Source organism: Pantherophis guttatus, chromosome 7, assembly GCF_059756535.1.
Source record: "Pantherophis guttatus breed Tessera chromosome 7, ASM5975653v1, whole genome shotgun sequence".
Lineage (NCBI taxonomy): Eukaryota > Metazoa > Chordata > Lepidosauria > Squamata > Colubridae > Pantherophis > Pantherophis guttatus.
This window is the reverse complement of record NC_142069.1, coordinates 34,466,989-34,588,884: the sequence shown is the minus strand read 5'-3', so window position 1 is coordinate 34,588,884 and position 121,896 is coordinate 34,466,989. Positions and strand designations below refer to the sequence as shown.

General features: G+C 40.1%; 3 protein-coding genes across 5 annotated transcripts; 1 reads left to right on the top strand and 2 right to left on the bottom strand.

Moving 5' to 3' along the window:
• Positions 1 to 14,875: 14,875 nt before the first annotated feature.
• On the bottom strand, positions 14,876 to 25,098 carry HEBP1 (heme binding protein 1). The gene is made up of 4 exons (XM_034402853.3): positions 24,753 to 25,098; positions 16,936 to 17,074; positions 16,623 to 16,803; positions 14,876 to 15,428 (listed from the first exon to the last, which is right to left on the bottom strand). Exons 1-4 carry the CDS (start codon positions 24,828 to 24,830, stop codon positions 15,248 to 15,250), a joined length of 579 nt encoding a protein of 192 aa, XP_034258744.1. The 5' UTR covers positions 24,831 to 25,098; the 3' UTR covers positions 14,876 to 15,247.
• A 4,016-nt stretch (positions 25,099 to 29,114) lies between these two features.
• On the bottom strand, positions 29,115 to 50,194 carry LOC148112804 (uncharacterized). Its single transcript, XM_087873923.1, has 4 exons — positions 49,817 to 50,194; positions 36,381 to 36,544; positions 33,205 to 33,334; positions 29,115 to 29,410 (listed from the first exon to the last, which is right to left on the bottom strand). The coding sequence occupies exons 2-4, from the start codon at positions 36,505 to 36,507 to the stop codon at positions 29,194 to 29,196; spliced, it is 474 nt and encodes a 157-aa protein (XP_087730049.1). The 5' UTR covers positions 36,508 to 36,544; positions 49,817 to 50,194; the 3' UTR covers positions 29,115 to 29,193.
• Positions 50,195 to 66,601: 16,407 nt separating this feature from the next.
• On the top strand, positions 66,602 to 105,272 carry FAM234B (family with sequence similarity 234 member B). 3 transcript variants are annotated; one of them, XM_034403751.2, is made up of 13 exons: positions 66,602 to 66,701; positions 78,220 to 78,612; positions 79,975 to 80,073; positions 80,432 to 80,620; positions 83,161 to 83,291; positions 83,700 to 83,847; positions 87,600 to 87,741; positions 91,494 to 91,637; positions 93,245 to 93,326; positions 93,926 to 94,081; positions 98,297 to 98,399; positions 99,000 to 99,223; positions 103,428 to 105,272. In XM_034403751.2, the coding sequence occupies exons 1-13, from the start codon at positions 66,665 to 66,667 to the stop codon at positions 103,431 to 103,433; spliced, it is 1,854 nt and encodes a 617-aa protein (XP_034259642.2). In that variant the 5' UTR covers positions 66,602 to 66,664; the 3' UTR covers positions 103,434 to 105,272. The 3 variants fall into 3 exon arrangements, with proteins under 3 accessions (XP_034259642.2, XP_034259643.2, XP_034259640.2); XM_034403752.3 differs by lacking the exon at positions 66,602 to 66,701 and adding an exon at positions 67,823 to 68,013; XM_034403749.3 differs by lacking the exon at positions 66,602 to 66,701 and adding an exon at positions 69,711 to 69,832.
• Positions 105,273 to 121,896: the final 16,624 nt, after the last annotated feature.

Below are 121,896 nucleotides of genomic sequence, written 5' to 3'. Positions count from 1 at the left end.
CACACGGCTCAGCTGGGCATTTGGGGGGGGCAGGGATTTTTACTACCGGTTCTCCGAACCACCCGCTGCCATCACTACCGGATCGGGCAATCTGGTATGAACCGGGATCATTTCACCCCTGCCCTAAATTAAAAAAAAGTTATGAAAGGTTAGAAAAGAAATTATATAAAAGAATTGATTGTAAATTCACTTTTCCAAGCAGATGCCCTTTCAATTCTCAGAGTTGAAGCAGCGATACAGGAAGGTGTTGAAAGTAGGAGATCACTTTAGTGCCACTGGCAAAGGTATCATTTTGTACTTTGTGGGAGAATGCAATGGTACAGCACTCTTGTATTTTCATTCATCCCCACAACATCATCATTGTGACATTGGGTTGAGAGAAAGTTAACTTGGTCAAAGTCATCCAATGATTTTGGGATAAATGTTTCAAAGCTGGGTTTCTTCAGTTCTAGTCCAACAGTTTAGCCCTCTGCCAAACTACCTCTCAGTAGAATGTGGAAGCTTTAATTCTGCTGATTCAACTTAGAATCACATCTGTGTTTTTAGCTGTCGTGCCATTCTGTTGTATACTTCAAGAATAAATGAATAAACTTACGTGTTCAAATCCAGTATTTTTCATGTGCATTATTTCTAAGCCAAGTATCCCCTACTTACAAGAGCATTTGACTTTTCCCTATGCATTTGTCCATATTACATGGATTCTGTTACTTTCAAATTGCTTCTCTAATCAATCAAGAGCATTCTGAATTTTATTTTTGTCATCTAGCTATCTTATCTGCTTTCTTTCATACAAGCTGCTTATTGAAGATACCAAAATGGGGAGAGGAAGCAAAGCCAAAACCACTCTTATTTTGGCTCAGTTTTCTCTAGGAAGAACATATATACTCTTCCCAGCAGATGTGAAAAATTATTTGAAGTAGCAAGATGCCACCTTATAGAATTATAATCAGCAAATTCTGACTGATCCAGAATAAATTCAGATCTTAATGTAAGATAAGACTGCGTGTATAGAGGAAATATGATTTTTCCTCCCTGAAGCTCACTGTTTCTCAGTCTGAGAAATCCTGGAGAATGGGTGAAGAACCAGCTAAGAGGAGCTGGTTCTTATTTTCAAGAAAGGAGGAAAGGAAGAGCCTGGGAGTGACAGATAAATCAAATTGCTTTCCTGTGATAAAAATTCCTTTTATTTTCCATACTCTAAGCATCACTTTATAGACAGTTGCCATGAATTTTATAAGACAATATTTTTTCTTATTTTTCCCCCCACTAAGTGATTTAATAGGCCCCAGGTAAGTTATGCTCTCATTCTCTCATTTATTCTTGAAGTATACAAGTCTTGATCAAAGTTCTTATTTCTGTGTTTCAATCTTCAGTCCCCACTGGGTTTAATTCAAAAACTACATCTACCGTTGTTTCTTTCATCCACAGAATGTGTTTCTTTCTGATGGAGAATTACGTACCTCCTTTGACCCAGTCCCTTGAACAACTGCCATCATACTATCTGTATTATAGAACGGTTATACGGCTATATAGTTCCAATATAAACTTTGTGTCATCTGTTGGTGTGAAGATATAAAAAGGCATGGTTGCAGGCGTGAAATGCTCCCGGTTCTGACCGGATCACCCGATCAGGTAGCGATGGAGGCAGGTGGTTCGGAGAACTGGTAGCAAAAATCCCTGCCCCCCCCCATGCCCAGCTGAGCCACACAATCATCAGAGGCTTTTTTTTTTTCAAAAACATTTTTTCTACAACCTCTTCTGCTGAAAAAATGCTTTTAAAAGTAAAAAAAAAGCCTCTGATGATCGCGCGGCTCAGCTGGGATCATCAAAGACTTTTAAAAGAAAAAAACCCTTTTTTCCTTTTAAATGCCTCTGATGATTCAAATTGAGTTGCCTGATCAGCAGAGACTTTTTTTCTTTTAAATGCCTGTAATGATCAGGCAACTCAGCTTGGATCGTCAGAGGCATTTAAAAGGAAAAAACTCTTTTTTTCTTTTAAGTGCCTCTGACGATCCAAGCTGAGTTGCCTGATCGTCAGGGGCATTTAAAAGAAAAAAAAGTCTCTGCCGATCAGGCAACTCATCTGGGATCGCCAGAGCCTTTTGAAAGCATTTTTTTACAACCTCTTCCCCGAAGTGATTGTAGAAAAAATGATTTTAAAAGTTAAAAAAAAAAAAGGCCACGCCCACCCAATCACATTACCCCCCCCGCCACCAAGCCACGCCCACAGAACTGGTAGTAACAAATTTTAGATTTCACCACTGCATGGATGTAAGATGTAGTGCATGGCACGCATGCAAAACAGGCAATTCAGACACAAGGTTTTGTTCCGGTTAATTTCTACTGATAAAGCAAATGGAATAATGACAGAATGAAGAAAGGACTCAAGGAGGATGGTTCTCAAAGCCTGAGACAAATCTCAAAACATGAAGCAGTTCACAAAGCCAGAGATGGTTCCATGTGAAGTGAATCAGATGATAGCACATAAGAACCAAGCTGAGACTGGTCAATTCTTGTCAGAACTTGTAAAGGTGGATAAGAATTGTAATCCTTCACATATATCACACAGAAGAAGATACCATGCACGATTTGAGTTCTTCTCACTTTGTCTTTGAATTGGGTGGGGAAACGTGTGTGGGTGTGTATGTATGAATAAAGATTTTAGTTCAGAAGTGAGTAATATAAGTTGTAGAACTGCATTTGTTTTCACGTCTCCCATTTCTCTAGAAAAAGAACCAATTTTAACCAGAAAAATAAGAGCTGAAGTTGTTGTAAAGGCCCTTTTTATGATTCTCCATATGGGAATAGTGCTGCTTTTATTTGCTCTAATAAATCATCTTCTCTTACAAGCTGAAATGGAGCCATTTGCTTTTTCATTCCTTTTTCTTCCATTGATGCTATACATTTGCACTTGTCACAGATAATATAGCATAATGTTTTCAGGCAAAGATGCCTCAAGCATTGCAGGTCACAATGGCAGAATCACATCTATCCATCTTCACTTCTGTTTCTTAAAGCATCACTAACAGGAATCATTTATTTTTCCTTGTTCCCTTCTCAAGTTTTCAGAGTAGCCATTTACTGTAAGGCTCTTCCTCACAGCCAAGTTAAACAGGAACCAGTTACTCCTTGATCCAGCAGAAAACTCAAGTTCTCTTTCCATGCTTTTCTTAGTATCTATTGTAAAAGATATAGGGGAAATAAGAAATTGGGTCCTTCTCCTGCTTCTCTTGCCGGTATTCTCACCCTTCCTTGCAAGAATAAAATTGTCAGAGCCACTTATCTTCAGTTGCAGGCTGCTCGCAGGGGAAGGGTTTCTGCTGCCTGCACATCCCCCTTGCAGGAGTGGTGCAGGAATGAAGGTGTAGAAGAAATTGCTGTACTGTCATAGAGGGAGCACTGGTAAATTGGTGGAGCATCAAGATGACATGTTTCTATAATGATCTGAAAGCCCACTGGATGGTTATTGGGTTCTGTTAGGGGACAGACAACTATGTCATATAAGGAAGGGCTTCCACAAATAGCACTTCTGTGATAATATGAATCTTCCAGGAGGAAGTGGATAATTTTTGTGTTGAAAGAACTGACACCCTGCCTCTCATTTTCTATTTATCACTTGGACATTACAGAAACATTTCAAGACCACAATGTGTGGTTTTCATGGCGTAGGTAAATGTTGAGCATCTCTTTAAAGTAGCCTTGGCCTGGAACTTGATATTAAGCAGAGTAGAGATGGACTGCAGTTCAAATAGATGAATTGGGTTGTTGGAGAGGAAGAATGGGTCTTTACGGACTAGACTAGAGGAACTCTTACTTTCTCCCTATTTTAAAAGTCACAGGCCACGCTTTTGAAGACAACAAAGTCCATATTTTGGACAGAGAGGTTTGCTGGTTTGAAAGAGGGGTTAAAGAGACCATTTATGTCAAAATTGAACAGCCCAGTCTCAACAGAGGGGGAGGGCTCTGACATTGTTATGTCCTTTTAAGGACATCCGCCAGGGATTGGCCAAATCCTCAGGCGGGAAATTCAAATAGCTGTCAGGGGGCGGTGCGTCTGCCGGAGCGAATATAAGGAGAGCTCCGGCAGCGCAGCACCAGTCTATTCTGAGCTGAAATAAAGTCATTGAATGGACCAAGCTGGTCGCGTCTTCTTTTCCTGCGCCTGATCTAACAGACATCATCTATCTTCAATCAACAACACAGTCCTTTCAATAGTTTCAGGAAGGCTCCGCACCAATTTGCACCACTCAGGTGACCCTGATGGCACAGATAAACCTCCAGGTGATCTTAATGACCTGCTAAAAGAATGCAAATGACCAGCTGTCAACAAGGAGTATAAATCCTTCCATTCCCCACCATCCAATCAGAGCTGAGGAAGCTTCTTGGATGAGAAGCAAAAGAAAAACCAGAAAATCCAATTGCCTCTTGAAAAAAAGCACCTTTGCGTTTCTCCCCAATTGTTTTACCTTGCTCTTATAGAAGCCCCTCCTCCCGAACACTTGAGTTTTTCCATCTCTACCAGTATAAAAAGAAAGAGAATGAGAGTACACATTGTATGCATACCTCATGGCCTTACACATGATTCTTTTCACAGCTAAGCTTGATACATTTTTCTTTTCTTTCTCTATGAAACTGCACTGACCTAGTTTTTTAGGCTTTACAGAACATTTATTTATACCTTTATTATATAACATTACATTCTGGAGGAGAGATTTCAAATGTCTACTATAGAATGGTTAGAAAGCATCTCCCAAGATTGCTGCTAAGAGGATTTAAACTTCACTTAAAGCTGTAGAATGAGCAGGACCCACCTTGCAGACAAAGAAGTCACAGATTTGAATATGCCACGTTTTTCTGCATTCACATTGGATTCTGGTTCAGTTTCCTGGAATTTGTCCTCCTCCAGCCAAAGTGTTTTTGGTACCCCAATCTTGTAAGCTTTGCAAAACAGGTTATTTTTTTTTTTAATGAGGATATTCCTGAGAACTGCATTATTCAAGCTAAGAAGAAAGCAGATGTTCAGACTGGTAATATGGAGAGGAGCATTCCGAATCATTAAGTAGAATATTAAAAAGAAATGCTGATGCTTTTTGATTATCTTCATTATCACGTAAGAATAAAATATCAATTTCAAATAATTATACTTTTAAAAAAACTTTTCTTGTTTTTTGTACTTCTTGACTGGATTATGGCTGTAATGAACTAAAATGGAAACAAATATATTACATTTCCCCAGTGTAATACATTTAATTACACTATACTGCATTGTAATGCACTGCACCACTCTGTATCACAGTGTAAAATGCAATATTATGCTATATTTCAGTTTAATAGACTACATTATAATATTTGAATACTGGTATACACAAAATGGAATAATAGTTATAGATTAAGTGGATATTTAACATAAGCTTCTTTCTCCAAATAGAAGTGGCTACACAGGCATTAGAAAACAAGAATTCAGCAAGACAAACGTAATAGATTTTCACAAATAAAGGCAAACATACATGTCCCAGGATAATGTTGCGGGGTCCAATCTAGGTCAGTCACTGAAACCAGTGTTTTGTCTTCTGAGCTTTCAGACTCATGTTGGAGGCCATCCTCAGGGAACCTCTCTGTGAATGGGCTCCAGCATGAGTCCCAAAGCTCGGAAGATGAAATCTCTGGTCCCAGTGACTGACCCAGATTGGATCCTGTAAATAGATTTTATTCTGAAAAAAGTAGAATATTTATGACTGGCCTAACAAAAATGGTTAGTGGGCACCTCTTTTCTAGCATTCCTATTCAGGAAACATGGAGTGCCTAAATATGCTATGTTTCATCTATTTCTAATAAGGATATTGTTATTCCATTGTTCCCAGTGCAATACATTTGGGATGTGAACAGTTTTATAGTAGGCGCTGTACCAGTGGTGGGTTGTCCCTGGTTTGGACCAGTTCACAAGAACCGGTAGTAAAACCGGCAGGAGGCTCCGCCCGCTGACCTGGACATCATCATAGGTGATAGCCTCTGCGCATGCGCAGAAGAGCACATGCAGGTGCGATGCGAACCGGTAGTAAAGGTAAGTAGAACCCACCCCTGCGCTAGACATCTCTTGTTACTTATAGTCTTGTTAACCCTGGTGTGCTTTAGAGAAATGTATTTGTCTAAATACATAAAGAGCCCTGGTGGCGCAGCAGACTAAAGCACTGTTATTAACATCAGCTGCCTGCAATTACTGCAAGTTCAAATCTCACCAGGCTCAAGGTTGACTCAGCCTTCCATCCTTTCTAAGGTAGGTAAAATGAGGACCCAGATTGTGGGGGCAATAAGCTGACTTTGTATAAAATATACAAAAGTATGAAGGCTATTGCTTAACGCATTATAAGCTGCCCTGAGTCTCCGGAGAAGGGTGGCATATAAATCAAATTTAAAAAAAAAATTGAAATACTTACTTTGAAAGATAAGCAGTTGTACTGATAATCCTATTGCAAGAGATAAATTGCTGTGATTTCGTCTACAGTCAGGTTGCTAAGCAAGCAACAGGATCTACCTTAGGATGTATTTGATTGTCCTTGACCATGAAGTGACATGAAAAGAGTATATTTCTGGGCTAGCTATTCAGAGGAGAATCATCTTTGAACAACACAGCTGTGAAAAATCTGAAGGTAACTACCTTTTAATTTGATTGAAAGATGAAAGAAGCCCTTTTCTGGTTGTGTTTAATTCTGCTTCTCAAATGTTTCCTTTATCCAGTATTATGAAAGGTCACCAGTTGATTGATAATAAGAGTCTACAAAAATATTCTACAAATGAACAAAAATCAATTTTCCAGCCCAATCCAAGAGCTTCTTTTAGAAGTAAACTCTAGCAGATCACCATCTTTCAATCACAAGCTCTTTGCTAATTAGTTGATAATTAGCGAAGATGGTTGTGCAGATTTAGACTGAATCATCTCATATTTCCTGGAAGGGAAGTTAGTCAAGGAAGAAGCATCCTGCTGGACTAGCCCAAGGGATCTTTTGGTTCAGCCCTTCTAAACTGGTGTTTTCCTGTTGTCTTGGGATTGCCATTCTAGAAGGACAATTCTGGGAATTGACGTATCAACACAATTACACATAGTCCTCATAATACGACCACATTTGAGCCCAAAATTTATGTTGCTAAGTGAAACATTAGCATTCAACAAATTCATTTGTTAAATGAATTTTGCCCCATTTTTACGACTTTTCTTGCCATGTTGTTAAGTGAATTATTGCAATTGTTAAGTTAGTAATATAGTTGTTAAGTAAATCTGGCTTCCCCATTGACTTTACTTGTCAGAAGGTTGCAAAAGCTAATAACATGACCCTGGGACATTGCAACCGTCATAAATATGAACCAGTTGCCAAGCATCTGAATGATGATCATGGGGATGATCATGGGGATGCTGCAATGGTAAGAAGTATGAAAAAAAGTCATAAATCATTTTTTTCAGTGCCATTGTAACTTTGAAGAGTCACTAAATGACTGTCGAGGACTACATGCATAGCTCACAAGCTTGGAAAGGCTAGTTTAGTTCAGTATTCTTTTTCTGATAAAAGTCCACAGATTATATGACCATTACAACTGTTACTTGCTGTTTTCTAACAGGATACTGTTATGGCAATGCCTTTTAGCTATTTCAATTGATCATCCCCTGCATCATCAAAGCAGATGATTCTGTTGCTCCATCTATCTAACGTAAATGTACTTGGATAATGACTCTGATGTCTAAAATGTTGAGAAAAGAAGTACATTTTAAAAAATCCTCTACGCATATAATTTGTAAATTTCTGTCCTATTCTGCTCTGTAACTGAAAGTCTTTGCTTAGCTTTTCCTACTCATATAAATGTTCCACCTCCTTTCTAGTCATTTTAACTGTTCTTTTGTGCATTTTTTTTCTCAGCTGGATGATTGCAACTGTTATTTTCCAGCTGGATTGTTTTCCAGCTGGGTGATTTCAACTGTTCACAACATTATTCACACACACACACATATTTTGGTTATGTCACCTATTCACCAAGATATTTTGGAGTATTCAATCCTTATTTGAATATTTTTAATAATTGGTCCACAAATTGGTTGTCTCATTGTTCTTCCTTGAACTGTAGTCATTTATGAATAACTAAAACAGCAGAGATTCCACTACAGATCGCTGAGGGATTTTAAATGTTTCTCATACTGTATAAAATACTATTACTGCTTCCTGGATGGTTCCAAATATGACTTTTATTGTGCAATTTTCTATTGCATTCATGAAATTTTATAAGCCCAAGACATATTCATCTCTTTGTGAGGTTGGGTTTTTTGTTTTTTGTCATCTTCTTTCTACCAACAGAAGATATTATATGCAGCTTAGGGCTGAACTGCAGTCCTTGGTGCTCTCTGAGCTTGGTTATTTGCAGATGTTGCAGATATTTCACCACCCAGCTAGTTGTAGTGAGTGTCAAGTTTGCTACAGGTACATGCTTACCTGTTGTAAGTATTAAGTACTGGAAAATAACATGCTAGTTTTCTGATTTGGGCAACTTTTGAATGTACATTTATAACACCTTTGGTTGGACAGATAGTATTAAGATTTAACTATATACTAAAAAAAAATAGCTATCTCTGGAAACAATTATATAAGCCAGCTATGGAATGTAATATTTAATAAAAACAGATTTGATCCGTTTTCTCATGCTGAATTGGTTTTATGAGGAAATTCAACATTAAAAATCGGGGAAAATTGTAATATGGAAAAATTGGATGAAGACAGGATTATTGACATTGGAGCAATTGATTGATACTGAGGATGAATTTTTAACATATGCTATGCTGAGAGACTATATCATCTATGAGATTTAACTTAGTGGCAACATATACAGCAACAATATTTCTTGGCAGCATTACAGAATAACAGAACTGGAAGGGACCTTGGAGGTCTTCTATTCCAAACCCCCTGCTATCATGTTACCCCTAGTCCTTCTTTTCATTAAACTAGACATACTCAATTCCAGCAACCATTCTTTATATGTTTTAGCCTCCAGTCCCCTAAACATTGCTTGGATCAACAGCATTTTTAGCTTCTGGGACACCTGAGATACTAGAACAGCTAGTTAAATCTTTTAAGACTAAAAAACCCCACTACCAATATTTTTTAGAGATATTTATTATCAATGTACCTATTTGATATGCAAAAATTAAGTGATGAGCAGAATAAAGGCTCCTATATTGCCTAGGCCTGTGATGGCGAACCTATGGCACGCGTGCCACAGGTGGCACGCGGAGCCATATTAGTGGGCACGCCAGCTCAGCTCTGGGGCGCATGCGCCAGCTGATTTTCGGGCCTTCTGGGCCCACCAGAAGTAGGGAAACAGGCTGTTTCCTGCCTCTGGAGGGCCTGGGGTGGGGGCCGGGGAAGGCCCTTTTTTCTTTCTTACCTGGCTCCAGATCCTCTCTGTGTATCTGGGAACGGTGAAAACAGCCTTTCCCACTCCCTTGGAGGCCCTACGGAGGCTCAAAGGGCCCATTTCCCCACTCCCGGTGGGACAGGAAGTGACGTTTTTTCCTGTTCCCAGCCTCCAGAGACTCCTAGAGAGGCTCCTACAGACTCCTAGAGAGGTTCTAGAGGCTGGGGACAGCAAACAATGTCACTTCCTGTCCCACCGGGAGTTGGGAAATGGGCCTTTTCAGCCTCCGTAGGGCCTCCAAGGGAGTGGGAAAGGCTGTTTTTGCCGTTCCCAGATACACAGAGAGGATCTGGAACCAGGTAAGAAAGAAAATCGGGCCTACCAGGCCATCATGTGCCAGGAGCGGGGGGGGGAAGGAGGAGAGGGTTGCGCACACATGTGCATGGGCACGTGCGCGCGCAACCCTCCCCCGCCCCCCCTCTCCTGGCACGCAATGGCAAAAAGGTTAGCCATCACTGGCCTAGGCAATGGGAGTGTATCTTAACGTCTATTGCAAGAGTGTCAACGGATCTCAAATTACAATTTTTAGAACAACAAAAATAGAATTTGTTGGACTCCATTGTGCTTGTATAGAAAAGGATTAACACAATATTTTGTTAGAGGTGTAAAAAGGATAATATTTTCTCAAAACATGTTTTTACAATGTCCTATACTTACCATATTTTGCAAGAAAGCATAGGAATATATAAATGTATATAAAGGGGGTGCCATGGCTCAGCGGTTAAAAATGCTGAGCTTGTCAGCTGGAAAGCTGACAGCCTGGGTTGAAGGCCTGCCAATCTAGCAGTACCAAAGCAGGCAAATGCAAGTAGATAAATAGGTACCACTTCAGTGGGAAGGTAACAGCATTCCATGTGCTTCACTGTACAGTCATGCTGGCCATATGACCACAGAAGTATTTTCGGACAATAATGGCTTCGTTGGCTAAGAAATGGAGATAAGCACCAACCCCTTGAGTGGGATATAACTAGTCAGGGGAAACTTTTAAATGTGACTATGACAAAAGCTAAAATTTTCAGAGGATAACAATCTCTTGAATTACATACCTAGTATGTGGAATTTAACAACTGGGGAATGGAAACGGATTCTCCATGCCCTTACTATAGCTAAAAGACTGATATTGCAACATTGGAAAGATATACTTATGACCCCATTTACTCAATGGATTGGAGACTTGATTTCATTTACTATTTATGAGCAGATTGCCTATAGACATAGACTTTGTGTGGATAAATGTAATGGAATTTGGGATTCATTTATACAAAATAGAGTTGGTTCAAAAAATATTATAGTTGTACAGTATAAGTGTGTGTGTTTCATTATATAATTTTATATAGCATTGTAATTGTTTACTGTGGCAAATATTCATTTTAATCACATAAATGCTCCCCAATAGTTGTCTCCTCTCATCTTAACATATATATTTTAATGTTACCTCAAGTTCTAAAATAATAATATTGAAATAACATAAAATTCACATTTGTCATATTAACAAGAAGCGTTTTCCCTTCTACAGAATTCATTCAAAAAATGGAAAGATCCATTTAAAGCAAATACACCAAAAATAAATTATTTTGCAAAGAAAATCCATTGTAAATGCTAATTAACTTGATGAAACAGTATTACAAAACCTCATTTTTTAAAAGTATAATTAAATGGTAAATTTTAATTTTTTTTTAAAAAAAGGAGGCCAAATTAAGCCCCAAACCATGAGCCAAAAATTCTTTCAACTGGAGGACTGCTGCCAGTTTGCATTCTGTAATTTAGATTATAAGTGAAATGTGCATTTAAATAATATGAGCATGACTTCAGGAAGACAAGTTACTCATATTATTTATGTCAGAAAGTTTAAGGCAAGTTAACAACCATAAGAAAAAAAAACTCAAGCAGATGTTGAGACCACTCTGTTTTTCGGTGCACTCACCCATTTCTTCTGCTAAGGTACTTAAATCTTCTAATGCTGTCTTTGAAAAATATAGCAATATACAAGCATCTGGCATTTCAGTCTTATGCTGTATCACTCACCCAAGACATGGAAAGTACACCAGAATTCAGCAAGGCTGTGCAATACAAATCAATGTGCAAGAATCAAGCAGCCAGTGCCATAAATCAGAACTACTTGGATAATTAGCAGGGTGGATAAAAATCAATGATTTTTTTAAAAAAATCAAAAAAATCAGATTTTTTTGATTTAAATCGGATTTTTTGATTTTTATCAAATTTATTTTAATAAAAAACTTTTGGGGTAAAAATCTATCGTAAGATAGTTTTCTATTTAAGATACATAAATAATTTAGTTTATTCAGCATGAAATGGAGCTTAGTTATGTAGCATGAGGCTATATATTCTGCAACACTGGGACTATCGGTGAGTCAACAGTGGGTCAAAGGAGTAGCAGAGATGACAGTTGCTCTTTAAAAATTATGATTTAAATCGAGTTGATTTAAATCAAGCCTTTTTACTAGTGATTTAAATCATGATTTAAATTGTGATTTAAATCAACTTGATTTAAATCAAATCCACCCTGATAATTAGCAAATCAAAGATCCATTTGATTCAGCTTTCTGTTTATAATTGTAATGAGACAGCAGCTTTGATGTTTACAAGCAGGACATTACAAGCCTTCTCATCTTTGTACCCAAGAGTCATCCTTTTTCTCAACTAAAAATTCTGATTATTTTTGCTTGATCTAGCTTTTCCAGCCTGGAGCTGGACTGAAATGTTTTGTGCTTCCCTAAACCCATATATCTGCTATCTAAGATGATGCTCCTATTTCTATTATAAGCACTGCAATATGAAACAGAAAGCCTGTCAGCCACAAGCATACTTTTAAATAGAACAAGTGATTGTATAGCCTCATATTTTGTTTCTTTTAATAATTTTTGACAGCTAAATTATTAATCTTTTCAACTAATTTATACTGATGATAGAGGCAATTACACCCTTAGAAATGTAAAAAACTTTTTTTTTTAAAAAAAGGATACATAATAGCAGTTTTGAAATCCATATTTAGGTAAGTAATTGCATAATTATGCAGATGCTGACAAGCCTTAGCAAAAGACAACTGGGTATTTCCTGGCTTGAAATTCATGCACCTGTGTAATATTCTGTTGTTCTACTGCAATGGCATTAAGAATATGCATTCTTGATTCCAATTCCAAATAAACCAAGAGGGTGTTGGTAATCAGAATCCCACTAAAGAATAAAGCAAACAGATACATTCATATTCCAAGGGTATTCCGGGAACAGTCCAATGGCCAGGGATAGAAACTGACCTACCAAACAGACCTTTTCTGTTGGCCTTGAACCGGCCTTCATCTGTGTTCCTTGAGCATTAGTATTGCTTTGGTCTCAACCTCTGAATCAAGTCTGGAAGACCAGCTTTTGGTAGTTTTGGACTATTGGCTCCACACCAATAGTCCAAACTACTAGTTGGTTACTCTCCCAGAGAATCTGAGTCTGGATAGCCTCAAGAAACTTCATTATCTGATGAAAACTCTTGCCAGTGGAAGCATGGCATTTCTTCATATTCTTTAAAATATGATAGGAATTAAGGAAAGAGGGATTTACATTGAAATTCTCCATCTATCATTCATTAGGAGAGAGAGAGAACTGAATATCTTCTATCATACTAAATACAAACATAACCACCCCAAATCTTCAGAGTATATTTTTGTTATTTTTGTATAGTTTTGTTATCTCTAAAATTGAGATTTCATTTTAAAAAATTGCATAAACATGTATCAAACTTGCAACATAATTATAGGCATTAGAAACCAGAAATGATTGTACATGATGTGGCAAAAATAGAAAGGGGATATGTATGTAAGAATAGCAGAAGATGAAGTTTCTTATATAAAACATTAACAATAGTAACTTTATTCCCATGATCAACCTTCCCAACCTGGCATCATTCTGCTGTTGTGCTGAGAAGCTGCAGTGCCACCATACCTGGAGAAGGTTGCCAAGCTCAGGAAGGTTGATTTAGATATGTTCCACAAAGTAATGAAGACAAAGTCCACAGAGTTACAGCAATGGCTTTTGAGACATCAGTAACCTACTCAATTATGTTACATGGCAAGCAGTTATCAGACCCATGGAAGAATCAGAATTATGACAGAATATTTGCTATGCATCCAGAAAACATCAGGTTTTTTGACATATTCAGGTCAGATTGAAAACCTGTTTGGATTTCTGGAATGCTGTTAGATAGTTTAGTAGTTACACCTATTCAAAAATAGCCTATTTACACATTGTTATTTCTCAATAATGAAAATATCAGCAACATAGGAACTGCCTTTTTCAGCTTTCTCTCCTGCTCTTTATCATCTGGGAGACACCAGGGGGCGTCACCAAGAAACATTTTTTGACTTGGCATTTCTAGCCCTGCCAAGTTATCAATACTTTGGGTGATTTGCCTTTTTAGGTCAGTTGTCAAGGATTTTCTTTTGGGCAGGCTCTTTTCAATGGGATGTAGCTTTATTTTGATAAAATTGCTCTTTATTGTGATGGCATTGGTATTCAATTTTTCTTTTTTTTATGAGAGGAGGATCAGAAAGTGGGCTATAAATCACCAAATAAGTAAATTTGTTGGCTGGGAAATAGCAATATTTGCCTTGTTGAGACCACTTATTCTGCATGTTATACTGTGCTACTTGCAGGTATGATTTAATGTGGCACTTTTGGACAGATGTCAAAATCCCCACCACTTATCCAGTATAACTTTTTTTAAAAAAATCACTTTTTGGGGTCTCAATGGAGCTCTGAAGTAATAATTTCCAATTTTCTGTTCATTCATTTCTGCCTTTCCAAATGTAACTAGATGACCCATAGCTACATTTATTTTTAGTGTAAACTCCTAGTGACTGCCTGGACAAGTCTTTACACTCTGCATCATGTTAAAAATTGTCTCTCAGGAACAAGAATATGTTCCGTTCTCTAGAGTAAAGATACCTCCCTTATAAATACTTAAAAAGGATATACTTTATTCCTTTGCCATCTATACATTCCCATAGTATCCAATGCCCGTTCTTCCCAAGACTGCTACACTTGGAGATGGTAACTATTGTCAGGACTGTAGGAAGTCCTGTTCAGGTTAGCACAAAGCAAGTTGAACTACTGAACAGAAAATGACTATTTTAAGTTTGAAGAACCCTGGTTTAGGATTGTGACTTGGCAAGTCAATTGCTGTTGTCAACAGCCATCTATCATGGGCATCTCATGGGAAGAATGAGAATATATGCATACTGATGTCATCAGATGTCATGATGCAAGAATGCAGTTGCATGATTATGTCAATATGGTTAGTTACAGATATTGCCATCACCGATAGTAATAACATGAATGAAGGGGAAAATAAATTACTAGACTAGAGTTTAGTTTGGCTGTGTTTTAAGGTCTGGGTTAATAAGAACTGACAGAAAAGAGATAACCTGGATTTATTTGAATTAATATTTGGTCTTCCCACAATTCAATAACTGGCCTGTTCATTTGTTCTGGTGCAATAAAAAACTATTTCTTATGGCTCACTTAGTGCAGTTTAAAAATATTGTTCTTTGTAGAAGGCACTTTATTCTTCCTCTTCTGCGGAGGAGAAAAATCATCTCAAGAAATATAATTTATGCCTTATGAAATAAATGGCAAATACAAAAGAATTTTATGAATATATGTTCATTAAAAATAAAAAGAAATGCTGAATGAATCTCAAATGCAAGCCGTCTTAGTTTTCTTGTTTTCACTTTCATTGCTTTCCATGGCATTGGTGGTTATTTTTCTATAGTTCCTTCCAGCCTTTTTAATTGGTCACTTTTTTCAACAGCCAAACTTCATTGCGCCGCCCATAGGGTTTCATGGGGGGATCGTAACCATTGCAAAAATAGAAGTCTTTGTGGAAAGATGCCTCATTTCCTAAAGCAGAGGTTAGCTTGGCTGCATAATTCACATAGTCTACTTCTTTTGCATAGCCTCCAAACAGCCTAGGAGGGGGGGAAAAAGAACAACAATTAAAGACTGTAAAAAAATGTCTACAGCTCAAATCATGTGTGAATGAATTCCAGGGAGATGAATTCGAAAATGAATGCATCAGGGATGACATTATTTGTATTTGACAGGAAAAAAGAGTGAATGATTGAAAGTTATATGTAAATAGTAAAAAAATAGAGCAAGCAAATTAATTTGTGTACTTTAGTAAATTTTAGTACTTTAGTAGCTTATCTATTCTCAAGAGCTTTGTCCGGGTTGTTTCACAGTTATTCCATTTCACTTCTTCACTCCACAGAATCTGAAATAGCCCAAGTTCAAGATCCAATTTGATACACCTAATACTGGGTCTTAATTTTCTTGAATTGTCAAGGTATATAATGCCTTACCTGCTCTTTAGAAGGCCAGATCCTGAAGATGAAACTCAAATACTTTGGCCACCTAATGAGAAGGAAGGACTCACTGGAGAAGAGCCTAATGCTGGGAACGATTGAGGGCAAAAGAAGAAGGGGATGACAGAGAACGCAGTAGCTGGATGGAGTCACTGAAGCAGTCGGTGTGAACTTAAATGGACTATGGGGATGGTAGAGGACAGAAAGGCCTGAAGGAACATTGTCCGTGGGGTTGCAGTGGGTCAGACATGACTTTGTGACTAACAACAACAAATAATACCTTACAGAATTATATTAGCAAAATTAAATTTTAAAATGAACCTCTTGCTTCAATTAACTTAAAAGCTAATGATTCAATAGGGTAGTTATAATTCCCATTTGACCCTTGCATCCATAAGAATCAAGCCTTGATGCACAGATATTGTCTTTGAAATAAATGGAAGCTGTTGTGAAATTAAAACTATATTTTTGGATTGTGCTAATTGAAAAATGCTTTGTACTACTGCATGTTGAAATAAGCACTCAAGATAACTCGCTGATCCTACGTTAACTATGATTATAATCTGCTGAATATTAAAAATTAACAAAGATAATAAAATCCAAAGTATTCCTAGAAAATCTTATGCTCCCCAGTTGTTCAATCCTCATAGTCTCTGTAGCCAAGGCCAATAGCTTTGTTAGAGAGGGTGATAAGATTTCAGGTTGACTACATCTGGGAAGTACCAATTTAAGGAAAGTGAATGGCAGCCATGGACAAATCTATGAGTCCTTCACTCAAACTTCTTTAAAGAAACTTACGTAGAATAAACAACCATTTCTTCCCTTTTCTCAACCTGGATGCTCTCATCAGTCGGTGAAGGGGGACTGTTCTGGAACTGACTTGGAATCCGTAGCAGAACTTTCACCTTGTGCTGCAGTGATCCGTCCTCTGCAGGAAAGACTGTGCTACACACTGGGGCCATCATCCCCATGCCAGCTCCTGAGAGTAAATGAATAATTGGTTCTTTATTGACAAACAAAATTATGTTCACCTATAAATAGGTTTTTCAGTGTTGCAAATATACAGCTAAGCAACTGAGTTATAAAGAGAGTCCTGAAAAGGGAACCTCACCTTGATTATTGCTTCCTCCAACATATTTAAGGAGCTTCAGCACTGCTTCACGTAAAGCCTCGTCAAAGGGCTTCCCAGAGAGTTCAACACTGGCAAACATCCCACCTTCATATGTCCTTTCCTCATAGGCTACATCATCCTAGTATCCCAAGAGATTTAAAAAAAAAAGATTAATTGATGCATTGCTATAAATATTCATACAAAAAGGGCAGCTCATTGCAAGAAGTAATATATAGGTTGGCTACTTACCTAAGAACTAGAAAACTCTTTAAGAGAGATAATGAATTATCTATGCATAGGTTTTCTATTCAAAGAGTAGTTTTGAAAAATAAATCCCATTTAATCTTTAACCCAATTCTAACCATAACACCAGTGGTGGGTTCCTCCCAGTTCGGCTCAGTTCTGCCGAGCCAGTAGCAGTGACGATATGATGTCACCGAACCGGTTCTGCCCCCCACCCCCACACGTTATTCTTAGCTTTTATTTGGCCCCACCCCCAATCTATTGCTCCCTCCCAAGTCCCAGCTGATGGGCCATAAGGAAAAAAACTGTTTAAACTCTTGCCGCTGGACTTCAAAGGGCCGCCCTACCCTAATCAGTGGTAAAAGGCAGTTTGGTGGTAGACCAGTGCCTCCAAAAGCAAATGAGTAGACCGGTGCCTGCAAAAATAAATGGGTAGACCGATGCCTGCAAAAATACATGAGTAGATCGATGCCTGCAAAAATACATGAGTAGACCAATGCTTGCAAAAATACATGAGTAGACAGGTGCCTGCAAAAATAAATGGGTAGACGGATGCCTCCAAAAACAAATGAGTAGACCGGTGCCTGCAAAAATAAATGGGTAAACCAGTGCCTGCAAAAATAAATGGGTAGACTGGTGTCTGCAAAAATACATGAGTAGACCGGTGCCTGCAAAAATAAATGGGTAGACGGATGCCTCCAAAAACAAATGAGTAGACCGGTGCCTGCAAAAATACATGAGTAGACCAGTGCCTGCAAAAATAAATGGGTAGACCAGTGCCTGCAAAAATAAATGGGTAGACTGGTGTCTGCAAAAATACATGAGTAGACCGGTACAGCTCTGCAAGCAGTTAAAAGCCTGGTATACCAGTACCTCTACTAAATCCTAAAGAATTGTCACATGACCATCAAGCCACACCCACAAAATAAGCCACGCTCACAGAACCAGTAGTAAAAATTTTTAGAACCCATCCCTGCATAACACCATTCTATACATGATGCTCTACAATTATTGAATAGTCAGAGAGGCAATAACAAGCCAAGAACTCTATTATAGCCTGATTCCCATCTCCTGTCCAAGGCTGTTGCCACCAACTGTCCAATGGATGATATAAAGTGCTATAATAATTGCAGTATAAATATTTATACAACCTAAATATAAGAACATTAAAGAGTGATATAAGTACGTGCAATAAATAAATGCTAATATTAAGCAAACAGAAAAACTTCTTCACAACAGAATATCCACCAAGAAGTAGAGAACTGGCCTCAATCATTCTAAGATTGAATTTGGGAAATAAGTGTTGGAAACCATGTATATGCAGGGATACTCAGAAGTTTGCAAAATATGTCTTCTGTTTAAAAAGAAAATCTGTAGCAGTCTATATTACAAGCCAATGAGGTGCAGGCTTGCTAACATGCCCCAATATACTTAATTAATTAATAAAAGAAATGGGACAGATGTGGAATTGAGTAACTGAGATAAGGCCATGGCTGGCAGACTGGCATGCAGAAAAAGAATCACCCCATTTGCTGCATGTTTGATTGAGTTTCCTTATTTGCATATGGATGTACAGATCAGAGGTGGGTTTCAGCAGGTTCTGACCAGTTCTGGAGAACCGGTAGCGGAAATTTTGAGTGGTTCGGAGAACCGGTAGTAAAAATTCTGACTGGCCCCACCCCCATCTATTCTCTGCCTCCCAAGTCCCAGGAGGAACTGGGACTTTGATCAGGAGGAAATGGGGATTTTGCAGTATCCTTCCCCCGGAGTGGGGTGGGAATAGAGATTTTACAGTATTCTTCCCCTGCCACGCTCACCAAGCCACGCCCACCAAGCCATGCCATGCCCACCAAGCCACACCCACAAAACCGGTACTAAAAATTTTTGAAACCCACAATTGGTACAGATCTCCTTTATAAAATGTTTTATTATTTCAATTACCCTTTTTATTCACTCTGATATTGTCTGTGAAATAAAGCGCTTGAGGCCATTCCCCTGACCTCTTCCACATAGGTCAGCAAAGGTTGCTGATATGGTAGAGTACAAACTTTGCCAGGAGAATAACTCTGCAGGTGTCTGGGCACCCCACACTCATTCAGTGGAAGTCGTAGCTTCCCTTCTCCCAATTCAACCAGGGCAGGCAATACCAAAACCTCAAATGCTTGAAGTGAAGGGAAATTGTCTCCGTTAACCCAACTCCCCACTCCATCCCTCCTCCTCTGTTTGAAAAATCTTTGCCTTGGAAAGAAGGGGAGAGAGAGCTGGAGTTGAGAAAGGACTCTGTGGAGCAGGGATCTCCAACCTTGGCAACTTTAAGCCTGGTGGACTTTGCTGGCTGGGGAATTCTGGGAGTTGAAATCCTCTAGACCTAAAGGTTGGAGACCCCTGCTCTGGAGGAGACCAATGAGGAGGAAGACATAAGCAAGATGGAGAATGGAAATAGCTACATGGTTTCAGTGGGCCAGTTTATAGGAGAAGCATAGAGAAAACCAGTTCTCAAGCAGAGCTGCGGTAGGGGTGAGGCTGAACTTTTTGGAGACCAGAGGTGATTGGCAGTTGTGACATTGGTCGCACCTTTTCCAGGGGCATAGCAAAAGCAGACTCAGCAGGGCCCATGGTACAGCACAGCTCTAGAGGTACCCAGTTTCCTCCCTGGCATGTTCAGACTATAAAAAAAAAATCCCATCTGAAACCATGATGCACCTCTACTTATCACAAATGACTTTACACAAAATGATAAACCATAATGCAATTTATTTATGGCTTACAACATATGTATCAGGCTTGGGGGCTTCTAAACCATGGCTTAAGGCCTACATGAAATATAAATCTGGTCATTCTAATTTGATCAACATAGTCACTAAAAGAGACCACAGATTAGTGCTTGTATGAATCCAGTGGATAATAACGAGTTACACAAATCAATAGATTAACTCAGTAGAAGTCAGTTTTCTTTGTTCCTGTAATATTTTATCACTATAAGTTTAAATCAAATAATTTTAGATTTTTCTTTGAGTCCCCCCACTTTTTGCTCTATTTTACTTTATATTAGTTGAATTGTGTTTAAAATGTTTGATACAATTATACATTTTAAAAGAAACACAATGAGGGACCTACAACCTGCATGTAGCCCTAGGAGCTTGTAAGCTTTGCTGCAAAACTTTAGCAACTTTTTTTTCAGCAGCAGCTGAATTTTGGGGCATTCTTTTAACTATGTCATGGCTGGGAAAAAATGGTTAAGTAGGGGTGAAAGGTTTGGCCCATGAATCCTTAAATAAAACACATGCACATATTTAAGTGGGCTGTGAAAAGACTGCTCAGCCCTGATGTAGCTTGCCTCCTGAAGCATGGTCATGTTGACCTTGGCACAACATTGGGAGAAACAGGGCTGGAAAGAGATATTTTAAGCCCAGAATCATCACTGGGGTCATCCCCACATCCCTTTTGTTCCTACAAGTTGGCAAACAACTCCATGCAATTAGAGTAGATTTTCAATATATACATAGGACTCCTATTCTTTTTCATTCTCATTTATTTTACAGGTCTGGGCACTAAATAAACTTTCCTAAATTTCTTAGGGAAAGGTGGGATACAAATGTGGCAACTACGTGATAGATTTGCAACATACACATTCATGCTGCGTAGCAGGAGAAAACACTACCAGCTGTGAAATAGCTAGTAATTTGCCTTCTATGCCTCTCATAGAAAGAAAATGTAAGATTTGACTAGCATCTATGCCTGTGATGGCGAACCTATGGCACGCGTGCCACAGGTGGCACGTGGAGCCATATCTGTGGGCACGCAAGCCGTTGCCCTAGCTCAGCTCCAGCATGCATTCCCCTTCCAGGAGTCTCCACGCGGCCCGTTTTGGATGCCAGGTAAGTACAGGGCTTGCGCAGAGGCTCTGGGAGGCCTTTTTCGGCCTCTGGAGGGCCTCCGGGAGGCGGGAGAGGCTGTTTTCACCCTCCCCAGGCTCCAAGAAAGTTTCTGGAGCCTGGGGAGGGTGAAAACCGGATCTTCCGGGCCCACCACTAACCTTTTTGCCATCATGTGCCAAAAGCGTGGGGAGCGTGTGTGGGAGGGAGTGTCGTGTGCTCATGCACAGCGGTGTGGGGTGTCATTGAATTATGGGTGTGGGCACGCCCGCACATGACCCCCTTGCGCTCCCCCCGCTTTTGGCACACGACAGCAAAAAGGTTAGCCATCACTGATCTATGCTGTTGGTTTTCTATATCACAGTACAAGGATTGGGCTGTGTTATATGTTATTCCTCAATGTGCAATTTTCATACAAGAAAGAAAATGTTCACATTATTAGATAGAATAGTTACAGCCATAAGCCTACAGCTGGGAGCTATAAAGGATTTAAGATATGTGGCTTGCTATGTCATGTAAAATACTTCCCAAAAGTGCAAGGTTTCTCTGCAGATAATTTTGCATCTTCCATTTTGCACCTGAGCCAAATGGAATATGAGGTAGAAATTGTGTCTGGAGCCATAAAGGTCAGGATGAAGAGAATCATTAGACTAGATTAACAGAGTTGGAAGGGACCTTGTAGGTCATCTAGTCCAACCCCCTGCCCAAACAGGAGATCCTACACCATTTCTGACAAATGGCAGTCCAATATCTTCTTGAAAGCCTCCAGTGATGAAGCTCCCACAATTTCCAAAGGCAAGCTGTTCCACTGGTTGATTGTTCTCACTATCAGAAAAATTCTCCTCATTTCTAGGTTGAACCTCTCCTTGATCAGTTTCCATCCATTATTCCTTGTTTGGCCTTTGGGTGCCTTGGAAAACAGTTTGACCCCTTCCTCTCTGTGGCAGCCCCTCAAATATTGGAACACTACTATCATGTCTCCCCTGGTCCTTCTCTTCATTAGACTAGTCATGCCCAGTGTCTGTAACCGTTCTTCATGTTTTAGTCTCCAGTCCCCTTATCATCCTGGTTGCTCTTCTCTGCACTTTTTCTAGAGTCTCAATATCTGTTTTATAGTATGGTGACTAAAACTGGATGCAGTACTCTATGGTGTGGTCTTAGTACAGCTTTATAGAGTGCTATTAGTACCGCACCTGATCTTGATTGAATCCCTCTTAGGATTCAATCAAATTTAGGATTGCATTGGTTTTTTTGGTTGCCACTGCACACTGCTGGCTCCTATTTAACTGGTTGCCCACTAAGACTCCAAGATCCCTCTCACAGTTACTGTTATTAAGCCTGGTTTCACCCAGTCTAAATGTGTACTTTTGGTCTTTCTTGCCTAAATGTAAGACTTTACTTTTCTCTACATTGAATTTCATTTTCTTAGATAGGGCCCAGTGTTCAGGTCTGTCAAGATCCATCTGGATCTTAAGCCTACCTTCTAGGGTGTTAGCTATTCCTGCCAGCTTAGTATCATCTGCAAATTTGGTAAATTCCCCTTCTATTCCCTCATCTAAGTCATCTATGAAGATATTGAAGAGTACTGGGTCTAAGATGGAACCTTGTAGTACTCCACTGCTTACTTCCCTCCATGTAGACGTAGACCCATTAAGGACTACTTGTTGAGTACAGTTTGTCAGTCAGTTACGAATCCATCTGGTGGTAATGCTATCTATCCCACTTTTTTCTAGCTTACCAAGAAGTAGGTTGTGGTCTACTTTGTTGAATGCCTTGTTGAAGTCTAAGTATATTATGTCCACAGTATTTTGCTGGTCTACTAATTTAGTCACTATGTTGAAGAATGAAATAGATTGGTTGGCATGATCTGTTTTTAACAAACTCATGCTGACCGCTAGTTATTACATTACTCATTTCTAGATGTTGGCAGATCTGTTTTTTTACTATCTTTTCCATATCTTCCTGGGTATTGATGTTAGGCTGATTGGTCTGTAGTTTCCTGGATCTGTTGTTTTTCTTTTTTTGAAGATGGGAACCACATCAGCTCTTTTCCAGTCCTCTGGTAGTTTCCTGGTGCTCCAGGATTTTTGAAAGATGTGGTTCAGTGGTTCAGAGACAACATCTGCCAGCTTCTTTAGAATTCTGGGATGTAATCCATAAAGTCCCAATGATTTGTATTCATCAAGATCAGACAGAAATCAAATTGAGGCTCACATTAGGGAAGACAAAAGAGTTGTTGATTCAGGAGACAATGGATTCCAGGATGGTACCAACTTGAGGTTTACAGGAGTTGGGCTGAAAGAACCTATCTGGAGTTCTCATTCAGCTCCTGTTAAAAGATCAGATGGAAGCCATAGCCAGGAAAGCTTTCCTCAGTTTTGAATGGTGTACCTGTAATGGTCTTTCTTGAAATTAGAGCTGCTGCCAAGGATCACTCGTGACATCCTATTTGGACCACCAAAACTCACTTAACAAGAATCTGCCCTTGAAGACTGTCCCAGAATTCAATTACTGTGTACAGAACATACTCACATACTAATATAGAGAATTTAAGGCTACTGTTATAATAGTACAGCAGTATGCACTGGTTGCTGGTTTGTTCCAAACGCAACTGAGGTTGCTGGTTATAACCTAATCAAATTGCAATCTGATGATCTTTAGACGTACCTATTCCAAATAGAATCTAATAGCTCAAGATTGGTGGGCCGAGGATGCATGTTTAAACCATAGACACACACTGCCCTGTGCGGTATGACAAATGGCAGGTTGCAATCAACATACTGTGTTGGCCTTTCTTTATGGAATAGTTTCTCCCAGATGAGAATAGCATTTGCCTTCCCCCCCCACTCCAAATTGTCAATCTGGGTTGGTCACTGGGACCAGAGGTTTAGTCTCCCATGCTGGAGCCCAACCTCAGAGAATTTCTCTCCCACCAGAATGTGTGCTCTGAGCTATTCTATAGGTAGCATTTATATGGTGCCTGGTTGTGTGTGGCCTTTTAGTTGATTGGGCGGTTGATGACCCGGTGTTAAGTTGTTGGCTGCTGTTTCCTTCTGCTGCCAAGTCTTCAGCTCCTAAGTACCTGATAAGCTGGTGGTAAATCAGCACTCCTGTTGACTGACAAGGGGCCCCGTTTCCCAGCCTTGTTTAAATTCGATTTGGTCCTTTGGGGACTGAGATTAGTAGGTTATCCTGGAATGAGAAGATTGCTCTTTTCAAACCCTCTGGATCGCCTCAGATTTGAGTTTGACTGAATTTAAAGAGTAGAACAACTTCTCCTTCATGGGCAGCAATCGCAAACATTCCCCATTCTAGCAGTTGCTCGGGTTATTGTACTGGGTTTGTGAAGTCTGTGGAGCTACTGCTTGCTTAATCGGTTAAGCCAGGGGTGGGCAATTGTGGCTTTTTTACAACCTGTGGACTTCAACTCCCAGAATTCCTGAGACAGCCAAGCTGTCTCGGGAATTCTGGGAGTTGAAGTCTACAGGTTGTAAAAAAGCCACAATTGCCCCACTCCTGGGTTAAGCCAAAATTGACTCGGTTTGCATTACAGACCATACGACGAGGTGGGTGAAGGAAGCCCCCAGTTGCCCCTTTCTTCCTGCCCCTCCCTCTGGGAGGCTCCCACTTCCTTGTCCAGTCGAGGAGGCGACCGAGGCGATTCTTGTGGCCCTAGGGAGACCCCGCCCTCATTCCTACCTTCTCCCCCTTGCTCAGAACCCGGCAGGGCCAAAGCTCCGCGGTCCCAAAGAGGGAATTTCTGATCATTCCAAACATGCTGAAGGGTTCTGGCGGAGGATCCCGCTCGGCAAGAAGCAGCGCTGCCCGCCCGCTTGGGTTTCGCGCAGAGAGACGAAGGCTGCGCGGCGCTCTTGCTCCGCCCTTCCAGCGCCCAGCAAGTGCTGAGGGAAGGGCGAAGAAGGAAGGGGAAGCGAGCAGCAGCGGTTGGATAAACTCGTGCGGACCAGACTCTGCAGGGGTCTCCAACCTTGGCAACTTGAAGCTTGGCGGACTTCAACTCCCAGAATCCCCCAGCCAGCAAAGCAAAGCAAAGCTGGCTGGGGGATTCTGGGAGTTGAAGTCCGCCAAGCTTCAAGTTGCCAAGGTTGGAGACCCCTGGACCGGAGCACAAACAGCGCAGTCGCCCATTTCGCTGTTCCTGCGAAGAGCCTGGGAGGTTGTGCCAGGCCAAAAAGGAAGAAGATATTTTGGCAGGGCTTTTTGTTGTTGTTGTTGAGGGGCGAAGGAGAAGAAAAACTTGACTCCCGCGCCGCCTCCAACAATCCGAAGGGTAGAAATGAAAGGGACCGAAGCTTTTCCCAGAAGTGGTAGTAAAGTTTCCTGAATGAAGTAGAGCAGGAGCAATTTTTGGAAAAAAACAAAACAAAAAACAGGAGCAGTTAGAAAAAGGCAACACGCGTGGGGATGGCTAGCTAGCTACCAATTTATGTTGCTGCTCTCATGTAATCGGATGTTGCAGGCACAGACCATTCTAATGTCGATGGGTTTTTTCTTTTTCTGATCTTATTATATGTGTGTTTGTTCTTTGTGATGGCTTAACTCAAAGCATATCTTGTTCCGTTACTTCTTTCTACTGCATGAAGTAGATAAAATAACGAGTTTATATTGCTTAAAATGTTCCCGGGCGATCCCTTCCATTCTGTTCCTCTTTTACCAGTATGGAAGTGAACAGCTGAACAGATCAGAATTTATTGTTCCCATTTCTCCTTAAGAATATAAACAGCACTTTGATCTAAGATAGTGGTTTTCTTTGGCAGCTAACTTAATATAATGTACATCCGCTAATCCTGACCCTTTAAATCAGGGGTTTCCAACCTTGGCTACTTTAAGCCTGGAGGACTTCAACTTCCAGAATTCCCCAACCAGGTTTGCTTTGGTTGGAGATCCCTGATTTAAATGTAGTTGAAAGACATCAAATTGAGGAAAACTTGTCTATGCTGTTATTCCAGCCTGGATAGAAGCTGGAGATGCCAAGGACTGAACATTATTCCATGTTATTTGTGATATTTTATAATGATTATAAAGTGTCAAGGAGGTAGTTATAATCATTGTTTATTTAGCTGAAACTACCAAAAGTACCAAAGACCGTAAAACAAACTTGATACCAAGATTTTCTTCTAAAGTATATCCTTTTTCTCAACCAAAGGACAATAAAGAGCTTTAAAATAAAATTTGACCAATTAGGCAATATTTTGGAATTGCAATTTTCCAGGCGTGTGTATCTATTACAGTGTGTATTAGTGCATTCTTTTAATTAACTAACAGGCCCTTCCCTTGTAAATTAGATAACAAGATGACAGTTGTCACTCAGTGAAAAACACCAGATTGTGATGAATAAAAAGTGGGTGGAACAAACTTTCACAGTTATGCACTAAAATAAAGGCTAATGAAAAAGAAAGGCGTGGAAGTGGCATGCTTTAAAAAAAAATTCTGGAAAGTTTCAGGTATATGTGGATTACTGTATTTTGGAAAGGGTTTATAGCAGGGGTGAAATCCAGCAGGTTCTGACAGGTTCTGGAGAACCAGTAGCGGAAATTTTTAGTAATTCGGAGAACCGGCAAATAACACCTCTGGCTGGCCCCAGAGTGGGGTGGGAATGGAGATTTTGCAATATCCTTCCCCCAGGAGTGGGGAGGGAATGGGGATTTTGCAGTATCCTTCCCCTGCCACGCCCACAGAACCAGTAGTAAAAAAGTTTGGATTTCACCATTGGTTTATAGTGTGGAAAATATCACCTGTGAGGATTCAAAAGAGCTACAATGTCTGTAGGGCAATACAGAATGCTTATTTTTGGAGTAAAAAGTTATACATTCTAAAAAAATGTAATTTTCTGTAGAAAGGAAAAAAATGTCGGAATTACTTGAACATGCTCATCAGTTCTTGGCTAGCTCATGATTAGTCTCAAGCAACAATTAAAGCAGCTGTGCAAAACTTAAAGTGTTTCCATATGAATTGGTTTCCTTCCCATCTATATTCTGAATCAAGTAGATTTAAATGCCTTGCTGAAGATATCTTGAAAGAAAAGAATGAGCCGATTCCTTTTAAAGTTTTAAATATGCTTTATGCTTCTGATGATTGACTATAAAACAAATTCTTCAAACAGCAGCCAGTGGAGACACTTATTCACACACTCCTGAAAGAGCCATGGGGAAATAGGTGCAGATCTATAGTGGGGTGTCTTGATTCAATAAAGTTTTAATCATTCACACAAGTTTTAAAATAACTGAAGCATGTTGAAGGTGCCCATTTTGACTCCATGCATTCAATTTCTTAGCTATCTAGCTAGACATTTTCACTTCTAGTTCACTTATGGCTTTGGCTGAATCTACTATGGTGCTGTAACCACTTCCATATCTGGGAAAAAGTTTAGGGGAGGAAATTGTGACAATTCTCTAAAATTGACATGATTAGCCAGACCTACTTTTCCAGAGCATATTTAGGGCAGGATTTGCTTTTATTATTATAGCTTTCTTCTGACCTTTCTATCCTAGCTAGATTTTGTTTAGGCAGATTTGTTTGGAGAGAAAGATATTGTTATGTTTTTTTTTTCCTTGCTTCTTTTATGATCCTCAACCCTCCCCCAAATCTTATCTTCATTTGTCTGGCATATGTACCGCATTACTTTGCAAGTATGTGACTATCTCAGTTTTTTAGTTGCTTTAATTCCCAGAGACAGCCTGGATGCTCCTGCAAGTTTTCTTGGCAAGGTTTTCCAGGGTGGTTTGCCTTTGGCTCTTTCCTAGGACTGAGTGTGTGTGACTGGCCCAAATTCATTCAGCTGACTTTGTGCCTGAGGTGGCATTTGAATTCACAATCACCCTGGTTTTAGCCTGATTAACCACTACACCAAACTGGCTTTCAAAATAAAATTCTCTAAATGGAGGGAATTGTGCACAAATAGTTCTGAGTTTGTCCATTTGCTGTCAGACTGATTTATAATTTTGATTTAGAAGACTATTCAACTCAGTTGGCCCGCTCCAGCAACATGAACCAGTTTCTACTTCAGTATTGACTATTTACTGCTTATTGAATACTCACTGCTCCCAATATGGTGCCTTTTTTTCCCCTTCAGATCCTCCTCCAATGTTCTTCTGGCTTTCAATATCTGTGCAATTTTCATCATTTCTAATGAATCTTTAAAAAAAATTGCAGGCTTCCCATACTTATACCTTCTAGCAAGAGAAATGCCTACATTTGCAAACTATGAAATTAGCATGATACTCAGTTAAATAGTCAAACCTGGTGGTAAACTTCACTATTATGATTCCAACTAATGCTAAAACTGATTTGTTTGTTCCCTCTCCCTTGCAGCTCTGCCCCATCCTCTAATTTTTGTTAGTTCTGTTGCTTCTTGTTGTGGTTGAAAGGTCCTAGCTCTATGTCCTTTTTCCAAAGTGTATTAGCTAAGAATGAGCTGCTAGCTGAGGAATGTGACTCTGCTTGCTCTCATCTGATCATTGAATCAGCTACAATTATAAGCTCCCTCCTCAGACATACGTTCAACAAACAAAAGTACAGTCCTTTAATCAGAAAACCACAGTCAAACATTCTTCCCAAAGGTTCAGCAGATCAGTTTCACAACCATTTGATTCCCTTGCAAAACTTTCCTGACCTTTTTTTGCTTCTCATAACAGCCATCTGTCTATTCTCTTTCTAAAGAATGCTGACTTTTAGAATTGTTTTTTAAAACTTGAATCTCAAAGCAAATCAAAATCAAATCAATAATTTTGAAGTACAAAATTGAATTGAATGTTGATACATCAAAATTTCAAATCTGAATACACTGTTTATATGTATTAAAAACTCACAGTGGGAAAGGAGGTTTCTTGAGACTTCATGGGCTACATGGACCAGCCTAAAGACTGGAGATTTTTGTTTGTTTGTGTTCTATAGAAATGGTGCTCCACTGAATTTAGAAATAGGGTTGAAAATATCAGTTGAAGAGGAAGAAGGAATTATTTTTTCAAATAGCAAGAAGTCACAAGTTCAAAAAGCACTTGTGAGGAGAAGCATCTTCAGTGAATTGGCGTTAAACCTGTGTCCTTTTAATCAGGCTTTTATTGTGTGGTTTCTTAAAAATCTCAGGAATTGCTAGTCTTCTTCCTTCATAAAAAACAAATTAATCCCTCTGAGCTCGCCTCCATGCATGGGTCCTCTTCTCTGGTAGTCTTTGCAGCTGGAGATTAGAAAGCTTTTGACTCCTTCTGGCCTTGTAGCGGATAACAAACGGAGCTCTTTCTATGATCCTAAGCCTCTCATTCAGTTCTGCCAATCTTGACTTTATTGAAGCTACTTGTTTCAGGAGATTATCAATTGCTTCTGAAGCAGGGCGGAGGCTGCAGATTTAAAAAAGTATCATGAGGTGGTGTACAGATCAGTATTCAACAGAAACCATAGCAATCTATTGACAAGCAATGGCATACTGCAATAAAGCATATGTCACAGTTTATGATAAAGTTATCAACAAGATCAGGGCAGCCTTTCCCTTCCTGGAACTCTTCAGATATGGCAGACTGCAATTTCTGCCACTCCTAGCCAGTATGGCACTAACAATTTAGACAGGGAGATGTAATCCAATTCCTCTGGATAACTGGTTAGCTTTTGACAGGAAAAAACATCCATTTTTTTTTTTGCTAGTTGGTTCCAGACGGAGCTTGGGCCATTCCCTGAGGTTCTGGCTCATGATGCAGCTGAAGACCTGGTGGCCGCCTGGGATAGGGCGGCCGCTGGAGCTTTGGACTGCGTCGTGCCTTTGCGGCCTCTGACCTGGTACCGATCCCAGGTGGCTCCCTGGTTTTCCGAGGAGCTGAGGGAAATGAAGCGCCAGAAAAGACTCCTAGAGAGCGGTTGGAGGGCCAGCCGGTCCGAATCTGACCAAACACTGGTGAGGTCTCATATTAAGACCTACCTAGTGGCGATAAGAGTGGCAAAGTCTGACTACAGACTTTGAAGAACATGGCCAGGGGGGCTTTTTATCAGGTTCGCCTGATCCGCCAGTTGCATCCCTTTCTGGATTGGGACTCCCTACGCACGGTCACTTATGCCCTCATCACTTCCCGCCTGGACTATTGTAATGCTCTCTACATGGGGCTCCCCTTGAAGAGCACCCGGAGGCTCCAACTGGTCCAGAATGCGGCCGCGCAGGTGATTATGGGAGCATCATGGTGCTCCCATGTAACACCTCTCCTGCGTGAGCTACACTGGCTTCCGGTGGTCCTCCGGGTGCGATTCAAGATATTGGTTACCACCTTCAGAGCACTCCATGGCTTAGGACCTGGGTATTTACAAGACCGCCTTCTGCTACCAATAGCCTCCCACCGGCCAATTCGCTCCCACAGAGAGGGGCTCCTCCGGGTGCCGTCGGCCAAACAATGTCGGCTGGCGACCCCCAGGGGGAGAGCCTTCTCTGTGGGGGCTCCTGCCCTCTGGAATGAATTGCCCCCCAAGATGCGGAGGATTCCTGACTTACACACCTTCCGCCGGGCCCTCAAGATGCTTTTATTCCAACAAGCCGGGCTGGTCTAATTTTTAAATTTTTAATCGTTAACTTTTAACTTTTAAATGTCCAAAATGGGTAGTTTTATTTTAATTAGATATGGGCCAAATTATTTAGTATTTCTTAAATTGTTTTTAAATTTTATATCTGTGTGTTTTATTTTGGCTGGACACCGCCCTGAGTCCTTCCGGGAGAAGGGCGGTATATAAATTAAATAAATAAATTATTAGACTTCCTCTGAGATCCACCAAAGCTTACACTGGTTGGGCCTTTTGATTTGTAACAGATTTAGATATACTTTACCACCAAGGAAGCAACCAAATCTTTTGAAAGGTGGGGCACATTGTACATTAAACTTACTTTAAAAGCGTAACATAGACAAATATTTAAAATATTATAGGTTAATATGCAGCTGTATGCTAAATGCAAAATGTTTTGATACCAAAGCAGAAGATACATTCACTGACAGAAAATAAAATCCCTAAATAATATTGTTTATATGAATATGCATGACACTGAATAGGACAATTCAAATTCAGCATTAAAGATGTCTAAACTACCAACAGTGCAAAGTATTTGAATACTGCAGATATATGTCATGAACTGCAGATACATATATTGGTATAAATTATTAGAGTTTGAAGCTAATTATATTAAAATAGACCACATTCTCCTTCACGTGATTAGTATTAGCAATCTGAAACAAATTAATTCTAAAATTAATAATAATTGATAGAGGATCATTTGAATGTTGAAGTGCTTCATTTATGTTATTTCAGCAACATTACATAGACCAATGGTATTTTATTGATTTGATATTCATTTTAAACAACAAGCAAAGAGAAACAATTATGTTGATATTTTTTTATGGATCATAATTTGCTTGAATTAATCTGTCTGATAAAGGATTTTTTTTTACTTTATATTCTGTTTGTGTTTATGCCTGACTCCTGATATCAGTCAGCCCAGGTAATAGTATATTCAGTATCTGTGTGTATGGCTGTATGAAAGAAAAAGTGTGTGTGTGAGAGAGAGAGGGAGACTCGTGCTGAATACATCTTTAATCTTTGGAAAATGGATTAGGATAGGCATTTTATTATGTATTTAGCATGACATTTAAAATCCTTTAGAGACTCCTGTACACTTAACTACCACTTTGCATTTACTTTAAGAGCATATCTTACACAGGGAAGCATGCTTACAACTGACACCATAAATGTTTCAGAAGATAAGCAAATAGCACTCATCTTTTCTAACATTAAAAATTACATCCTTCTTATTTAAAAAGAGGTAAGTGCAGTAATTTATTTGTTGTCAATGGGAACCCGTCCTCCTGCTCCACTCTCATATAACCTGCATCCAATCCTACCTACCCCACCCCACTCTCTCTATTTTTCTCAGCTTTGTACAGCTACTTTAGAATGATGAACAGCAATTTCTTGCTTTCTGGTGGATAGACCATCACTTATCTCTTGATCTTTAGAAGTCTAACTCATTTGTTAAGCTGAAGCATCACTGTCTAAGCCTGTTTAGATTTATCTATCAGAGATGCAGCCTGATTCTTCCCGCATTTACTCAGAAGTCAGTTGATGAGATCAAAAGAACTGTCTTGCTTTTTCTGTCCTGCTCAAGCTTGTACCTATTCTCTTTTAGGCAAATCTTATAGATGCCAGCATAATTCTAAACACATTACACATTTCTATTATAGCATTATATTTGTTGTTTTTATTTCTAGAAAACACACACACATAAATGCATACGCTAACTACAGAGTATTGTGGTTCCACCAGAAGACATGATAATTGATAGCTGAAACTCATTTTGTCCTCATGGAGGTACATAAAAGTGAAACGTGTCTCATGCAAGTGGAAAGTGAAACAAACCCCCCCCCCCAATTTCTCATGGACCAATGGCAAGAAAAGTCTGGAGCTGCAATTCACCAGCAATAGGTGTGAGCCACAGAATCTCCACATCAATGTTAATGTAGTCTTTTCTACAGAAGGACAGATTAATGAGTCTGTCATCTGCAACTCTATAACTGTCTGGTTTGGTTCTGCAACCCAACAAGATAGACACAGACTTCAGAGGATAATTAGAACTGCAGAAAAAACAATTACTACCGACCTGCCTTCCACTGAGGACCTATATACTGCACGAGTCAAAAAGAGGGCTGTGAAAATATTTACAGACCCCTCACATCCTGGACATAAACTGTTTCAACTCCTACCCTCAAACCTATGCTATAGAGCACTGCACACCAGAACAACTAGACACAAGAACATTTTTTTCCTGAACGCTATCACTCTGCTGAACAAACAATTCCCTCAACACTGTCAAACTATTTACTAAGTCTGCACTACTATTAATCTTCTCATTGTTCCTATCACCCATCTCCTCCCACTTATGAGTGTAACCTTGTTGCTGGTATCCTTAAGATTTATATTGACTGTTTCCCTATGACTATCATTAAGTGTTGTACCTTATGATTCTTGACGAATATATCTTTTCTTTCATGTACTCCGAGAGCGTATGCACCAAGACAAATTCCTTGTGTGTCCAATCACACTTGGCCAATAAAGAATTCTATTCTATTCTCTTATATAGAGTGATGAACTGCCAATCTCTTATTCTTACCTAGACAGTTCTGGCAGCAGGGTGTCAGGGTGACTTAACAAAGAGAACTTTATTTGCCAAAAGATGCTGTTCCCCCACTTCTCCAGTAGGCGTGTGATGCTCTTGGTGCCTTGAACGTTGACCTTGTCAGCTAAAGAACCAAAATTGACATGATTTCATGCAGGGAAAAACAAAGACTCGGAAACAAAATAGTTTTCTTATCAACTATCAATACACAGCTACTTTTGTGAATTAAAGAACAACTTTAAATAGTGTAATCTGCAATACAGGTATATTTTATTCAAGTCCTGCTTATGGCCAATACTGGGAGGGGACCAATAAAGGAGAATATTTGTAGCTCAGGGTTGAAATGAGGGATTTTTGGTGCTCTTTGAGCTTGCTTGTTTTCTTGCAGACATTTCATTACCAAACCATCACTGATGATGTTACCTACTTTGAGCAATGAAACATCTGCAAGAAAGCAAACAAGCACAGAGAGCACCAAGGACCCCTCACTGGGAATGGAGGCAGGGAGAGAAAGCAGAATGCTAAATGAGACCTCTCTGTTAAACTATACTGCTCAAAAAAATAAAGGGAACACAAGCAGAAGACATCTGAGATCTGAATGAATGAAATAGCCTTATTAAATATTTTGTTCTTTACATACAGTCGTTTATACACTGCTCAAACAACTAAAGGGAACACAAAACTACTGTATGTAATGAACAAAGTATTTAATAAGGCTATTTCATTCATTCAGTTCTTAGATGTCTTCTGCTTGTGTTCCCTTTATTTTTTTGCGCAGTGTATTTTCTTCATACATATGTGCAAGATTTCTTTCAGTTTTCTGAGATTAGCTTTAGAAAAAAAAATTTTTTTAGACTTTTTAGAAATGTGGGTGGCTGATCCATTGTCGACTTCTCTTCTGTACTCCTGCAGATTGCCAAGTTTGTACTGCTGGCTTCTGGGAACTAGAGTTCCTGTCAATTTTTGGAAGGAAACAAGAGTAAACAGGTATGGCAAACCTGCATTAGGCTTTGATTTCATTGAGGATGTACATATCTCCCACCAAAACCCCACACTAACCACATTTATTGCCATCATTTAGAAACCTACTAAGGTTTAATGTTTTTATTACAGTAATGCATTTTGACTACTTCTGAAATATCACTACCATTATTTTTTAAATATTGTGTTCATATGCACTCCCTTTTGCTAACTTTAAATTTAAAAGTTTAAAAATTAGTGTAATGTTATGCTTGAATGATATTTGGATAGGCAGTGCTAATTTTCTATACTTATTTTTGTTAGTCTGATTTTTGGAAAGATGGGCACTATGGATTTATATAGAGATAGGGTAAGTTAAGGTAATCAAAAGCTACAGAAAAATGGATGTTTCTTTTTAGCTTTCTCCCAACATTAGAGGTTTTTATCTTTAGTGCACCAGTATGTTCCAGCACTCCTATCTCAATGTCTGCATAAAAGTTGGAAAAGCTGGCCAACTGAGATAGGGTTTCTATGGAGACAACTCTTCTTGTGTTTAAGCTTTTTAGTAAGGGAGGGGAACTGTCCATGCTTCATTGCTGGAGATGAGTTTACACATTTCAAAGAATAAAAATGAAGAGAACAGTCTTGATTAGGTACTTTCAAAAGTATAAGCATATATAGGAATGTCCGAACCTCTAACTCTCCAAAAAGCACCAGCCTAATGCAGTATAAAGGTAAAGGTAAAGGTTCCTCTCACACATATGTGCCAGTCATTCCTGACTCTAGGGGATGGTGCTCATCTCTGTTACAAAGCCGAAGAGCCAACGCTGTCTGAAGATGTCTCTGTGGTCATGTGGCTGGCATGACTAAATGCCAAAGGCGCACAGAATGCTGTTACCTTCCCACCAAAGGTGGTCCTTATTTTTCTACTTGTATTTTTTACGTGCTTTCGAACTGCTAGGTTGGCAGAATCTGGGACAAGTAACGGGAGCTCACCCTGTTACACGGCACTAGGGATTTGAACCGCTGAACTGCCGACCTTTTGATCGACAAGCTCAGCGTCTTAGTCACTGAGCCACCGCGGGGCTAAATGAATGTGGTAGATTTTGCCTGAAATACATCCCAGTAATAATTGTACTGACAATACAAATTGGAGTAATATTTTTGTTTGTCCACTTGCAAGATACTGGAGATATGCAATATTTCAGAAAAGCAATGAGAATCCTTTGAGGAAAGACAACCCAACCGTTTCAAGGAAAAAATGCAGGGGCCGTGGCTTAACTGTTGCAATTATTGTATGAGAACTTTCATTACAGCATGAAAATAGTGATGAGAAGAAAAAAAATATTTGGATTCCCTACCCCCGCACCTATGGTATTTGATAAAACTTAATTCACAGATTATTTCAAAGGCGCATTTTGGAGAAATGTAGATTGCTGATGTAGCTTTTTTGCACTTATTTTATAAAGGGCCCAGAGATTGAGTAAATACCCCTCCATTTATTTCCTGAGTCTACAGCCAGCTCCCTTTTATTTCTAAGGGACAATATAATGAAATTATTTTTTCATTGTGGCCCAATGAGCATGAGATATGCTATTAAGAAATTTTAGAGTTTTCTTATTTGTCATGGAGAACTTTGGAGAAATTAATCATCAGCATTTGATGGAGAATTTTGAAAGATACGTGCTCTTCTCTCAACCTTTATATTACATTCTAAAAGTGTGCAAATCAGGTTAAATCTCACTAGAATGATGGATCTCTGAACTGGATTGTTGAGTTCAGTTGATCCAATCTGAAAAGATCTGATCTGGGCAAAGACTTTTTGTGTAGGAGAAAAGATCATAAAATTGGCAGATAAATTCAAATTGATTCATTTGTTTTATCGGACCTGATTATGTGATTTGGAAAACTGATTGAATTTAGAAATTATATTATTACTTTGTTTATATTGTTATAATACCAGACATACATGGATAACATTTTCATCTTGCATTTGTTTGTAGTTTAGTGTTCTGTATTCAGATTGTAAAAATAAAGGAGTCATTCAGTACCTTACAAAAACATTCATATTTGTATTAATACAGAACAATCTGTGCTCATGAATTCTTTAGAGGGTTAAACAAGCAAACATAGATAGCCTTCCTCCCTCAAGAATGTGAGTCATCTAATGTTCCACAACTGCTGTTTTCTTGCCTTATTGCACCACTTACCTCCGTCTCTGTAGTCCCACTCCTGAATCTGATCCAGAAACTCCTTCTTACAAAGGCTGTTGGGCAGGGAGTGGAACAAGAGAAGAAGTGGGAGAACACCTATGATGGGCTTGGTCAGAACCTTCATCTTCTAGGTCAAGAAAATATAATCCAATTCCAAGTTTCTTTTAAAAGAGAAAAGAGAAAAGAGAAAAGAAAGCTAATTCAAAGAAGCAGAAATAACACAATACAAGTTAAATGTCTATGGAGATTCTCAGTCATCCAGGTCATGGTTGTCCCAAAAGTTATATAGTTACTTTTCAAGAGGCAACTGGACTTCCTTGTTTTTCTTTGAAGATGTTTCACTTCTCATCCAAGAAACTTCTCTGAGTTTCTTCTCTGAGTTTCTTGGATGAGAAGCGAAACATCTTCAAAGAAAAAGAAGAAAGTCCAATTGCCTCTTGAAAAAGAACTTTTAGGACAACGCAATATAAGTCCTTGCTAGGCTACACAGTTATATTCAACACATGAGGAATTATATTTTTGGATAATTTTTACCTTAGAAAAAAATAGCAAGTTGTAGAGATCACTAAAGAGAGAATGAATAAAACGCCCTTAAAACCTGCTATATGATGCCAGCCAGATGTAATTTTCCCAGCCAAATAATTTTTCCCAATTTAGTGAAATTTGATCTTACTGGATAAAGGTCATTAGACAATTGACATATTAGTAACATAGTGACTCCATTTGTTCTGTTAGTTTTCACAAATATGTCTTAAAGAAAGATGTATGTGGCTCATGTATGTAAGTCTTCCCATTCCTTAAATTCCTTGGAGCCAATACAACAATCTGTGTCCTAATAAGGAACTAAAATAATTGCAAGGGAAGGTTAATCTTTCTCTATTTCTTCTTGGTTGACACAATTATTGGATTAGAAGGCAAAGTGCCACCCTATCTCTAATCCTATCCTGCTTGTCTGGTTCACTGCAGTGAGCCAAGGACTAGACCCTGAGAGAAGCAAGCCAAAAGCCAGCATTCTCTGTTTAGAGCTGACAGTTATTTCTACACCAAAAACTGCTCTCTTTCAGGGTCACCAAGCACAACTGAAAGACTGACGGGCAGAGTCTGGGATAGACATTTTGTACTGATGTCTCAATGATGTACACAAGTGTGTAAAGATGAAGCTTGCATCATGAAATAGTCTCTTATGTTGCGGAATAAGACAATTCTCTTCAAGATCAGGATGTTCTTAAGCACTGAACTATATTGTAACACTAAATACCAGATGATCTTTTGCTGTTTTTCCTCCAATGGAGTAGCATAATTGTGGCTGTGAAAATGACTATGTCATTATTGCATTTCACATTTGACTTTTGTTGAGCTGGGTGTACAGTACAGCTGATCACAACTGGTGGCAGCACCCCAGCCCGCCTTAGCCATCTTGAAAAAGCTGAGCAGCTGACTATAATTAAATAAGAATTACGAAGAAATTCCCAGACTTTAGGCTACATTGGAAAATTAGGAACCCATCCAAGACAATGGCAATCCCCTTCTGTCTTAGTGCCAAAACAGCTGGATGGCCATCTGTGTTTATATAGGTTCCATGGGTTGAACTGTGACCGATTTTGCATTATTATGGATATCTGATGATTGCTATAACGAGGGCTTCTGGCAGTCAGTAAGCAGTTGTGGTAATTCTGTTAGTTCTGTTAAATTGCAGAGGATTAAAAGAAACCCCAGTACTTTCAGGATTACTGGTAATAATTCACAAGGTTTATATCATTATAAACTAAGTTCTCATATGAGAAATGAAAAAGTGGATATTTCATGTAGAATTCATGTGTCAATTACTTATGGTAAGCTTTGAAAAACTTAAATTATCCTTCCAATTAAGTATGATTTGCATTACTTAATGACCTAGAAATCATCATAGCCTCTCTTCTGAATACTCTTAGGACTTAATGGGAATTGACTCAAATATGAACAAAGGTGAGCACTTTTCCAAATTGGGGAGTCCAGCTATAGTTTAAGAAGATTTAATGCTCAATGGAACATTAAAATTTATTTCATGCTTTCCCATCCTGCAAGTGCACGGTGGAAGTTTCACAGTTTTTAGATTAATGATGTTACATCTTTCTAATATTATGACTTTTTTTTCTCATCAACACTCGCATCTCCCTCTCCCCAGCCTTTAGCATATCTTCATGCCTGAAAGTTACATTAAATAATTACAGGAAAGAAGTAAGTGAGTTAAAAAAAAGTTTTGGAAATTTGATTATTGACAAATGCTTAAGTATGCAATATATCTTTGATCCTAATGTCGGACTTTTAGACAGATTAAGTGGAAGCAGGTACCATGATCTCTGAAATAAAAATTGCACAGTGGCTTACAAGTTGACCTAAAAATGTTTTTGGTAACATTATACAGGAGGAATTATATAGCAATATTTTTTTACAGCAAGATTTGTGAACATCTCTCTCATGTGAAATATGGACAGGCTCACTGATTTTCTACAAGCTGCTGAAGATTTTTCTTAATCCATTTGTTGTACAGTACTATATTTCACTGGTATTATCCTTAGTGACTTTTTCTGCCAATTCTTATTAATAATTGAACATTCTTCTTTCTAAATAAACTGCTATCCCTTTTTATATTAAATTGGTAATGAAAATGCCTGATCATTTTCTCCCAGCAGAGACAGATCAAAGTTTATTATATCAAAAGGCTGAAATTGTAGCACAAATCTCATAGGTCAAATAAATGAAAGTGGAGGCAATCTAACAGCTCCCTTCCCTTTACTGACTCAGTCCTATGAGATAAAATATCTCAACTCTTTCTCCATTGAGGATATAAAAGGCAAAAATAAACTCTCTCATATCTGGAAAAAAAAATCTTCTTGACTATAGATTCTATAAAATGTAAATGGTAAACCTTCAAACAAAAATTCCACATATTACATTTTTAGGCCCTTGTGAGACCAATCTTCCTCCCTAATCTTTGTAACAATACACATTCAATTTCTATTGATTATAATATGCCATCATACCTAGTTAGGTAGTTTTATTTGGATTACTATGCTATTTTCCTTTTTTACTATTTATAATTTAAAATTGAAGGCTTTAAAAAAATGTATTTGTCTTATTTGCAGTCCTCTCCATGTAGTTGAGTATGACTCCATTTATGACATCACAGAGAGAGACATAATAGCAGTTAGAGCATGGAAACAAAGTCATAACCAGAAGCCAACAAGAGTTTGTTAAAAACAGATCATGCCAGACAAATCTTATTGCATTCTTTGACAATGTGACAAAATTAGTGGACCAGAGAAATGCTGTGGATATAATTTATTTGGACTTCAGGAAGGCATTTAATAAAGTAGACCACAATCTACTACTTGATAAGATATAAAAATGTGGGTTAGACAGCATCACCACCAGATGGATTCATAAATGGCTGACCAACTGCACTCAATGAGTAGTCTTTAATGAAACTGCATCTACACAGAGGGAAGTATGCAGTGGGATACCCCAAGGCTCTGTCTAATGCCCAGTAGTCTTCAATATCTTCATCAATGATTTAGAAAAGGAAATAGACAGGAAACTCATTAAATTTGCAGACCACACCAAGATAGCAGGAAGAGCCAACATTCCAGAAGATAAGCTCCAGACACAGAAGGATCTCGACAGACTTGGACACTGGGCCCTATCTAACAAAATGAAATGCAATGGTATGAAAAGTAAGGTTCCAAATTTAGGCAAGAAAAACCAAATGCACAGATATAGAATAGGCAGTACATGGCTCAATCATGGTAACTGTGAGCTCTTGGAATCCCAGTGAACAATTACTTATGGTATTTTTCGAAGTATAAGACACACTTTTTTCCCCCGTAAAAGAGGGTGAAAATTTGGATGCATTTTATACAACAAATGTAATCCCGCCCACCTGCTGGCCCCCACCCTTTGGCCTCTGCCTCCAAGCAATTTGCCTCCTTGCAGCAAACAGCAAACAGCCCGTTTCAGTTTCAGTTTCAGCTTCAGCACAGCCTGATTAGCACAAGCAGCTGATTGTCGTTGGATCGGCCTCCTGACCATCAGGTGTTTCAGGCTGCAGGGATTGCCATTGCCTATTGCTGTCTCCGACCCCATTTCTGGCCTTTGCTGTTTGCTATTTGCTGCAAGGAGGCAAACTGCTGGAAGGCAGAGGCAGATTTTTTTTTCTAGTTTTCCTCCCCAAAAAAGGTAGGCACGTCTTATAGTCAGGAGCATCTTATACTCTGAAAAATATGGTAAATATGAATCAGCAATGTACTGCAGTTGCCAAAAAGCCAACACGGTCCTAAACTGCATTAACAGAGGGATAGAATCAAAATCATGTGAAGTGTTAGTACCACTTTATAATGCCCTGGTAATAGCACATTTGGAATATTGCATCCACTTTTGGTTACTGCAAAGTAAAATAGATGTTGAGATTCTAGAAAGAGTGCAAAGAAGAGCAACAAAGATGATTAGGGGATTGGAGGCTAAAACATATGAAGACCAGTTGCAGGAATTGGGTATGTTTAGTTTAATGAAAAGAAGGACTAAGGATCACATGATAGCAGTGTTCCAATAAGGGTCTGCCACAAAGAAGAAGAGGGGGGAGGGGTGTCAACCTATTCTTCAAAGCAGCTGAAGACAGGACAAGAAGCATGGATGGAAACTAATCAAGGAGAGACGCAACCTAGAACTAAGAAGAAATTTTCTGACAGTTCGAACAATTAATCAATGGAATGACTTTCCTCCCATAGTTGTGGATGCTCCAACACTGGATGTTTTAAGAAGAGATTGAAATAGGATTTCCTGCTGGAGTAGGGGTTTGGACTAGAAGATCTCCAAGGCCCCTTTCAACTCTGTTATACCGAAATCCACTCAAATGGAGCTGTCCAGCAAAATTCCAAGCAATGTTGCCCCCCCCCCAAGGTAATATAATGAAGTTGCTTATTGAACTTACCATCAGCATCTGAACTGGAAGGACTAAGAAATTTTAAAACAACTCTTACTTGCCATTCCCTTTAAAATAAAACTATTAGATTTATTGTGGTTACAAAGTCTTACTTCCAGACCTCTGAGATGCCATCTCTTTGGTCCTAATGATATAATAATTTAATTAATTTAACATTGATTAATTTCACATCGTAGTGACTTGCAAGATGTATGAACGGGACTTGAGTGAGCGAGAGCCTTTCAGGGTGCCAAACAGGTTCTCTTCTCAGATCTTAAGCTCCTGTAGTGGCCAGGAGTAGAAGTTCTAGAGACAGTATGAGGAACTGTTGGGTATATAGAGAATATACAAAAATGGGATGGAGCTAAATTTCTGTATTTCAGTTGTTTGAAAATAGCTGTTGCTATCCTTGATTTACACATTACAAATCTTTTTTTTAAAATCTATCCAGTTTTTTTCATATTTGTCTGCACCATTGACAATAGTAGTTATTTATCTTTTTTACTGCCCTAATATTATGTTCTGTTTCCAGTTAGCAAGATAAAAAGAAAAAAAAATAGCAAAAGCAAAGATTACAAAGGGAGTGCAAATGTTATGCTCTATTTTATTGGATTTTCAGCCAATTTGTCATTGCAGAAAAGTGATTTCTTTTATGGCTGCTGTTCATTTATGTTGCTAGTTTGGTTATCCTGGTTAGGCCCATATATAAGAGACTGTAGGCTTTCTTGTAATAGTAATATTTATTTCTTTTCTTCCTCAGGAACACAATTAGACAGGCACTAATCTGGGAGGAGCAAGAACTTATATACAGAGAAGGCGGGGCTAATGGTAAGTACTAACCAATGGTAAGTGACACAATGACATCACACAATGACATATAAACAAGCACACATATTTACAGATATCAGGTTAGGTATTTTCATCTGTAACAAATCCCCCTCTAAAATACCTAACTAATGGTGGGTTATTAAGATTATATATGCACATCAAGTTTGGAAGTCAAATACATATGTTGTTTGGTTGGCAATGGCTTAGTGAGGATATCAGCAATTTGTTCACTAGTATTGCAATGGATAGCTTTAATAAATCCTATACTTGACAGTTGTCTTACATGTTTATATTTTATATCGATATGTCGAGATCGTTGACCTATTGCTTCGGAAGCTGATATATCAATTGCTGCCTTATTGTCCTCATTGATAATAATTGGATAAACAGGTTCATCCCACACATTGGTTAACAAGTCATCGAACCAAGTTAGATTGTTGACCGCTTTGGATAAACAAACATATTCGGCTTCCGCTGTGGAAGTGGCAATTAAATTCTGTTTGCCTGTGTACCAGTGCACCGCACAGCCATTTATAAGAAAAACATATCCAGAAGTACTTTTTCTGGTTTTTGAATCAGTAGCCCAATCAGCATCAGCGTAGCAGGTCAAAGTTGGTTTTTCAGAAATGAATGGTTCTAAGAATAAGCACATATCAATGCTAGACTTTAGATATTTTAGAATCCTCTTAATTCCTTCCCAGTGGTATGAGTTAGGATTGCTTACATGTCTTGACAACAAATTTACAGCAAGGGTGATATCAGGCCTGGTCCAATTAGATATGTATAATAAGGACCCAATAATTGATCGATATAACGTGTTATCCTTGAATGGTTCGTACTCATTATACACATTCCTATAAAAATCAGTTGACATAGGAGTATCACAAATTTTTGAATTAATTAAATTACATTTTTGTATGAGTTCCATAATCTTGTCTTTCTGAGATAATTTGAACCCCTTATCTGTTTTGTCAATTTGGACTCCTAGATACTTATTTACCTTTCCTAATATTTTTAAGTTGAAATTTTTGCCTAGTTGTTCAGCGAAATTATCACATTTAATTTTGTCGTGTCCAAAATACAATATATCATCAACATAAATCAAAACATATTCAATAGAATCATTATTTTTTTTTGTGAAAAAACAAAAATCAGATGAAGTAGCTACAAAACCCATATTTTTAAGTATCTTTGATAAGCACTCATACCACCGCTTACCGGACTGTTTTAGTCCATAAAGGCTCTTGTTTAATAGCCAAATTTCTCCCTTTTTTGTATCCTTTCCTGGGGGTGCTTTCACATAAATTTCTTTATCTAGATCAGCGTGCAGATAGGCTGTCTGCACGTCAAATTGATATACTTCCAGATTTAAGATAGAAGCTAACACTAGTGCTGTTTTCACGCTTTCTGATCTAACGGTTGGGGAATAAGTGTCTTCATAGTCATCCGGAAATCTTTGGGCAAAGCCTTGAGCCACCAACCTGGCTTTGTATAGGAATTTACCATCCTCTAGCTCCTTGATTTTATAGATCCACCTAGTGCCAATAGGGGATTTCTCAGTGGGCAGGTCTGTTGGTGTATATACATTTAGTTCTCTCAAACTGTCCATCTCTTTTTTCATTGCTTCCTCCCACTTACTTTTTTCTTCTAGGGGTAGCTTAAGTATGTCATCATATGTGTTAGGAGTCAGGTGTTTAGCTTGGATAGACAGTACGTAATCATCTAATCTTTTAGGAATTATGCCCCTATTGGATCTAATGGGCCTATTCTGGGGATGTTCATCGCTATGCATATACTTAGCTTCTTTTTCGGTTAATTGATCTACTTTCAAAGTGGGGTGTCCTTTTTTCCATTCATCATTAACTATTACTGGGCATTTGATTCTGTTAGTAGATGTGGATTTGGGGTTCGTATCTGATGTGTGATGTTTTGCGTGCGTGTGTGTAATATTTTTTGATTCTGGGTAAATTTCATTGAGATGTAATTTTGACCAGTTCATGTGTTCATGAAACACGGCAGATCTGGATACAATGAAGTGATTATTTTTATCAATGAAGCGATATCCCTTGGTTCCTGATTCGTACCCCATAAATATCAGTCTTTTGGATACTTTCTCTCCTTTGCGTCTTAACTGTGAGGGCACATATACATCAGCAGATACACCAAATACGTGTAAATGCCCAATTTTTGGTTTCCTTCCATACATGAGTTCGTATGGGGTCTTATTGATTGTACTGGACCATAAGCGATTTATAGTGTAATTGGAATAATTAAGGGCTTCAGCCCAGAATGACTGGTTTAAACCAGCATCATCTAACACACATTTAACCATGGTTTGTAGCAAACCATTCTTCCTTTCAGAGACTCCATTTTGGAATGGGGAAAATGGACAAGATTTAAAGTGCAATATTCCTTGTGATTTTAGCCAAATTGAAAATTCGTTGGATAGGAATTCCGACCCCCTGTCAGTCATTATTTGTTTGATTTTGGTATTGTATTGTGTTTCTACCATTTTAAAGAACTCCTTAAATTTTTTGAAAACCTCACTTTTGTGGTTAAGGGTGTATACAAAACCAAATCTACTATAGTCATCGACTATGGTCAGGAAGTATCTTTTTTTGTATTTAATTGAAGGTTTTAATGGGCCTACTACATCCATATGAATTAGTTGAAAGGTTGATTGTGTGGTGCGGGTGGCTTTTTTGGGTTTTGGCTTGTTTTTAATTTTGGAAGAATTGCATACAGAGCATTCTAAGTAATTTTTACAGTTCTTTATTTTTAAATCTTCGGAACACTCTAACATTTTTCGTATGACTGGAAAGCTCGCGTGTCCTAGCTTTCTGTGGAGTAAGTGACTACAATTATCGTGAATAGGTTTTCCATTGTTTAAATTTTCAGACATATTAGTATCAGTGTTTGATGCATTCTTATCATTATTTTCATCATGGCTATCTGAATTTGGTTTTTTGTTTCTTAATTGATAGTTTGCATAGACTAGTTCGTTATCTTGTGGCAGTAGGTATGTTAGTCCATCATTTGTAAATAGTTTACCTATGTTTCTGTTGTTCTTAGTCATGAATACCTTTCCACCTCTGAAAGTGGTTTCTATTGCATTGTCTAAGCTTAACTTTAGGGTTGCCAATATGTTATTTGGAATTTCGGGCACAAATAGTACCCCCTCTATTTTTCCTATACCTTTTATATGCGTGTCTCCTATTCCTCTCACTAGGACTCTATTTTGGTTTGCTACTTTAATATAATATTTCTTTTCAGTGAAGTTACTTAATATTTCTCTATTATGAGTTGTATGGCATGTGGCTCCTGAATCTATGAGCCAGGTGTTGAGTGAATCAGATATCAAAGTGTTATTATTTCTTATTCCATATAGTGATCCTTTCTTATTTTCTCTAGGGTTATTTCTGTATGTTTGTCTTTCTCTAGAGTGTGGTGATTCTCTTCTCTTATACCTGTAATCTGGGGAGGTTCTGTCTAAAAAGTGTATTCTTCTATCCTTGTGTTTATATGAGTCACTGTATTCTATATTCTTGGGACAGTCTCTACTCTGATGTCTTTCAGATCCACATGTGAGACATTCATGTGGGTATCTGTCTCTGGCCCTGAAATCAGTCCTTCTTTGATTTCTACCTTCTCTTTGTTGTGTATATCGCTCTCTTCTAAGTCTATCTTCAGTAATAAGCTTATTGGTAAGGTTTTCTAAAGTAATTTGCTCTATACTTAGGTTATCTATTAGTGTAATGTAGTTATCCCAGCTGTGATCTAGTGAGTTAATTATAATGCTTTTCATGGTGTTGTCAGAAATGGTTTCTCCCCTTTGAATAAGGTCTGCTCTTACAGCGTTTAAATTCAAGATATGCTCACTCATGGATGTATCATGTTTTAGTTTGGCAGAATAGAATTCCCTAGAGATTTTTGTGGTAGTGGCTACATTTTTGCTATAGAACAGTCTGAATAATTTTTGATATACTTCAAATACAGTTAAATTATGCTCTATACTGGGGAGTATACTTGGGGAAATAGAAACAATTAACATATAGTATGCTTTGTGGTGGAGGCAGTCTATTTCATAGGTCCAAGGCTTATTTGGTGGGTTATCAATAAAAAATAAAATATTTTCTTTCATATATACAATCTGTAAACACTGATCCCATTCCATTAAGTTGCTTCCATCTAATTTCAATTTTATAAAGTCTGGAGGTATTGTCCCTGAGTGTAGTGAGGTGTTATTCATGTTTAGTAGCTGTCCATGATTTAAGACCTTAGCATACTCACAATAAGGCCTGGGTATGGTAGATGTATGTCTGTATTTACTTATCTCTATGTTGCGCTGACTTGTATTTATGTTTCCTTCTTCTTTCTTTGCAGGCTCGTTCTGGGCATGCTCAGTCCTCATTTTTCTCCAGCAGTCGATGAGGGAGGTTCCTGTGTCTGCAGCTCCTGGGGTGAAGTCCCAGACGGCCTTCTGTTGCTCTGCTTTGTTTCCGGAGGGCCTCTGGTGACTGAAGAATGCCTGGGGTGCTGCTCTGCTCATCGGGGAGTCTTCTCTGAGGTCGTCAGTAAGTGGAGCTTGAGGCGGGCCGCCATTGCCAATGGAGCCGGGTTGTTCAGGGAGCTGCTCTTCAGTAGGTAAGTATGATTGCCAGCTTGTCTTTCTTCGGGTGGCTAGGCCTTTCTTTAGACAGTCTATTTCTTTTTGGCCTTTGGTAGATGGTAGTTTAGAATTTTCTATTTCATTTTCTGGTTGTTTGTTTGGTATTGTTAGTTTAGTCCCGAGTGCTGCAGTTAGCACCTGTATAGCATTGTCTATTTCTACTTCAGTAGGTTGAGCTTTGTTTTGTTTAAATAATTGTTTTTTATTTGTTTTTGGACTCGGGTAATCATCTTCTTGGTAGGTTTTGTTTTTTATTTCGTAGTTTGAGGTTTGGAATTCTTTTAGTAATTGGTCAGGCATTTTAGAGGTATTAGGTGGGTAAGATGGCTGCCATGAAAAAGGCGGGAAGCTGTCGCCATCTTTGGTGTCATTTTTGAAGTCAGGGGTTGAATTTCTTACCTTGCAGTTTTCTTGTTTGTTATTTTCGTTATCTGCTGCTGTTCCGTGGTCGTTTATTATGCTGCGGATTTTCACAAGCAGATTTGATTCAGCTGTAGTTGTTTCTATTAATTCTAGTATTTTTCTTTTTACCTCATCTTCTTTGTTTGGTGTTAGCAGTTCATTTTCTTGTAATTGCGTTTGTTTCTTAATATTTTCAAGTGGTGTATATTTGTCAGGAGTTAGTTGAGCTGCCATTCTTTTCGTTATGTATCTGGTGGCAGGTCTTCTTTTGTCGTTATGTGAGTCTTGCATCTTTATGTTCGGTTGGGCCTACCAAACCATCCTCTTGCTACCAATTTGTTGCTAGTTTGGTTATCCTGGTTAGGCCCATATATAAGAGACTGTAGGCTTTCTTGTAATAGTAATATTTATTTCTTTTCTTCCTCAGGAACACAATTAGACAGGCACTAATCTGGGAGGAGCAAGAACTTATATACAGAGAAGGCGGGGCTAATGGTAAGTACTAACCAATGGTAAGTGACACAATGACATCACACAATGACATATAAACAAGCACACATATTTACAGATATCAGGTTAGGTATTTTCATCTGTAACAATTTAGTTGGATAATCATGATATTAAAGGTTCCTAAGTCTAAATTGGGGGAGGGGGAGAAATAAAAAAAGTAATAATAATTTTTAAAACTTTATCGATTTCTGTTTCCCCACTTTTTTTTTTACATTTGCAACATTTGTAAGCATTCAGGCCTCCTTAAAAGGCATATTGTAAGTGGTTATATTTACCATGCTGCATGAGACATTGCATATATGGCAACCGTTCTTGCTTAAATTTAATTAGTTTTCTATTGTACATGTATCTTGTTAGTTTTGCCATTGCTGCATATTCTTCATGTTTAAATTCCCAGTCAGATCATGCTGTGATTGTGTTTTTCTTCTAGAGTTGAGCAGTTTATTCTCGCTGCTATAACATATAACTCATGAAATTGTTATTTTTTCTGAGATTAATGCCTAATAAAAATAATTGTGGTTTCATTTCAAATTAAAAATCCAAAATTTTCTGCATTATACTATGTATGTCTTTCCAATACTTTTGAATTTTTTTACATGTCCACTATATGTGATGTGTATATATATATGTGTGTGTGTGTGTGTGTGTGTGTGTATGTATGTATATATATATGTATTTATGTATATATGATATATATGTGGCTCAGTGGCTAAGACACTGATCTTGTCGATTGAAAGGTTGGCAGTTCAGCGGTTCGAATCCCTAGTGCCGCGTAAGAGGGTGAGCTCCCATTACTTGTCCCAGCTTCTGCCAACCTAGCAGTTCGAAAGCACGTAAAAAAATGCAAGTAGAAAAATAGGGACCACCTTTGGTGGGAAGGTAACAGAGTTCTGTGTGCCTTTGGTGTTTAGTCATTTCGGCCACATGACCACAGAGACGTCTTTGGATAGCGCTGGCTCTTCGGCTTTGAAACGGAAATGAGCACCACCTCCTAGAGTTGGGAATGACTACCACATATGTGCGAGGGGAACCTTTACCTTTTTATATGTGATAAAATGTTCTTTCTGTATCATGGCATTTCCAATGTTCATTATTATAAGATTTGTCCATTTAAAATATCATTGATGGAGTGGTGTAACATCTATATAACATTTGGTACCAATTTTCCTTCGAATTATCAATTAATGCTTTTTAAATAGATTTTTATAGATTTAGTCCATTATCCTTCCTATTGTTATAGTGTAACTGTGACTTTAAAATTTCAGTCTCTAGTTGATTTATGGATCATTGTGTGAGATTTTTCATGTACATTCCATGTTCTTACTGTACTCTAAGTCTGTCTTTGCAGCTTCAATTTTTCTTTTCGTTTTGGCAGCATCAGCAACTAGATATCCCAAAGAGTTTATTCTAGTCAGGCAACAATTATGCCTTTTAGTTTGCCTACTATATTCATTGCTTCTTAGACTACAGGCCTATGCACATTTACCTAAGAGTGAATGTTAATTGGTAGCTGCCTTTATTGTAATGGTTTTTATTTTTAGATTTTGAAAAATGAACCCTTTTATATGAAATGAAGATACAAAGAGAAAAATTAGATAAATTAAAGTGAAATAAAATAAATTCTGGTAAACAAAAGAAGTAATAAAATCCAGACAGATTCAACCCTGCTTATAACTTTTACAATTTATATATTATTGAGTACATATTGTTAAGCAATAAGTTGCTTTGGAAGGAATAAATGACTGAAATGAGTTAAACTTAATGTCTGTTATCCTACAGATATATCTCAAAAGAGGCATAGTTATTTCATAACATAGATAACCTATATATGTCCAGAATCTAAACATTTATGTACAGAAGATCTATTCAAAGATTCTCTCTCTCCCTTCCTCTAACCACTTGAACTACTGCCTCATTGATAAAAAAAGCATATACATTTTCACATTTGGGCAACTAGACTCATCCAGAGAACTGATAGAAATATTACAGGTCATATAATACCCCTTGTATATTGGACATTTACCTTATTCCTGCCTAGGTAACCATGATATTCTATGTAAAATTTACCTGGATTTCACAGGACGATGCTCTCAAGAAGTCTGTTTCCTCTTCTTTTCTATTGCAGACACTCTTCTAGGTTCAGCTGGTAAGTGACATATCCTATTATGTACTATTGTGCTTCTTATTCCACATGTTTCCCCAAACTGTGTTCAGAGCTTTGTCCAATTTCTCCTTTCTCAGTCTCCCAACTTATCCATTCAAGCTAAACATCTCTTCCCCAGTATAGGGGAATAGCAGAGAACTGAAAATATCACTAACTGGCTTTTTTCAAAGCTACTTCTCCTGTCCAGCATCTTCTGATTCATCTTTGTACTTCCCGTTATATCCCCACAATTATTTGGCAGCCCCAATGATGATATAACCCCGTTTGCTGTCCACAGTAGTTCCTACTACTCTGTTGTTTTCCTTCATGGAAGACAAAATTTGTAGCCAACTCTGAATCTGTTCCCCAGGATGATCCTGCTGTTTGTCAAATTAATTCTTCGTTGATTACCTCATTCGGGGTATATTATGCCAAAACCTATTTTTTTGTCTAAGTAAATAAGGAAATGAAGGGTGTTTCTGTTTTTTGCTTTTTCTTTTTTTGGTCACACATTCCCTTACTCACAAAGTTCCTGGATTGTTAAACTAAACAAAACCAGAATTACTCAACAGTTTCATAACAGCACAATCTTAAACATGTTTACTTAGGATTAAATATTATGGAGTTCAGTGAAACTGCAATGAAAGAACTTCCAAAGAAATATATGGTATGATAAGTAGTTTTTGTGTCTGAGCTTCTGTGTTCTTATTCATCTTTCAAAAGTGAACTGACAATTCAGAGGTACCATAGAATAATATATCAGTCCTTCAAGGTAGACAAATTTAGAAAACAGGAATTATTAGGAGTCTTGGAATGTACTTTAATATTGTTAAGGTATTGTAACAGAATCTTGAAAAACTGTCAAATATCCTCCCTACTTCAACTTATATCTAACCCAATCAAACTGGAGTAGTTTTGAATTTCTTTTCATGCTTTATTTTTCCAGGACTACAATCTATTTTCTGTAATGCACTTCACTCCTCTTGAGTCAAACCAACCTTCATATTGCCTTCCCCATCAATATTACTTTTCCCTCTCATGAGGCAGGTCTAGCAACTCATCATGGAAATGGAGAAGGCCAAGATGGAAAACTTAGATGAATTCAGAATGCCCACCCCACCCCACCTCCTATTGCCAAGCTATACCAACTAGAAAGACTAAGGTGGCAGGAAACAAAGTGTTCATTGTCTAGTGAGTCTAAAGTTCATAGAGTTGGTGCTTGCATGGATAGTTCATATGGTATTGTTAGGCCAATTGTGATGTAGTACTCGTGAGGGATAGCCCTTCCATTTAATTATCGTAAATATTCATTCCTCCTTTTCTTGAATCCAGAATTTTAAAAACAAGAACAATATTCCACCTTCTATTCCTCTTCCATGTCTATGAAACTAGACAGGGAGGAGAAGTTGCTGAATTGGGACAACTTCTCCTACCATTGGATATCAGAACTCTCTGAGCAAAAGATGCAATCTGAACACTCTCTGGCATCTTATTTTAGTGTTTTGGCAATATTACAATATATTTTCTCTGAGAGGAAGATGACTTTTGTGAAACAGTTGTTGGTCAGTCTCAGAAGAAGGACACGAATCAACGTATAGGTCTCCTTAGGGGTCATCTGTTCAATCTTTAACTATGGGTTTGCTGTTGTGATAAGTAAATCTTATCCAATTTATCTATTGGTGATCTTCCTGCCTTTAGCTTCTTTAGAGTGTACTTTGAGGGGTGGGGCTGGCAAAATTTTCAGATTTCAAGATTGTGATAGAGGGAAATGGACAGGAAATGTCAATTCAGGTTTGCATGATGGCACATTTGCCAATTTATTTTGTGAGTTAGGAGTATAGGGGATGTGGAAATTGAAGCAGGATAGAAATAACACCTACCTGATCTTATATCGAGTGAGAGATTATCCGTTCTGCAAGTTTTCCTGATTCTTGGGGTCTGTCCTAACTTGCACAAGATGGATGGCTCCTGTTGAAACGTCCTTCATCTTATTGTTGATATGCTGCTTTATTAGCAAATCTTTGATGAGGGTACAATAATTCCCTTCAGCGGGGAGAAGGTAAGGTGAGGCAAGAGGGCCTTTTCCCCTTCCACTGAAGCCTGGAGGAATAAAAGTCCTAAAGTAAAGTTCAGTGTATCAGTTTGCACAAAAATGGAGATCTGGGTGTCTGAGTAAAGGCTTGGATGAAAAGATACTCAGAGGTGTTTTGCTCTTGATTAGACATTTAAATTGGCATTCTTAGTTAAAGCTTACACTTTCTGTTAAACAGGAATGATGCTTCTAAAAAATGGTAATATCCAGAACATTTTAGAAATCTTTAACCTTTCTAGGTGTCTGCATGTAAAGATGAAATGAACATTTATAGGCTCCATCTGCACATTATTTATAGAAATCTGATACCCCTAACAGTCCAAGATAAAAAACACTTTTTCCAGCTTGGTGTACTGTTTGCCTTCATGTTCGTGCTGTATCATGTTCCTGACTTGAATTGAATGTAAAGGATATCTGAAAAAAAAAATCTGAATGTCATTCAGATAAATTACTATACAATTGCCCAAAATATCAGAGAATAACTTATTCGTGAATCTGGGGAATGTGACAGGGCAGGTAATTACACCACAGGGCAGGAGTGAAATGCTCCCGGTTCGGACTGGATCACCCGATCCGGTAGCGATGGAGGCAGGTGGTTCAGAGAATGGGTAGCAAAAATCCCTGACCCCCCCCCCATGCCCAGCTGAGCTGCACAATCATCAGAGGCTTTTTTTTTACTTTTAAAAGCATTTTTTCTACAACCTCTTTGGCCGAAAAAATGCTTTTAAAAGTAAAAAAAAAAAAAAGCCTCTGATGATTGTGCGGCTCAGCTGGGATCGTCAAAGGCTTTTAAAAGAAAAAAAGGGTTTTTTTTCTTTTAAATGCCTCTGACGATCTCAGCTGAGTTGCAGGCAACTCAGCTGGGATCGTCAGAGCCTTTTGAAAGCATTTTTTTACATTTTTATATTTACATTTTACATTTTTACATTTTTTAAAAAATGGTTTTAAAAGTAAAAAAAAAAAAGGCCATGCCCACCCAGTCACATTACCCCCACCACAAAGCCACGCCCACAGAACCGGTAGTAACAAATTTTAGATTTCACCACTGCCACAGGGCATTACTATGCATTCAAATTTGTCACATCAGCTGTCAAAAGCTGATAAATATCCACGTTCCCCTTTCATTCAAATGGCTTTGTAAGCTCTTTCAATTTAATGAAAATGCATGTACATATATAGGAGAAGGTGTGGCAGAACATGGGAGAAGAGTTAAAAGGGGGATCAGCCTAGAATCCCTATGTAGCCACAAGTAAATTACATCCCACTTCTCTTGAATTCCGTTGACCCTTTCTAACCCCGAGCAGGTATTAACTGTTAGTTGAGAAGATTCTTGTGCATAGGCATGAGTAGCAATAAATCAATTTAATTGGACCTTCATGTGTGGACCTGATCTTTTACACCTGACAGCTTTCTTCTGAGGTAATCCAGGAAAGAATGGCAGGTAATGGGCCCTAATAATCACAGAGGTTAGAAGTCCATTATGAACAGTTCTGATAGAAAAATAATCTTTTTAATTAAAAAAATGTGTAGGTGCAAGAAAGAAAGAAAGAATTTTTTTCCTCAGACTGATACAGAAATTATTTTAAAGGAGCTAATTTCTGAATAATCATGGAATATTGCCTTTTGACTGGGGCACAGGGTCCAAGTACACACACCACACCCATTCAACGTATATATCCAGATGCAAACCTCATGTTCTAAGCAGAAAAGCTGGAAGAATAGAGAAGACTTAGAACCTTCCTTTTCATTTTAACAATCTGCTTTATATCTCTGGGCTCCTGCCTACCATTTGGCAGAATGAGAAGCAAACAACCTTGATCAGAATTTCTGTAAGGAAAACCACATGATTTCCCTGGGTTTCTCAGCAACCTTGCTTCAGACAGCTAAGTTCACACTGCCATTTGTAGACATATTTGGCTATTGGGAAGTACATATTTTTCTGGAGACTGTTCCCAATGCAATCAATCTTTCCAATTGCTCACAATTGGAAGGTTGCAGTTACAGGACACTGTGGTGTCCCTGTAACCTCAAAGCAGTCTGCAAGAGCCACAAGTATTAAGCCAGAGGATCTAGTATTAAAAAAGTAATGTATAATATCAGATTTGTAATAAAAGGAGCTTCCAAAGCCATGATTGTCAAGATGTGTTCCCCTGCTTAATGGGAAACAGCAATTCTTGCTGCTAAAACAAAAACCAAGAAAAACAAATAGTTTTAAGAGATGCCCAAAGAATAATCTATATCACATGGGTTTCTTACAGTTGTTTTCATTTCAGAAGGGCAAACACATTGCAGTTTCCTTCATCACCATTCAGCAAACCAAAATTCCTGGAAACATTTAAAACCTGAACAAGTAAGATAAGGAGCATTTAATAAAGCCGTGAGGGCAGATGGTCTCATACTGAATAGCAATTTCTATGCTTCTAAAATTTATCTATGTAAAACTTTGTTAAGAATTATGTATTTTGAAATAGCACTGGCTAAAGGCATGACTAAAAGCATGGAAAAGAATAATTAGCGACAATGTTTAGATAGCTTTTCATTAACCTGTATGTTTTTTTCAATGAATGAATAGGATTATATTTGGGAGATTATCAGAATTGTCAGAAGCGATTAAGAGACAAAAGAGCAATAAAACACCAGGACCAGATGGGCTGCCAGCAGAATTTTACAAATGTTTACAAGACACTGTAGGCCCATCAATGTTGGAAGTCTATAATGGAGTATTGATTGATGCGAAGGTACCAAATTCATAGATGGAAGCAAATATTACTCTGATTCCAGTGGTGGGATTCAACCAGTGTAACAACTGGTTTGCTTTACGCGTGCACAGTGCATTTGAAAACAGCTCTAAAATTTACCTTCTACTGCAGCCTCGGTGAATAAAACAGCTGAGGTACGGCAATCCGCTCTGCTGTGCCTATCAGCTGGGCTTCAAAAAAAGGAAATATAGGTCAGTATAGTGCAGGGGCAGGTGGGCCCAGCTGATTGTCGGAGTGAACCGGTTCATTCTCAACTGATCGTCAGAGCTACCAGTCTGCCCGAACTGGTCTGAACTGGCTGAATCCCACCCCTTTCTGATTCCAAAAGAAAACTCAGATTTAATGCAGATAAAAAACTATAGGCCCATATCTTTACTGACTATAAAATATATGCTTCAATAATGGCAGAGAGACTAAAAAGATTTCTAAATGAATTTATACATTCAGACCAAAATAGCTTCTTGCCTAACAGACAGATTAAAAACAATATGAGAAAGATTTTAAATACATTGGAATATTATGAAGCACATCCTGGAAAACAAATGGCGTTGATCTTCTTAGATGCACAGAAAGCATTTGACAACGTAAATTGGCAAATTATGCTATTACAACTAAAAACTATGGACTTTGGTGAGAGATTTATTAATATGATAAAGGCAATATACCATAAACAAATGGCAAAGGTGATGGTAAATGGAGATGTGATGGAAAATGTTAATATAAAAAAGGCACAAGACAAGGATATCCACTATCTCCCTTACTATTTATATTGACATTTGAAGTGTTAAATAGAAATATTAGATAAGATACAGAAATTAAAGGTATGAAAATAAAAAAGGAATTATATAAATTACAGGCATTTGCAGATGATTTGGTCTTTATCTTGGAAGACCCACAAGAAAATGGACTTAAACTATTAGGAAAGTAGAAGAATATGGTGAAGTTGCAGGACTGAAAATAAACAAAGGAACAACCACTATAATAGTTAAAAATTTTACAGACACACAGAAAAAAGAACTAATGAGGAAAATAGATATACAGATAGTCAAGAAAGTTAAATATTTAGGAATTCAACTATTGGCAAGGTGTGTAACGATTAAAGAAGATAATTATTATAAATTGGTGCAACAAATTAAAATGGATTTGGAGAAGTGGAAAAATCTACAATTATATCATTGATGGGAAGAGTACCCACTATAAAAATGAATATCTTGCCAAGATTACTATATTTATTTCAAACAATACCAATAAAACTGGAAAAAATATTTTGAAAAATTAAATAAAACAATATCTGGCAAGGGAAAAAAGCAATTATAATTTTGAAAATGCGATCGCGCATGAAGCACGTACACGAAGAGGTGATTGTGCGCGAAGCACGTGCACAAAGAGAACCGGTAGTAAAGCCGGTTAGAACCCACCACTGGCAGTTTCATATGGTAATATTGACTTTTACAGTGATCAATCACCACTGGGATATTAATGCCTACCAATCTGCCTCCGACCATCACCACACTCACCTTATCACATCCCAAAGCCTCCTGGAGAGAGTTTAGATTCCTCTTCTCCTTTCTTGCCACTATTCCACATAATCCAGTCCAACTATAGCTAAAATCTTTCCCCATCTACTTCCAGGTTTGTTTAGGTTGTTTTTGATGCTGCATAAAGGTATTTGGACACACATTGCCATAAGATAGCAAAAATGATATATGATCCTGTCCCCTTCAGTCCCCTTGCCACAGGGACAAGATGGCTGCTGCTCAGAATGATGGGCTCCATGCAGGGATGGGCTTCAAAAATTTTAGCAAGGGGTTCTCTGCCTGGTTGCTGGGTGGGCATAGCCATGGTGGGCATGGCCAAGTCAGCCTCCTACACCATGGCAGGGGGTGGGGAGGCGTTTTTGCCCTCCCCAGGCTCTGGAGGCTTTCCTTGAGCCTCCGGGAGGGCGAAAATGGCCTCCCCAGGCTCCGGAGGCCCTCTGGAAGATGGAAACAGGCCCATTTCTGGCCTTCCCAAACTTCCGATAGGCCCATTTTTCGTCCTCCCCGACCCTCCACGCGTGCCCTGCACTTACCTGCATCCAAAACAGGCTGTGTGGGGACTCCTGGGAGGGGTGGGGTGGGCGGGGCCAACCAGGAGTGGGATTTGGAGGTTGTCCGAACTGCACAGAATCTTAGCGAGAGTGTTGTAGTCCACCAGCAACCAGCAGTTGGCAGCAGAGTTGGACAGCAATGAGGCTGAGGAAGAACATGTGCCAGTCCTGTAGGCTGAGAAAGGCCTGGATGAGGGCTCTGTGTCAGTGGCAGAGATGGTGCCAGGGCCATCAGGGAGTGATGTGCAGATTTCAGAGCCTCCAGAGGCTGACAGTAGAGAGGCAGAGGAACCACGTATGAGAAGAGCTGCCAGAAGGCAGGAGCAGCTAAAGCAGAGAAAACGACTTGGGAGTAGGGCCAAGAGATGATTCGCCCCTCTCATATGGTTTAAAAGACCAGCAACGGCTCTTGGCCTCTTTGCTGGAAAATAATGGTTGAGAGAATTGCTTCTTGTTTGGCTGTAGTTATTTCTTCTGTTTCTGAACTGTTGCCAAGAAAAGTCTTTGGCAGTTTGCCTAATTATCCCAAGGTCAGAGATAAAGACTGGTGTTTTATGGACTTTGTTTTCATTTCATTTAGAATATGCTGAGAATGAGTTAATTCTCTGCTGTTTTAATAAAATCTGTTTGTTTTTTGGAACTGTTTGCATTTAATATCAACTACATGGGCCTGGGTCACAACACAGAGGTTCTCCCAAACCCCTGCGAACCCCCATCAGCCCACCCCTGGCTCCATGGAAGCTGTAAAATTCAGGCCAGCTCCAACTTAACTACCAGTCTGATTGCTCTCCTGCTGCCACTCACTTTTGGTACCTGGGTCCCCAGATCTTCTGCAGCACTTCCCTGGGTAATCACCACTCCTACAGCTGAGCAGGACAACACAGCTCCCCACCTCCAAAAGATATTGATTTCAGTCATTATTGTCACTGCAGCCAGCTCAAAGATTTTCACTGGCTCCACTGCAGTCGAAATGCAGCTAAACTCCATGAGATGATTGGTGGAATTTCCACTTAGTGTTAAGCATTTCTACTCCCCTGAACTATTGCTTGGTTATGTTGTTGCGCTATCACTATGCTACCAGTTCCACAGTCAGCCTGATCCACATCATCTTGTCTGGCTTTGGTGTCTTTCTTGGTTGCTGATCCATCTGATTCTGCCCAATCATCCTAGAACCCCTCAATGTTGTTATCCTGGGCTTGCTAATCCATAATCCCAAGGCTCTATGGAAAGCTATCCAAGCAGTAGTTGCAACAGAGAGAAATGAACCCTGTCCTGCCAGAGCAGCAAATGCTCTGGGAACAGAACAGTTGTTCTCTCCAATAGTTGCTGGAACCTCCATTGTCTACCATTGTCTGCCAATGGTAGAAAGAGAGGTTGAGACCATCTATATTCGTGATGGTGAACCTATGGCACAGATGCCACAGGTGGCACACAGAGCCCTTTCTGTGGACACGTGAGCTGTTGCCCCAGCTCAGTTCCCACCTGCCTGCTGGTTTTCCGATCTCTGCCATGCATGCATGGGGGGTGGGGCACATGCAGAAGATGCACATGTGTGGGGGTCAGGGCGCATGCACAGGGGAGTGAGTGCATGGGGGGGTTTACATGTGCATTGAATTATATGCATTGTGCATGCTTTCGGCACTCAGTGCCGAAAAGGTTAGCCATCTCTGATCTATATTCACTCAAGTGACTTGTTTTGCCCCAGCTCCAGATTTCTGAGGATATTGACACACACCAACGGCCCTTATCAAATTTATTAAGTAGCAAGAATAAACCAAAGTCCGGCAAAGGTTGGCAACCAGCCCAGAAAACAAGATACGATAAGACTTTTCCAAAAATGCTCTGATGATAATTACAAGTTGTTTCCAGCAAGAAACTTACTAACAGCATGTGACTTAAATAGGCTAAGGGAGTGGCCAATTATCCTCAAGCCTTACTCTCGAGGAGACCTCCTCCTCCTCCTGAGTAGCCACTCCTGCCTTTTGGCAGCCCTGCGTGCTTGAGCATTGAGAAGAGGCTCCTTCACTTTGCTCTCTCCACTTGAAGGAGCCTCTGGAGGTTCTGAAGGCCCTGGCTGAGTCTCTGCCTCTGGCACCACATCCTCTTCAGCCTCCTCGCTGTCCGACGTGAGCGCTGGCTGCGCAAGCTGCTGGCGCGACACACCAGTCTCCTCATCGTCAGGATCAGCCACGATCCGTGCAGACCGCTGGTGGGACACAACATGACTATACAGCTCCTACAACATGCTTTAATCACAAACTCCCTTATGTTGACACCATCCCTATTCTATCCTTACACTGTTATGAAAAAGAAAGTTTGTTTTGAGCAGGTCAGATCATTATTGTACTATTTCTCCAGAGATCTAAAAAAAATCTGAAGAAGAATTTGCAAGGACAGCCAAGCTGTTAATATAGATCTTATTTATAATAATGCCACATTTCCATCCAAGAAGTAACGGGTAGAAACTTGTTAAAGAGAGATCTAACCTAGAAATAAGGATAAATTTTCTGACAGTGAGAACAATCAATGGAACAACTTGCCTCCCAAGGTACTGAGTGCTTCATCACTGGAGGTTTTCAAAAATAGATTGGACAGCCATTTGATAGGAATAGATATAAGATTTCCTGCCTTGAGCAGGAGGTTGGACTAGGAGACCTCCAAGGTTCCTTCCTGTCAGGGTATTTATTAATCCCATGTTTGGCTCTGGGACCAATTACCCTGGTTTAGAGTAGATGAATCGAGGCTTATCTTTGTTGCAATATTCCGAAAAAGAAACGCGAAGGAAGGTTTCTAATAAAACTCATTTATTTGTTATAAAGAAAATAAAACACCTCACTAACTAAGAAAAGTTAATTGTTACATTTTTGAAAGTAATTCTTGCCGGCTATCTGAGCCGGACCTCTGGCAAGAGAACAAAGGAAAGAGTGTGTGAGAAGGAATGTGGGTGGATGCGGAAACACGTAGCTTACTGATAAGAAGTTGGCAAAGCTATGGAGAGTCTGACAGTCCAGAAATGATGAGTTCAGCTGGCAAATAAAATAACGCAGTGACATTCCCCTTCTTTGCCAGTTGAGCGAATATCAGTTCATCATCAAATAAGACACATCTTCTCACGCAGATACTCGTGTTGAGCTGCTGGAAGTGGTTTGTTGAGCATATCAGCAATTTGATCATGTGTAGATACATACTGCATTTTGACAAAACCTTTTTTCACTAAATGCTTTATGTTTTGGTAACGAATGTCAATGTGTCTGGACCTAGAACCTGTGAAATGAGATTCAGAAATATAAACCACCGATTCATTGTCTTCCATCACGGTGATCGGTCGGATCGGGTGTGTCCAGATATCTGTGACTAAAGCATCAAACCAAGTTAGAGAATTACATGCATCTGAAACACAAGCATATTCAGCTTCAGTAGATGAACAAGAAACAAAATTCTGTTTACGTACTTGCCAATAAACAGGACATCCATTTAAGAACATCATATAACCTGAAGTACTTTTACGTGATTTCTTATCACTTGCCCAATCAGAATCTGCATAACAACATAATTCTGCATAATCAGTATGTGTTGGTTCTAACAATAACTTCATGTGTTTAGTGTATTTTAGGTATCTCAGTAATTTCTTAATACATGTCCAGTGAAACTGTTTTGCCTTACCTACGTGTCGTGATAAGAGATTAACACTAAGTGCAATGTCGGGTCTGGTCCAACTACTAATGTACAATAGTGACCCTATGACTGAACGATAAAGTGTTTGATCCTCGAACTCAGGACTTTCTTCTTGTGTCAAGTTGTGAAAATCTGTTTGCATGGGTGTCTTTGTTGTGTTAGCATCCTTCATGTTGCAATGATGCAAAATTTGTTCAATTTTATCTTCTTGTGAAAGACTAAACCCCTTCTGTGTTTTTTTAATTTGAACACCTAAATAAGTGCTAATGTGACCTAATGATTTCAATGTGAAGTATCTCTGCAAAGCTTTGGCAAAAATTTCACTCATTTGCTTATTTGGACCAATATAAACAATATCATCAACATAAACAAGAACTATCTCATATGCATTGTTAGATCTTTTTGTGAACACGCACTCATCAGTTTCGGACTTAATAAAGCCCATTGAATTTAGTTTGTCAGTAAGACATAAATACCACATTAAACCAGATTGTTTCAGACCATAGAGACTTTTGTTTAGGGACCAGGTATCCCCTTCTTGCTGTCGGAATCCTGGAGGACTTCTCACGTAGATCTCTTCGTCTAGGTCTGCATGTAGATAAGCCGTGTCAACATCAAACTGTAAAACTTCTAAACCAAGGATAGTTGCAGTTGCTAAAGCAATTTTTACACTCTCAGTTCTGACTGTCGGTGAGTAAGTATTTGTGTAGTCCTCAGGATAACGTTGAGTGAAACCCTGAGCTACAAGTCTGGCTTTGTACAGTGACTCACCATTTGGTTTCTTTTTGATTCTGTAGACCCATCGAGTGCCAATGATCTTTTTGTTTGCTGGAGGTTTTGCAGGTGTAAATACTTTAAGTTTCTTTAGACTGTCCATTTCAACCTGCATTGCCTCATACCATTTGTCTTGCTCTGAATCAGGGAGCTGCTTGATTTGTGTGAAATTATCAGGTGGAAGTGTAACATTGCAAATCAAAGGCAAGGGTGCTTTTGTCAGTTGCCAAGAATATCGTTGTGGAGGGATCCCTTTTGTGGCCCTCTTGGAACGTCTCGGGACAACTGTCCAGTCTTCTTCTGCTTCGTCCTCGTCCTCACTTTCGTCGCTAGCGTCAGCATCCGCGGCTTGCGAAGACGGAACATCGGGTTGAGAAGAATCAGTGGAATCTTGATCATCAATCTGCGTAGCATCAGCAGTATCATCTCTGGGAAAATAAACTCCAGGATCATTGGAATGAATCCTGGACCAGTCAATATCTTCTTCAAAATTTGCAGATTGGGAAATCACAATTGCATGTTTAGAGTCAATAAATTTGCTCCATTTTGAGTTATCATCAATACCCATAAATCTCAGTCTCTTTGCTGCTGGACTTCCTTTTCTTCTTTGAGCTAAGGGAATGTTCACCATAGCATATGAACCAAAAATATGAATGTTTTTAAGATCGGGCTTGTAGCCATACAACATGAAGAAAGGAGTCTGATTTGTTACACTGCTCCAAGTACGATTAACAATGTAATTTGCATACTTGATAGCTTCACCCCAGTATATCATATCAAGGTTGGCGTCTTCTAGGAGACAACGCATCATGGTTTGCAGTACCTCTCCGTTGTGAGCCGGTATGTCAGGGGGTGAAGTCTGATGAATAATTCTATTCTTACGCATCCAGTCCTGGAAACGCTGAGACATGAACTCGGCACCACGATCACTCTGGATTCTGGCGATGCGAACTTGGTGTTGGGTAGAAACAAGGGTTGCAAAGTCTTTAAAGATCTGAAAAGGTCTCTGATTTTTCTTTCATAGGATATACATATCCATATCTAGAGTAATTATCAACAATTGTTAGAAAATATTTTCTACCACCAAATGATGGCGGGAATGGACCAACTATGTCAATGTGAACCAAATCAAAAATGCGTGTTGACAGGCGTGTAGCGTGTTTGGGAATGGCTGCTGCTTTGGATTTGGCCTTCTTGCATACAGCACAATCCAAAAACACCTTACACCCCTTTAGATCCAAATCTTTTGCGAACTCCGGCATCTTCCTAAGAACACGGAAACTGGCATGCCCCAATCTTCTATGCCATTTGTGGATACACCTGGAATGCAAAGGTTTACCTGTTAGTGAATTCTCAACATTAACATTTTTATGAGGAACCTCAGGCTTGCTCTGAGCAACCTGTTTACCAATTCTATTTTTGTTGGCTTTAGGAGCCTTTGGAATAGCAACAGGATCTCTCTCTGGAGCATCTCTCTCTGGGCCTGTGCATTCCCTTTTTGGAGTTTGCATATTTGCCTGTGTTTGTGGTTTAGGCTTTGGCTTTAAGTAATAAACACCACCAATTAATATGGTTTCAGCAACAATATCTCCATCTTTAACTATGTAACTTGCTTTTTCAAGGTGGTGAACTTGGAACTTTAACATTCTAGACAAGTGAAACTGACTAAGCAAATTACTGGTTGCTGTTGGTATGTAATAAACATCAGGAATGAATGCATCGAGCTCTTCAACATAAACAGTTCCTTTTCCTTTGACCTGACAAGGATGATTTGAAAAAGAATAAAGTTCACGTAGTTCTGGTTCAGGCTCGTGCATCTCTGTGAAAAGTTCCTTTCTGTAGGTAACATGCAATGCTGCACCACTGTCCAAAGTCCACAGGAGTCGTCTGTCGTACTCTGGTTGAGGTTGTGGATCATTGGTTAAAGCCAATGTGGCGAGTGGAGTTTGTGGATCACGCCGGGGACCACGACGACCTTGTCTACCGCCTCTGCCTCTGCCTCTGGAATCTGTTCCTCTGGGCTGGTATGTGACGGGAGCTGGAACTCGTTGGGGACAATCCCGGGTGGCATGTCCCACACGATTGCAGGTGTTGCATCTTGGCATCCTTGGAGCGTAGGTCCTTCCTCGGAAGGGGCGTCTAGCTGGAGCTCTTGATGCGGGTGGTCCTCTCAAGTGTGGCGTGGCCAACATGAATGCCTCTTCTTCAATCAAAAGTCTACAAACATTGTCCACTGTGCGTTGAGCAATAGGGACTTGGTTAATTTTTGTAACAGCATCTTTCCATTCATAATTCAAAGAGTTAATAATGATGCTGATCATTTGAATATCTTCAATGTTATGGCCTCTTTCTCTCAATTCTGTTCTCAGACCTTTCAGTTTGGTCAAATGTCCTCCAATTTGTTCACCAGGTTTCAATCTCGAACCGTGGAGTTCAGACATTTTTAGTTTTGACTCACCAGTTAGTGGAGAGACAGAGAATGCCTGGTAAGGAGCCTGCATTTGGTATGCTGGCTGTGCTGGCAGGAATGCCTGTGGTATTTGCTGTGCCTGTTGTGGACCTAAAAATGGTCTTGGTTGTGCCATTGGAGGTGGGCCAGGAGGTGGCCCTCTTTGCACTTGTGGCTGGGGCACATATGCAGGCATTTGTAGCTGCTGTGGCTGATGCACTGGAATCTGCTGTATTCCAGTTGCCATTTGTGCTTGAGCTGCAATATTGGCATGACCTGCTGGAGATGCAGTCATTTGCCTTTGCTGTGTTTCATCTAAAAGGACACCAACACCGCCAGGGGGTGTTTGAGTTTGGGCCTGTGGAAACACTTGTGGCATTTCAGCTTCCTGTAGTAAATTACTTTTGCCAGCAGATGGTGCTGCACGTTTAGCTTCGGGCAGCTTTGCACACGGGGCATTGTATGCTTTAGAGTAGGAGTGGTTATGTAAGACATGTGTAACTTGATCAGGGAGACTTTCATGTGATGTATGCAGTGCTCTTTGCCTTAATTGGCCTGACACAGGATCCACCAGGGGGAGTGTCTTTGGCTCTGAGCAAGAAGACAATATGGCGCTTTTTGAAAAATTTAAGTTATCTCCCTTATCTTGCTCAAGCATAGATATAGCCATTTTTGCCTGGGATAGCTGCTGTTCATAGAGTTTTATACGGTCACGATAGGCTTTCATAGCCATCTCACGCTGGGTGAGCTCAGGGCTTTGAGAAGAGTAATGAATTGTTTCTCTCTGTGCGTGGGAGGAATTTTGCTCAGCAGTGTGCTTTGGCCTTGCATCGAGCGTTACAAATTCAGAAGGTTCTGGGAAGACTTTTTCAGAGCTTGGAAGATCAGAAGAAAATGTTACTGACCTCAGTCGTAAATCATCATCTTCAAAAACAGCTTCTGTCTTATCTGTCTCCATTTCTGTTCCCACGGCTTCTTCTCGTTCCAGGCGTGTGGCTGTAGTAAGGGGCTGGAAATCTGGAAACCTCCTTTCTGCCACCTTCTCAGCAAAATACATTTTGTATTTGTTTTACTTCTGTTTCGGCATCTCAGCAATATAATTAGCGTACCTCAGTAGCTAAAAACTAATTGCCTATGCGCTCTTATCAGAAATAACAAAATAAGGAAAAAAAGCCATAAATCAAACCATCCTCTGCTACCAGAATGTCAGGGTATTTATTAATCCCATGTTTGGCTCTGGGACCAATTACCCTGGTTTAGAGTAGATGAATCGAGGCTTATCTTTGTTGCAATATTCCGAAAAAGAAACGCGAAGGAAGGTTTCTAATAAAACTCATTTATTTGTTATAAAGAAAATAAAACACCTCACTAAGAAAAGTTAATTGTTACATTTTTGAAAGTAATTCTTGCCGGCTATCTGAGCCGGACCTCTGGCAAGAGAACAAAGGAAAGAGTGTGTGAGAAGGAATGTGGGTGGATGCGGAAACACGTAGCTTACTGATAAGAAGTTGGCAAAGCTACGGAGAGTCTGACAGTCCAGAAATGATGAGTTCAGCTGGCAAATAAAATAACGCAGTGACACTTCCAGCCCTATGAATTTATGTTTACATATTCACTAACTTGCATGCACTATAGGTTTTGTTTTTTTTTTAATGGCATTACAGTGTCATTCATCTTTGAAAAGGTATTTTGTGATCCAGGTCAAAAAGATTGTGGTATCTCACATATCCTCATGGATTGTTTCGGATCACTGTCAGCTTTCTTCTGTAGGCTGTAAGAGGTTCTTATCTGGAGGCAAAGTCCACCTTGGCTGCAAATCAAAATTGTGTTGAATATTGAGGCATTAATGTTTATATATCTGGGACTACAAATATTGATGGTGCTATTTGCAGAATCGAAAATGTTGGTGCCAAGATGAGATGCACCACAATTCCCCTAGAAAGGACAAGCAACGCATTCCAGTGGTAGAAAAACATTCTGATCCTGGACGTACTGTAAGCGGAAACGCTAATGGAGTATCCTGATCGGAAAGTTCGTTTTCATTCTCCGATCCTTGAACGACGTTTGACTAGGGACCAAAGCACTTGAAAGGCGCTTCCTCTGAAGACGCCTGCTAATGCCCCCCTCCCTCCCAACGTTTGAAACATAAGCAACCTTTCCAGCCAACTTTCCCCACTCCCCCTCCAATTAAAATACGCCTCCCCAAATGGGAACTGTAGTCCCAGTATATCAAAGGGCAGAAGCGTTCTGTTTGGTCTGGCTTTTTCTGTCGGAAAACAGGATAAAATAATCAGACCGTGAAAGAAACAGCAAAACACTTGTCGACTCTCGTCCCTTCCAATGCCTCACAGCTGCCTCTTTCGAAGGAAGGGAATTTACAAATTGAAAGCCTTTGATTGAAAAATGTGATTTACTGTATTAGAATTGCCGAGTGTGTGTGTGTGTGTGTGAGTGAGAGAGAGGGGGTGGGGGAGTAGGAGAAATCCTGGCGCCAAAGTATGCGCCAAACGTCGGAACCCGATTCCGTCGTGGTCAGAAGAGATCGTGATCAGAGGTTCTACTAGTTATCTCTCAGGAGTTCCAGTTCCAATATTAGCAAAGTTTGGCTCATCTCTTTAATATCCTAGCAGGAAAGGATCCTTTAAAAAACTGGTACCCAGCATTTTAGGGAAAGCTGAAGTGGATCCCTTGCATCATGTCATATGATCCAGCCACAAAATGCCTTACGCTGATCACCTTAAGGCGGCCTCAGGTGTAAAAGATATATACAGCTGCAAAGCTAATTACAAACGCAGACTGTCGGCTGTTTTCCCATCTACGTAATTTTCGTGCCAGCACGCTAAAGACCATTAACACCTTAATGCCTGCTGTCTGCAAAACTACACTTCCCAGGAGGCAGACGAGTCGAGCGCATGCGCGTCTCTTGCCTCCAGCATGGCTACGGTGTTGTCACGGGCGCTGAAGCTGCCAGGTAGGGGTCTTGACTTGCAGCGCGCCAAACGCTGGTGGGAAATGCAGAGCGGGCAGGATGAGGATGACATCCCTGGAGTATGCAGGGCTGGGGGGTTTAGACTCGGATTTCTCAGTCCGAGAGAACATCCGGGTCCCATCGGGAGAATAGACCCACCAACCTCCTCCCCGCGTATATCCGGGTCCCAGCAGGTGCCCTTTTATCTCTGACCATGATAGAGAAAAAGAAAGATGAATGGAATGAAAGAATAAGGATAATTATGATAGGGAGTGGAGAGGCGAATGAGATAAATGCTGGCTGTTAAGCGTTTGTGGATGTGCAGTATAGGTGCAGAGACCACCCAGTTCTTTTACGGGGAGGAAAGGTTAACCTTGATGGGAGAAGAAACCGGGGCAATGCTGGTCCCAGGGAAAGTGATGGGGTGAAGCTTTGAGATAGAGGAATGAATACGTATTGTTTTATTGTTGCGACAGAGATGGAAAATAGGTCTGCCTGTTTGTGCAATCTTTGTTTCTAAGAGCAATTTGGACCAAAGTATTGCTAGCCAGCGTTTTTGCAAATATTTACATTTCACTAGGAATAACTTGTTTTGGAAGTAAAGGAATTTATTTGAGAACTGGACAGACAGTGATAATGGGAGCCAGATACTTTGTGGCTATGCTACTACATTGCAGTCATCTTCACTTTCATTCATGGAATTTTCAGGGGGCTTAAATAATGCTTTTGGATTTTTGGAATATTTTGTTTTGTTTCTTGACAGAAAAGGGGAAAAGGCAGAGCAGATAGAATAATAATACAATCCTTGTTTATTGGCTGTGGTACCAGCTGTCCATTTGGAATCTGCCCAGCTGTTAATGAAAGTGCTGGGAAGGCTGTGGTTGATTTAACTGAGTTTTTGTCATCTCTTTAAACTTCAAGAGATATAACTATAATTAAAGTCTTATTTTAAGTTTTTCATGGTTGAGTGAGGCTGCATATTGTGCTGCTTACAAAGGTCAATGAATAATAACTTTCTTGCACAGCTTGGCTTATGTTGTCCAATATTTTCTGTTGGGCTAGTCTTAACCTTAAGAGTGAAGGGTGAGATGGATGATATAGGAATATGATAAACATGTTTGTCTTTTTTTACATTTTACTAGGTTTAAAGACTGTAACCTTGTGTAAAGATGCAGAGAAACACATTTAGAGAGAATTGAACAGTGAAAACTGAGCTGCGCTCTCTTCAGTGAATTGGGAAATTCTGGAAAATTAATTGAAAAATTCCAGTTAAATGCAGACTGAATTAGTGCATTATGGCACATAATTTGATTTGGTGAGTTAGAGCTGGAGAAATTCCAGACAAAAATGAGAAATTATACCTAAGAAGGTGACTTTTTCTTCTGAACCTTAGCATCTTGCTATTAGCTAAAAAATTGGACTATTCTAACTTCTAGTAGTTGTAACTAGCAAAAGTAAATCAAATATCCTATAGCAATGTAAAGAGAACCAGTTTAGTGTCATAATTAAAAGCTGGATAGAAACTGAGAGACTGAGTTCTAGTCCTGCTTTGGGCATGAAGCCAACTGGATGACCTTGGATCAGTCACACACACCTAGTCCTAGGAAGGAGACAATAGCAACCACTTCCAAAATCATGCCAAGAAAACTTCAGGAAACCTGTCTGGGCAGGTGTGAGGAGTTAAGGCTGACTTAATGGCAAAAAAAAAAAAAATGTAGAAAAGCCCTGTCATCTCTTATGCTAGAATTGGATTAATAATGGTTGGCTTCAGATTCTACTTTTCCTTTATTTTGTTTGCTCTGGCATACATCTAGAAATTCCCAGGAAGAGAAATCCCTGGAGAATTGAGATAATGCACTTCTGATTGGGAATTCTTTCAGCTGTCTTGCTCATTAGACTGAAACCACGTAATCTCTTTTTAAAGCATTTCCCCTTTCTATCAAATACAGCCTTTTTCTCTGCATTATTTTTCCTTGTAGAATGCAGTCATATAGCGTGTATCCTATAGTTTCCTCTTTTTCCACAGGCATTGAGAATATTTAACTCCAATTGAGTTTGTGTAGTATGTTTTTCTTCACATTTGATATTTGATTTGGAATAGGTTTTTGTTACTGACATTTTAAAATATATTTTTAATCTTCACTGGGAAAAATAAAAAATAAAGAGTTCATGAGGAGTGAGGTAGCAGATAAATGGAATAAAATTGAAAATACATAAATAGCATCCATAACATTTTCAGAGCAGTAGAAATGTGTCAGTTCCATAGCTGCCACATAAATTCCAAAACGTTAATGTATCAGAAAGCAAAGCAATGAGGCTCCTCCTGCCACAATAACTTAGTTCGCAAGTTAAGTTGGTCTTTGTTGGTAATAAAGAGGATGCCCAAAGAGAGATCTTTGTTTTGCATTAGGCTAACTTCTCACTTAATTTTGTTGCAGTTAAAAGGATATTTAAGCACAATTTCAGATGAAGCATAGAACCTGGTAAGCCACTGAGTGCCATGGAACACACTGGTAAACATAAGTGTTGATTTTAGGATCCAGGATTTATGAATTATTTTTATATGGGGTTATGTGGGTTATGTGAGTCATGGCTCAGCATTAAGATGCTGGGCTTCTTGGCTGGAAAGCCAGCAGCCCAGGTTTGAGACCTGATTGTGATGCAATGGGGTGAGCTCCCATCCTCGCACCAGTTCCTAGCAGTTCGAAAGTACAAATGCAAATAGATAAATAGGTATCACTTTGGTGAGAGGGTGCCTTGTGATTTCATGCTGGCCACATGACCATGGAAATCTCTTTGGGGAGCACTGGCTCAGTCGCCTTGAAACGGAGATGACCACCGCCCTCTATAGTTGGCAACAACTAGAGGAGTAAAATCTGCAGGAACTCCTTTTTTTTACTTACCAATTTTTCATTGCCTATACAAAGCAGGCAAAAGAAATTTGACAATTTAGTTCTTTGGTGAAATTGATATGATTGGGTGAACGTGTGATTCTTTTTAAAAAAAGTATAGTAACGGAAGGCATGTTTCTTGCTATAGTAAACCATATTAGATATGTTTCATGGAATCTTAAAATGTGATCTCAAGCATATTTATGGGAAGTAAGTCATACTGTTATACATGCTTATTTCCAGGTAAGTGTGCATTGATAACAATAGTTTAAAATTCCTTTCTATTTGAGCTTTAAAGTCAAAATGATTTGTTAACAGCTTTTGTATTTTGAACATTGCTCTAGAACAGCTGAAAAGTGTTGCTGTTATAACACTAAACAAAATTTGGCTTCCTGAACATGTTTTATTTTATTTATTTTATTTATTTTATTTTGAATTTGTATACCGCCCTTCTCCCTGAGGACTCAGGGCGGTGAACAGCCAAATAAAAACATCAAATACAAATATTAAAATACAGTTAAAATATATATATATATTTTATATATATATATATAAAGCCTCGGAACAGCTGAGAGGCGGCGGGGCGGCGTTTTTCCCCCCCAGCTGGAGCTCGCTGGGAGTGGAAGCGGCGACGGTGGTATTGCGCTGGGGGCGCCTACCACGTGGACACTGCCCCAGGCTCTGGCTTTGTTGAGGTGCTGTCGGGGCTGTTGGGGCTGCCAGTTCCCTAAAAAATCTCAGGGACGCTGCTGGGATTTCATTACGGCAGTGGGGGATGGCGACGAGGGCAACAACCGCGAAGACTTCCGGCTGGCTCTGGCGGGGAGAGGAGCGCCCCATGGCCTTGATGAGGGGCGCTAATGTGGCCGAGGACCATCTTTTCGAGCCAGGATAGACGAGGATTGGGTGTGTTATCGAGGGGGGGTTTCCGCTGGGGTGTTTTAGAGTGCCCTCGGGGACTGGGGGGGTTAAAGTGTAACCCCCCTCTCTTTCCATCTCTCCCCCCTTGGAACACGCCCTTCTCGGACTTGCGCCCTCTTTTGGCTTCACCTCGCTGACATAAATAGCTCGCTTATTCCACCTGAGCCCTTCCCCTATTTGTTTGGAGGACTAATATCATCTGAACAGGAGCTGGTATATGACTCCATCCCACCAGCTGAGAGGACCAGCCAAGAGCCTAACCACTGTGAGAGAGTGACTTGGGCTCTGAGCCCCACGGGCTGAGCTGGGATGGCATTAGCTATTTTGCACTTTGCACTTTGTACCTGCTGGCAGGGGAATGACCATCGGACAAACCGCTGTGAGAGGGCGGATTGGGGACTTATATCCTGGGTGCTGTACTGTCTCTGTTGTACCATCATTCGGCACCTGCACTTTACACTTACACTTTGCTGGCAGAGGGACGGATCATCGAATCCGCCGTGAGAGGGCGGATTTTGGACCTATATTATGGGTGCCAAGTGCGCAAGTTGAACCATTACTTCCATCTCACCAGTAAAGGGGGTAGACCATCGAGCCAAGCCGCTGTGAGAGGGCGGTATGATTTATTCTTCCTCCCCCCTTGGACTGTGTCGACCTGGAGACGGACTTGGCCTCTGTTGTGAGAGAACAGTGGACTGGGTCTTGAATCCTTTTGTGGCTCCTGTCTTTTTATGTTCTCCCTCGGACTTTTCTGTATGGACCCTTTAGGGGACGGTCACCCCATCCCTGTGGCAAGACGTACACAGCAGCGGAGCTTCTTGGTCTGCGAGATTCCCCCCTCTCGCAGGCTTGGCCCCCCACGTTATCGGGGGCCTACCTCGATGACGGATTTTGGAATCCCGAGAGGTGGCATGCCGCAAAGAGGGGGCTGAGGGGTTTTTTAAAATTGTCTTTGTGTAAATTTTTAAGGGGTTTGGGGAGGGGGGTGGGGAGGGAGGCCAGTCTGGCTGTTAATGGTGCCATAGGGGGTACGGACTCTGGGGGAAAGGGGACTGTTAGAATGCCCTCTATTGAGGGCTTTTCCATCAATACGCTGAGTGGGAGGGGCAGGTATGGCGGGAGCAGGGGGCCGCATCATGTGGTGGGGGCACGCGCTCGCTATCTCCGAGCGATTGCGTGCCCCGGTCCCCTTAGCTCTTCCCATTCCTCAGGCTGCTTAGAGTCTCAGGGCCCGAGTTTCCGGCTGATGTTGTGTAATGCCAGGTCCGTAGTAAATAAAGCCCCCCTCATTTGTGATCTTATTCAGGAGGGGGGAGCGGACCTGGCAGGTATTACGGAGACCTGGTTGGGCCATGAGGGGGGGTTCCCCTCGTGGAGATGTGCCCATCAGGCTTCCGTGCATTTCATCAGACGAGAGCTCAGGGCAGGGGCGGGGGGGTGGCGGTCATTATAAGAGAGGGTCTTGATCCGAGGGAGACCACTGTGCCTCAGATAGCCGGATGTGAGTCCCTTTTCGTGAAGTGGGGTCGTGGGGTGCAGATGGGTCTGTTGATCACGTACCTGGCTCCCTGCCACGTGACGATGACCCTGCCCGAACTCCTCAATGTTATAGCCGAGGTGGCGGCTGATACCCCCAGACTTCTGGTCATGGGGGATTTCAACTTGCCATCCATTGGTGAAACTTCTGAGGTAGCTCGGGAGTTCATGGCTTCCATGACGGCCATGGACCTGACCCAAGTAATTCACGGCCCTACTCACATGGGGGGACACACTCTGGACTTAGTTTTTGCCTCTGGTCAGTGGTTGAGTGGCCTTGATATAGGGGATATAGATACTGAACCCTTGTCATGGTCTGACCACTCGCTCCTTCGACTTGACTTTCTGACCGCCGCACCCCGTCGCAGGGAGGCGGAGCCGACCAGGTGGTTCCGCCCCAGGCGCCTGATGGATCCTGATAGGTTCCAGATGGAGCTTGGGCCATTTCCTGAAACTCTAGCTCACGACTCGGCTGATGACCTGGTGGCCGCCTGGGATAGTGTGGCTGCCGGGGCTTTGGACCGGGTCGTGCCTTTGCGGCCTCTGACCCGGCACCGAACTCACTTAGCTCCTTGGTTCTCCGAGGAGCTGAGAGAGATGAAGCGCCGGAAAAGACGCCTAGAGAGCGGTTGGAGGGCCAGTCGTTCCGAATCCGACTTGACACTGGTAAGGTCTCATATTAAGACCTACCTAGTGGCGATAAAAGCGGCGAAATCTAGCTATTTTGCCGCTCTTATCGCGTCATCAGATAACCGCCCAGCCGCCCTGTTCAGGGTGACCCGCTCCCTTCTCCATCTGGGAGGACCCCTTGCAGGGCCGAGCTGAGGATTTTGTACAGTATCTGGATGATAAAATAACTCAGATTCGGGAAAACTTGGCCACTGACTGGGTTAGTTCAGACGAGATGACTGAGGCAGGCCTTGAGAATGTTATCTGGGAGGAGTTCGATCCTGTGGCTCCCGAGGACGTGGACAGGATCTTGGGACGGCTGAACGCCACCACATGTTTATTGGACCCGTGTCCCTCCTGGTTGGTGCTGGCTTCCCGGGAGGTTACACGAGGCTGGCTCCAGGGAATTATCAACGCTTCTTTGAGTGAGGGTGTCCTGCCGGCCGCCTTGAAAGAGGCGGTGGTGAGGCCTCTCCTCAAGAAGCCATCCCTGGATCCGGCTGTTTTGGCTAACTATCGTCCAGTCTCCAACCTTCGCTTTATTGCGAAGGTTGTTGAGAGTGTGGTGGCGCGACAGCTTCCACAGTACCTGGATGAAGCTGTCTATTTGGATCCGCTCCAGTCCGGTTTCAGACCTGGGTACAGCACGGAAACGGCATTGGTCGCGTTGGTGGATGATCTCTGGAGGGCTCGGGATAGGGGTTACTCCTCTATCCTGGTCCTGTTAGACCTCAGCGGCTTTTGATACCATCGACCATGGTATCATGTTGCGCCGGCTGGAGGGACTGGGAGTGGGGGGCACCGTTTTGCGGTGGTTCTCCTCCTATCTCTCCGACCGGTCGCAATCCGTGTTGACAGGGGGGCAGCGGTTGACCCCGAGGCGCCTTGTTTGTGGGGTGCCACAAGGGTCGGTCCTCTCGCCCCTCCTGTTCAACATTTATGTGAAGCCGCTGGGTGAGATCATCCGTGGTTTTGGGGTGGAGTTCCATCAGTACGCTGATGATACTCAGCTGTACATCTCCACCCCAGACCATCCCAACAATGCCTTGGAAGTGATGTCCCAGTGCCTGGAGGCCGTGCGGGTCTGGATGGGAAGAAACAGGCTTCGACTCAACCCTTCCAAGACCGAGTGGCTGTGGCTGCCGGCGTCCCGGTATAGCCAGCTGACGCCATCGCTGGTTATTGGGGGTGAATCATTGGTCCCCACGGAAAGGGCCTGCAACTTGGGCGTCCTCCTGGATGCACGGCTGTCCTTAGAAGGGCATCTGACGGCCGTGGCCAGGGGGGCTTTTTATCAGGTTCGCCTGATACGCCAGTTGCGCCCCTTTCTGGATCGGGACTCCCTACGCACAGTCACTCAAGCACTCATCACTTCTCGTCTGGACTATTGTAACGCTCTCTACATGGGGCTCCCCTTGGGGTACACCCGGAGGCTCCAACTGGTGCAGAATGCGGCCGCGCGGGGGATTATGGGAGCGACTGGGCGCTCCCATGTGACTCCTCTCCTGCGTGAGCTGCATTGGCTTCCGGTGGCCTTCCGGGTGCGCTTCAAGGTGTTGGTGACCACCTTTAAAGCGCTCCATGGCTTAGGGCCGGGGTACTTACGGGACCGCCTTCTGCCACCAATTGCCTCCCACCGGCCAGTTCGCTCCCACAGAGAGGGCCTCCTCAGGGTGCCGTCGGCTAGACAATGCCGGCTGGCGACCCCCAGGAGGAGAGCCTTCTCTGTGGTGGCACCTACCCTTTGGAACAATCTACCCCCAGAGATACGAGTGATCTCCGACCTCCGGACCTTTCGTCGGGCCCTAAAAACTCATCTCTTTCAGTTAGCCGGTCTCTCTTGATTTTATGATTTTATGGTTGGTTTTAAATTTTGATATGGATTTTAAATTGATAAATTTTAAACTATGGGCCAAATTTAATTATTTTAAATCTATTTTTAATCGTATTTATGTATAAATGTTTTTATTTTGGCTGTTCACCGCCCTGAGTCCGAAAGGAGAAGGGCGGTATAGAAATTCGAATAATAAATAAATAAATAAATAAATAAATATATATAAATTTGGCCCCATTAATTAAAAAGATAAACAAAACAATTAAAAACACTTAAAAAGAATTAGGCCAGCCCGGCTTGTTAGAAAAAGAAGGTTTTAAGGGCACGGCGGAAGGCACTGAGGTCATGGATTCTCCTTATCTCTGGGGGCAACTGATTCCAGAGGGTGGGTGCCCCCACAGAGAAGGCCCTCCCCCTGGGGGTCACCTGCCTGCATTGTTTGGCTGATGGCACCCCGAGGAGGCCCTCTCTGTGGGAGCGCACGGGTCGATGGGAGGTCGTCGGTGGCAGCAGGCGGTCTCGAAGATAGCTAGGCCCTATGCCATGGAGCGCTTTAAAGGTGATAACCAACACCTTGAAGCGCACCCGGAAGACCACCGGGAGCCAGTGCAGTTCACGCAGGAGCGGTGTTACATGGGAGCACCACGCTGCTCCCGTCACTACCCGCGCTGCTGCGTTCTGGACCAGTTGGAGCCTCCGGGTGCTCTTCAAGGGGAGCCCCATGTAGAGAGCGTTGCAGTAATCAAGGCAAGAGGTTACGAGGGCATGAGTGACTGTGCACAGGGAATCCCGATCAAGAAAGGGCCACAACTGGCGGATCAGGCGAACCTGACAAAAGGTCCCCCTGGTTACAGCCGTCAGATGTTCCTCTAAGGACAGCTGCGTATCCAGGAGGACTCCCAGATTGCGAGCCCTCTCTGTGGGGGCCAAAGACTCGCCCCCAATAGTCAGTGATGGAGTCAACTGACTATATCGGGATGCCGGGAACCACAGCCACTCAGTCTTGGAAGGGTTGAGCTTGAGCCTGTTCCTCCCCATCCAGATCCGCACAGCCTCCAGGCACTGGGACATCACTTCAAGGGCATCGTTGGGGTGGCCTGGGGTGGAGATGTACAGCTGAGTATCATCAGCGTACTGATGGTATCTCACCCCAAAGCCACGGATGATCTCGCCCAGCGGCTTCACATAAATGTTGAACAGGAGGGGCGAGAGGACCGACCCCTGAGGCACTCCACATATAAGAGGCCTCGAGGTCGACCTCTGCCCTCCTGCCAACACGAACTGCGACCGGTCAGAGAGAAAGGAGGAGAACCACCGTAACATGGTGCCCCCATCCCCAACTCTTCCAACCGGTGCAGCATGATACCATGGTCGATAGTATCAAAAGCCGCTGAGAGGTCTGACAGGACCAGAACAGAGGAGCAACCCCTGTCCCGAGCCCTCCAGAGATCATCAACCAACGCGACCAATGCTGTTTCCGTGCTGTGCCCAGGCCTGAAACCAGACTGGAATGGATCCAGATAGGATGTTTCCTCCAGGAATTGCTGAAACTGTCGCGCGACCACACTCTCAACAACCTTCGCCATAAAGCGAAGGTTGGAGACAGGACGGTAGTTGGCCAATATTGCCGGATCCAGGGACGGCTTCTTGAGGAGAGGCCTCACCACCGCCTCTTTCAAGGCCGTGGGAAGTGACCCTCACTCAACGAAGCATTGATAACACCCTGGAGCCAGCCTCGTGTAACCTCCCGGGAGGCCAGTACCAACCAGAAGGGACACGGGTCCAGTAAATATGTGGCCGCACTAAGTCTCCCCAAAATCCTGTCCACATCATCGGGAGTCACAGCATCAAACTCCTCCCAGATAACATTCTCAAGACTATTCCTTGTCACCCTGCCCTGATCTACCCAGTCAGAGCCCAAGTCCCCCCGGATCTGAGCGATTTTGTCATGCAGGTATTGTCCGAAATCCTCCGCCCTGCCTTCCAAGGAATCCTCCCGCGCTCCCGGGTGGAGCAGGGAACGGGTTACCCTGAACAGGGCAGCCAGACGAATCCCTGATGACGCAATAGAGGCGGAAAAGTAATTAAACTTTGCCGTCTTTATCGCCACTAGGTAGGTCTTAATATGCGACCTTACCAGTGTTCGGTCAGATTCAGCGCGACTGGCCCTCCAACCGCTCTCTAGGCGTCTTTTCCGGCGTTTCATCTCCCTCAGCTCCTCGGTGAATCAAGGAGCCGCGAGGGATCGACACCGGGTCAGAGGCCGCAAAGGCACGACTCGATCCAAGGCCCCACCAGCCGCCTGATCCCAGGCAGCTACCAGGTCCTCGGCCGAGTCGTGTGCCAGATCATCAGGAATTGGCCCAAGCTCCGTCTGGAACCTATCAGGATCCATCAGGCGCCTGGGGCGGACCCATCTAATTGGGTCCGCCTCCCTGCAGCGGGGTGTAGTGGTACGAAGGTCCAGACAAAGGAGGAGTGATCTGACCATGACAAGGGTTCCATGTCTATATCCCCTATAACAAGATCACTCAACCACTGGCCAGAGACAAAAATCAAGTCTAGAGTGTGTCCCCCCCCCCGTGAGTGGGGCCATGAACTAACTGGGTCAGGTCCATGGCCGTCATGGAAGCCATGAACTCCCGAGCCATCCCAGACGTTTCACCAATTACAGATTTTTGACTACTAATCATGAAAATAACTTGTAATTTAAACTACCATGTACAGGGTTGGGTACTTATCTTTACTACCAGTTTGCAACCAGGCCGTGCGCATGCACAGAAGCTTTGGGGTCGGTGGGCGGCGCCTCCTGCCAGTTTTACTACCAGTTCTTGCGAACCAGTCCAAAACGGGGGCAACCCACCATTGATCATGTACCATTTTATAGAAACCATTGGTTTTTACACAATGGCAATGTACAACTTTCAGTACCTCCTGTTGGTTGTGCTGCACACATGAAAGAAATATACAAAAACATAAAACTGTTGTTGAAGCACATCCATTACAACTGGAATATCTGCAGAGATTTAAAAGTAGTAGCTTTGCTGCTTGGAATAAAGCTTGTATATATCAAGTACTGTTGTTACGCATGGGATGGGACAGTTGTGCAAGGGAGTGGCATTACATTAAAAAAATGATTACACTTACATTTGTGTTCAGTCTGAACAATGCCAAAGGTTTTCAGGAAATAAAACTTTGGAAAAAAATTTGTTGTCCAGGGTAAGTTTACAGGACTAGGCCATAAATGATAGGCTACAAAATCAAAAGTATTTTAATTATTGTGCTTTGAAAGAAGTTGAGAGATTTTTTTTAACTGCCTCACCAAAAAGATGGTTAAGAGCAGAGTTCCCCAACCTTTGCAGACTGGCTGGGGGAGGGGAGAGGGGATGGTTTTGCATGAGCGGCGGGCAAGCATGTGTGCACATGCAGCTCCATTTGTGTGAGTGGCAGGTACGTGCACCTGCTGCTTGTGCAAATAGAGTGTGTGTGCCCATGCTTGCCCACTTCTCACGCAAGTAGGGATGTGCGTGCAATGTTCCGAAGGGCTCAAGGCCTAATAGTGGGCTGCAACCCGGGAGTTGGGGACCCCTGGTTAAGAGGACAGAATTTTGGCATATATAGATTATATAGTTCTTTCATCACATTTCTCACTTTTCATCTACCTTCTCAGGTAAGAAGAGTCCAGACCTTGGAGAATATGACCCTCTCACTCAGGCTGACAGTGATGAGAGCGAAGATGACTTGGTCCTCAATTTGCAGAAGAATGGTGGCATTAAAAATGGGAAAAGTTCCCTAGGGGAAGTCCAGGATGTCGATTCCGATATGGAAACTAGTATAGCCAAGCAGCATCTCTCGGAGGGTATGACAGAAGAATACCCAAGTGAAATGAACAATGGTTTGGAACAGAAGACAGCCAGTTCCTTGATGCCTTATTTGCGCACCGCCATCTTTTTACTCACTGTGGTTATCTCCATGATCCTTGTGCTGGTGTGTGCTTTCCTCATTCCTTGTCCACCAAGAGACTTGCATAATACTTGGATTCACAACTTAGGACAAGTAGCAGGTAAGAAAAATAACATTTTTGATTATGAAATATATTCCTTACCAAGAAACATACTGAGAGTTTTGTTGAACTATAGATACCAATAAAAGAGAATATTTGTAGCTCAGGGTTGAAATGAGGGCTCCTTGGCACTCTCTGAGCTTGATATTTGATTATCCAAACTAGGTAACATCATCAGTGCTAGTAAGGTGTGTGGTTTGCTGTCAGTTTATATTCTGGTGGCTTGCCTGTCAGTGTTGGTGGGGGTGGTTTTAGAGATTATTTGGTTGACTCTTTGGCAGTTTCTTGATTGGGGTATTTATACCATACTGAAAGTTTTATTGCAATTTAGTAAAAGCTATCTTAGGTTATATCCAATTAAGCAATTGTTCCAAATTGTCTCAAATTCCATAAACAAAACATATTAAAGCTTATTTTTAAACCAGTTACATAAATATATCTATTTAATTCTGTGGCAGTTATACTGTTCAAAGATTTATTTTCTTTGATTTTGAGTCTAGCAATTACACGTACATTGGACTAAATGCTCTATCCAGTTGAACATTTAATGGCTAGATAATTAATGTGCATATGTGAATCTTTTGAGTCATACATGGGAATGTTAACTAAATTTGATCTTTGGACAGAGGAAAAAAAACTCAAGGCTTAAATGTAAATTAATTTACTATTCCAGGAAACAAAACAATTATCTTTTATTTCTTAATTTCCTTAATTTGTTATTCTGTAGCTGGAAATGCCATTTTTAAATGCTGTTTTTGGTATTTCCATGTTTCCCACTTCAGAATTATATGGAATGGTATAACTACTTTGATATTTAGTATAATGCAAGATATTTAGTATGTGCAAGAGCTATTATTTTGTAGAGTGAAGAGCAGGATTTGTAGTTTCTAAAAACCACAGCATGATAGGAAGTAATCCTCAAAATAGCTTTACGTCAGTAACTTATCTTTACTGTTGTATAGATTCCAGTTTGTTACTTTGGGCCAGTCTTGACATCAATTTTGTTCAATTCCTCTTTTCCTCATATTGAAATATTGCAGAACTCACACCAGGCATCTCATGTTCTTGGATTTTAGGTGATCTGAATTTTCCTTTACATTTGTAACAATAGTGGTGACATTGAGTTTCAGGATGCGGGGTCGTGATCAAAAGCTTCTCAAGAATATAGTTTTGTGAGATGTTAGCTCAACTGAATTGATTACAGTGGTCAAGAAATATAATTGAGTGGGCTAAGCTGCAGAAAGTAGTGAGATTACATTTACCAAGATTTTTATGATACCTGTATCAATAGCCATCCTGAATATGCTTAGAATAGATGGGAAGTACACCCTGGAAAAGTAATTATTCCACCTTATTTTTCAGATGGAGTTCTGTTTCCACCAGAACTTTTTGATGTAAATAATGATGGTCTCCCTGATGTCTTACTCTCCTTCACAGCTTTGAAAAATGCTAGCGTATTGGGTAAGTGTGCAAATCGTAATAAGTAATTTGAGAATTGAGAGCTTAATGAAATTGTAGCAAGCTGGCAGCCCACAAACCCAACCTTCTCTCTAGCAAACTTGCCTGCAAGGAACATGAACACAATTTCTCCATATCTGGGTGATAGTTTTTAAACAAAATATTTAGTGTCTTTGGTTTCTTACTGAACAATCACTTCAATTAATTAGTTGAGTTAATTTGTTTCCTGTGATAAGTTGCAATGTATACTTTACTTTCCAAGTAGCTTTGGAAAAATTTGAAAGTAGCCCAACCTTCCACAGCAGTTTTTTTCCTTTTCATTATAGAAAGATCAATTTACCTCTTCTACATGTGTCCTCAGGTGTCTCCACACCATGGGTAACAATAATGGCACTTTCGGGTATGAACGGCAGCATCTTATGGTCCAGTCATGTTAAAGAAGAGATTCTGGGTGTGCAGTGTAAGAATTTGGACTTTGCATTCTCTGCAGAGCCAGTCTGCCTTGTTTCTGGGACCTCTACTTTTCTCAGTCTTCTGAGTGCCTCATCAGGTAAGTTGACTTGGTGCAGCTAATAATTCACGCTATTGAAAATGAGGAGTTTGGTAGCCCCTTTTCTGACTCACAGATTTTATTAGAAGGAATAATGATACCTTGTTGGACAGCTTCTTTTTTTTTTCCTTCCAACACTTGATATTTCAGATGAGAAGTGTCAAGGGTCTAGTGTTTCATTGAATTGTCAACCTTCTTTCTTCAGGGCTAATAATATGGATTACTTTTATAATAATGTAATCTTCAACAATGGACACAAAAAGGTTCAATAACTTCATTGTAAGACACAATTTTGGAAACCGGCACAGATTTATAAAGTGGCAAATATTTTGCTGGTCAAACTATGTTTTATTCTCCTCCTTCCACCTTCGTCCCGCCCATCAACCTAGCACTCTCTAGATCACTATTTCTCAATAATTCTGAAAAACACAAAGAACAAGAACTGATGGTGGATCAGACTAACCACATCCACATGCAGTCTGGTAGTATAGCCAGTATAATATGAATTGTATGCCGGAACAGAAAACTAACGAACATTTTTTAAAAAAATGTTTTATTAGTTTTTTATTTTTAAATATACATCAATATCAATACATGAACAGTGTGGCCCTGGGTATAATTCATTTTGATACAAACATCAATAATGATAATCATAATAAGTTTTATATTAATCAAACTTATATGATCCTAGTATTAACATACATGCTTTTTTAAAAGCAGTTATTGAATATTTCAATATTCCATTTTAATACCAATGATATTGTAAGCATGCATGGTAATACCATCTTTCCCCCTCTGATCTTTTCCATCAAATTATTACTTCTATTATATAAAAAGAAAAAAATATATCTACTAATATTCCCCCTTTCTTATTTCTACCTCTATTTTAACTTCTAATCAGATCACTATTGCCAATCCTAATATTAATACACATGTTTATATAAGGCATAGCTCTTCTTTATTTAGTTTTTCAAAATCACAATTCGTCATTCAAGTACCAGTCTTCCTGTTATTTAAACATACCTTATAATACCCTTTTTCAACCTCCATTCTTTCCATCTAACTATTGCTTTTTATAAAGGGGTCCCACTCGTCATCTTCAGGCTGGTGCCTTCGGCTTTGTGCTTGTGCGAGGAAAGTGTGATTGGAGCTGCCGTCTCTCTATAAATACTGGTGGGGAGGTGTGGGGTGCTGGCTTTGTTGCTGTGAGCAGGTTGGTTGCCTGTGTTGTTACATCTTGATGAATTGATGTTTGCAGATTAGTTGCTGCATCCCCCTCCGATCCCCACACAAAGCAAACTGACACACGCCATGAACACATGGCAAGACCTGAAACTCGGAGCCAAACCAAAGCCCGGGATGTGGCATCACAGCCATCTACTCAGGACATTACATCAAATAACTCAGGATATCACAACACTAGAACTCAGGATGTTAACACACAGCCCATTACCCAGGTCGTTAAAACACAAAAGACTAATGGGCACACATCAAGGACCTCACCCACACAGGATGTTATGAAACAGCTGACTAATCTGCAGACATCAACTCCATCAACCAATCAAGATGTAACAACACAGGCAACCAACCCGTTCACAGCAACAAAGTCAGCACCCCACACCTCCCCACCAGTATTTATAGAGACGGCAGCTCCGATCATGCTTTCCTCGCACAAGCACAAAGCCGAAGACACCAGCCTGAAGATGACAAGTGGGACCTCGTCGAAACGTCGCCAAGATACTATCAATCTTACACGGGAAAAGACCCAAATACACCAAAACTTGCATACCTCTACCTGAAAATCTACGAAAACATCTATCTATCTATCTATCTATCTATCTATCTATCTATCTATCTATCTATCTATCTATCTAAAATAATAATTCCTTTCTATCCATCATCTCTCACCTGTTTTAATACTTCAATACTTATTTGTTTTTTGGCTTGCCTCCCATACTCCTCTCTTGGATCTTCATCTCTATCAACATCTGTACCTTCACAATTCAGACTGAATATTTCTCCCATCTTTATCCTCCTAAGCTGCCAGGTCTCCAGAATATCCACCTAAGCCCCTATTTCCCTTTCAAAAGTATCTTCCTGGTTATCCTATTCCATTTTTAAATCTCTTAAATGTTTTTCCCTTGGTTTATCTCATCAGCCATTATTATATTTATCATCTTTTTCCCATCTTCTTGCTTTGTTGGTTGGTTTGTCCATTCTGTCTTTTCTTCCGTTCTTTCTGCTGTAGGTTTGCTGGAGCAGCCCTGGGACAGTGCAGTGCAGGGTTAGGAACCTTGGACCTGACTTAATTATTGTATTTCCAGCGACCTTTAGAAATTAAATTATTGGAGTTGCGATCCTAACATACCTGGAAAGTGCTAAATTGAATATTTGATAGATGTGACCAACTTGGTTGAAGTTTGTTCAATTGCCACCTCCCCCTACACCCTCACCAATCGAGCACACCCTACCTGTAAATCCTAGCCAGTTGGTAAGATGCTTCTTGGCTGATACCAATTTTATTGTATATCACCCTTTAGGAAAACCAGTTTGGACCTTTGATTCCTCCCACTTTTCTAATGGAATCTTGGCTGCTCCAGCTGTTATTATACCTGACGTGGATGGAGATCGGATCAGCGATTTGATGGTCTTGACCCTTGGAAAAACACAGGTAGGGTGCGTTTCCCAAGCCTGGGTAAGGAAGGAAGAAGATCTGAACATACTATTTTCTTAAAGCTTATCCCAAAAGGGTGTCCAAGATATTTAGAGAGTAACAGATTTGGCAGGGCTATAATAATTGCTTAATGAATAGTCTTCCACAATGTGCCAGTCGTTTTTTCTGAAGCAGAAAAATAATATAAACTTTTTTTAATTCCAAAACTGCTAGCTCAACTTTCCCTACAGCATTTGACCCTCGGAGAGATTGGCAAAATAAGAAACCTGATAAGATTTAACAGGATGCAGCTAAAAAATGATTTAAAAATGTTTTTCATTCAGTCTTTCTTGGATGTGCATTTGATAGTGGGTGTTTGGACTTCCATCTTCACATTCCCTCTTCTTCTTTCTTTTCCTCATGTAGCCAGAATTGAGCTTTATCCTGATATCGGGTAAAACTGGAAACCTAGTGGGAGGACCTGTGAAGTACAGTATCAATAGAAGTGGAAAACTGATTGATCCACAGACTTATATCACCTGCCATGGAGCAGTCTACATCCTCTTTGGCTTTGGTAAAATGTCCAGTTGCTTTGTTATTCTTATTTCTAAAGCATACTGAAATTACATAAAAGGAGTTTGACCCATAAACCCTGGTAGCATTACTTTGGTCCTGATGACAAGCATTCCAGGGGCTTCGCCTCCAGTATACTTATTTCTTTAATTTATAAATGCTAAAATCATATCAAGCATAGCTTGATTTACATTCCTAAAGAATATCTAGTTGGCATGGTGGGTAAAAAATGAAATTACTAAGGGTGTGACTTTTCTGTAAAGGCCAACCCTATTCAGTATCTTTTTAAAAGCTATCAACTCCTTTTATTTCACATTTATACGTATATGGTACATATAACTGGTCAGTGGTGGGATTCAGCCAGTTCGCACCACTTCGGGAGAACCGGTTGTTAACTTTCTGAGCAGTTTGTTGAACTGGTTGTTGGAAGAAATCATTAGGGCAGAGAACCGGTTGTTAAATTACTTGAATCCCACCACTGTAACTGGTACTATATTGCTTAGAAAGGTACCAATTTCTTTCATATAAAAAAAGCTAAAAATATAATGATACCTGAGCAGAAGGGAAATGGCCCAAAGAGCAGAGGAAACAAAAAATCAGCTCCTAATTGACAAGATGATTTGGGAAAACTGCAAGAGAAGGAACGTTAACTTGAATGCAAAAGTAGGCATTCAACTCCCTGCCATACGATTGGATAATCAAGTGCCTAGAAGAAGTCAATAGAAATATCAGAAGCTTTGTGCAAAAGTCAATGGCATAGTGGAAGATATAGTTGCTGGTCAATGGTGATAGATTGGGAGAGATTAACAGCAAGATTGAAATTTCTCAAGGAGTCTCACTGTCACCACTACTGTTTGTGATTGCACTGATTCCTCTGTCAAAAAACCTGAACAAGTCAGGTCATGGCTATCAAACATCAAAAGCATCTGCCAGGCTATCCCACTTCCTTTACATGGGGAATCTGAAGCTGTATGGAAAAACACCACCTAAAATAGAATCACTGCTCAATACTCTCCTTATATACAGATAAGATATTGCAATGGAGTTTGGACTAGACAGATGTATAACCCTTACCATCAACAGGGAAAAATAGTAGAAACTGAAGGAATCTAGATGCCCTATGGAAACATCAAGAGTCCGAAGAAGATCACTACAAATACCTGAATATCTTTCAAGTTGACAACAACAAGCACATTAAAGTCAAAAAATTAGAAGGGAATATATGAAGGGAATACACAGGTAGTCCTCGACTTACAACAGTTTGTTTAATGACCATTCAAAGTTATAACGGTGCTGAAAAAAGTGACTTATGACCATTTTTCACACGACCATTGCAGCATCCACATGGTCACGTGATTTACATTTGGATGCTTGACAATTGTTTCATATTTCTGATGGTTGTAGTGTCCGTGGTCATGTGATTATCTTTTGCAACGTTCTGACAAGCAAAGTCATATGGGGAAGCCAGATTTACTTAACAGCTGTGTCACTAATTTAACAACTTCAGTGATTCACTTAACAAATGTGCCAAGTAAAATGGGGCAAAGCTCACTTAACAAATTTCTCATGTAGCAACATAAATTCTGAGCTCAATTGTTGTACATTGAGGACTACCTGTATAAAAGATCTTAAAGTCCAAACTCAGAAATACAATCAAGGCATTGAACACCTGGGCAATTTGAGTCATTAAATACACAGCTGGAAGTATGGAGTGGATCCAAGCAGAACTAAAAGCCCTAGATAGGAAAGCGAGAAAAACGATGACAATGAATCATGGTCTTCATTCACACAGTCATGTTGACAGACTACTTACCAAGGATCAGGGATGGGTATGAAATGTTTCAATTACACTAGAAGTTGAAAAAAAGGGGTATTAGAAGAATATCTGAAGGACAATGAAGAAGATACAAGCTTGTACACAGTGACGGCTTACTGAATACCAGAGAGACCAAACTGACTTACAAGAAAGACCAAATGAAAAATAGAAAAGAGATGTGGAAAGGCAATTACATGATCAGTACATAAAAAAACCCCTAGCAGGCAAAGTAGATGATGAGAAAACCGAGCCATTGCTAAAAGCAGGAAAGTTGAAGAGAGACACAGAGGAACTACCGTGTTTCCCCGGAAATTGTTTTATATTTTTTTGAACCCTGAAATAAGCGCTTAGCCTTATTTTCGGGGAGGTCTTATTATTTTGGAGCGCATGGAGCAAGATCGGGCTCCTCTTGCCATCTTACCTGATTTCCAGCTCTGTCTCCTTTTTTTTTTTAAATTTGATTTATATGCCGCCCTTCTCCGGAGACTCAGGGTGGCTTACAGTGCGTTAAGCAACAGCCTTCATACTTTTGTATATTTATACAAAGTCAGCTTATTGCCCCCACAAACTGGGTCCTCAATTTACCTACCTTAGAAAGGATGGAAGGCTGAGTCAACCTTGAGCCTGGCGAGATTCGATCTTACTTTAATTGCAGACAGCTGGCGTTAAATTACAGTGCTTCTGTCTGTTGAGCTAAACCAGGTTCCTTAACCAGAGGAAATGGCGGGGACTGGCTGCACATGCATTTAAATATTTTTGGGGTGGGCTTATTACAGGGGAGGGTTTATTTTCAGGGGAGGGCTTATTTGCGGGAAACACAGTAATTCTCACTGCACAAACTAAGCTTTAAGAACAAATGCATTCAAAGCTAGAATTGCGAAGATGTTACCAGACAGCAAATGCCATCTCTGCAAAGAAGCTAAAGAAAGAGTGGCTGCCTGTTTAGCTGCTGCCAGACGATCACACAGACTGACTGCAAATAATGGCATGACAGAGTAGCTATAATGTCACATTGGAAGATCTGCAAGAAATCCATTTGTTTGCAAGCAAGAATTAGTGGAAAACAAAGTAGACAAAGTAATGGAAAACGAAGAAGATAAAGTGCTCTGGGATTTTAGAGTTCAAACATACAGGTACCTGCCACAGAACAGCCTAGACTTAACAATTGTTGATAAGATAGGCAAAAAAGTCTGGGTAATGGATGTTGCAGGACCTGGAGACAGTAAAAGAGAAGGAACTCTCTAAAAATCACAAAGTACAAAGGCCTACAAATAGAAGTAGAACAATGATGGCAAAAGAAAGCAAAGATAGTATCAATATTAATACACACCTTGGGTGCAATCCCAAAACATCTGGAGCACCACTTAAACACCAGCACCGACAAATCACTGTCAATTGCGAAAGGCAGCTTTATTGGGAAAAGCTTACATCCTGCAGCAATACCTTTGTCACAATCGAACAACATCTGCCTATCCCAGATCCTCAGAAAGGACTTGATAGGTAGGTTAAAATGCCAAATCCAGTCTAAACATCTGGCTGACTATGTGATCAACCATAATAATAATTTAGATAATAGGTCACATTAATACCAATGCAAAGAGTCTTGTAGGAGTATTTTATAGTGCAGATCTAGTTCATGTGTTCCGCACTAAATGAGTCCAGGGTTTGTCATGTCTTTTCTGGGAAAACATGAAGACTAAATGTAAAGAGCTCTAACAGAAAAACCCACTGCTCCACCATAAAAACTCCCAAGATCAACTGAACAGAAATATGATTATTGTAGAGTAGCTAGAATTTTTATCTGTATACATATAAAGGCCCTCATAGTGATGGGATGTCCCTATTGAATGTCTTTAACTTTCCAGTTGCTAACTGATTTCACACCTGCTTTATCAATCACAACAGAATTTTAGACTTTGCATTTCCTTTTTACCTAGGTCGGGTCTATGCAGTTGCTTTACGAGATATCTTTGCGCAGGCCAGAAATCATGATAATTTCCCTCCAGGGCTGCAGCACGAAGAACCAGAGTGGGAGAAACACAGATCGATCAATTTGTTAGAGTTCATTGATATTTACAGGTGGGACACTATCTTTTCTCTACAGTGAAATTTGTGAATCACCCAGTTTTAATTCACTGTGAAATGCACAAATCTTCAGCTGGCTAAAGATTCAAAAAATGAGTGTGATGATACAGGTTTTTTTTTAAAATGGTTGCCATTGTTCAAAGAAGTGTTTTTCCTTTAATTGCATAGATCATTGAAGTTGACTGTTCAATAATTTTTGTTGTTGTGGTCAAGTCCAATATACATATACTGTAAAATTAAGATTAAACTAAAACTACAATTGGGCAAAAGCAATGCGTCGTGCACTAGAAATATCGATGTATTACAAAAACCTCTTATTGTCATGACCTTTAATTATGAAAGAATGAATGACAATTTTTGGCCCATGTCTCCAGAGAGAATGAGGGAATGAAATTTGGGGTGGTTGTGGCTTTTGCTACATTGCTGCCCTGGTCATGTGATCTCCATTTTCAGTGTTCTGTGACAGTTTCCTAGTCAATCTTGCAATCTCTTGCTCCCTCCCTCCCCCACCCAATAACAGCAACTTACCTGCCCATTGGGAAGGAATGGGGGGGGGGGGGGAGGGACGGAGGGAGCAAGGGAAGGAGGGAGATTTCCAATGCCCCTGCCAAATTCCCACAAGAAAACTCAATTGAGAAGCTCGCAGGAAATTAGAAGTTGCTCCTGCTCCCACTGCATTTTTATCTATCCATCCTTGATCATTCTGTTTCACTGTTTTAGGTAAGGAAATATCTTTGAAATAATGACCAAGTGGGGAATTGGTTGTCTATTAAGCACTAAAAGTGAACTATGTAAAACTATACAAAACAGACCAAATTTTTTTAAAAAACAACAGCAATAAATGACTAACATAAAAACCTGAATCATAAAGTAGCTAAAATTAGCCCTAAATTTACAGATGGTAACTAATAAACAGTAAGAACTATCTAATTTGAAAACGGAGATTAATATTTAGTGGTTAAAACTTATAGTTAAAAGGTTGGGGTAGGAATAGTTGTTTCAGATTAAATTACTTAAAATATTTATGAGCCTGGGCACAGATGCTTATGTAACATCAATAGAGGGGTTGTACATAGAGATAAATATACACAATGCTCAGTGGTGGGTTGCTACCGGTTTGCTCTGGATCGGCCGAACTGGTAGTGGCGATGGTGGGAGAGTCCACCCACCCACTCAGACACTTCTGCACATGTGTAGAAGTGTAGTTCATGTGCTTGAGCGCGCATGCGCCCACGAGCGAACCGGTAGTGATGGGTTTTGGAACCCGTCCCTGACAATTCTATTCTAGGTCCTGGATAAGTATGTAGAGCTGTGAAACCTCGGACTCTATTGGCATCTTAACGTGGGCACCGATTTATCTGCAGGCTGCATGGATATAAATCAGGGGTAGGCAACTACAGCCCTTTTATGACTTATGGACTTCAATTCCCAGAAGTCCTGAGTCAGCCACACTAGCTCTGGAATTCTGGGATTTGAAGTCCACAAGTCATAAAAGGCTCATGGTTCCCTATCTCTGATATAAATAATGGTCTGCTTTGGCCCAAATTAGAGTCTGTCAGAGTCCACTGTGTTTATTATGCTGCTACACAGAATTTTGCAATGTGGTACGTAATAGCAGGGAGGTTCACTGTCCTGCAGCATTGAACATTTGACATGCTGCTGCTTTGTTTTTCTCTAAAGGTGCAGACCTGGGGCCTCAGGCACAGGCAGTCTCTGAAAGCTTTGAATGCAGCCCTTGGAACCTGCCCAAAAGTGATTGCTGAATTCTAATATCTAATCTGGTTAGAAGGGATCATTATTAAAGACCATAGGCTGTAATCCTATTTAGTTTAATCTAATTTAATGAAATTGAATCATTTTGGATTTTTCCTGCTTTTACGTGTTGTCTGACAAAAAAAACAAAAAACAAAAAACCAGATATCTAAAAACTTTGCATACAGGTAGTCCTTAACTTACAACCATTCATTTAACAACAGTAGTGACTTATGATCATCTTTGCACTTATGACTGTCACAACATCCCCATGGGCACATCATGCTTCGGGTTTCCTCTCTTAAGGAGGTGGGCATCAAGTAGTAGGGCCTTCTCCATAGTAGCTCCCATCCTGTGGAACGTCATCCCTGCAGAGATAAGATTGGCCCCCATTTTGACACTCTTTCGCAAGGCTCTGACGTTATGATTGTGCCAATGGGCCTGGGGACCCCAAAATGACATGGAGCCTATCAAATGGCTTGTTTGATTATTGTCTCTCTCCCCCCCTCCCTCTCTCTCTCTCTCTCTCTCTCTCTGTGTGTGTGTGTGTGTGTGTGTGTGTGTGTGTGTGTGTGTTGCTTTTTGTATTGTTTTTGTATTGGGATTTTATCCTTGTAAACCACCCAGTGTCATATAAATAAAAAGTAATCAGAATTTAGGGACTTGTCAACCTGCATGTATTTATGAAGACTGCAGCATCCCAGGATTGTGTGATTGCCATTTGAGACCTTCTCAGTTGGATTCCAACAAGCAGAATCAGTGCGGGAAGCTGGATTTGCTTAACAACCACATGATTTATTTAATAACTGCAGCAATTCACTTAACCACTGTAGCAAAAAAAAGGTTGTAAAAATTTCCAGCTGCCTTGCTTAGCAACAGAAATTTTGCTCCCAATTGTGGTCCTAAGTCAAGGACTACCGATATACTCTAATTATTCCTTAGCAAAAGTGCAGGACAATTGCCTTAACCCTATCACAAACATTTTATGCTGGAATTGGTTTTTAGTATTCTGTTCAAATTATGATGCAATATTTTTGGTGGGCTTAAAAAGTAAAAGTCTGAAGTGTCTTTCCCAAACTCCCAGCAATAGCAATAGCTCTTAGACTTATATACTGCTTCACAGTGCTTTATAGCCCTCTCTAAGTGGTTTACAGAGTCAGCATATTGCCCCCAACCATCTGGGCCCTCATTTTACTGACCTCCGAAGGATGGAAGGCAGAGTCAACCTTGAGCCTGATAAGATTTAAACTGCCAAACTGCAGGCAGCCAGCAGTCAGCACTCATCAGAAGTAGCCTGCAGTACTGCACTCTAACCACTGCGCCACCAAGGCTCAATACACAAGTTGTTTAGATGGTGCCCCAGATACAGGTTACAGAATCTTCTCCTTCATGTGAATTTAACTAACAATCCAAACCGTGGTTTGATTGAGAGTTTGTTTTAGCGTCTACCCTTATTTGATAATCCTATCTTATAAAGACATTAACAATTCTTTTTTTTCTATTAAAAAAAAGCTATAAGTAGTTGCATAAATGTCTTGGCTCAGGTGTTCTCTCTGAGCCTCAAATACCCAGCACAATTGTTGTGTGGTTAAAATTAGAAGATTCCAAGGACAGAAATCACAATAACAACCAGCTGAATGGTAGCACTTACCCAGCCTTGGTTAATCTAGAAAAGTTACCCTGAGTCAGACCTAGTTTTTTTAAGATAAATTTTTATTGCTTTTACAATAATAACAGAAAAATAAAACAGATGGTACAGACCTGGTTAATGCTTGAAGTAGAGACCATCAGAAAGTTCTAGGCTTATAAAATAGACTGGAAATTGAAAAAAAAAACCACATTATAAGAAAAAATGGGGAACCTGTTCTGTACAGCACTGCTGCCATAAAAATGAATCCGTGACCAGAAAAGCAGTAAGAATTGAATATACTGGGAAAATGATTGACATTACTGTAATTTGCTCATTACTTTTGTTTGCTCTCTGTATCTTGCAGTGGTGGCGTTGTGTTTCTACAGGCAGTGAAATCTCCTGACAGCAATTGCAGTGACCTTTTGATCACTACTGAAGATGGTTTGACTTTACTGCGAGGTCAAGATTTGGAACTGCGTTGGACTCTAGAGCAGCCGGATATTGACAGGTTACTGGGTTTGAGGGGGTGGGGAGTGTGACCTTTTCTGCTTCTCCTATTGAGCTCATATGTAGTGGCAGGTTAATAGGGAACAACTCTTGTTAGCGTTAATCTATAGGAGCTTCCTCTCAGCTTTGTGGAATGTTTTTCTCTTAAACCAGCTTTCCTTAAATCTGGTTAAGCTGGATGGGGTTTTGGGGAGTTGGCATTCAGCGCTTCGTGAATCATCAAGTTGGGTCAGGTTGATCTGTTTGTGAAGAGCCACTGGAAAACAGCTCTAAGCAACTGAAAAATATATTCATCTGAAACAGTGGTGGAATTTAAATTTTTTTTACTACCAGTTCTGTGGATGTGGCTTGGTGGGTGTGGCAGGGGAAGTATACTGCAAAATCTCCATTCCCACCCCACTCCAGGGGAAGGATACTGCAAAATCCCCATTCCCTCCACACTCCTGGGGGAAGGATATTGCAAAATCTCCATTCCCACCCCATTCTGGGGCCAGCTAGAGGTGGTATTTGCCGGTTCTCCGAACTATTCAAAATTTCTGCTACCAGTTCTCCAGAACTTGTCAGAACCTGCTGATCTGAACCTTTGATGGCTGGTGGTTTTTTTTTTTTAATTATTCCATTAATATAACATGTCTGTAATGTCATAAGTTGATTCTCAGACATGAAAATAAGTTAAATTATAGAGGACAGTAATTACTGACATCAACATTTATCATTATGGAAGCAGAGAACTCATTCTGTTTTGGCTAGGCAGTTATTCACTTACCTGCCACATTCTTGTTAGTAACCCTTATTAATGGGAGTTTCTCCTTTCAGGAATCTGGTTGGCCTTTGTTGCCTCCAAGCCAGCAATGAATATATTTCCCCTTGTTAATTGTTTGACTCATTTAAGTTATTCCCTTGGTGTTAGATGAGCAGGTACATCTTTAGTTTATGCCAAAAGCTTACTAGATATGGCAGCAGCCCTAACTAGATGAGAAATAATATCACACACAAGCTTTAGAGGGAGCTTTAAACAAGCTCCCTCTGACTCTGACTATGAAATGATATGACTCTGCAGTTGAAGCAAGAAGCTTGGTATTAAAAAGAAGTAGCATTAAAAAAAGTTTTGGTTTGAAGTTGTTCAAGTTCAGATGTGCGGTGTACATATGTGTATGTGTGTGTGTAATCCTAGCCATATTAAAAAGATGCATGAAAGAGTCATGAGGCTTTGAAGGCTACCTGTTTTTTGTATTACATATGTGCACAAGATTCATCTCCAGGCACTACTCTGAACAGGGGCATAGTGGCCATAAAGGATACAAAGCTTCAAGTGAAGTAGAAACGTAGCTGAATCAGATTCTACTCAAGTGGGAAAAATTGCTGCTAGGAAATTCAAGATATTACTAGGGTCCAAAACTGTCACTTTGGTTTTGTATTAACAACTACTGGTCTCCTGGTTAGGAGAGCAGATTCAGTGGACAAACACTTTGAAATCTTTTGATGAAGTCTAGGCTCATAGGAATGCAGATATGCTCCAATGAAGGAAAAGTTACTTCTCTCCAAGCATGGACATAAGATGTTTCCTTTGTCCACTTTTCAGTCTGACTCCTTTCTTCATTTTTGCAGCCAGCCTTGCCCAGGGTACTTCAATGATGATCAAACTTTGGACTTCATGCTTCAGGCCCAACATGGAAACGTCTCTAAAAAGGTGCAGTCACTGCTTGCTTACAGTACAATCCTCTGCAATCTTAACTATTCAGGCAGGTAGCTCCAAAGTAAATGTTTATTACATTTTTCCTCAACCCAATGCTGGTTGGAAATTCTGCATTTGAAGAGCACCAAATTGGGAAAGAGTTGTATAGCTGCCCAATGTACAATTTACAGTCAATCCATTGTGACAAGCAGTATTACTTGAATACTAATTCAAGGTAAGACAAATGGTCCTCTCCCTTTGGTATTTTGGATTTTAATTCCTGCAAGTGGTTAGTGGCAGCATAATGTAGATTATATAGTTCATGCCATTTAAATGTGTCTGCTGTTGATACAGCTATGACCTTTCTTCTAAACAGTGACCACAAGTGACTGCTTGTCATGTGATCATTCATTTCTGAGAGTTAAGGGCCAAGCTAGACATTAAAGACATCTTGGCATTTAATGTGCATCTTTTAAGAATGGTAATGAAAGGGAACACAACAGATGTGGAAAGCATGTTTAATCCCTTTTTTCACTTCTCTTCCACTCCCCCCCCCCCCCGCCCCTTCTCCCCTGAAGTTTTATCTTGCTAATTCTGGGCTTCTCCGTTTTCAGATTCTGGTTGTAGATGGTAAATTAGGATTGCCAATTTGGAATTATGAGCTGCCGTATCACATGAGAAAATCAGATGCACTGTCAGTGCTGACTTTGGACAAGAAATCTGTATTTCTTTTCTGGGCTAATGAGAAGCAATCTCTCTTCAAAAGCTTGGTGAGTGCAGAGTTCTTGAGTATGGAGGAGGCATTTGCCCTGAAACCACACTATTTAATTATGGTTGAAAACAAGCTGCAGTTATATAAGGGCATGAAAAACATTTTGCCCATTCTACCTTTTCTGATTTTATGTGTTTCCGGGACTTTGAAACAATATTTTGGGGGAAAAAATATTTTCATTTCTGTGAATATTTTCCTGGCCCATTTCTTTATTTAAACACATATACACATCTGTCATCAGCCTGAATCAAAGGCTTCTTCCCTGAAAGTTATGAACCATAACCTACCATGCTTTATAGACCAGGTTAGTAGATAGAGGGTTTTTAATTTTCCTGTCTAGGGTTGAGAGAAAGAGACAGACTGGCCCAAAGTCACCCAACCAGCTTTAATGCCAATAATAATAATAATAATAATAATAATAATAATAATAATAATAATAATAATAATAATAATGTGTTGTCCCGATTGTAATTGGAGCCCTTGGAGCAATACCCAAAGGGCTACCCGGCTATTTAGAAATTCTAAATTTGCTGGACTTGAACATTTTGACTCTACAAAAAACCACCTTACTCGGAACAGCTTACATCCTCCGACGATACCTTAACAGTTCCTAGGTCCTTGGTTAGGACTCGAGCTGCTGAGCTATTAACCAGCCTCAAAGGCTGTGAATCTCACTAAAGATCAAATAATAATAATAATAATAATAATAATAATAATAATAATAATAATAATTGTAATTATTATTATTATTATTATTATTATTATTATTATTATTATTATTATTATTATTTTATTTCTATACCGCCCTTCTCCTGAAGGACTCAGGGCGGTGTACAGCCTATTAAAAACACAAAAATATACCGACATCAATTAAAAAATAATTAAAATTATTAAATAATTTCGGCCCAAATTAAAACCCAAAAATTTAAAACACCCAATTTAAAATCATTTACATTGATAGCCCGGCCTGGCAGAACAGCAGGGTCTTGAGGGCACAGCGAAATACACGGAGGTCGGAGATCTTGCACAATTCTGGGGGCAGTTCATTCCACAGGGCAGGAGCTCCCACAGAGAAGGCCCTCCCCCTGGGTGTTGCCAGCCGACATACCTTGGCCAATGGTACTCTGAGGAGCCTCTCTCTGTGGGAGTGGACTGGCCGGTCGGAGGCTACTGGTGGCAGAAGTCGGTCTCAAAGGTACCCAGGTCCTATAAGAGGATTAGATCCTTGGGTCTCTCTTCTAGTCTAGTAAACATTACATTTATTTCTCTCTTTCCCTTCCCATCCCCCATCCCTACATATTTCTACATTTTAAGAACAGCTTCCTTTCGCAAAAAGCATCAGCCTAATGCAGTATAAAGGTAAAGGTTCCCCTTGCACATATGTGCTAATCATTCCCGACTCTAGGGGGCGGTGCTTATCTCCGTTTCAAAGCTGAAGAGCCAGCGCTGTCTGAAGACATCTCTGTGGTCATATGGCTGGCATGACTAAACGCCAAAGGCACACGGAACGCTGTTACTTTCCCACCAAAGGTGGTCCCTATTTTTCTACTTGTATTTTTTACGTGCTTTCAAATTGCTAGTTTGGCAGAAGCTGGGACAAATAACGGGAGCTCACCCCGTTATGCGGCACTAGGGATTCGAACACTGAACTGCCGACCTTTCGATCGACAAGCACAGCATCTTAGCCACTGAGCCACCGCATCCCTTATGCAGTATAGCAGCTGCAAAATCCAGGCATTATGCATTTAAAAGCATATACAGTACATGATAAGAGATAAGAAATAAGCTTTTAAAAGCCAATAAGTGTTTGCACCCACATTTCTTCCTAGAAAAAGAAATCCACAGGGGGATTCCATTTCTCTTGTACCTGCCTGTCTACACAGTCTTTATAGTAGATTGACAAGTAGGGCCAGAGTAATATAGATACAGGCAATGCTTAAATATATTAGTCTCAGATTATGAGATTATCAGAATCTTAAACTGGATTTGGAAGCAAATTCCAGTTCTGAATAGGCAAGCTTTTTATTCCCATGTATCCTAGTTAGCAAAGTTATTGGCAAATAATGGAAGTTACAGACCTAATCATCTGAAAACATCAAATTGTGTCTCCCATTGAAATTTCACACTAGCTGCCTTAGAAAGAGTAAATATTACTTTTCCATATCTGGAATGTTGATTATTTTTCAAATGCTTGCCAGTTCCATTAAATTTATAAAACCATAATGGCCTTGGGTTGGACCTGTTTGTCAGATCACACATGTTGGAAGATGTAACCATGTTTATTTTGAACCTGGATTCAATCTGGCATGCTATGGAATTGCTGCTGTCCTAGATATAAATCCAAGATAGGGAACACACCTTGCATTTTAGGATAATTATTTAGTAACTACAAGAGTATGCATGTCTTTGAAAACAACAGTCTTCAAGCTTTCATCTGTCTTTTAACAAAGGGGCTTATTACTCTTGTCAGTGAGCAGTAGTAATATTTATTACTGCAATGCAGCTTTGACCACCTTGAGATAATCTTCATGCCAAGATTGCATAAACAATCTTTATTCATCTCAGCCAAGCTATATCGGCTACACAAAAGGAAAACATTGACCAAACTCTTAATGTCAAGTTTGATAAATCCACACAGGCATTACCTATATAAGGAACTGAATAAAATACGTTTAATAAACTTAAAGGACTAGCACAGCTAGAGAGAAATCTGGTACAGATATCCTCAACTTACAACCAGAATGGAGCTCAAAATTTCTTTTGCCAAGTGGGACATTTGTTAAGGGAATTTTGCCCCATTTTACAACCTTTCTTGCCACATTTGTTAAGTGAATCACTGCAGTTGCTAATTTAGTAACATGGTTGTTAAGTCAATCTGGTTTCCCCATTGACTTTGCTTCTCAGAAGGTTGCAAAAGGGGATCACATGTCCCCAGGACACTGCAACTGTTATAAATATGAGTCACTTGCCAAGCGTCTGAATTTTGATCACGTGAGCCTGGGGATTCCACAATGGTCTTAAGTGTGAAAAGCGGTCATAAGTCACTTTTTTCAGTGCCATTGTAACTCTGAACAGTCACTAAATGAACTGTTATAAGTGAAGGATTACCTGTACTCATATGTTATTGTGGTGTTTCTACTCTGACATGACATGATAGTGTTCCAATATCTCAGGGGCTGCCACAAAGAAGAGGGAGTCAAGCTATTCTCCAAAGCACCTGAGGGCAGGTTAAGAAGCAATGGGTGGAAACTTATCAAGGAGAGAAGCAACCTAGAACTAAGGAGAAATTTCCTGATAGATAGAACAATTAATCAATGGATCAACTTGCCTCCAGAAGTTGTGAATGCTCCAACACTGGAAGTTTTTAAGAAGAGATTGGATAACCATTTGTCTGAAATAGGCTTTCCTGCCTAAGCAGGGGGTTGGACTAGAAGACCTCCAAGATCCCTTCCAACTCTGTTATTCTATTCTATTCTTTCAAATGATTTTTCCTCACCCTGTCTGTACTTTTCCTCCACTGATAGCACATGATCATCGGAAGATCATGTAATGAGAAGAAAACAACAGAAGGTTAAAAACTAACCTTTTCTAATTCTTTTTTTCATTTCAGCTTCCTTCATATCACATGACTGTTGCTATCATTAGTAACTTCAGTTTAGCCAATACAAACAACCATATAAAGTGCAGTTCTGATCCTGCCTTAATCTATGGATTTGGGCAAACCACTGCTTCCCTGCCCCCGTCCCCGCCCCCTGCTTTTCTTGGAATAAAATAAAATGAAATAAAATGAAAGCCGCCTCTTAAGAATTTTTTCAAGGAACACTGGCAGTTATTGTGAATCTGGTACTTTAACTTATGAGCAATATTGAGGTTCGTGCAGGAGGCAGCAAGATGAAATTGTGATAATTGACATGCGTACATAGACTGATTTTAATGAGAATTTGAAAGTGGTAATAACTGGAAACATCCATGTACTGATTGCTGTTTGATCGTTAGAAGCTTTTCTCATCTCTGTTCCAAGTTGCTTTAGTTTCTTTTTATTACACTGTGTAATCTTGTATTTTGCAGTGTAGCTGTCATTACCTTTTATCACTGTCCATGCTGGCTGGGCTATGGAATTGGTCTACAAGGTCTACTTTAATTCTGTTGAAATGAGTGAGATGAATTAAGCAGGGGCCCTTTATGACTGCGTCTGTTGTTGCTACTGTTTTAGGAACCCAGGCCAAGGATTCACCATCTTTATCTTCTTCATCCTACTTTCCCTTCAGTCCTTTTGGACCTGAGTAATACGACAGACCCAGTAATTGCTTCATCTAGTGAGTATGCCAGGAAAAATCGGAAAGGGAAAGCCAAGTTTGCTTAAGTAAATGCTGAAAGATGTCCTAGTTTGTGGTGGCTAATAATGGCTCAATTCCCTTTTTTTTGCTGGGTTGTTTGTAGTGCTTAAGTCTCTTAGTTAAATATTGATCTCTCCTTTGAATGAACAATGCAGTTCATTATTTGCATATTTCATTAAACTGGTCTAGGCTGTCAAGGATCTAAAATACTGAAGATGTGTTTTTCTTGGCATCTTATATTCTTCTAATAAAATTGGTTGCGTTTTATGACTATAGGTGTTAAATGTTGCAATTACAATTTCTAAGACGTAGAAGCAGTTACAACGTGCTAAGATTTCAGATAATTTGTTTTTGCTTCTGTGTAATTGTGCAACCAAAAATGCTGTGTGATTGTGACCTTGTATCTGTGCTGCAGAGCCATTTGTATTCATACCGCTGATCACCGTTCCTAGCTGTTAGCTGTAACTAGAAGCCAAACCTGAATTCATTTAAGAACAGCTAATAAATATTAGCTTTAGGAATCCAAATGTGATTTATTGTTTACTGGTGGTTGTTTTTGTTCCCCTTTTCATCTGTTAGTTGGAATAAATGATCTTCAAAAAGATGCCTTTTATATTACGGTGACAAGAAGTCCCACTTCCGAACACCAGCCAGGGGTTCTGTCAGTTAGGAAGCTCCGCCTGAGGTGGGCCCTGATGACACAGAGCCGGGATGTACCTCTGAAAGACACAAATGCCAAAATCAATCATGGGGAATTGAGGCGGATTCTTTCTAGGATCAAATTTATTGATTTTGCTCAGAAGGTGAGATTCCATGGGGTTTAAACATGGGCATGTAAGAGGGTGGAGAACTAACGTGACTGTTCTATTGAAGAGGAAGACAAATGATGTTTTGGTAAATTACAGAATAAAAGAGTTGAGAAACTGCTAAGCTATATGATTTCTCTATTTTGATATGGGAGGAATTGGCCTTGGTCATGCTCTGATTCTACAGTGCCTCACTTATCTGGAAAATGGTTAAGTGAGGCCTCAAGTAAGCAATTGAGGATTAAAGTTTAATGTTTTAATTTGCCTTCCCCTAATACAGAAGTTAACTTGCATGACTCAGAAATGTGATATAGTAGTTAAAGGTAGACAATATGGATTTTTATGTTTTTATTTGCTTTTCTAAAATTTAGTATTGTGCTTTTGGGTCAAAAATAAGATTGGGCTGTGAGACTTTTGGGAGATGAAGGAATCCTGTATCCACTCGATGAACTAACTAATTGCTCAAATACATAAAAAAGGTCAATTTTCAGTGACATCAGAGCTGCTATGTGGAAATATGGTTGAGATTTCCTGGCCAATTGCCTTTTTCTGTACTTCTGCAGAGTATTTCCATATATTGGAAGATTGCCAAAATCTCTGAAAAGGAAGTCTTTATTTTAAAAAAAAGAATAGAAGAAGAAAATGAATAAACTCCAGTAGATAAATTGGAAATTGCTTTCTTCATTAAGATTGAAGTTCCAAATATAGTTAGTAGTATTCTCGGGCAAGAGTAGGCTCATTTTTCTAATCTGTTGTGATCTTTGGTGCAACGAGAACTGCATTTATCCTAAATAGGTTCAGAGAGATTTATATAGTTCACATATTATTGTAAACTATTATGTGTTTGGTTAACACAATATGTGAATTCCAATTGTAATTTGTGTATTATGGTTTACAGATTAGTTTGACGGGAGAACCTAGCTAGTGATAAATTATTCAAAAAACCATACTTAACTAAAACCTTGGTCCTGACTACTGTCTGGCTGACATGATATAGTTGTTGTTTCATCTCCCCTTCTCCCCACATGCTGTTACTGTTTTTTTTTTTTTTTTTTATTGAAAAGGTTTTCAAATACAAATTTTTCCCCCTTTTTCCCCCCCCTCCCCCCCTCCCTAACCCCCCCTCCCCCACCCTTCCCCCCCTGTGACTTCTTCGTAACAAAAAAAAACCCTAATTCATAACAGATTACTTACTCCCTCCTCAAAATACTGACCTTTACTTACTAAAAGTATTATAAATCCCCCTTTATCCATACATTTCAGAAAAGAAGAAGAGAAAAAAAAACAAAACAAAAAAAAACAAACACATTATACTATAACTATTATAAAATAACTCTAATTTAGCATAATAGTGTTTTATATCTATGCATTATTGCAACAATTCAAAACCACCTTCCACTTTAAAACTATACAATAAGTCCTACTTTAATAACATTTCAAAGCGGGCTCCCCATAAAATCTAATTTAACATTTATTCCACTCTATCCATTTCCTCCACTCCCCTAAATGTATCACTTAAAAATCCCTTTTCTTAAACTAATCAGTCTGTAGCTAGCTTATTCACCCACTGTCTTACAAATTTACCATACACAACAATTCTTGATATCTTTAATTCACTGCCCACACTACTTAAAAATATATATATATATATATATTCCATTATATCTAAATAAAAAAAAGAAAAGACAATAACTTTAAATTTATAGTCCATATAATATCTTCTTGAAGTCTTTCCACTGGATTGTTAAAACCAACATCCATAATAGGGTGACATAGCTTGCGGATGCAACAGTTTATTCAAGATCTCCAATCATATCTGCCCCCATCAGTAGTAAACATCTTCTTATATATATAAAAGTAAAAACAACCACCCGAGTGACATTATAATTGTATTCCATATAATAATAATTGTGGGTTTCATCAGGATTATTAATTTCCATCATCGTATTGGGTAACAACCCGATCTTCTGCATGTCCCAATGTGATTCTCTTGCCTTATAATTCAAGATAATTATAATATATTTATCAACACAAAAAGAAGTTTCAAAATAGATAATTCAAAACCATCAATTTGAGGCTCTTTCCATGTCCCAAAATTACGGCAATGCAGAGATCTGCCACTATCCTCAGGATGATATTGACCAATATGTCGCCTCCTCTATGTTTTCACATAATCATTCATATTTTAAAATCACTGGCTTCACTGTTGCTTGGGTTAGAAATTTCTATTTTTGTACAACCTATTTCTTTTTTTGTTTTCTTTTTGTGGGTTTGACCTCCATCCTAATTTTTTGTGTCTCGCATTTCTTTTTTATCCCTTGTATATCCTCTAATTGGTTTCCATGCTTGTCCTTGCCTTGATAAGTCATCACATTAAAATCAGATGGCACTTCTCTCAAATTTGTAGATAATCCAGCTGGGGTATCCGATAAATCCAAAGGCAATTTATCTGGTACAGTCTCTGTCTTTAGTTCCAGCTCCTTCTGCTTATCCTGTATTATATCTGAAGACGTTAAATTCATTTTCAACCTATTTTGATAAAATTCTTCCGCCCTTTCAACAGTATTTAACTGGTATCTTTCTCCTTGATATCTCAATATAATACCAACTGGGACGTCCCACCGGAATTGAATATTTCTCCTTTTTAACTCAGACACCAGAAAGCCAAATTTCTTCCTTTCCATTAATATCTTAGGTGGGAGTTCCTTGTAAATCCAAATCTTTCTTCCATACAATTGCAAATTAGAATTGAAGGAATTTTGCACAATTTTATTCCTAATTTCTTTATCTGAAAAATAGATTACCACATCTCTAGGCAATTGCCTTTGCTTGGCAGTCCAAGAGTTTATTCGATAAGCTCTGTCAATCCTACAAAACACTTCCTCAGGTTGAATCTTTAAAATCCCAGCTAGAAATTCAGAAGATATTTTCCTTAAGTCATCTCTGTTATTTTCCTGCAAACCTCTAAGTCTTATTGCATATTCTGTGAAATTATATTGTATCTTTAGAACCTCTTTTTGAATCCTCTGTTCCAGATATTCTACATTACCAGACTTTTGGTCAGCATCCATTTTAAATTTTTCTTCTGAACTATAATCCTGAATATTTAACAAATCATTTTCAATTTTTTGAAATCTATTGTCCAATTTATCTTGAATTTCATCCATTTTTGACTCTAGTAAATTAGTATTTGTATCCAACCGAATCATGAATTCTGGCAATTTTAAAATTTTTTGCTGCAAAAAGTCAAACTTGGATTTCACCAATTCCTTAGTTTCCTGCTTAAATTTTTCAAGTTGCTGATTCACAATCTCATCCCTTCTTTCAATCTCCTCTAAGAGAAATTCTATTATATTAAAATCAGGTTTCTGGGACTGAAGAGTTAAAACATATTGCTTTAAATTCTTGGTGGGGGAATCCCCCCCACCTATTTGTTTGTCTGACTTCACAAGCCTCAGTGCCATGTTTCCGCCTAAGCAGGCTTTGTTAGAAGAAGAAAAAAAAAAAAAACAAGACAAAAGACTTCCAGCCAGCAACACTCAAGCCTCCAGGGAAAAAAGAGAAAAACAAAAACAGGAGCGGAGTTTTGTCTACAAATGTAGCCAGTGGTATTTATTCCGCTACATTGTAATAATAAAAAACGGAAGAACTTTCCCTCTCAAACTCTTCTCCAGCCGCGGCAGACGCCATTTTAAAAAGAAACTTTTTTCCTCTTTCTCTTCCTCTATTCTCTTAAGTAATTTTTAAAAGATAAGTAAAATACTTGCGCTTCAGTATTACAGGTCCAGCTCACATTTTCTTTGAGTAATCTGTCAAATTCGCAGGCTTGCTTTTGACGCCTGGCTCTGCATTAGCAGAGGTCTCCCAAAGCCCGGAGCAACGGCTGGGGATATGGGGCATCTCATCCGCTCCATCCCAAAAGTAAAAGAAAAACTTTTGGGACTCTGCAGAGAGTTCTACCCACCCCTGCCGGCTCTATCTCCGTTTCCTCATGGGAACGGAGTTTTTTCGAGCCGCCGTTCCGTTGTGAAGGCGGCTCTAACAGGCAGTGGAAGCTGACGATCCCTAAGGAACGTCTGGCGGCGGCCAGCAGCAAACAGGAAGTCCCCCACATGCTGTTACTGTTAATTGTGCCTTTCATAAATACTAATTCAGAAGCTAGACTTGAAATATCTGACACCTTTTCTTCTTTCTACCTCAGTTCTAGCCACATATCTCAGGTGTTCTGGGTGACAAATATGGAGCCACTGTCTACAACCAAGCTGCTCAGTCAGACTTTATGAAAACTCCGGTTAATGAAGAATGGGAACTAAGCCCAGATGTTTTAGCACTGGGGAAGCCGAACTGTTCACCCTTAAGTATCCTGACTTGAAGGAAAGCTGCTTGTCCCTTTGTTTGCTATTACATGTCTGCATACTTCTTTCCAGGTGGATTGAATGTGTGTATTTAAACAGGGATATTGGGATATGGGTATTGCCATCTTAATTTATGAAATATATTAAAAAGTTCCTATTTATATTGTAGAAGTATTTAAGATCCTATTTATATTGTAGAGGTATTTCAGTGTATTCTGCCTTTTACCACTAATCCCTTGACTGGCACTCTTCACTCCGAGTTCCTTCAGTTTTTTTAACCTCCTTTTGTTTTAGGATTACTCTTTTTTCTCATTTAGTTATTCCTATCTTCCATGTCTCAATCCATAATCCACATTGAATAATAATATATGTCCTAGTGCCATTTGATACATGCATGCATTAATTCATTCATTCGGAGCCAGATGGATTAGCTACTGAAAGTTAGTCTAGTGACCATCAAATCTCCCAAATGAGTCTAGAATCAATCTATTTATAGGGGAGTTTTATATAACCAATGGATAAAATGTTTGTTGTAATGCTCTGGTGTATTGACCAAATGAATTCTGATTAGGCATTCCAAGGAAACAGCATGACAGATGCTTTTGATGTTAGTATTACATAAACCTCCTAAAATAGAACTTATCTATCATTAAACAAGGTGATGATGATTCTACTATCTTCTCATAATGTATGTTCTCAGTTTTGTTTTAAAGTATTAAAAAAATACCAATTCTGAAAGAAGATACAATTGAAGCTTTTTCATAAAAACACAAGAGCCCTAATGAGTAAGACCAAACATCTGTTTATTCTAGCATCCTATTCTGGCTGAACATATGCCTTTAGAAAAACCGCTAGCCATTTCCTGCTCCTGTTCCCCAATACACATTTTGGTGACTCCATTGCTTACATTCCTCCTTTATGAGAAATGTCAATTTATTTCTGGATCAGGTACGGATCAGTACTACTGCCTTGGCAATGTAAGAGGAATTGCCATACTGGATTGAATTCAAGATCTGTACATAATCCCTTTCAAATGTGTTTCTTTATCAGCTTTTATCCTCACAGTAATTCTGAGGCAGTGGCTCACTCTACTGCTTTATTTTTATTTGTATATGTTGGAAAGGAGTTTTGGTAAATTGATATATTATACAATATATAGCACTTCTTCCTCACTGCCGCCTCCTGGGCTTGTTCTGGTTTTTCAGATAACTTAAAAGATGTACGATAGTCTTTCCTAATTTTGTGTCCTTCAGCTATATTGGACTGCAACTCTTTTAACAGTTTAAGACCCTACTGTGTAGCAGTAACAATTTAACACAGTCATAATATGTATGTCATAAATATTTTGGGTGTGTTTTCCATAGCTACTTCACGTGGCAGTTTGATGTATCTGAAAGGCACCCAATTGGAGAAAGCAGTATCCACATTGCTTCCAGAGTTTCTTTAACAAGGAAAAATCTGTGTTGCTCATCCTGTTGGCAAATTTTGAAAACTACTTGAAATGATGACATGCATCCTGAGTGTCTCCCTTCAGTTCAGATTTGATTTATGCCGTTTGGTGCTTCTGAGCTTTCTGTGATTGTTTTTTCTTCTTCTCTCCCTGTATTCCCTATGCACTTTAAAGAAAAGGCTTGTCTGTATGTTGTTCTAAGCTATAAACCTTACCAGAAGAAATAAATATGTACAGCATATCTCTGTGTCAGCTGAGTTTTCTGGCTTCTCTATGACAATTGAAAGTGGGTCTTGAAAAGAATAAAATTAGAGTCTGTAGGCTGTCAGCGGTTAAAACTGCCATGAGAAGCTACAGTGGAAATATGCACATATCGGCTGTGATCATAGTCAGCCTTCAGCCTAGAACAGAACTTGCAGAAATCCTTTTTCCCCTGGGGGTGAAATCAGATTTATGGAATAAGGATAGTTTAGCCATGACACTATGTTAATTGGCCCTTCAGTTAATCATAAACCTATTCTTCCTCATAAGTCTAAAGTTTATATCCATGGACGCACATTATTTAAAATCCAACAAAGTCTGACAAAATGCAGGACATATGGAATGAAGACAAGGAGAAGCTAATCATATCATTCAGTAAAATAAATCCATATTGTTCAGTCACTATGTGGCTTATGTGAGAAAAGCCCAGGTTGTCCGGGATAGGGTGTCAGTGCCAATCAGTATATATGAGTTTTACCAACTTCCTGTTATTTCATGCTGTTAGCAAGTCCTGAGGCTGTTTTGCTGTAGAATGAAATAGAAACACTTTTACAGGCCAGTATATTATCTAATAACCTGCATTTGTGATTGGATTTTATAAATGCTGATTCTCCCGCCATTAAGTAAATAACACAAGGTGGCAATTTAGACTTTAAATATTCATATTTCTCCCTACTCTAACTGAATAGAGCACCTCATGCCTATAAACAGTGAACAACTGTGATCAGCCAGCATAGTCTAGCTATTACAAGCCAAATGTTCTCATACGTCAAAGTGCTCCTTACTAGTTGGCCTAAATTTCAGCTCCTACTGTCTCTGGAGCATTGACTTGCCTCCTGTGGCTCTAGGCAGATGACAAGACTGTCAATTGGAAAAAAAAAACCTTGCCAGCTCTGAAATATACGGAGTATATGCTACTTGTATGCTTACACCTGCCTGAATGAGACTCTTGGTTATTTGTTCCTTCTGGAGAGCAAGAGCATGGGAAAGTGTTAGCCTGAGCTGTTTTGCTTTGGTGTCCAAAGGTCCTATTTTTATGAAAAGCCACAACAATAAAAACAGCCCCAAAAGCAAGCTGTTTCTTATCTTAGCTGCGAATGCAGTTATGCAATGAATGCTAAAAGCAGAATCCTTGGGATGTGGAAGGCTGAGACAGTATTTCTCAGCAAACTGTGAGTAGATTAATTTGTTTTCCATGAATGTTAGTAAATGCTTATACCACATTCCCTATTTAATGGCAACGTCATTGGAATGATATTAATTTATGGCATTTCTAGACAAATCTGTAATAAAGGTTGTCTGTCAGGGCACTCCCTCTCAGCCATGTTTAATGTGCTTTCCTCCCATACTTGAGGTGGGAAGAAAACAGGTCAGCCTAAATTGTGCTGCTTCCCACAATCTACCTTGACTGTGCTGCAGTGTTGCTGCCATCACACAAAGGACATGGAGTGGGTTCAAGCAAGGGCAGTAAATACAGGTAGTCCTTGACTTACAACAGTTCATTTAGTGACTGTTTGAAGTAACAACGCACTGAAAAAAAGCGACTTATGACTGTTTTTCACAGTTAAAACGGTTGCAGCAGCTCTGTGGTCACATGATCAGAATTTGGACACTTGACAATTGGCATGTATTTTATGACGATTGCAGATTCCTGGGGTCTGTGATCCCCTTTGGCGACCTTCAATGGGGCAGTCAGATTCACTTCACAACCGTGTTACTAATTTAACAATTGCAGTGGCAACTGTGGCAAGAAAAGTCCTAAAATGGGGCAAAATTCACTTAACAAATATCTCACTTAACAAATTTTGCACTCAATTCTGGTTGTAAGTCAAGGACTACCTGTAATGGATTCCCTGCTAATCTTTTTCTTCTCCCCATTCAGTTTCAGCCACTGGTGGGAAAATCAACCAATACCCATGTTCATGAAGGTGTGGTGGGGGCAGGGTTGATTTGCCCTTTTATTATTCACTGGATATGCATAAAGGAGCTGGATAATGCTCTGAATGGGGTCTGGGAGGAGTTGGTCTACGGTAGGAATCTCCTGTTTTAGGCCCCCAGAAGTAAATGAAGAACAACAATTAAATGAAGTAAAACAAAATAGTTACCCTGATAAGAAGGCTACCCATCCAAAGAGTGATTTTACAAGAAAGAGGAACAAGGAAATTCCTAAGAGTAAACAGAGTCGCTCCTTGGCTATGCTGCTTTCTGTAACTTCTCTCTTCAGAGGCTGGATTGGAAGAGCAGTTCCATGAGTTAAGACTCTCCCGCCAATAAAATAAAATAAATAAATAAAAATCGGGGGAAGGTGGGGGCAGTGCTCTCCTGCTAGAATGGGGAGTTTGTTTTTCTCTAGGGGTTAGTAATCATATACTGATTTTTTAAAAGTTCAAGTGTGATGGAAACATTGATTTCTTCTCATGGAAAAGATCGATATTCCCTCTGCAGATTCAAGCTGCTGCTCTGCACTTCTGTGGCAGAGTAGGCTACTTAAAAAAATAATTGTAGGGACCTGGGCTGTCTTCCTTCCCTCCCATTTGAACTTTTTCCTCAGTGTCAGCATGGCAGGGTTGCCAATAAAACTGCAACCTTGAAACAGATTTGGGAGAAGTGAGTTCTGGGAACTTGGCAGCCACCAGCAAACAGAGAAAAGCAGCCAAATAAAATAATGTATTTTTCCTTCAAAAGGAGGGGAGGATCCAGCTATATAGGCACAGCAAATCAAAGTACAATGTGGAAAGGTGCAAATATATGCCAATCATTAACAGGGAAGAATAAAGTAGAACTCCCAACGAGAGAGGAATTAAGGCAGAAGAGGGTTTGTAAAAAGAAAATACAGCTAGTAATACTACTGAGTATAGTATAGTAATAGTAAAAAGAAAATGTTGTAATAATAGTTATACTATAGATAAGGGGTCCCCAACCCCTGGTCTGTGGACCGGCACCGGGCAGCAGCATGCCAAAAACTGGACCACACAAACAAGCAAAGCCGCATCCACGGGATGAGACAGCAAGTGAAATCATTCCCCCTCCGGTCCACGGAAAAACCTCTCTCCACGGAATCGGTCCCTGGTGCCCTAAAGGTTGGGGGCTGCTGCTATAGATTATAGTATAAAGGAAATATTGTAATAATAATTGATTAGTAGTATAATAAGGTATAGTAATTATTATAGTAATAGTAATTAGCATAGTAATGTAGAAATATATTAATGTATTTATACATTAATACATTAATGTAGAAATCATTTATCCTTGCTAAATAAGGCATTAATAAAAGCATACACAGGCCTGGCTTGCAACTAACCAAAACTAAATCAGCTACATCAATTATGCTTGACTGCCTGACACTGATCTTATTTTGGCAGATTCAGCAAGCAACTTAACTAGGTTAGCAAGCCACTAGTAGCCTGTCACATATGAAATAAAAGGTATGGCTGTAGTAGGAATCACAGTCCAGTTCTAGGAACTGGTAAGGAACCTCATATATCCCTAGGCAACAATGGATTATTTATTTATTTATTTATTTATTTATTTATTTATTTATTTATTTATTTATTTATTTATTTAAATTTAATAATGGGCAATTGCAATTGTTATTTACAGAAATAGCACTTAAAGTCATATACCATTTCATAGTCAATTCAATTCAATTCAATTCAATTCAATTCAAACCTTTATTGTCAGAGTACGACATGTGTACAATGAGATTGGCTGAGCCTCCCTTCGTGCACCCTCCCCAACCCAATACAACTCACAGTGAAAGACAGTAAAAGAAAAGAAAAATCCCTAACCCAGTGAACCTTACTAACAAACACACAATCCTAGTGCTTTACAGCCCTCTCTAAGCAGTTTGCAGATTGCCCCCAACAATCTGGCTCCTCATTTTACCAACCTTGGAAGGATGGAAGGCTGATTCAACCTTGCACTGGTGAGAATCGAACTGCTGGCAGGCAGCAGAATTAGCCTGCAATACAGCATTCTAACCACTGTGCCACCACAGAAATGCAACAAGGGGTCTAAATGTGGCTATTGGTTATTCTCTCTAGGGCCTGGAAAGCCTCCATGGCCTACTTATGTTTCTCTGACACCAAATAGATCAAGCTGAGGAGTGGGACACACATTGTAGTTTCCCATTCATGCTGGCAGCAATCTGGAACAGAATCATTTGAAAAACTGATCTCCCTGGATCTTACTAAAAACTGGTGATGTGCTGCAGACTTTTTTTTTTTTTTTTGGAAAAAGGAGTGGGGGAACAAAGCATCCCCTACTAGTGACACTGCACAGATTGTTGAAAAAAAGAGAACACATTTCCTGGCAAGCATTTTAAAGACTACCAATGACAATGGAGAAATAATTACTGCAGCATAAGCATGTGGAGATCATACATACATATGTATAGCCTGCGACTTCTGACTACCAGATACAATTCTCAGGGCTGGAAATGTGACTCATCCTTGTCCTAAGTAACAAGGATGATGCATGGACACATCCTTGTTACTTGTCTGATGTTTCTGAGCTCCAATTCTTGATATCATTTATCATTGGACATACTGGCTGTCATTACTAGAAACTGTAATTCAGTTTCTAGTTGTTTCTGTAATTCAAATTTCTAGCAATTGATAGATTCCCTGACATTACTAAGAATTGACAAATTACTGATATCAAATTCTAAACTGAAAAAAACAAACCACATCTTCAGCAATACAAAGGACTGTAAAGAACAACATATCAGAGTATATTCTTCAAAGGGCTGAAAATATAATTAGGGTTTTTAAAAAAGCCTGGATTAGTACAGGCATCAGTGTCTTAAATGCATATGGAAGGGAATGGATAAGCATCAGATCTGCTTATCTGGTGTCCTTGAGATACCTGGACAGTTGGAAAAAACATTATCTAGATCCTGGGCAGTGGTGGGTTGCTCCCGGTTCACCCTGGTTCAGGTAAACTGGTAGTGGCGGCAGCGGGAGGCTCCGCCCACCCGCTCAGATGTCATCAAAAATGCTCTGCGCATGCGCAGAAGCTTTTTGCATGCACAGAAGTACCATGCACTTGCAATGCGAGCACATGTGCCTGCGCGTTACCAATAGTGAACTGATAGCGCCAGGATTTAAATCCCATTACTGATCCTGGGTATTGTATGAAGAACATATCACTGTTTTAAATAATCTGCAGCAAGACTCAGGATTGTGGAACTGATCTAGCTCAACATTTTTGCAGCTGTAAATGCTATTGATCATAGTATTTTTCTGGACCACCTTCAAGGAGTGGGAATAGAAAGCACTGGTTTGGAATGGATTTTCGCCTTCCTAAAACTAAGGTTCTAGTCAGTGATAGTGGGAGGGGAAAAGTCATGTTTCCAGGATTTTCCAATAGAGGGTGCAATAATATTCAATATTGCCACTGACTATTCTGGACTGGAGCCCCCTGCTCACATTCACCATGCCTTAGCTATCTGATGGTCTTGCTTATCTGATCATTCCCTAGACAGCATCTATTTCCCCATCTCCCAAGGTCTTTCCTATTTATCATTACACACACACACACACACACACACACGTATATGTATATTTACTGTTGCATACATTGAAACTAGGTTAGTACAAGAGGCTTGCAATTTTTAAAAGTGAGAACAGAAGATACCAATAATACTATAATAAAAATGTAATCCAACCCAGTACACCACTAGAAGATCTCCAGTAGAAAAAGACCACAATCAGAAATGGCTATTCTACATTTAATCTAACCTCATCATGAATGAATTTCATTGTCATGATGATGTTCTCTTCAGCCTGTGTGTAAGATAGCTTTAAACCGGTGGTGAAATCCAATTTTTTTTACTACCGGTTCTGTGGGCGTGGCTTGGTGGGCATGGCAGGGGAAGGATACTGCAAAATCTCCATTCCCACCCCACTCCAGAGGAAGGATACTGCAAAACCTCCATTCCCACCCCACTCTGGGGCCAGCCAGAGGTGGTATTTGCCAGTTCTCCGAACTATTCAAAATTTCCGCTACCGGTTCTCCAGAACCTGTCAGAACCTGCTGGATTTCATCCCTGCTTTAAACCATCCTTATTTGTACTATTGTTAAAAATAGTGTTTTTTTCTTAAGGTAACAGCAGCTAGGGACAGTTTTATGATATGTCAAAGGGGACAGAATTTCGCATTCATCAGAGGGACTGAAAAGACTATTTGTTCCAATTCTTTTAACTGTCAGCCTGTGTGTCCTTTATAGCAAACATCTTAAACAGATTTGTTTGCACTAAGATTTAAAAGGTGCCTAATAGACAAACAGTAAAGAAATCAGATTTCACATGTGTTATTGTATGGCAGATGTTTCCTATCAGTTGGTAATGTTGAGAAGCATGGAGGGGTATAGCAAAGCCAGAAGGGATCAACCAAGGGCTTTAACACACCCTGCAGGCACTCCATCATCCCTGCATCAAGTGGCTGCCAGCCAGAACAGAAGCTCTAGAGGCAGGTTAGGAATTGGCAACGGGGACCACAGATTTCATGCCAGGGTATTTCTTCTGCCAACTCAAAGGATAGTAGATAGTATTTCAACTCAGCAGTGAGAAAAGGTCTAAGATGTTTATATTTCTCTCTCTCTCTCCCTCCCTCCCTCTCTCTCTCTCTCTCTCTCTCTAGTAGAGATGAATGTTCAATGACGCTATGACATTTCTCATCTACAATAGAAGAAACTATGATGATCAAATGTTCCTAAAAGGAAGGAAATGTCAGTTCTCATGGAATAAGTTAGGCTGTAACTGCCAACCCAATTCGAAGAGACACTTGTTCGGCAGGCTGAGGCAAAGAGGCAGTCCCGGAACCAGCGAAATCTGAGGGCTGGGCAGGGGACAGAATGTATCTGCCCTCAGTGTGGAAGGGCTTGCGACTCTTGAATTGGCCTTTTTAGTCACACTAGATGCTGTTTTAGGACCTCTTTCCAGAGCACGATACCATAGTCTCTTGAGACTGAAGGATGCCAATGAACTGCCAGCCCTCCTGGCCAATGTAGAGGTATGTTACATTTTATAGTTTTTAACATTTGTTTTTTCAAAAATATTTTTATTGGAATTGTTCAGCACAATAAAAAATTAAAAGAAAAAAGAATGTGGAAAAAAGAACTGAAAAAATAAAGAAAACACAGAATTATGACTTCCACCTTTCTTCCTATCAAGTAATTGCCATTTTATTATTCCCTCTTCTACCTTGGCCCTTTTAAATCCTCAGTCTACAAATCATAAGTTCGTAGCTTTTCTTCTTTCAACACAAAATCTATTTAGGGTTTTCAGTTTTTTAAAAACATCCTTATTTTCCCCCTGACAACTATTTGCTATTTCCACAAGCTCTGCCAATTTTATAACCCAATCTTCTACTGTAGGTATAAATGTTTTTAGAATGATCTACATTTTTCCATTTATAAGAAAGCATGCATGTATTTATTTTGAGTAAACATCAGTGGTGGGTTGCCCCCGGTTCGCACCGGTTCTATAGAACTGGTAGTAAAACCGATGGGAGGCTCCGCCCACCGACCCCGACGACATCAAAATGCTTCTGCGCATGCACAGAAGAGTATGTGCGCGAGCGAGCAAAGCAAGGGCGCATGTGTGGCCTCGCTGCGAACCGGTAGTAAAGGTAAGTAGAACCTACTCCTGATAAACATGTATATTCTGCCATTCCTAAACTTAAAAATAATTTCTGTTCATGTCATTTTCTCCATAGGTTACAGCAGATATGCTAGAAAAGAAAGAATGGTTTGAGTAGATAAATCCTAGCATCCTAGCACCTTATGTTTCCTGTTAAAGGGGATCAGGATATATTACTAATATTGTGGCTATATTCTCTGAGAACCTGGCAGGACAAGAGCTGCTCTTGGCAGCCTCTCAGCTGGAGATAGATAGGAAAAGGCCCTGAAAAGATGCATTCCAGGATAATATACTTTTCAGATCAAAAGCCACCCTTTCCCCTGAGTGGCCCAATTTAGACAGAGAAACAGTAGCCTACAACTGACTCTGCCAATGGTCTCCTCCCACCTTCACCAATTGTTTTCAGAGGTAGATGAATTAAAGTTGAATGAGTCCCCAGGTCAATTTCCTGCACTTTCACTGAAAAGAAAGTGAAACAATAGAGTTTGGGATATGGTGATAGGTACTGTAAAAACCCCACCTAGACTTGTTTGGCTAATCTTTCCTGACAATCTCTTTGGCAAGAGAATGAGAGAGGGAGGGAGGGGGAAAAAAGCCCTTACACTTCCAATTTAGAAAACCTTTCTCTGAGGTAAGCCTAACATTTCTTTCTATATTTTATTTAAGGGGGAAAAAGTGCTCATATCATTTTTTTTTCTTTGAATATTTTTGGTTCATGACACTCTAGTACAGAATTTTCTTAGAATGTCATTCTAGAATTTTAAAGCATCTAGGAAATAAAGTTGTGCTATATTATCTAATTGGGTTTGTAGGGAACAGGTTTATACAGTTCTACCTGTTTATGCTTCACCCATTTTTTAAGTCTTCATGGTATTTGATTTTCTCAGTTTTCTTTTGGCAAAAAAGCCCAGTTCTTTTCAGATGACTACACCTTGCCTCACCCAATTCCTTTTAGTTTCATGTTGCTTTGCAGTTTATGAAATTTATCTTTTCCAAAGGGGTCCCCTGACATATGAATATATAGATCCAAAGCACTGTCTCTTTTCATGTACAACAATGCAAAGAATGGATATGCTGTGATGATTTTTTAACATGAGAAATAGGGCAGGAAATTGCAAAATAAAAGGTTAACATCCCAAGGCTAATTTTTTACAGAATTATTTTTAAGCATAGTGATATCTTATGAACTTTAAAACTTTGTATCTGCTAGTCAAATGGGGATCTTTCTGTTCTCATGATCTTAAATAGATAAATATTTGAACTGGGAAGATATTAAGGAAAGCGATACTAAAAGAATATTTACATTATTACAGGTATCTGCAGCACAATGTTAATAGCAGAGTCTAGGTTTGCATTGCCTTTAGTTACATTTAAAAAGTCTGCTTAGAAGGCTGTTGCAGCTAATTCTTTGGTTCTCAAGGGTTACATTTTGAAAAATTACAAAACATCCCAACTTTCTAAATGTTTTGGCACTACAGCTCCCATAATTACGGTACTTTCTCAGTCTAGGTCAGGAGTTGTAACTGAAACACTTTTAATGAAACTGGCATTGCAAATCACGAAAGACCCTCCCTCCCTCCATCATTTACTATATGGGCTGGGAGGAGGTGGCCAACCCATAGAATCTGATCTAGAAATAATGTAGGGGTTAAGGGTCTGATAACTCTACAATGCAGTGGCTTAAAGAAATATTTCTCGTCCCGTAGGCAACCAAGGCACAAGTCATGGAATAAAGCAGATCTCCACCACTATCTCTCAAAGATGCCACAACTCTTCACAGCTTCATATACAGCTTTCCACACAAGTGTACCGTAGATAAAATTTCTCAAGAAGGCTTCTTCAGTAGCTTTGAAAAAGGGATGAAACAGGTTAGTTCAGAATACTACTCTGTTGGCTCCAATCTTCGGTTTCTCTGCTGCTCTCTTTGGTTTAATATATTTTAAATATACTTTAGAGGAAGTTCTCGGTCCCTCCAATCCTTTTATTTATTGACATCTAAAAGAAAGAAAACCTACCAGCATACTAAATAGCCCAATCCTCAAACCAGCAATAGACTGTAAATGAAGGATTTTCCCCTTTTCTTTTTGGCCTGAGTACAAAATAATTTCCCTTGGACTGTAATCTTTTTGGCTCTTTAATTCTGCTTAGGTGATTACCTTGAGTTGTGCATTTCTAGCTTGAAATTACCTTTTAAAATGGAAAATACATTTGCATAGATCTGTAAATGTGAGAGCCATCATCCACTTTAGAAATTTTGAATTTGGGAATAACTCAGTAGGAACTAAAAAACACCCAAAATTTAAAGTGCAGAATCAAGAGGAAGAGTTAAATCTTATTTCTCTGGCTTATTCAAATACATTTCTGCTGTAGAAGGGATTATTAGATTAATTATTAGATTATAATAAGCCTCTGATGATCACGCGGCTCAGCTGGGATCATCAGAGGCTTTTAAAAGCATTTTTCCTGCAACCTCTTTGGCCAAAGAGGTTGTAGACAAAAATGCTTTTAAAACCTCTGACGATATCAGCTGAGTTGACTGATCTTCAGAGGCTTTTAAAAGCATTTTTTTACAACCTCTCCAGCTGAACAGGTTGTACAAAAAATGCTTTTAAAAGTTTAAAAAAAAAGTTAGCCATGCCCATCCCCCTCCAAGCCACGCCCACAGAACTGGTAGTAACAAATTTTACATTTCACCACTGTCCCCAACCCTTGGTTTGTGGCCCAGTGCCGGGCCGCGGAAGTGGTGGGTGAGCTCATGTGTGCGTGCACAGCTGCATTTGTGAAAGCACTGCACAAAACCATCCCCTCTGCCACCATCACTGCTTCCACTGATCCACTGATCCAGAAAGGTTGGGGACCACTGATGTAGTAGAATTCCTGTTTTAGATCATTGTGATTGATGCTGGTGTTACTATAACAGTCCTCACAATAACACATTGTGTAACCAAAGCCACAATGGAATGGAAAAATGGTGCCTGCCCCCATATCAAGCTGTTAGCAACCATGTTGTTTTTCATGACAGTCAAACAGCAGCTGGAATGAGGCTGGTGTCTATTCAGGGTGATACATATATTGCTCTTGCATGAATCCTCAGAGGAATTAAAAAAAGAAGTTGGAGTTGTAGTGGACAACCAGTTAAATAGGAGACAACAGTGTACGGCAGCAGCCAAAAAAGCTAATGCTAAGTTGCATTAACAGAGGGATACAACCAAGATCAAGTGAGGTACTAATACTACTTTATAAAGCTCTATTAGTAAGACCACACCTAGAATACTTCATCCAGTTTTGGTCACCACACTATAAAAAAGATGTTGAGATTCTAGAAAAAGTACAGAGAAGAACAATTAGGATGATTAGGGGACTGGAGACTAAAACATATGAAGAACGGTTGCAGGAACTGGGCATGACTAGTCTAATGAAGAGAAGGACCAGGGGAGACATGATAGTAGTGTTCCAATATTTGAGGGGCTGCCACAGAGAGGAAGGGGTAAAGCTATTTTCCAAGGCACCCAAAGGCCAAACAAGGAATAATGGATGGAAACTGATCAAGGAGAGGTTCAACCTAGAAATAAGGAGAAATTTTCTGACAGTGAGAACAATCAACCAATGGAACAGCTTGCCTTTGGCAGTTGTGGGAGCTTCATCAGTGGAGGCTATCAAGAAGAGATTGGACTGCCATATGTCAGAAATGGTGTAGGGTCTCTTGCTTGGGCGGGGGAGGGGAGTTTATTTATTTATTTTTTAAATTTGATTTATATGCCGCCCTTCTCCGAAGACTCAGGGCAGCTTACAATGCGTTAAGCAATAGCCTTCATACTTTTGTATATTTATACAAAGTCAGCTTATTGCCCCCACAAACTGGGTCCTCATTTTACCTACCTTAGAAAGGATGGAAGGCTGAGTCAACCTTGAGCCTGGTGAGATTCGAACTTACAGTAATTGCAGACAGCTGGTGTTAATCACAATGCTATCAGTCTGCTGAGCCACCAGGCCCTTTTTGGTTGTTGGATTAGATGACCTACAAGGTCCCTTCCAACTCTGTTAATCTGTTAAATATGTTAAAAAGAAGAAAAAATAGAAGCCCCCCCTCCCCTTCCCCTCTCCCAGCCACTCAAAACCTCTTGCTGGCAGGAATAAATCCTGAACAAGTGCTGGGAGAAGCATGTTAGAACATATCCAGATTATAACAGAAGTAAAGGAAAGTGTTATTTTAAATCTGAAACAATACGTTGATGCTAAATTCCCTCAAGGAAAGGCTAGAGATGAGATAAAGGTACCATGGCAGAAAAAAAGTTACAGGTGAATGTCTGTGCTGTGTTTAATGTGGGACAAAAAGGCCCAATGAGGGTATCTATGGCTTACTTGAAGCCACCTGGTGAATGCAACGATGAAGGAGGATTGTAACGAGTGATTTTGATTGTTCATTTGCCAGTCAAATAGTCTTCCAACATGGTATGTTAGGTGAACCAGAAAGATGTTATCTAGCTAGCTGAAAAGAACTTTTGATCTCAGGAATTTAAAAGTACAAGGAGGATAAAGACATAATTAGCCTTCCCTTATCAGACAGTTTGCTTTGGTTGTAATGACATATATCAGGGTGCTCTTAACAGAAAAAATACCTTTCTTGAAAGAAATGTTTTTCCTTCTTTTTTGAGTGGGGGTAGAGAGTAAAACGATTGTTGCTAACAAAGAAATCAGTTGAAGAGAAATGGGTCATATGCTTTCCATTATATATGGCAAAAGAAACTTACTCAAACTCAGATTAATAGACCTCCGTGAACATGATATTGCTGCGTTTCCCCATTTTCTTTCCTTAGATCAGAGGTTCTCAGACTGTGGATTGGGAGTTTATGGGGGTAGTGGGGTGGTGTCACACATTCTCCTGTGTTGCGCAGATGCTGGTGGACATCTTCAAACACTGATGCTTAACCAGAATGTGTGGGATTCAAAGATCCCTTGCAATGGTTTTTGCATTCACAGAATCAACAATCTTAGCCCATTCTTGAGCACCACCCAAAATGATCAAGCCAGATCAAGCCAGATCTTGTCTAATCTCGAATCTCTTGATTTGCAGATCTTAAAAATCCACATCATCAGCATCTCCTCACCTTTTCTCTATTCCTGATTCTGGGGCTTCTTAGGTTGGTCCTGGCACTGCTCCATGTCTGCTCCAGACAATCCAAGTCTGTGCCTCTTCTAATTCTTGCAAAATGATGATGGGGAGTAGTAATGGCAATGACCAATGCTGATGTTCAGGAGCAAACTGGAGCTGTTTCAGGAATAACTGGGACAAAGGAATAATTGGAAAAAATTGGAGGACATCTCTGACCTCGGTTCTGCTAAAGTTTTCAGTTTTGGTATGCCAATTCTGGTTGTCCAGAATATAGTCTAGCAGTTTTATTTGGTAAGCATAGGTGTGTTACTAAGCTCATTATTTATTTATTTTATGTGACATCAGTGGTGGGTTGCCCCCGGTTCACACCAGTTCTATGGAACCAGTAGTAAAACCGGCGGGAGGCTCCACCCACCCACCCACCCCAACGTCATCAAAACGCTTCTGCGGATGTGCAGAAGAGCGTGCATGTGAGAGAGCGAACCAGTAGTAAAGGTAAGTAGAACCCACCCCTGTGTGACATGATTTATTATTGTTTCCTTTGTGGTAGTTCAGAAGAAACATCAAGAACATCTGCACTATCTTTATTTTAAGGTAAACAGAATCTTGCCAGACTAAAAGTATTATCTCCTCCGCTCTTTTTGCTATCTGGAAAACAAGGGAGGGTCCCATTCCAAAATGCTTCCCATAGTTTTCTTCTGTCTGTGGATTGAGTTGCCTCTTATGAGATAGGCTATGGATCCTTCTCCTGTCTCTTAAGGTCATTCCCATATACTATCACACTTGGGAAGCTATAGCTTAAGAACAATCAGAAGATAGGGTCCAAATCAGAAATTTACTAAGAATAGACTCAGATTTCCTTGAACATGGACATGGACAGGATCTTGGGATGGCTGAATGCGACCACATGTTTATTGGACCCGTGTCCCTCCTGGTTGGTGCTGGCTTCCCGGGAGGTTACACGAGGCTGGCTCCAGAGGATTATTAATGCTTCTTTGAGTGAGGTTGTCCTGCCAGCTGCCTTGAAAAAGGCGGTGGTGAGGCCCCTCCTCAAGAAGCCCTCTCTGGATCTGGCTGTTTTGGCTAATTATCGTCCAGTCTCCAACCTTCGTTTTATTGCGAAGGTTGTTGAGAGTGTGGTGGCGTGGCAGCTTCCCCAGTACCTGGATGAAGCTGTCTATTTGGGCCCGCTCCAGTCCGGTTTCAGGCCTGGGTACAGCACGGAAACGGCATTGGTCGCATTGGTGGATGATCTCTGGAGGGCTCAGGGTAGGGGTTATTCCTCTATCCTGGTCCTGTTAGATCTCTCAGCGGCTTTTGATACCATCGACCATGGTATCATGTTGCGCCGGTTGGAGGGATTGGGGGTGGGGGGGAACCGTTTTGCGGTGGTTCTCCTCCTATCTCTCCGACCGGTCGCAATCTGTGTTGACAGGGGGGCAGCAGTCGACCCCGAGGTGTCTTGTTTGTGGGGTGCCACAAGGGTCGGTCCTCTCGCCCCTCCTGTTCAACATTTATGTGAAGCCGCTGGGTGAGATCATCCGTGGTTTTGGGGTGGAGTTCCATCAGTACGCTGATGATACTCAGCTGTACATCTCCACCCCAGACCATCCCAATGATGCCTTGGAAGTGATGTCCCAGTGCCTGGAGGCCGTGTGGGCCTGGATGGGGAGAAACAGGCTTTGACTCAACCCTTCCAAGACCGAGTGGCTGTGGCTGCCGGTGTCCCGATATAGCCAGCTGGTGCCATTGCTGGTTATTGGGGGTGAATCATTGCCCCCCACAGAAAGGGCCTGCAACTTGGGCGTCCTCCTGGATGCACGGCTGTCTTTAGAAGAGCATATGATGGCCGTGGCCAGGGGGCTTTCTATCAGGTTCGCCTGATACGCCAGTTGCGCCCCTTTCTAGATCGGGACTCCTTACGCATGGTCACTCAAGCACTCACTTCTCGTCTGGACTATTGTAACACTCTCTACATGGGGCTCCCTTTGGGGTGCACCCGGAGGCTCCAACTGGTGCAAAATGCGGCCGCGCGGGGGATTATGGGAGCGATGGGGCGCTCCCACGTGACACCTCTCCTGCGCTAGCTGCATTGGCTTCCGGTGGACTTCTGGGTCGCTTCAAGGTGTTGGTGACCACCTTTAAAGCACTCCATGGCTTAGGGCTGGGGTACTTACGGGACCGCCTTCTGTCACCAATTGCCTCCCACCGGCCGGTTCGCTCCCACAGAGAGGGCCTCCTCAGGGTGTCGTCAGCCAGACAATGTCGGCTGGCGACCCCCAGGGGGAGAGCCTTCTCTGTGGTGGCACCTACCCCCTGGAACGATCTACCCCCAGAGATACGAGTGATCCCAGACCTCCGGACTTTTCGTAGGGCCCTAAAAACTTACTTTTTTCAGCTAGCCGGGCTGGCCTGATTCCATGTTGGTTTTAACGTTTCATACTGATTTTTAATTGATATGTTTTCAATTATGGGCCAAATTTCATTAATTAGTTTTAATAATTATTTTAACTTTTGTGTACAAATGTTTTTATTTTGGCTGTTCACCGCCCTGAGTCCGAAAGGAGAAGGGTGATATACAAATTTAATTAATAAATAATAATAATAATAATAATAATAATAATAATAATAATAATAATAATAATAATAATAATAATGTATTTCAGTAACATTCATTGTGGATGTGTTCTTCTTTTGGTTGTGTTGGACTAAATAACCTTCAGTTATCATGGATTACGATCGTACTGATTAGGCTATAGATATTGAAATTCAGTACATGTAGAGGATATCATGTTCACACAGACTGGACAATGCTGATAGCAATAGTTGGCTATGCAGACAATTCAAATTAAATTCTTTTAGGGATGACAAACTGCAGTTTAGAGCTGATCTATGGTGCTTAATGTTTCAGTAATAAAAATGAGATAACATTATTTCTCACCATAACAGAATTATGATGACATTTATTCTATATACTAGTAAATGTTTAGAGTGCATTTATTGGTACCTTTTAGTCTGACCAAAGAGACAAATCAGATTCTAAGGGCCCCACAGAGTTAAAATCATTTAATAGATATTCTCCCAAAGAATTTCTAGGAGCTGTAGCTCTGAGAGGTTGTATGGAGTAAAAAGCTTGGGGGAATGCCAGAGTCTTTCAGGATAAATATTCATCCACATTATAATTTCCATGATTTTTGAAGGATATCATAGTAACCCATTGTTAAAATAAAAATCAACATTTTTTATAAACATTGATAATTGCAAAAAGATGAATCCTGTGACTGGCATTCTTGGGCCATCATAGTTCTTCTTGAGAATATCTCAGTTACTTCAAGAAGCATTGTAAAATATGCTGCTGTCATTAGGAATGGACAATGCTCAAATCTTCGCTCGGCAAAAGAGCTCACTTGGTGAAGTTATTCCACATAACCTAGTCTTCCAGTTGGAGTTTTTGTTATTATAGTAAAAAGAAGAAACTTCCCAAAAGTCAAGGTGGGATAAAAATGGCATAATAAAAGAGGCTTAGAAATTGCATCACAATTTTCTGATTTGGAGTTTTTCCTCAGAAGCTTCAAATTCAGGAACTACATTTTATTATTGTTGCCTTTCTGATATGTTGGACATTCTTATTTCCCAGAAACCATCAGATTTCCAAAACTGTGTTCTACAGAATAATCTATTTATTTATTTATTTATTTTATTTATTAAATTGAAGGACTCGGGGCGGTGAACAGCCAGAATTAAAAACACACAATACAAATATTAAAATACATTAAAACAAAATTAAATTATCTTAGGCTTCTCCAATTCAAAACTCCTTACCCATAAAATTCACCCAATTAAAAAATT

Excerpts from the sequence above, each read along its gene's own strand:
- HEBP1 (XM_034402853.3), bottom strand. The coding sequence starts at position 24,830 with ATGTTTGGAATGATCAGAAATTCCCTCTTTGGGACCGCGGAGCTTTGG. Across the intron at positions 17,075-24,752 it reads TTCTGAGCAAGGGGGAGAAG|GATGATGTAGCCTATGAGGA; the intron begins GTAGGAATGAGG and ends TTGGGATACTAG. Across the intron at positions 16,804-16,935 it reads TGGAGGAAGCAATAATCAAG|GAGCTGGCATGGGGATGATG; the intron begins GTGAGGTTCCCT and ends ATTTACTCTCAG.
- LOC148112804 (XM_087873923.1), bottom strand. The coding sequence starts at position 36,507 with ATGAAGGTTCTGACCAAGCCCATCATAGGTGTTCTCCCACTTCTTCTC. Across the intron at positions 33,335-36,380 it reads GTGGGACTACAGAGACGGAG|CTGACAAGGTCAACGTTCAA; the intron begins GTAAGTGGTGCA and ends TTGGTTCTTTAG. Across the intron at positions 29,411-33,204 it reads CTGCTGCCAGAACTGTCTAG|CCTCCGCCCTGCTTCAGAAG; the intron begins GTAAGAATAAGA and ends TTAAATCTGCAG.
- FAM234B (XM_034403749.3), top strand. The coding sequence starts at position 69,793 with ATGGGAAGTAAGTCATACTGTTATACATGCTTATTTCCAG. Across the intron at positions 69,833-78,219 it reads TTATACATGCTTATTTCCAG|GTAAGAAGAGTCCAGACCTT; the intron begins GTAAGTGTGCAT and ends CTACCTTCTCAG. Across the intron at positions 80,074-80,431 it reads GAAAAATGCTAGCGTATTGG|GTGTCTCCACACCATGGGTA; the intron begins GTAAGTGTGCAA and ends ATGTGTCCTCAG.